The sequence below is a fragment of the Homo sapiens genome, chromosome 3, assembly GCF_000001405.40.
Source record: "Homo sapiens chromosome 3, GRCh38.p14 Primary Assembly".
Lineage (NCBI taxonomy): Eukaryota > Metazoa > Chordata > Mammalia > Primates > Hominidae > Homo > Homo sapiens.
Genome location: NC_000003.12, coordinates 87,041,431 through 87,185,609, shown reverse-complemented (window position 1 = coordinate 87,185,609; position 144,179 = coordinate 87,041,431). Strand labels below are relative to the sequence as shown.

Genomic DNA, 144,179 nt, shown 5'->3' with positions numbered 1-144,179 from the left:
CACTGTACCTGGCCAGATACTGTTTTTTACAAACTAAAGGTTTGTGGCAACCCTGCATAGCCAGTCCGTTGACATCTGATATGTTTTGCTCTGCTTCCTCAGTGATGATGTTGAATTGCAATACTCAGTGTTGGGGGAGGGACATGGTGGGATTGGATTTTGGGGGTGGATTTTCCCCTTGCTGTTCTCATGATAGTGAGTGGTTTCTAATGAGATCTGGTTGTTTACAAATGTGTAGCATTCCCCACTTTGCTGTCTCTCCTGCTGACCATGTGAATATGTGGTAGCTTCCTCTTCACCTTCCACCATAATTATAAGGTTCCTGAGGCCTCCCCAGCCATTCCTCTTGTACAGCCGGTGGAACCATGAGCCAACTGAACCTCTTTTATTTATAAATTACCCAGTCTCAGGTAGTTCTTTATAGCCATGTGAGAATGGACTAATATAGCACCATTTTTTTCAACAGCATGTGCTCAATTTGTGTCTCTGTGTCACATTTTGGAAATTCTTGCAATATTTCCAACTTTTTCATGTTGTATCTGTTATGGTGATCTGTGATCAGTGATCTTCAAGGTTACTATTGTAATAGTTTTGAGGCACCACAAACTACACCCATATAAGATGTCTAACTTAATTGATAAATATTGTGTGTTCTGAGTGCTCCACCAACAAGTGGTCCCCTATTTCTCTTCTTCTCCTCAGGTCTCCATATTCTCTGAGACACAACTGTATTGAAATTAGGCTGCTTAATTACCTTACAATGGCCTCTATGTGTTCAAATGAAAGGAAGAGTAGCACCTGTCTCACTTGAAATCAAAAGCTAGAAATGATTAAGCTTAGTGAGGAAGGCATGTTAAAAGTCAAGACAGGCTAAAAGCTAAGCCTCTTGTACTAAGTATTTAGAGAAGTTGTGAATGCAAAAGAAAAGTTCTTGAAGAGAATTAAACATGCTGCTCCAGAGAACACTTGAATGATAAAAATGCAAAACAGCCTATTACTAACATGGAGAAAGTTTTAGTGATCTCGACAGAAGATCAAACGAGCCACACCATTTGCTTAAGACAAGCCTAATCCAGAACAAGGCTCTAACTTTCTTCATGTTCTATGAAGTTCTGTGAAGGCTGAGAGAAGTAAAGAAGTTGCAGGAAGAAAGCTGGGAGCTAGCAGAGGTTGGTTCATGAGGTTTAAGGAAAGAAACCTTCTCTATAACATAATATTGCAAGGTGAAGCAGCAAATGCTAATGTAGAAACTGTGGCACATTATACAGAAGATCTAGCTAAGATCATTGATGAAGGTGGCTACACTAAACTACAGATTATTTGTATTTTGATTTTCTTTAAGACACAGTCTTGCTCTGTAGCCCAGGCTAGAGTACAGTGGCGTGATCATAGCTCACTGCAGCTTCAAACTGCTGAGTTCCAGGGATCCTCCTGCCTCAGCCTCCCGAATAGCTGGGGCTACAGGTACACATTACCACACTGGGCTAATTAAAAAAAAATTGTAGAGATAGGATCTCTTCGTCTTACTTAGGCTGGTCTTGAATTTCTGAGCTCAAGCAATTCTCCCTTTTTGGCATCCCAAAGTTTCTGGCCAGCAACAGGTTTTGAATGTGGATGAAAGAAGCTTAAGATGGAAGAAAATGCCATCTAACACTTTCAGGGCTAGGGAGGAGGTCATTGCCTGGCTGCGAAGCTTCAAGCACACGCTTACTCTTTTGTTGGGGTTAGTAAAGCTGGTGACTTTAAGGTGAAGTCAATGCTCATTTACCATTTTGAGAATCCCGAGGACCTTAAAACTTATCCTAAATCTACTCTGCCTGTGCTCTGTAAATGGAACAACAAAGCCTGGATGGCAGAGCATCTTTCTAGAGCAGGGTTTATTAAATATTTTAAGTCCTTTGTTGAGGCCTACTGCTCAGAAGAAAAGATCTCTTTCAAAATATTACTGCTTACTGACAATATACCTGGTAACCAAAGAACTCTTATGGAGAAGTACAGAGAGAAAAATGTGATTTTTATGCCTGCTAATACAACATCCATTCTTCAGCCCATGGATCAAGAAGCCATTTTGACTTTCGAGTCTTATTATTTAAAAAAGGCTATAGTTGCCATAGATATCGATTCCTCTGATGGATAGAGGCAAAGTAAATTGAAAACTTTCTGGAAAGGATTCACCATTCTATCACAGATGTCATTAAGAACATTCATGATTTATTGGGGGAGTTCAAAATATTAACATTAATAGGAGTTTAGCAGTTGATTGCAAATATTACGAATGACTTTGAGGGGTTGAAGATTTCAGTGGAAAAAGTAACTATAGATGTGGTAGAAATAGCAAGAAAACTAGAATTTGGAGTGAAGCCTGAAGATGGGACTGAATTTCTGCAACTCATGATTAAACTTGAGTAAATGAGGAGTTGCTTTTTATGGATGAGCAAAGAAAGTGGTTTCTTGGGATGGAATCTGCTCCTGGTGAAGATGCTGTGAACATTGTTGAAAGGACAACAAACAATTTAGAATATTACATTAACCTAGTTGATAAAGCAGAGTTTGAAAGGATTGAACTCTAAATTTGAAAGAATTTGTACTGAGGGTGGTTCCATCTAACAGCATTGTGTGCTATGAAGCAATCTTGAAAGAGGCTATCGATGGCAGTGTTGTCTTATTTTAAGAAACTGCCACAGCAATAAAGTTTTCTTTAGAAATAAAGTATTTTAAATTAAGATTACACTTTTTTAGACATAATGCTATTGCATGCTTTCTAAACTAAAGGATAGTGTAAACATAACTTTTATATGCACTGGGAAACCAAAAAAATTTTGTGTAACTTGCTTTATTGTGATATTTGCTTTATTGCAGTGGTCTGTGATCCAACTCACAAAATCTTTCAGATATGCCTGTAATTTAATTTGTCATTATTTCAGATTAGTATTCAAGTGGCTTAATTAGACTTTTCTAATAAATTCAAGATGAAAATAGGTTTTTTTAATGTTTTTAAATTATCTATAAATTTCCATTTGAGGACTATACTATTACAGATTGAATTTCTTTTTTGTAACATTTTAAGAAATCATCATAATTGTATTTCTAAACTAGATTGTGAGCTCATTGCCAGACTATTCCCCTCCAGACAACAAAGTTTCTCTCATTTATCCTTAAACCTTCTGTGCCTAGCCAGCTGTCATGGAGAACACACATAATACATGTTTGTTGACTAACATATGAAGAAACAATTTCTAAATATTAATCTCTTCCATTTGGAAATTTTGCTTCCTATTTTCTTCCTACAATATATCTTTGTATTTTAGAGTGGCTGTTCCTATTTAAATATACTCAGTCCCTAAGGGATTAGTTCTACCTAATTTTATTCAGATGGTTCCAATCTTAAAAACAAACACAATTTTTCAAGTCATCTACCGTTACTAATTTTTGGTAATTTTCCATATTTCCTTTTCTTTATCTTAACTTCTGAGATATTTTAAGGCCTAGTTTTTTTAAGCCAGAGCTTTGTCGACAGAATGAAGATTTGGGAAGGATTTTAGAGTCCCAGTAATTCAAATTTAGAGATGTAATAACTGGGTGTCAAATAATTTGTTCACAATTTACAAACAACTTGTGGCAAAGTCAGAGCTAGTGCCCAGATCTAGACAGCATTGCTGCAGTCTTCTTCCCACTAGAATCCTAAATTTTGAGTTGTTCTCTAATTTCTTTCTTTTAACTGTTCTTTTATTCCAGAACAATATATTGAGGACATATTATTGCTTGGCCCTGTGAGGGTCCCCAGTGTTAAGCAAGAGCAGATGGGAAGGGCAGCATTTATGTGAAGTGACCCACTTGGCAGTGAGGTATATGGAAATGTTCTCTCTCTCATGTGTCATACTTCTCAGATCTTTTCAGATCTGTTGTTTGGTGTCTTAAACAAGCTGATTTAGCATAGTGTTCTACACTGAGTTTCTTCACTATTTTTTAAATTATAGCCTTCCCTTGAGAAACTTGATTAATTCCTGTTGCTGAAATTATCACCTTAGTGCAAATGACATATGGTTTCATTCTGTTTCTAGTCTCCCTGGTTTGGAACATATTTTTGAAACACTAATAGATTTTTTATATTAGAAGCCTCTTAATACTTTGACATTAAACATAGGCATTAAAAAATGTAGCAGTGTTAATTGAGAATGGTAATCAGGATGTCACCACTGGGTCCTATTTCCTGCGAGTTAATGTTACTCAATTATGTCTGCTGTCCTTAGAATGAAACTTTAACAATGAGCTATTGTTTTAATTTCATATTATTTCTACATAAAACTGTGCTCTTTATAGACTCACAGTATTTAAAATTTTCAAAATATAAGAAATACTTAACTGCTACTACAGTTGATGTTAGTGTCTATCAACATTCTCAATGTCTTTATTTTTAAGCTTCATCTTTTTAAAGGGGTATTTTGATTGTTAAAGGCATAGACTTCTTGTAATATTCGCATTTTTATTATTTTATTGTATCTATACTATTTAAAGAATAATGTTTGCTCTTAAGTTTGAGAATTCAATTAAATATTTTTTAAATGTCAACCAAAAAAACACCAAATAGTAATAATAATAGCTGATTGCTATTATTTTTTAAATATGAAATTTAAAAATTAGAACTTAAATATAAGACCCTTCTATAAGAAATTCACTTTATCTTTCCCTACTCTACCTTACTGTTTATATCTCTGAAGTATAAAACTGGTGCCAAGGGTAGAAATATCAGTGCAGTTGAGAGGACTGTTCAAAAGAGACATTGAGTTCATTGTAATGAAAATCATCAAGGTCAATGCTATTTGACTATAGTAGAATATTCTACAACCTGTATCTTTAAAACCAATGATGACAATGGAAATGGTGGGTACAAAATCCACTCCTGGAATTCTGTGAAAGCTGAGTTTGATCCCAGAAAATCATTTGGGCTGATTTTTCTTTTCAATATTTGACCGTGGCTCTTGCCCATGTTTTTCCTCCCTTCCATTTTTGTTTTGTTTTGTTTTTAGAGGGGGACTTGGGCATCTCATGCTCTGCTTCCTCAGTGATCATTTTCTTTCCTCGCATCATTATTCCTCTACTTATTGCCATTTGGAGTTGGTCTCTCTCTTTACTTGCCCCAGTTCAACTCATGCAATGTTTTCTAGCTTTGTGCCTTCAAAGACCTGTCTTTTATTTAGCAAAATTAACCTAGAGAACAAATACTTTGATTCAGGTCCTGGACTGTGTATCAGTTCAGAAACCTTCAGCTACAAGTTACAGAATACACCAATTTTTAGTGGCTCAAACATTAAGGAATCAAGAATGTATTTCACATAATCACGGTTCCTAAATAGAACAAGACATGGTGCAGCATGATCAGATGCCTAGGTATCTGTGTTTGCTCCAACATTCTGTCATGCTCAGTGTCAGCTTCACACTGAGGCTAATTTCCTTTGTGATTGCATAATAAGAGAGAATGATGGTAACATTTTTGGAAAGAAAAACTTTCACAAATATGCTCATCTGACTTCTCATGTCTCACAAATCTAGGCTGGACATTGGACATAGGATTTCCATGATTGATTTAGAAAATTCATTGGGGTATCAACCAATAGCATAAGGACTCCCAAGAATAGACAATGTCTGACTAGTTTGTGACTATATTCTCAATGCTGAGATTTTTCTGGCACATTGCAGGGCTTCACCATATCATCTTGAATAGATATTCAGATCCCCATGACTACTACATATGGTAGGTAACTACAAGACTTGCAGATAGATGATAATGCTCTCAGGAAATCAGCTGAAAGCCATCTGTCAGTTGTCTCTCTGTGCAATCCTTAGCTTTTCATATCCCTATTCAAACATTAAGCCCTGCCTTGATTCCTAGACCAATAAGGTCTTAAGAGTTTAAGCCAGCCTTTATTTTGTATTTAACTCCTTCATCATCATAATGGAAGTAATAATGCCCACCCAAAAAGTGCTTGTGAGGATTAGAAAAAAAATGTGTGCAAAGCAATTGGCACAGCAGACATATAGAATGTAGCATTCTGATAGATGGTAGATTTCCTCTCTGAATTTTTTAGTATTGAACTAAGCAAGATCACTATGTCCCCACAAGCTCAATCTCATATTACCAGTAATATTTGTGGGAAACTTGACTTGAGACCATGGACGACAGAGCTGACACTTGGGCCTCACATAGTTTTGAGCCTTCTGTGATGTTGTTGCTCCAAAGATGTTTTTGGCGCCAGAGCATCTACAGCCAGGTCCTGGATATACTTGTCGTTGACCTCAGCTTCTGATTTTGTTTCCATTTTAATTAATGCTTTCATTGCCTGTCTAATTCCCTAGTTCCTCTGGGACAATAGCCTTGCTTTGCTCCTATCTGCTCTATTATGTGGGAGCTGGACTCTGCCTCAGAACTCAGTTGGTGACTTGGGCTTCATATTCAAGGACTGATTTCCTGAAGGCCATATCTTCTTCTCTACCTGTTCTTTCAAGTGCCATCCAGCTAGATTTCTCATCCTTTTGAGTGTCTATCTTGCTGGTATATCTTATGACTAAAGCGTCAAACCTCAAGCCTAGGTATTGTTTGAAAACCACCATAGTTTGTAACTCTAAGCACTACGGACCCTGCACAACGGTTAATAGGTACCAAACTGAATTGTTGCATTCAGCTTTCCATTGGGGATATTTAATATTTCAGTTTTTGGCTCTGTCTCAGTTTGGGTTGTTATCTAGGCATTCACAGCTGTGTCTTATCTCCAATTTTGCATACTAAACACACCCCACTCTTTCTTTAAATGTGCATTGATGTAAAGTTATAGAAATTACTTCTCAAGGCTTACTTTTTAGAGAAAATATGTAAGACTTCAAGTATGGAAGAAAAAAACATAGAAAGAGACAGAGGGAGAAGAAGGTAGAAGGAAAAAGGGAGAAAGCTTATAGTTATAAACTTGCAGGTTTTTTTTTTTTTTTTCTGTTGTTGTTGATGTTGAGACAGGGTCTCACTCTGTTGCCCAGGCTGGAAAGCAATGGTGGCTATAGCTCAATGAAGCCTCAAACTTCTGGGCTCAAGAGATACTCCCAACTCAGCCTCCCAAGTAGCTGGGGCTACAGGAGCACACCACCACTTTGGGCTATTATTTTGTAGTTTTTGTATAGAAGGGGTCTTGCTTTCTTCCCCAGGTTGGTCTCAAATTCCTGGGCTCATGTGATCCTCCTGCCTTGGCCTCCCAAACTGCTGGGATTACAGGTGTGAGTCACAGCACTTGGTGGTAAGGCTTGTGGTTTTTAGTATTAACAATTATGATTGGTCATCTCCAATATAAGGCAGTTTTTAATTATTTCTATCAATGTCTTTCTTGAATTTTTTTGGAAGTGAAGACAATGCTGAAAAAATAATTCTGCATATCTTAGTTACAAATAGCTGAGCTTTTCTTACTGTGCAGGGAAAGCAGATTTAGGGTTTGTCGTTTGTCTAGTACTAAATAGTTGATAACTAAAGGGCCTCTCATCAGGTATAGTACTAACTACGGGGACTTTCTGCTCAGTACTAAGGACAGAAATATTTGATATATCTTCATGGTATCTGATAATGTATTGATTTGCATTTTATGTATCCCTCTCCATCTACTTTTATTTTTCTTTATTATCTTGTCAGGAATCTGTTTCTGTAGTTTGACTAAAAGTATCTTTTGGATTGCTATGGGTTATAAGAATTATGAGAGAGCTTCAGGAAAATCCCCTACATGTGTCATAAGAGCCTTTCTTATTATGAAAGGTAGACTAAATTGACAAGCTCATGACTCTTGTTCTCAAATAAGATGACTTCTGTTTGTCTTCTAAGATAGTCTATACAGAAACCACACATACTCTGTGAACATAGCTGCATGTATGCGTATATTTAAATTATATATGAATGTACATGAATAATATATATTAATTGGCATGCTTTGATTGCATATACATCCATATGCTATTTCTGTAGTTAGACCTGTTTATATATGAAGCTGCCTTAAATTCTGTTTCTTTCTTTTGTATATATTTGCTTTCTTGCCCAGGCTAGTCTCAACTACTGGGCTCAAGTGATCCTCCTGCCTTGGCCTCCCAAAGTACTAGGATTACGGGTGTGAGCCACAGCACCCAGTGGTAAAGCTTGTGGAAACACACTGAGTAAGAAGCAAATAGTTCCAAATAGTTCCAAAACTATTCCGTGAAACACACTGAATAAAAAGCAGCTGAGGCGAGGCATGGTGGCTCACGCCTGTAATCCCAGCACTTTGGGAGGCCGAGGCGGGCGTATCTTGAGGTCAGAAGATCGAGACCATCCTGGCTAACATGATGAAATCCTGTCTGTACTAAAAACACAAAAAAATTAGCCGAGAGTGGTGGCACACCCCTGTAGTCCCAGTTACTCAGGGGGCTGGGGCAGGAGAATCGCTTGAACCCAGGAGGCGGAGGTTGTCGTGAGCCAAGATCACGCCACTGCACTTCAGCCTGGGCAACACTAAATCTACATCATTTTTAATATAAGTACTCTATGGAGGTCAAGAGTCTTGCTATCTTTGTTCATTAATAAATCCAAAATACCTAAGTAAGTGATTTATGTACTTTGATTGAAGGAAAGAATGTTGTCGGTGCTTTATAAAATGTTTGGAAAAGCTTGTCTATCTGTGTTCTAATAAAAGAAAAAGGAGGTTGTGATTGATATATTTTTACTCTTAGTGAAATGGTAGTAGTGGTTAGAACATCTCTTCCCTCATCCCAGCCATCCAGTCTTCTCACAGGAGCTTAACCTATAGGTCTAGGGGAAAACCCACTGCTGCCAGCCTGTAGTGCACTTGGAACCCACAGGATCTTGGATCTTGAGGCTCTTTAGAGAGTGACTGGCTCTTACTCTCATGGACAAATCTGAAATCTGTGTGGGACATGCCTGTCTCTATGTTTAATAGAAAACAAAGGGAAACTAAAATCTCCTGATTTTTCTATTTAATTATAAATGATTTTTGTTGATTATGATTAAACAATCAAAGTAAAGTCTAACTCAGGGTAGATAGCCCTGATATTGTTAAATTTAGAAGTAAATTCATATATAAAAACAAAAGGTTTGCATTTTTGAATGGGTGATGGAGTATCCAGGTATTTCTTAATAATGGCTATGGATTTCAGAATATTCCAGATCTAATTGTGTGATGGGCAAAAAAAAACAGACAGAAAAGAGTGTCAAAAGTCTAAGTGCAACATTAGAAAAGCAAAGCTAGTAAAAATAGTGCACATATGAGTTCCTGGGACTTCTGGTGCCAATTGAAAAGAAAACAAAGTGGATAAATATGTGATTGGAATAGTCAGCTGCTTTTTATTCAGTGTGTTTTTTTTTAATTTAACGTACAAACTTAGTTCCAGTTACAATACCAGAATCAAATTAAATATAGGTCACTCTTGGTGGTGGGAATTTAACTGGTAAGCTTATGTCTAACTTTTCATTTTCAATACAGGAATTTGGAGTATTTAAATAACCCTTTTCCTTACTCATATATTGCTCAATTACTAACTTTATTAGCAGAGGTCAACCCACTTCTGGTTATACAGATAGAAAATGGTACAGTGCTGCCTGCAAGCTTGCATTCTTGATATGCAGTGACTGCACCCTCTTCCTTTTTTTACGGCTGAGGACATTGCTGGGCATTCTACAAAAAATTCAACTGGAACCGATCCTCAATTGGCTGTCTATATTTGACTTTAGTAACACACCCTGATTCCAAAAAAAAAATGCTGACATGTGGAAGATTAGCATGAAGGTGAGAGGGAGGAAAGAAATCAAGCCAGTAAGCCCTAAACTTGTGTGTGCTGAATATTTCATGGGGAGCTGCATATGGGATTGTGTTTTTTTAAAGTATGTGTAACATCTGGTTCTTTTTTCCACTGAAATCATGTGCAGTGATTTTTTTTCCTACTTAAAAGCAGATTTTCTATTGTTTCATAAATAATTTTGCATTTGTACCAAAGGCATTTCTATTAATTCAATATGGTGCAATAAAAGTATTCTGTGGAATGGATTTGACCATATTGTTTATTGATCTCTTCTCTTATTGGCTTTATGTTCATCTTTTGCCAAATATCATATTAAATTTTTTATATTCCTCTGAACACAGACATTAGATATTAAAGGAACCCCTACTATTTATGTCCTTACCTCCCCTTTCCACACACCTGGGGTTTTGGAAATCAGTAAGTGGGAGGAGAGAAATAGAATTTGAGGCAGCTTCATTCTTGCAAAGCAAGAACATATATACATACACACACACACACACACACACACACACACACACACACACACACATGTTTCTGCTGCTACTCTCCACCTAACAAAGGAACAACATTCTTGTATCTGAGACTCTCTAGGAAATAAAAGACCGGCAGAAGGACTCAGTTCCATCCTTGAGGTTGCATTTTTGTCACTCAAATTGACTTAAAATGGACTTGAAGTCTTTTTGAATATGTGGGAAGAAAAAAATGGATTTAAAGTTCAACTTGTCAGTTTTTAAATTAAAAGATCTATTATTGTTTCAATTTTATGATAACTCTGACTTCTTTTTACACTTTCAGTCTTAACTTCCATTATGATTCAAGATGAGGACCTGAATCAAATGGCTTTGCTCCATGATTAAGCTGAAGACATGTAGAGGTTGCTAGGACTATAGTGTACATGTAGACACCCTTGGGGATGCCAGTCCTATATGTCCACCTGTATGCTAAACTTCTCTTCTGCTCCACTGTTAACTCAAAATTAGCAGGCCTTAAACTGAAATCAACATTATTTCCCACTAAACTAATATTTTCTTCAACCTTCCTTAATTCTAACAATGGCCTCATTACTTCACTGTTTCTGCTGCCACCACACTTCATCTAATCCTCATGACTTTAAGGCTTGAAAAATTCACCTAATTCATACATTCTTTACTGACCACCTAATCCCATTCTACTATGTAATATTTATTGTCAAGAATCATGTATTTAGCGTTACAACTTGTTGTCATGAATTGCTATTTATTTTTGTACTGATGTGTGCTATTGATTAGATTGTTCATCTTGAGTAATAGGATTATGTTTTATATCATTTTGCTACCCCCCATTTTGTACAATCACTTTGCACTATGCCTATTACAGATATCCAGTAAATGTTTGTTGATGATGTTAATGATCCTTTAACTTCATCTGTGGGACTCATGGTCAGCTTTTGATGACTTGTCAGATCTGCCTTCTACGCCAAATGTTGCCTTACTATGAAGCCTAAGTAGTTCCTATGTCCTCTGAATTTTTTTAATACTTTTAACCAGTCTAACCTTTTCTTGACACCACTCTTGCATTATAAATAATCTCTCCCTCTCTCTGTTCTTTTAAGTACTCTGGGCACACAGTGTAGTAGTCTGTTCTCACACTGCTCTAAGGAATACTGAGACTGGGTAATTATAAAGGAAAGAGTTTCAATTGACTTCACAGTTCTGTAGGCTTCACAGGAAGCATGGCTAGGAGGCCTCAGGAAACTTACAATCATGGCAGAGGGAGAAGGGGAAGCAGGCACCTTCTTCACAAGGCGGGAGGAGGAGTGTGCCAGAATGAGGAAGTGCCATACTTGAAAACCATCAGCTGTCATGAGAACTCACTCACTATCATAAGAACAGCATGGGGGAACCGCCCCCATGATCCAATCTCCTCCCACCTAGTCACTCCTCTGACACATGGGGATTACAATTAGAGATGAGATTTGAGTGGGGATACCTAGCCAAACCATATCACATAGTGAGTGCTTATAATAAGTATTTATGATTAACTGGCAGCTACTCCCTTGAAAACATCTAAATCTTTTTCTCGTTCTCCAGTCTGTAGACAAATTGAAGAGTTGTGCTGTGATACAAGTAGGTTATCAATATCTGAAAAGTAACAGGAGTGTATACGAAACCATTGTGTATAGTCCATAATTCCAAGAAAGTATGTCTAGATAAAACTCAAATTAAGGGCTATTTGGAAAGCTCAATGAGAGTTTGCCAACCAGCTGGAGAGGGTGACCTATCTCCACTATGGGTCATTACTTCATGTACTGTGCTCCTATCCTGTACACATCACTCCTAGGTATGTGAAGCTTGATACACATTTTTCAGGCCAACCACTAGCCTGTATATAGAGAAGATAATTCAAAACCAGTAGGAAATACTACCAGATTAACAGTCTCCATCATCACAGACCTAGGCATCTCAATGACTAGACAGACATTTTTGCATGACTTCATTCACTAGTTAGTGCCAAAGAAAGACAACAGAAGGAAAGATCCCATGTAGACAGCTATGCCAAATGGATGTGGCGCCACTGCTGCCCAGGAGTGTCGTCCTGGTAAACAGTCCTACGAAGACAGCCAAAGGGTGGGAGAGCCTAAAATAAATACAGATAATATTTGTGGTTTGACTCCCACACAGTTATGCAGAAGACATTATGGATTGGCTTGCCATTTGTTCTGGTATTTTTAAAATTACTAAGACATAAATAAACATATGATCTAAATGCAGAAATAGGGGTCTCTGTCCACCATGTGCTAGAAAAATATCTCAGGGTCTCAGGACTAAAATAAACAGAATTTCTACCATATGTAGAATTGAAAAACTATTGAATTTTGCCCAATTCAGAATAAGGCAAAGCATGAGTAATTACTTTTTTCTCTCTTTTCATTATAGCTACAGGGCAAGAGTATGAAAGATGAGCAATTATACGATGCTCTTAATTGATACAAGAAGTCAACTCAGTTAACTCATGGAAAACCAGTTTCTATTCTTTCCCCCACACTTCTTTGTAGAAGAAATTTGTATATTGAAGATAATTACTTGAACTCTCATTTTCATTTCTATACTATAAAAAATCAATAGATTTTTAAAAATGTTTGGAGAAGACGCGTAAATAGAAAAAGGAGCAGTAAAGAAACAAATATCTCCATGTAGAAAGACTTTAAAATGTTTGTGTTGGTATTGTTTAAGTTACTGTAAAGAGTATCTTTTCAAAAGAAAAACTAAGAATAAAATGGAATAAACTGGGGGGTGAGCATAGGCGTCAATTAAGTATGGTTTCCTAACAGATTAACAATAAATATATCAATTAGTATTTAGGAGGGTTATTTTGCGCTAAAGGAATAAATGATTTTTTCATTAAAGTTCAAAGAATATATGTAACATCTCTAAAGCAAAATTACATTTCCCTACATAGTTTGTAAGTAATTGGAGTATGTATAGTATCTCCACTGTTATCCCCCTAATCCATCTTCCTAATTTAGTCCTCATGTTTAGATCTCTTCTGCCTTAAAGAAATACCGCTTTTTTTTTCTTTGGTGGTGACTAGTCTGAGCACGTTATCTTTCCTAGGGCCTGAAACAGCACAGAGAATGTTGGCATTAGATTAGATAGATAGATAATGTTATAGATTAGATAATTACCACAAAATAGTATAGTGAGAAAAGTTCAAGTTTTGCACCACACAGATAAGAGTTCAAATACAAACATCACACTGTGGCTTTCAGCATATCATTCCAATTCTCTGAATCCTAATTTTTTAATTTGTACAATGATGATAATAATTTGCAGCTTTGTTGAGATAATTTATAAAGTGTATGGTACATGATAGGCCCAAATAAACAGTAGCTGTTATTATGATATCAGAGTGAAGTATGCTGTAATTATTTGCTTTATGTGTGGCTGTGTGAAATTTTCTCACTATTCCTAATTTCTGTGTTTATACAAACAGGAAAAATATATTAATACCACATGAAATACAAAGCTGTTTGTAGAAATTCAATAGGAATACGGACAAATCAACAGGCGAATAGTCCTATTAATTAATACAATCATAAAAAGAAAAGAAGTTACATGTTAAAAGTAGAAAGAGTAAGAAATTAACTATGAAAGTCATGACTAAGAATTCATCTTAGGGATGGAGTAACCCAGTTTTTATACTATACAGTCTAAAACTTTCAGAAAATCATTTAGATTTTTCCCTTGTATTTCCTACTGGTCTAAGATTCCTTTTTTATTTTTCAACCCCCCAAAAAGTAGATATGAAGATGATGGTTATGTTATCAATGTGTGAGAGAGAACTTTTTAAGAAGTATAGCAAAATTTATGCTACTGAGGAGAGAAGATAAAGCCTTTTAAATTATTCATATTGATAGAAGTTTGACTACGCAAAAACTTTGCCAAAATAAATTTAGAGGCATTAAATCTAAGATTCTTTATTGCAATTTTAGAATTAAAATTCCACAAGAAAAATATCAGAAAATTTAGACTTCCTTTTGGAGATAAAGAAGTTCCTTTTGGTTTGCCATTCCTATTCATCCTTCTGTTTTTTGGTCACTTATATTGTGTTGGTATTACACTATTTTTGTGTTTTGAAAGTATTATTTCACAAATGAACACATTGAAAGTGTCACTTGATAACTATATTATTTCACTATGCATTCAAATAACAGTGAGAAATATTATGACAATATGTGAGGTGTTTCTAGAGTTGCAGAGATAAATTGATCAAAACAAAGAGATCTCTGCATCTGCCCAGCATGAAAACACCTTTTAATTTAAGCTGAACCGATCTTCTAAGCATACCTGAGACAATTTGTTCTACTCAGATCTCAGTCATGCTCTCATACCAATTAAAATGATGAATGACATAAGTTTTACAATTGTGAAAAAATATATATATTGTAAAACAATATATGTCTATGGTATGTTTTTATTACAGTAAAAAAGCCTTTAAAATACTTAGTGCAATACGACATGGCTTTTTTCCATAATTGTTTGGAACTTGTGTTTGTGTTATTCTTCTCTGTTGGCACACTACAGTATTTATATCAACTTGACTTAACCTGTGGGCAATGTATCAGCAGGCGTAGGCTTTCACGCAGTGAGTGCAACCTTTAATGGGGAGTTATTATCAACATTCTTATTAGTAATATTTATATAGTGTAATAAATATGCTTATTTCTAAACTGGTGTCAGCAAAGCAAGTCCTTGCCCTGATGATCTAGCTTTAGGGTGCTGTTATTCCTTAGAAATCACATTTGTATACATGATTTGGACCAAGCCATGCAAATACTTCTCTATTTATCCTTCTGATTTAAGTATCCAGCAGCCAGTTATTTGAGGTGCACACAAAGTAACTTGAATGGAACCCACTACTTCTAAATACCCTAACTCACTAAGAATGAAGCCCAATTCTGATTGTTTATGAATTATCCTGGTTAGCTTACTACATGGAGATGAACTATGTTTTATTGTTCAAGCCAGGACAATGTTGATAGTGCAAGGGGCCCTCATTAACAACCTGGAAGAAAAACCATAAATCAGACTGTCTCATGCAAATCAGGCACCTTTTTTGTCAGCTTTGTTATCTTTGCAGCAACTTTATTAATAAATGCTTCTTCACCTCTCCTACTAGTCATCCATGTGAATTCAAATTAGGAAGCTTCAGCTCCACCATTTACTGGTTGTACAACATTGAGAGCTCAAGTCTTCTAAGATCTCTTCACTCATCTTCAAAATTGACATGATAGACTGGAATTGATGGCTCATGCCTATAATCCCAGCACTTTGGTAGGCCAAGGTGGAAGGATTGCTTGAGGCCAGGAGTTCAAGACCAGCCTGGGCAACATAGTGAGATTTCGTCTCTGCTAAAATAATAATAGCAAAATGAACATAATAATGTGGATGTTGTCGTATGCAAAGGGCTTATCACAGTACCTGAGATACAGTGAGTACTCAACTGATAGTGATTACGATTATGACCATTTCCCTGGAGGATGCCCAAATTGGAGGTATTGATGCTGTCATTGAGCAATGTAGTTTATGAAAGTTGTATACCATGGCACTTGCCTGAAAGATAGGAGGTAAAATCTGGATGGTATTACTTTAGAAAGCACTCATTTCTTTGTGTAACATTAACAAAAGAATAGATGTGTAAAAAATTTTTTATCAAATACAGATATTCCTAGAGAATTCCTATGGCTTTTCCCCACACTTTCAAGACACATGTGTTTTCTAATATCTTAGGAGGCTGGCCCTTAATAACACAGCAAGATAAGGTAAGCACTCACTAAGCATCTTTCCAAAATAATAGTTTATGATGAAAAATATGAATCTAATATTTACAATTCATACAGTGACATGGAAAGTTTATTTAACTGGCCCTAGTTTCTGTCTATAAAATGTGGCTTATTAGAATGCCTCGCATGATTCAATATAACAATGCATGCACTTATCATAGCATCTAGAATATAATAAGTAATCAGCAAATATTAGCTATTCTTTATTATCTGTTCTATGTTTCATCTCACGGGATTACTTCTCTGTTTAACAAAATGATGCTTACTATATTTCAACATTTCTTTAATTGAAGACACATCATTATGCTATATGCCACTAAAGTAAAATAAAAACCACTATTACTAAATAAATTATCTGACACTATAGATTATAGTACACATCACACTTTCAAAAATGTTACATATAAATTTAAAATGTGCATTTTTGAATCAATGAATGTAATAGACAATTATGCCAAACAATCTGTTTCAATGCATTGATGAAATCAAACTAGAACATCTTCTTAAGCATAAGTGAATATATATATATATATATATATATGTGTGCTTATATTAAGTGCATCTGAAGATCTTTTAAAAATGCAGATTAGGAATCTGAAAAATCAATTTCTAAATTAGATTCCGACTTTGGGGTTGACTATGATGTTCTGCTTAAAAATGCAGATTAAGAATCTGAAAAAAAAACCTATTTCTAAATTAGATTCTGACTTTAGAATTGACTCTGATGTTCTGCATTCTTAACAAGCAGCCAGGTGCTGCTGATACAGTTTGCTGGGGTCTACACCTTGAGTAACAAGGAACAATTCTGGCCTCCTGGCTAATGGTCATTTTCTGAAGATAATGCTCTCATTAGAATGATGGAAAGGGTGTTTTCAAACTGCTTGTGCCTTATAGGTAGAATATCTACTACATATGTTCTTATCCTCCATCCCTTTCTTCCACTTATCTCTTTCTCTGCCTCCCTGTCTCGGTCCCTGTGTGCCTCCCTGTCCCTTTGTCTGTCTCTCTTGCTCTCTCGCACCCACGCCTGCATCCACACACACACACCCCACACAGCATATGCATACAAATACACACACATGAAAACATAATGACCCACAGATACTTCAGTTCTGAGCTACATTGTTTTTGCAGATCCCTTCGTGTCAAGATGTGAACATCCTCCCTTTCTTAAACAGAAAACACTAGGAAAGAACAATGCACTGGGCAGAAAGTTTATTTTAACAGTAGCCTTTTGTTTGATATTTAGTTGATATTCTAACAGAATCTGGTTTATCCAGAGATAGCTAAACTGGGGTTACTACAACTCCTTTGCACGCTTTCAAAGGTTTTGCCTGCTTTCAAAGGTTTTGCCTAACAGCAAGGCAATCAGTTGACCAGAGCTGACGATGTTTTATTTGACCAACAGATGGCAGTAGCAGTCTCTTTTTTTCCGTGTAGAAATCAGAAAATTGAAACTAACCTATTCATAAGGTTTTTCGAAAAGCACTCATCAACGTTTTCTGGGTTCTTTGAATTCTTAGCTGATTTCAAAATGTTATCTCATTCTTTGAGCACTGGACCACTTAATCACTCTTATAAAATGTAACCATATTTTCAGGAGACATGTTACCTACTAGATCCCTATTTGTCTAATTCAAATGGAAAACTAGGAGACCGAGACTGTCTCATTTCGCATATGCATAATTTTTTACTTTATGCATCGGGATATTCTGACTACACTAAAAATACATTTCTTTAAAGCAAAAAGGATAACTTACATTTCTGAAAATTACATACATTTGCAAATGAGCCAGAGTAAATCATTTCACCAATCTCCATCAAGATCAAATTTTCAGATCTAATCAGCTGTAAACTTCAAGGATATCTAATGTGTTTCCCTCTATAGTGTGTCTGAGAATATGTGTTATTTTTATTAGTAAATTTTGATTTGATGTATCTTTACTGAAGCATTCTCATACTCATTTCACCACATCTTTTATGTAAAATTTGGCAGGACTATATTTGAATATCTTTTTGTGGAGTTTCACATAAGAGATATAGAAAATATTTTTTAATCCTCACTGTTCTATAAAATGGGGCATGTGTAAATACAAATGTTTGTAACTGTAGAATGCTGTATATATACATATAGATAGGGTGTTTTAAGTTAAAAATAGCAAATTTTTAAAATTATAGAGGGTTGAAATAAATTATACATATATACAGAATTCCAGAATTACATACATATAAAACAGTTTTCTATTTAACATTTAACTACCACATTTAAGAGCATCATAATTTGCCTGCTAGCCTCAAATTTAAACTCAGAATATCATTAATACATTTAGATTCATTTTCATTCTCTCCTTTAAGCAAACCAGTAAATATTTATAATTTACCTGTCTTGATACCTTCTCTCCTTGATACCCTCCCTAACTCCTGGCTAGGGCTTTGTGTTATGCAGTTTTTGTTTTCTACATTTTCCATGACTTTATGCACTTGTCTGTTTTGGGGCTCAGTCTTGCTTTTAGATACTTAATTCAGAAATGAAAATAACACAGAAACTCTTATATTTATTCTCCATGGATATCTAAGTATAGATTAACAGAAAGACTGAATGTTTTCTTCTGAAATTGTGAATAAGATAAGGCTGTTCATTTTCACCTCTCTCTCAACTTAGTACTGGAACATCTAATCATGGCAATAAAGCAAGAAAAAGGAATAAAAAATACACAGATTAGAACAGAAGAAATAAAATTGTCTTTATTTACAGATGCCATGTTTGTCTACATTGAAAATTCCAAAGGAACTATAAAAAATGCTCCTAGAACTAACAAGTGAGTTCCACAAAGTTGCAGAATAAAAAGTCAACACACATTTCTCTGTTCTACAATTACTATGAGGAAGCTAAAATTAAAATACAGTGTCATTTATAATTACTCCAAGGAAAGTAAAAAAAAATTTTTTATGGTAACAAATCAAAGAGACATACTATGTTCATGGATTGGACAGCTCAACATAATAAAGATGTCTATTATTCCCAAATAGATTTATACATTTAATAGAATTCCTGTAACAATCTCAGCAGTTTTGTATACATTTAGACAAATTCTTTGTAAAATTTACATGGAAAAGGCACAGGGTCTAGATTAGCTAAAATCATCTTTAAAAAGAAGAATAAAGTGGGAGAAATTAATCTACCTAATACATAAGGCTTATTGCCAGACTGTGTGGTACTAACAGAAGGATAGACACATAGATACATAAAAAGAATAGAGAACACTGAAAAAGACAGACAAAAATATGCCAAACTGACTTGCACCAAAGGTGCAAAAGAATCCAATGAAGTAAGGATAGACTTCTCAACAAATTATACTGGAGAAATTGGACATCCATAGGCAAGGAAATGAATCTCAACCTAAAAATCACACCTTTTACCAAAAATGAAATCAAAATTAGCCATGGGCCTAAATGTAAAATTGAAAAGTATAAAACACTAGAAAAAAAATAGATGAAAATTACTGGGATCTATAGCTAGGCAGAGTCATCTTAGATTTAATACCCAAACATAAACTGTAAAAAAAGATTGGTACATTGAACCTCATCAAAATTTAAAACATTTTCTCTACGAAAGACACTTTAAAAGGATGAAAAGAGAAGCACCAGACTGAAAAAAAAAAAAACAAACTGGTATGTGAAACACAAGAACTTTCAAAATTCAGCAGTAAAAGCAATCCAATTAGAAAAAGCCAAAATCAATAAACAGACATTTCACTGAACAGGATATATAATTCTATGATTATCCCAGAATTAAAAGTTTAATTTTAAAAAGTTACAGGAAAAAAAGGAATTTAGCTAGGGAAGGTCAATTTTTTTCTAAATAAAAAATATCACAGAAACAACAACAAGAAAACTGATTAATGATACAATAGGCATAATATTAAAACCTTGGTTATAATAATAAAAATAATAACTTTCATGATCTTCATGATTTTTAAATGTATTCACATAAAAGAACTCATTCTAATTTTTACAGCAACCCTAAAAGTTATATGGATTTTTCCTATTGAAACAGAACATTGGAAAGGTTAAGGTCAAGAATCTTGTCATGAAGTCAGCAAGTAAAAGAGCTGAGATTAAATCTCAAAAAATTTTGGTCCATATGTTCTTCCTAGAATAAAATGAAGGTATTTCCACTTTAAATTTAGTTGCTTTTGATCAAGAGGGAAGATACTAATATTAAATTGAAACCTAAGAAATAATTGCTAAATAAGTTAGGTGCAAGCATCCTTCTCCAAAAAGTATATCTGTATTAAGTTATTTTTACAAAAACATCAGACATCTATTATCTATTATTGTACGGATGCTGTGGCCAAGTCAAAAAATAAGTATAAAATAATTTGCAGTCTATATAAAATAATTTAAGGAGGAAAAATAGATCGTTTCACACAAAATATCTTTTTACTATCCTATTATTATTTGTAAAAATCCTACCATTCTATGTATACTTTTGATTATAACACTGAAGTCTTCTCCAAAAAATAATGTCGTCATAAATGTTACTTGTGTCTCATACGTTTATCTCTTGGGAAGGGTAATGTGATATACCAGTAGTGTTAGTTAGTATTCTCAGAAGAATTTATTTTTTTCTATAAAAGAGTAGGGTATTAAAAAAATAAGTCATAGAATTGGTAAGTTTGATTTGGGGAAGGAGCCAGAACATTTCCATAAAGCAAACTAAGTTTAGGAAGATTGGCAGAAGCAGAATGGACCAATGTGAAGACTTAAGATCTGCGGCTTTCAAAATACTGTCCTCAACTCCAAAAATCGAAGTCTTTATTTGATTCATGTAGGCCAGTAAAGAGTAACTCCATAGAATTTCATTTGTTTGTATCCTAAGGGCAACATACTTACTGTTAAGGACAATTAAGGGAGATATGTTGAATTGAGGAGGATAATTACCAGTCTTCGAAATAGGATTACCAAACTACTTTACAAAGCTCCTGCTACAAATACTTATCGATCTTCGGAACTACCATTTTCTGGAAGCACAGTTTGTTTTATTAGTCATCTTGACCTTTAGCTGGCTAGGGTCTTTAATTTTTTACAAAATGTGTTTGTGTGTGTCTGTGAATGTGTTAGGTTATAGTGAGCTTAGCTTTCTCCTTATCAGTTTAGGCTTATTGTGGATTATCTTTTGATTAACAATACATGGTGAGAATTGCATATTTTTGACTTTATAGTAATTGAAATTTAAGACATATACATTGTGGTTAGAATATATATACATAAAATATACATAATAGTGCCAAGGTAAATAGATACATCATCTCTTCCACTTCTACCTCTATGAATTTTTGCCACTTAAAATGTACCATGAAGATAATTAAAATAAAATTCTTGAGTGTTTAAAAAATTTTTATAGAACACTGTTTTCATAAAATAAATGCATGTGGTATGGTTTGGCTGTGTCCCCACCCAAATCTCATCTTGAATTGTAGCTCCCACAATCCCCACATGTTGCGGGAGGGACCCAGTGGGAAGTAATTGAATCATGAGGGTGGGTCTTTCCCGTGCTTTTCTTATGACAGTGAATAAGCCTCACGAGATCTGATGGTTTTATAAGAGGGAGTTTCACTGCAGATGTTCTCTCTTTCCTGCCACCATGTAAGACGTCCCTTGCTCTTCCACCGTGATTGTGAGGCTTACCCAGCTATGTGGAAGAGTGAGTACATTAAACCTCTTTTTCTTTATAAATTACCCAGTTTCAGGTTTGTCTTTATCAACAGCATGAAAACGGACTAATATAGCAGCACGTAAACGGAGTTGAAATTTTCCCTTGTAAATTAAATAATGATTAAGTAAAAATAAGCAAAAAAAAAACAACAACCACTGAAATGAGTTGTTAGGAACGAACTTATTACAATTTCTTTCATCTCTCTTCTTTATACTGGAAAATGAGAACATGTAGAGTAGGCAGGTCTCAGAGTCTTTTACTGTCCTTCATTGGACAGTGGTCAAAACTTTTGAGACTTCTCTTGTCCCAGGAAGCCAGGAGGCAACAAAATGATACAGACCCGCAGAGAAAAAGGAAGCTTTCAAAGGGAAAAGGGTGAGCACAGCACAGAAGTCTACATAAGACAAACATGAATGACCTTCTGGTTTGATACGGGGTTGACTGATCACTTATTTCTAAACTTTCATATTATATTGTAATTTCCATTTGACTTTTACTTAATACCATGCAGAACATTAAAAATTGAGATTGCCTTGTGGATATAGGAAAAGGAGATTTATAGTCCAGGTTAGGGAAGTTAAAATGGATTTTGATAGAGTATGAGGATGCTATAAAATACATTTAGGATTGAATATTATACAATGACATTAGAAAAGCAAACCTGTGTACATGTATGTAGATAGCCCTAAAGCTTTATATGCATATATATGTAGATCGAAAGAAGGAATTATGTTAAATATTTAATTCCTGTTTTCAAAATATATAGCAAGTTCTATTTTATGCATAAGAAAACTGAGGCAAGGACCTCTATTAATATAGATGTTATTTATCGACATTATCAATTCTAGAACAGTGTCACTCAGGGCCACTAAGCACCTCTAGCTCTCAAGCACATTTGTCATATAATTTGACTTTTAACTCCCACAGGTAGTGAGTTCTTATGGATATGGATTGAGAAAAGTATAAAACAATACTTTGTCACACAAATTTCCATTTGTCAAAGATGGAAATAGCTCTGTGTGTTGTAAAATTTGCTTTGCCTTGGAAACTAGTTCAACAATGCTTTCACGTTAGCACTCTTTTTATATCTGCTGAATGGAAATATAGGGCTTAATAACTTGAGCAAGATTCAAACACGGTTTTTAAAAGAAGTGGTGCTTATGGCATGTAAGAGTTTCTTGCTACTAATGAACTTGAATCAGAAAGTTCTGCCATACCAAAAATTTTCAAGCATAGTGCATTTTATCAAAGATATGAGAATTTAACTATGTCAAATTAATATCTATCCTGGTAATTGAAAAAAATTAAATGAGAGTAATTAAAAGAAAAGCAACACAGAAAAATGACTAGGCTGAGGTAAAATTAAATCTTCCTTGCCATTTTCTTCTTTTTTTTTTTTTCATTTTGGGGCAGAGAAAGTGCTGAAGAAAAGAGAAACTATAACTTCTTATTCATTGACGGGTAATAGGTATTTTTATTCTAATTGTACATTAAATCCAATTACTCTGGAAATAAGAGGATTGTCATTTAACTTTTAGAAGAAATCTAAAAATTAAATAATATCTGAACAGCAGATGGCCTTGTATAACGTGGTTCTTTAGGGTTATCAACTTGAAAAGGAAGTATAATGGAAGAGAGGGAGGATAAAGGGAGGAGGGGTGGATAGTAGGTGAAGGTCCTTGGAGTATTGTTTTCCCTTAGTCATAAATCTCCAGGACTAGCAATGTGGTATTACTGCTTTAAACATGCTATTGAAAATACTCTCTCTGCATCACAAAAATGACAAAATCCAACTTAGAAGAAAGAGCCGTTGAGAAGGTTGATTAATGATTTATCTACCTGCGTACAATGTGAAATGGTATTGAGATAGGGACTTCTATGATGAGAGCATCTTATCAAAGGAAAGTTCTATCAGAAAGTAATTGATTTTCACTTGTTCAGGGAAAGAAACTGCTCTCTGCATGAGGCCAGATCCTTCACTTTTCAGCAGATCATTATGTTCTTTATTATTTATGCCTATCTAGACTGGCAAACTTGCCCTAGGGTGAATGTGTAAAAAGGTCTTTTGTTTGCCTTAGCAAAACAGCCAGGAATCGTGGTATTCAGAGTCCTGAGGATGCTGAGGCCATTCACTTTGTATGACAAACCTTAAGATGAATCCTCAGAGCTAGAAGGGAAAATACCACTCCAGCTTACCTCCTCCCCTCTCCTCCTCTCCATTCACAGCACAAACACAGATATATAAATACTTCAGGAGAACTGAGGGATGAGGGACTTGTGGTCTGTCCCTAGCATTGTCAGAAGAGAAGAAAGTGTGTGTGTGTGTGTGTGTGTGTGTGTCTGTGTCTGTGTGTGTGTAGGGTAGGGGGGCTAGAAGGGGGTTGGTTCAGACTTAATCCTTCTGGGGTCATCTTGCACCTCGGAAGGGGCAGGGGCTGGAACCAAAAGCCTTCATTATTAGGGGTTAAAAATAACTAATGACTCAGAGGGTCTGGAGCCAGCATGGCAGAGCATTACTGAAACACATAGTTTCCTTGACAATTGTTCCTTCCTGACAATGGACTCCCCTTGCTTCTCCGAGGCAGCCTTACACTACACAGGTTTAGGCAGTAGAATGTTTTAAAAGCTTGTATTCGCTGGCCAATCAGCATAAGAGCTCCCCTTGGTGAGAGTAAACACAGGGGGCACACAAGTCCACTCTAGATACTGCAGGTTTCAGGGCAGCATCTCACCTGAACTTCTCTGTACACTGGGTACACTGGGAAGAAGTTGTAAAGGAGAGCACGATGCCATAATAGTAAATTTAGGCAATTTGGCATTTTAGACAAACAGCAATATCCGTTTGTCGGGATATAACTTTCATAACTGGGTTATAGAATCCATAACTAGTTACAATCCATAACTGGGAGAAGCCAAATTGTAACTGGAGACAATGCAATCAGAGATTAAATTGAAAGCCACCAGGACTCTGGTATTTCCTCCAGCTTTGCTTCTTTTGTGTGGTGACTTCAGCCTCATCTGCTGCCACCTTTGTGAGGCAGTTTCTAGACACCATTTTCCAAGCTTTATCACACAGGGAGACTGAGCTTTGTTCTCCAGCTTTTACATACATAAACACAAAAACAAAACCCAACAAAGTCTTGAGAAAGAACTGTGGTTGCCTTTGCTTCATTTGTCTTTAGGCCAGGGTTTCTCACATCAGCACTATTGAGCACAATTGACATTCTGGGTGAGATAATTGTGTGTTGTAGGTGGTTGTGTCCTGTGTATTGTAGGGGGGTTAGCAGCATCCCTGGCCTCTACCCACTAGATGCCAGTGGCAACCCTCTTACCCCAAATTGTGCAACCAAAACTATCCCTAGAAATTGTCAAATGTCCCCCAGGTACCCAGGGATCAGCCAGTTCCCTGATTGAGAACTATTGCCTTAGACTTATCACCATGCTCACAAATAGAGGATCACATTACATCAAGCCAGCATGTTGAGATGAAATTGGGAAGCAAGATCAAATTCTCAGTTTGTTGTGAGCTAGGTGGCCATCCCAATTTGAGTCTTCTGTATACCTTAAATTTTCCAGCCTTGTTTTTATTTCCACCCTTTTGTCACACAGTTATTTCATTACCATAAAGGCTATTCACAAGATTTCAAAGGAGTGAGAAATGAGAATTAGGACTAGGTTCCCATTTTCATAATATTTACCCAAATTGAAACATCATAATATGCATGTTCAAGCAATTCATCTCAAATGTAACATAAGAAAAGTCATTGGCTATAATTGGGTTTATACTTAACATTTTTCTTTTCATGGGGGGAAAAATTATTCAATGTGGCATTTTTATCTTTATTATTTATTTATATATATATTTTTGAGACAGATACTTGTTCTTTTGCCCAGGTTGGAGTGCAGTGGAGCAGTCTTGGCTCACTGCAACCTCTACCCACTGGGTTCAAATTGTTCTCATGCCTCTGCCTCCCAAGTAGCTGGGACTGCAGGTGTGCACCACCACAACCAGCTAATTTTTTCTATTTTTTAGTAGAGATGGGGTTTCAGTCTTGGCAAGGCTGGTCTTGAACTTCTGGCCTCAAGTGATCCACATTCCTTGGCCTCCCATATTCATTGTTTTTAAATTTTCATTAAATCAAGGAAAATCAATTTTTATTGGCTAAAAGGGAGGCATAAGAAAGCCTACTTCTTATGATTGCAAAAGTTAAGTAAATTTGTAATATAACAGAATAAACATTCTTATGGTTATTCATAACCACTGAACAAGCTCAGTTGTTGTTTATGTATCATTTTCCATGTTAAGGTCTATTTATTAAGTAAGTTTGTAAGATCCTACTTGATTTCTTATTCATAGATTTTGCAATTTAATCTTAGGAGTTCATACCATATCATTTCATTATGTGTATTTATTAGACCTTGTGATTATGGACATAACAAGGAATAGAAAAAGATAAGCACTAGAATTCTGGCTTACTGACTTAATAGAATCAAGGAAAAAACCTGACCCACCCAAGAAGGCCTCAGAAAATGAGTAGAGCATGTGTTTTGTCCTTGAAATTTCTGCTATTTTTTTGATTTATAAGCAGTCCAAAAAAGAATCCTATAAATTGAAACATATACTCCTGCATCTTAATTTTCATACGGACCCCAGTGGTAGATTTACAGTCATTCAGGACCTACTCCATCATAATTAAATTGTGCTTGTCAGCATTTTATTGCTCTTCTTGAAGATAAATTCTTATCTCAGAGGTTCCCACAGTGATTATCATCATGGCCTCTTGCTTTTATCATGGATGGGGATTTTGACAGAGCCATTACTCCTGCAGATCTTACATGTTTTACCTTCTTCACAAGACATCATTATTTAGTTATCTAAAAATATTCTGATTGCTTTTGTTCCTTCAAAGTTTTCCACAGCTTTTTTCTCTCTTCCTTCCTCTCTCTCTTTCTTCTTTTCTATCTTTTCTTCTTTCCTTCTTTCTGTTTCCTTAAAAATAATGCTAGTTTTTCTAGACCTTATTTTTAATTACATAATTTTGCATTCTGCCATATTTGGTAACAATTTGCCTTCATGTTACTCATTAGAGAGAAATAAATATTCTCCCTAAAAATGTAATATTCAGTGACGAATAAAAATATTCTCTATCCCTAACCTGTCATTCATAACATTAAAACTACATATGCACTGTTTTTATTCCTTTTTGCTTCTAAAAGACAGACTTTTAAGACTTTTGATAATATTTTGATATATTTCCAAGAGAATCTCATGTTGGTGGTGGTGGTGATGGTGGTTGTAATTTGACAATCTATTCTTCTTAAGTAAAAATATTCTACACACATAAAATTATTTCTGTTTATTTTATATATTTAGGAAGTAAGTTATAGGAAACCAAAAACTAGAGAAAAACATTTGTAATTAATGTGATGGATAAAAAGTGACATTCATAATATATTGATTAAAAAGAACACTAATGTTACAATAACTGAGAAAAAGGTATAAAAACATTGTGAGAAAATTGATAGAAGTAAATGTCTAGTATTTAAGACAAATTTTTAACTTCAATGAAAATCAGAACACTTGAATACAATCTTCATATTTTAAGTCAGCAGATATTTTTGAAAATCAGAACAATTAAAAACCAATGTTGTCTTATAAATTAGCAGCACTTTGAAAATAATGGTGTATTAATTTCCTAGGGCTCCCATAACAACGTATCACAAGCTGGATGGCTTAAAACTGCGTAAATTTATTTTCTCATTTAACATGGTGGCTCACGCCTGTAATCCCAACACTTTGGGAGGTCGAGGCAGGAGAGTCACTTGGGACAAAGAGTTTGAGACCAGTCTGGGCAACATTGAAAGACTGTCTTTACAAAAAAATAAATTTAGCTGGCTGTGGTGGCGCATGACTGTAGTCCTAGCTACTCGGGAGGCTGAAGTGGAAGGATCTCTTGAGCTGGGGAGTTTGAGGTTGCATTTAGTTATGATCATGCCACTGCATTCAAACCTGGGTGACAGAACAAGACCGTCTCTAAAAAAAAAAAAAAAAAACAATGTTTTTAAGAGTTTGACATTCTAATAGGATTCTGTAGAGGGATAGAACTAATGGAATATATATTCCATTATGTATTAATATATAAATATTAATTTATTATTAAGTTCATTAAGTATTAACTCACATGATCACAAGGTCCCACAATAGGCTGTCTGCAGGCTGAGGAGCAAGGAGAGCCAGTGTGAGTTCCAAAATTGAAGGACTTAAGAGTCTGATGTTCAAGGACAGGATGCATCTAGCACAGGATAAAGACGTAGGCTGGGAGTCTAGGCCAGTCTCTCTTTTTCACATTTTTCTGCCTGCTTATATTCTAGTCATGCTAGCAGCTTAGATTTTGCCCACCCAGATTAAGGGTGCGTCTGCCTTTCCATCCCACTGACTCAAATGTTAATCTCCTTTGGCACAGACACACCCAGGATCAATACTTTGTATCCTTCAACCCAATCAAGTTGACACTCAGTATTAACCATCACAACATTAGAAGTCAAGTTGTTGAGAGGGACATATTTCCTTTGAAGCTCCTAAAGGACATTAATCCTCCCTTGTCTCCTCCAGCTTCTGGTAGTGCCAGGCATTCCTTGGCTTGTAGCAATGTAACTCCAATCCTTGCCCCATCTTCATATGGCAGTCTTTCCTCTGTGTCTGTGTCTCTTCTCCTCTTATAAGGACAGTCATACTTAATTTGATATGACTTCATCTTAATTTGATAATATTAGCAAAGACCCTATTTCCAAATAAGATTACATTCAAAGTTCCCAGTGGCTATTACCCCAGCATATCTTTTTGGAGACACAATTTAACTCATAACAGATACTATTTATTGCTGATAAATGAGTAAAGTCTTTCTGAAAAGAAATTTAGCAAAATTCTTTCTTCTACTAATTTCTTTTGTGTGAATCCACCCTGAAGATAAACAGAAACATAAATTTTAGTCATATGCAAAAGGTTACTTGCCACATTATTCATTATTTAGAAGCAATTCAAAGTAAAAAATGGGGAATTATTGAGTCATTTTGATACATCCCAATAATATTATGAAGCCACTAGAAATGTTTAAGTGCTTAGCATCGCAGAAAATCCAAGAGATACTAACAAATAGCAATTAGGTTACATTTGCTACTATAAAATTAACCAAAATTAAAACAAACAAACAAACATACAGCCTCAACAAAAAAAACACCACTGGTGAATGTATGAGAAAATGAGCATTCTTTTCCACTGCTGGTGGGAATCTAAAGTGTTCAAAAGCTTCCTGGAAGGTCATTTGGCAATACATGTCAATGCCTTAGCAATGTTCCTGTATTTGGCTTACCAATTCCACTTCCAGGAATTTACTTTAAAGAGATAATCTTGGATATGCACAAAAATGTATCAATGAGAATGTTTACTGGAGTTTATCACATGGAAAAATAGCAACCTAAATGTTCAATACCAGGATATTGCTTAAATAAATAATAAGACATCTAGGTGATAAAATACCATATATTTAGTGACATGGAAAGATATTGCATATTTCCATTTAAAAAAAAGAAAATGGATTATAAAACAGTGTTCATGGCATCATCCCATTGGCATAAATTTTAAGCCACTCGCTGAATGTAGAACTAACCACTATGGACTTACAAACCAACTTTTACAAGACTGGTGAGGTTATAGGTGCTACACAGTGCTCTTGTGAATTAAATAAGTTAAAACAGTTTTCAAAATTTCTCATTTTCTCTTTTGAAGTTGTTCACTGACTCAAAAAAGGATTTTGTCACAATTTCATCTTGGATACATCTGCAATATTGAAGTAGATGAATTCTTGAAGTATCCTGATATTCAGAATTAGGGAGGACCTAGAAGAAATTGTTCTGCTGTCAGTCCTCAAGAAGACACATGAGATTGTCAGGAAATGGGAAATTTTATGCACATAAAATTTCCTTTTACATATATAGACACAAATAAATAATAATATAAATCTGACTAGTCTTATACTGAAAAGACTGCCCTATTGCTAAATATCTGAATGTTAGAAAAAGACATTTTAGAAATAAACCTGTAATAGAGTACAAAAATTAAAATATATTAGCCTAAAAATTACAAAGTTTTTGGGGGAGTTGGAGATTACTTGATTAAAAAGTTGTATTCACAGAAAAAAATGCAAAAATGCAAGAATTTTTTTTGGAATAACCAAGATGGCAATGTGTAATATCATCACAATGTTGGAACTTCTTTTTCTGTTTTGGTAAATTTGTGGCTCAATCATTATACTTCCCAATATGTTATACTTTATTTTTATTCTAAAGCCCTTTCTGTGTGGTTATGGTTTTAACATTACTCTCTTGTTCCAAGACACATAAGCTCCAACAAAATTAAATAACTCCTTAGAAGACAGTTTCACTATTCTTATTCTCTATCCCTTGCCCGTAAATAACAAATCCCTTCTCCTGAAATCAGGAAGTTGGCAACATATATTTTAGAACAAGCCAAAAGATGGCTCAGTAGATGCATATAGCAAATTTTTACACACACAAAAGTTTTATTTCTTCTAACAATTTGTTTTGTGGGTAGTTGCTGTACTTTTTAATACGGTTTGCTTGTGTAGACATGTCCTTTCATAAAATGAGAGCAAGAAGTGAGTATTCCTTATTGAACCTGTTAATCCTGATTCCTGCCTAAGTAGTCCAATGAGATTTCTATGCTCAGGTAAGGCTTATCTTATTTTTTTCAACTACTTGGTTTACGGCAGTTGGTCTCTTACCAGGTGGGCTTTTCCATAGGCCTGCCTCTTGACATGGCTGTCATATGTTTTTGAGTAAGTAATTCAAGAGATTGGATGAGAAATATTGCCAAGGTGAAAGCCATGGTCTTTTCATAACTTCCTAACATCTTAGTACTGCTGTCATTTTCTATAAATCAGAACTGACTCCACAAGTCCAGTTCACACTCAATATGAAGGAATTACACAAAGGTGTGACTTCTAAAACAAGTGAATCATTGAGGTCATCTTAAAGGTTACTTACCACATCAACCAAAGTTTGAGAACACTGCTTTACAGGTGGCATTCAAAAATCAAGTGGAATGGATAAATTGCTTAAAAGGTATTCAGATGGAAATAAATTTCAGTGGATATATTTCAGGAACCAGGCAGAGAGACTAGCCAGAAGAAAGTGTAACTCTGGTTGCAGAGCTCGCATTGTGGAGAAAAGCCTCATGTCTAGGTTACTGAAGAGAGTACTAAAGAAGTAAGAACCTTAGCCTAGCCTGGGAACTGGGCACATGGACAGGAAGAAGTTATGATTCAGGAACTCACATAGAAGCCGTTTGAATCTGGAAAGGCAACTTCTGCTAGATTCCATCGTTCCAGCTCAGGACCTAGGTAAGAAAGGAAGACTTGAATCTGGAAAGCTTCATGAGCTCAGCTTTGAGACCCAAAAATGGGAAGAGCTGAAATAAGTCGTAGAACAGCGGTTCTCAAACTTTTCTTGGTGTCTGAAGCACTTAGCAACTTGATAAAAATACAAAGATTTGGGCCCTATTTTACTTCAACAAGCCTGCCTCTGTGTGCTTCACAAACATTCTAGGTGTTCTAATACAGACCAAAGTTTGAGAACCACTGCCTTAGAAGGACTACTTACGTTCCCGAAGGAATCTGCTATGTACTGATTTATGATAATTGACTCACTAAATTAAAAAACCAGTGCTAAACTCTAACACAGTTCATGGCATAAATATGAATGTGCACACTTGTAGACAGAAGTGAAGTAAAAGATTATTGCAACTAAAAACATTCCAAGAAAAAGGACTGTGCTTTTATGTTGAAAGAACAAATCATGGCTGGCACTGATTAATAGATTCTGTTCTCTCAGGCTGGCAAAATGCAAGAGTTTTCTTTGCCAGAAATAGGAAAATGTACACCCAGGCCAGCATCTGGAAGTTATTCTTAAAGAAATGTGACATTAGATAAAATGAGAGTGGTGGGTCAATTTCTATTTACCCATTTCACTGTTCCATGCTGACTAAAGTTTAATGCAACTTTAAACTAAAATCTTCACCCTGTTTTTCATTCTCTTTCTTCTTGTTGCATCATGTTTATTTCCAAATCCATTTGAAAAATAGATACTGGTGGCATTCTATTAAGACTTAGGTGAACTATGGACCTTAATTATTCTTTTTATAAAATTTGCTTAAGTAAAAAGGATCCTAGAGTGGAATATATATAATATTTGAATTCAGAGCCACCTGGCTGTAAATACAGTGACTATGAAACCTTAAGCAAGTGTTTCAACTTTTCTAAAGTTCTTTATGTGTACATGGGTAGATCACCTGACCACTTTGAAAAATTATAATTGGAGTAATACATGATGTATACGAAATACTCAACTCTAGTAGGCACTCAATAAACTGAACTATTATTACTACTAATCACTGATACTTCCTAATTCTGTAAAGATCAAAAGACATTAGTAACACAATGTTATGTTCAGAATCAGGTGCAGGTTATATCTAGTAGGTATTTCTGATTTTCTGTTTTGAAGTTAGTATTATATGGTAGTGGTCAAGAGCACAGATTCAGAATCCAGCCAAGTTCAAATTTAACATTGCCATTCATTAATAGTGTATTCTTCGATGATTATGTAGATAATTTACTTAACCTCTGCCTTGCTTTCCTAATCTGTAAAATGGAGAAAATAATGATGCACCAACCTAATGGGAATTTGTAAGAATGAGGTTACTATTTGTAAAGCAATTACAAGAAAATATACCATGTGTGTTAGATGTTGTTCATAATAATCACTTTAAAAAAAAATTTCATCCTTTACCTCAGCTACGAATTTTGGATGTTGTTTACAAAAGAAAATAATGGGTTGAATTGTCTCTTTGTGCAGGTTTCAGCTTTTTGATGGGATGATATTACCATATCCCTCTAAATTGTTTTATAAGGTTTTATCCTGATTATACGATATAGCTTTTCCAAGGAGGTGAGCTGCTCCTTGGGGTGCCAGACACTTTTGGGAGCTGCAATTAATTATTTGAGGGAAGATAGCTCCATCCATAGAATTACTCTCCTTTCAATAAACTAATTAGTACCCATGTGATCTGAGCATGTGAAGGCACTAAGCAAACGTGCCTGTCTGGCTCTCAAGGAGTGACATTCCTTATGAAAACTTTGCTCAGAATTGAAATAATGGGAGAGAGTGGTCCAATTTTTTTCCCTCTCTGACAGCACATAGTAGTAGGATATTCTGTGTAGTGGATGACAAATATATGTGATTAATGATAATAGTAAAAATAGAAAAATATTTTCCTATATGTTTGAGAAAGTGTCATATTAATTCACTTGTTTTCTCAGTTTGTTTAAAAGACTTGTTTACTTCGAAGGCTGTCTTCATCTTAAAATGAAAACAGGTATGCCAGTACTGATGGAGAGAGAAGCTTTGGAAATACGTATATTTGTTGTCATGGTTATTTGGGGAAAATAAAGTTGACCTCAGGTAACCTCAGATGTGGGAATGTTTTTCCTGACTCTACTATTACTGATGTTAATTTATTTGCCAGGCTGGCGGGTGAAAAATCTGCTACCTTGAGAGGAATTTATATAAAGCATCTTCCCTATTCCCGTGTGTTTTTGAGCATTCACTCTTTGAAAGTATTAAGATGCATGTATAACACACATCAAGTTGATGTCAAGTATCAAAGTTTGTCTGATGTCTGCACAGCCCTAGGGACAGAGAGCCACTTTGATTTTATCTCATAGCTGTGACCTGAGCACTTCAAATGAATGGAAAATGAAAGTATCATGTGTAGAGAGTTGTTTGGATTCCCAACTCCCAGGAAGAGATTTGGTGGCTCTCACTAAGAATTCATAGGCTTTTTCTATGAACACTGAATTATCCATGATTGAGAATCCCCTGCAATTCAAACATGGAAAAGGTCTGAATAGGGAAGGTGGAGAACAGTATGGAAAGGGTCAGATCACTGAGTGGGAACAATACCTTGCTGCTTGTTTCTTGGGGGAACGTAGCCACAGAGAGAGGCACTAGTACCAGAACAGGAGGCACCAGAAGGGCAAGGAAAGTAATGACAGTATTACAGAGACCAAAGGCACAGACAGAGAAACTCAAAAGGAGGAAACAGGCTCATTAGAAATGTATCATACTGTCCAGAATGTGCAACTGCAGAAGAGATAGACTGTAAAAGGAGAAGAGCAAGAGAACAAAAGTACAGAGGTAGTTTATCTTGAGTCACCCCCAAAACTACAGGACCCTGTTGATATGGTTTGGCTCTGTGTCCCCACCTAAATCTCATCTCAAATTGTAATCCCGACATGTTGAGAGAGGGACCTAGTAGGAGGTGACTGAATCATGGGGGTGTTTTCCTTCATGCTGTTCTCGTGATAGTGAGTTCTCATGAGATCTGATGGTCTAAAAGTGTTTGGCAGTCTCGCACCTCGCTCTCTCTCCTGCTGCTATGTAAGACACGTCTTGCTTCCCCTTTGCCTTCTACCATGATTATAAGTTTCCTGAGGACTCCCAAGCAATGCAGAGCTGTGAGTCAATTAAATCTCTTTTCTTTATAAATTATCCAATCTCAGGTAGTTCTTTATAGCAGTGTGAAAATGGACTAACACAGAAAGTTGGTATGTAGAGAAGTGGGACATTGCTATAAAGATACCTGAAAATGTGGAAGCAACTTTGGAACTGGGAAACAGGCAGAGGTTGGAACAGTTTAGAGGGCTCAGAAGAAGACAGGAAGATGTGGGAAAGTTTGGAACTTCCTGTAGACTTGCTGAATGTTTTTGATCAAATGCTGATAGTGATATGGACAATGAAATCCAGGCTGAGGTGGTCTCAAATGGAGATGAGGAGCTTATTGGGAACTGGAGCAAAGTTCACTCTTGCTATACTTTAGCAAAGAGACTGGTGGCATTTTGCCCCCACCCTAGAGATCTGTGGAAATTTGCACTTGAGAGAGATGATTTAAGGTATCTGGTCGAAGACATTTCTAAGCAGTAAGGCATTAGAGATGTGACCGGGCTTTTTCTGAAAACGTACAGTCCTATGTGTTCACAGAGATGGTCTAAAATTGGAACTTATGTTTAAAAGGGAAGCAGAGTGTAAACGTTTGGAAAACTTGCAGCCTGACCATGTATAGAAAAAAGAAACTATTTTGGGGGGGAGGAATTTAAGCCCAAGCCACCTGCAGAAATGTGCATAAGTAACAAGGAGCCAAATGTTAATAGCCAACACAATGGGAAAAATGTCTCCAGGGCATTTCAGAGCTCTTCGAGGCAGCTCTTCCCATCACATGCCCAGAGGACTACGAGGGAAAAATGGTTTTATGGGCCAGGCTGTGGGCCCAGCTGCTCTGTGCAGCCTTGGGCCACAGCAACCTGTGTCTCAGCATTCCAGCTTCAGTCATGGCTAAAGGGGCCAAGGTAAAGCTTGGGCCACTGCATCAGAGGGTTCAAGCCCCATGCTTTGGTGGCTTCCATGTGGTGTTGGGCCTGGGGGTGCACAGAAGGCAAAGGTTTAGGAACCTCCACCTAGATTTCAGAAGATGTAGGGAAACACCTAGGTGGCCAGGCAGAAGTCTGTTGCAGGGGCAGAGACCTCATGGTGAACTTTTACTAGGGCAATAAAGAGGGAAAATGTGGGATTGGAGCCCCCACACAGAGTCCTTACTGGGGCACTGCCTATTGGAGCTGTGAGAAGAAGGCTATTGTCCTCCAGACCCCAGAATGGTAAATCCACCAACAGCTTGCAGCATGCAGCTGGAAAAGACAGAGACACTCAATACCAGTTCATGAAAGCAGCCACAGGGGTGGTACCCTTCAGAGCCATAGTGGGGGAGCTGCCAAAGGCCTTAGGATCCCAGCTTTTGCATCAGCATGGCCTGGATGTGAGACATGGAGTCAAACAAGATTATTTTCAAGCTTTAAAATTTAATGACTGCCCTGTTGAGTTCCAGACTTGCATGGGGCATGTAGCCCCTTTGTTTTGGCCCATTTATCTCATTTGGAATGGGAGCATTTAACCAATGCCTGTACCCTCATTGTATCTTGGAAGTAACTAACTTGCTTTTGATTTTACAGGCTAATAGGCAGAAGGAACTTGTGTTATCTCAGATGAGACTTTTGGGAACAAAAGACTTTTGGATTAATGCAGGAATGAGTTAAGACTTTGGTGGGCTGTTGGGAAAGCATGATTGTGTTTTGAAATGTGAGAAGGACATGAGATTTGGGATGGACCAACAGCAGAATGATATGATTTGGCTCTGTGTCCCCACCCAAATCCCATCTTGAATTGCAATTCCCGTGTGTCAAGGAAGCGACCTAGTGGGAAGTGACTGGATCATGGGGGTGGATTTTCCCTTGCTGTTCTCCTGATAGTGAGTGAGCTGTCATGAGATCTGGTTGTTTGAAAGTGTGTAGCACTTCCCAATTTGCTCTCTCTCTCTCCTGCTGGCCATGTGAATATGTGCCTGCTTCCCCTTTGCCTTCCACCGTGATTGTAGGTTTCCTGAGCCCTCCCCAGCCTTGTGGAACTGTGATTCAATTAAACCTCCTTTCTTTAGCAATGTGAAAAGGGACTAGTTGACCTGGTAATATTGTAACTGAATATCGAGTAAATACAATGGATTCTCAATCCTGTGGAGACACATATACAGATTCAATAGAAAAGGAGAGTACATGACTGCTTTTCAAGAGCAGGAATGACATACTGACCTAGTTAATCATGGCTAGATGACATTTACAAACTCTCCTTGTGAAGCAGGTTTAGTATACAAAGGTAAACTCACATTATCTGATATGTTTATAATCATGGGTGAGGTTTGATTTAACTATCCAGTAAAATCAGTCAATTATTTATTTTTAGTATATAATTAAGTCACTTTTAACAAATCCCATTGGTTTTACAAGTTTAAATAAAGTGCTATACCAAAAAGTTATGCATATATAATAAATGTTTCATCATCAGCACCCTCACCAGTAAAAACTGGTTGTTAAACTTGACTGCAGTGTGACTCTATGTTAAAATACAGGTGTTCAAATATAACAAGCAGCATGGGAATATCTACATTTCTAAAACTTCTCAAGGGGTGTTCTCTGAAGTAGAGCTGTTTAATATTTCCAAGAGCTCTGTGGGAAAAGAATATACTATCTAGTACTGTTACCAGGGGAGGGTTTTCAGATTCTTGGTGTTTTGAACAAAGAATTGGACAAAAATGCACAAATAAAGCAAGAAAAGAATGGAGCAACAAAAGCAGAGATTTTTTGAAAATGAAAGACACTCCACAGGGTGGGACCAGTGGAGCAACCACTCAAGGACCCGAATACAGAATCTTTCTGGGTCCAAATACACCCTAGAGGTTTCCCATTGGCCACTTGCTGTTCACCCCGTGTAAATGAAGTGGTGGTCTGCAATCAGCCTGGTTGTGGAAAGCAAACAATTAGAGGCTGAAGTGAAGTTACAAAGGTCACACTCCTATGCAAACATCTGAAGTGAAGTTACAAAATGAAGTTACAAAGTTGCAGTTCTATGCAAAAGAAGACTTGGCCTGCAATCAGTCTGATGGGTTGCAAACCACAACCGATTAGAGGCTGAAGTGAAGTTACAATGTTACACTCTTTTTTGTTTTTGTTTTTGTTTTTTCTTTTCTTTTCTTTTTGAGATGGATTCTCCCTCTGTCACCCAGGCTGGAGTGCAGTGGTGCAGTCTTGGCTCACTGCAACTTCCACCTCCCAGGTTCAAGTGATTGTCCTGCCTCAGCCTCCCGAGTTGCTAAGACTACAGGCAGATGCCACAGCGCCTGGCTAATTTTTTGTATTTTTAGTAGAGACGAGGTTTCACCACATTAGCCAGGATGGTCTCCATCTCCTGACCTCGTGATCCACCAGCGGCAGCCTCCCAAAGTGCTGGGATTACAGATGCCAGATTGGTTGCAAAATGCAATTGCAAAAAGCAAACCAATCAGAGATACTTTTAATTTCCCATCTGCTGCACAGAAAAGGTGGCCGTGCAGAACCGGTGCTGTGCAGAAAAGTTGGCCACGCAGAAGAGCAAAAGCAAAAAGCCACCACTCAGAGGTACTTTCAATTTTCCATCTGCTGCACAGAAAATAAGGGGGTTTGCAAAGGGAGTAGCCTCTGGTCCTTTTGTTACTTAGCTGTGGAAAGTTAGGGTTTTCCTTTCAATTTAGTTCTAGGAAGTCAGAGTGAAATGGCTTTAACTTCCTGCCTCCAGACCCTATTCTCCTACCTCAGTACATTCCGCTCTCATTGTGTGAAAATGGCTAGAGGAGACACCTATTTGTGATGAGTAGATTTCCTTCCAATGATTCGTCATATCATTAGCATATTATAAGAAACAACCTTTTAAACTTTTTATCTTTACTTATGAGTTCTGCTTATGAGAGAACATTATATGTAACTTTACACAAAGTCTTATGGGAAACATTTTTCTCAGCACTCAGTACCCAGAAAAGTACTGAGTAACTAGTTGGACTTTATCTTGTGGACAATTGAATCGCATAATGTATTGTGTTTCCCATTTTTCTTTGGCTTCTAGAGAGGTTTGAAAACAATATTGGGGTACATCTATATCAAATTCAACAGATCTTATTGTGTGCATTTCATGTACTAACCTCACCCCGATTTCATTTTTTTCTACCCTCATTTGTTCTTCCTTCTAATTTCCTCTAATTAAAAAAAAAATGTTGAACACTCTCATTCTTCTTGGGAGCAAGGTAGACAATAAATAGAATAGATTAATTTATAGATATATTTATTAAATTCTAGGTGGATCCCAGCATCCTATTTGCAGGGCTCCTGATGTGGAGGAAGAGGGTGAGGGTTAGCAGTCCAGAAAATGTCAATTCCACGTCCATTGAAGTTGTGTTCATTGATACTGTTTCTGTTGTCACCCTCCCCCTAACTCACCACCCTTGTTGCTGTGGCTTTTTCATTGTTAGCTTACCATGTAACTTGCATTTTTGGAGTAGATTTTGCTGACCTTTGGTAACCTGGAGATGACTGTGTTTCTTTCTGAAGTGAAATAGTCATGGGTTTTGATGAGAGGCCCTTTTCATCTCATAAGCATTTGCCCATAAAAGAATTAGGAAAAACAAAAATCAATGCTACTCTCCTCCTTTTTCATATAACATTAAAATGCTATCAAAACAAAGTAATGTATCTTTGATCTAACAAACTTCATAATTCAAATTCACTTAAATAGATGTAGATTTGATACATGTCTTAAGTAAAGAAAAGGAAAATATGTCCAGGCTTATGAAACAGGTGGCCAGGGGGAATAAAAGTTAATATAATGGAGTAAAATGTATTTGGTGAATTTTTCCTCAGCAAATTCAATTGATAGCACCAAGCTTAGATAATCATAGTTCAGCAAATAAAACCATTTTACTTAATGGTAATAGATTTAGTAGAGTTACTCTGAGGACCAAACAAAACTAGGTTGCTTAAGTATTTATTTAAAAACAAAGAAAAACAGAGTCCCAACTGTGTTGTCCTGCTCTGCAGAATACCTTTAGGATACTAAGAAAGCATATACATAATGTGTTCCTGTTACAGGACTTTCCCTTAATTCAGCTAAAGGTGGGGTTCTTTGTTCCATCACGAAAATTCAGGCTCGCAGACAATTTGGGTGGTGAGTGAGACAGAGTTTTATTGGGTGGAAAGGAAGAAAGGGGAAAAACAGGGACTCTCGCTAGGCCAGTGTTCCTGCTAGAGTGCTTCCCGCCCAAAGCTTGGATCCCGGGTTCCACCCAGGAAGAGGAGAAACCAGGCTCCTCCCTGCTGCAAATGTCATTAACTTCCCGAGGCTCCACCTCAGTGGGAAGGCTGGTTAGAGTTTCTCCAGGGACACCCTCCCACCTGGCTGTCTCTTTCCCGCCTGCACAGAAGTACATCTAACTGCCCTTCGAATAAGGGTAAGGATGAAGACCTATCTTAACTGCTTCCTGCCGACAGAGGGCACTGTTTTGGGGAAACCACAGTCAGAGCTTCCCCAGAGGCCTACCAACAGGTTCCCAGCAGAAGGGACCATTGTCAGAGGCTCTGGTTGCATGACTGTTTGGAGTTTGATGGCCTGAAGGCAAGAACAGACAAACCAGATTATTAGAAAACACGTATCAAAACAAAACAAAGGGGACATAAGGACAGCTCAAAAATTATGAGGCCTTTTACCAGTTTGCATAGGGAGAGGGAAGCCAAAAACCTGACTGGTTAAAAAAAACTTGTACCCTTTTGCTGGCATGTTGGGCTTCTGGGTTCCCTTCCCCTGAGCCCAGTCCTAAGCCAACCAGTTTAAGTTTTGAGAAATTAACTCTTTCCAGTTTGGAGGATGCATCTGAGGGGAGTGTCTCATAGTACAGATACACAATTACCTATCAGTGAAGACAGAACCTAGGAGGAGAGAGGAAAAAAGAAGGTGTTTATTTTTTTCAAAGAAGTCCCAGGGGTTCCGGATGCACTTTAAAGGGATACAGACTGAAGATGAATGGCTACCCATCTAGCAAGAGGGGATCAGATGTCCCCAGTTTGCTTCTCTTCCTAGCAGATACCCAAGGTACATGAGGGAGAGAGGGAAGAGTATCTTCTTTTCCCTCTTCCGTCCTTGCATCCCCCATTTCTGGTGACACTGGCAGGTCCTGCCATGAGTGCCAAAGCGGCTTGAACCCATGAAGCAGGGTGCCTAGAGAATAGGAATTATCTGTTCTCACCTAGGTCTCTTTTCCACCTACTGTCAGTAGCCTCGGAGTTCCCTAGACCTCATTTATGCCACGGATACTAACATGGCTTTTATCTATGAAACAGAAAGCTTGGGGTTGTTTTAATCAGTAGGAATCCGCTATGCTTCTCTGTGCTGTGCCTTTTAACTTCTGTTGTCATCTGCCTCTGGATCCCTTATATCCAGTTTTCTTTCCTACGGCTTTGACCTGAAGCTTGAAATTGAGTCTGGGACAAAAATGTGTCTCAGGGTGGGGGGCAGGGGGTTGCATGGACCCTTTATCATAAGCCAAATGCTAAGTTGAAACTGTGGAACTGAGTCCTACTCCAACAAAGGAAAGGAAAGGATGTCTTGTGACACACTCAGATACCTGGCGGCTATAGTTATGCTTGCTGGGATTTGGGTGCCTGGTGCTTGGTTTTGGTTAGCTCCCTTGGTTTTACTTTCCCAAAAGGAAATCTCCAAGTGATGAGCATCCTATTTATTCCCATCACCTGGCAGGATTTGCAGGATAATTGCTCAGAAATAGAATATTGACCTGGATTTCTACATTACCTATCCCTCTTGTTCTTTCTGAGCTGCAGCCAGAGATTGCTGGTAGTTTCATAGGAACAAGCAGGGTAAGTTTAAAATGTAGGCATAAACTTAAAAACAAGTAGTGAGTTTAGAATTTAATTAAAATATATGCAAGTTTTGGTACATAATTTCTCTCTTTTCAGTCCTCATTTTTGTTAAAAAAACAATGTATAATAGGACTGAGCTCTTTGCAAAATAGACTTTAGTTTTATGCTTGGCCTGATTATTTGCATAAAGTGTATTAAGAATAATTATTTCTATATAGGCCTTCTGGATTGGCTTTGATGGAAGTTTGTTCCACAAGGAATCTCAGATAAGACCTTTTAAAGCCAAGCCCAACCATGAGTTTTTATCCTCAAACAGCTGTGAGTTGGGTAACCCTTTCCTCTTAAGGTCCCACAATAAACTTGGAGCTCCTGGACCTGTTAGAAAGTGACATTCTTACTGACAACAAGTCAAGAACCCTGTACAGGGACTGTGTAGATGAGGGTATGAGGCCAGTCTCCCACGGGTCTTTTATCAGCTCTGTAAGTCAAGCTTTACTCCTTAAAGGGAAACATACCCTTCCAGTCAAAGCCTTGGTAAAATAACCATTTTTCCAATTGTGTCCTTTTGCAAAAGAAAAATGGATTTTTATTGCATTGATGCAAACAACTACATTGCCATAAGTTAAGAATACTCACAGATATTCTCCAAATTCTAGAGGAACCAGGCAGAGAGAAACAAACATGTTCTAAATTTTAATCACAGGAGTGTATACCTTACTTAATTATTAAAGTCTGAAAATAGTTCAAAATAAGTTTCCTTTACTCTGAAAAACAAAACAAGGATCAGCAATATTCCAAACAAGGTTAAAAGGATTGCTTCAGTTTCTAAGTTTAGTCCATTTAGTTTTTGTTTTGCTTGTATTCATTAATATTTCAGCTCTTTATGAGTCCTATATATTTTTCTTTATTCCAATTTCACAGTCTCCAAAGTTATCAGAAACCTGTATTTGAGAGCACCTGTTACAGTTCTATAGCTTATTATAAACCATCTTTTGAAAAGGATTAAAATAAAACAACAATTTTTGAATAGCAAAATATCCAGGGTAGTTACAGTTAGAAACATGATTGACAGAGAAGTTTGATTAGCTCTGTGATTTACAATAACTTAACAAAAAACCTTAATTATGATTGATAGCTATACTCAGATATTAGAATTTTAGAAACTCCATACAATTTTGGAACATATATTGGCATTCTTCACCAAGATATAACTTAACCTAAAGAAGATCATTTTGTCAATCCCATGTACCTAAATATGTTAAATAATTCTGTTTACCTCTTTTTCTCTGGACATTCCAGGGGCCCTCTGGACTTTCCACAAACCCAGGTGTCGAGGAAGACAATTTTAAAACTGAAGTTTGATTTTGGGAAGGCTGTTAAATGTTCAAGGTTTAAAACACTTGATATTATGAAATAGAATTCCTGATTACTGTAAGTTATTTATTTTGCCAAAATGATGACTCAGAAATTTTAAAGAACCAAAAACCTTTTATAAACCTTTATAAATTTTGCCAAAGAGATTAGCATTTTAAGAATTTCTTGTTGTGTTTTTATTTCAATGCTCGATTTACAGAAAAAAACATTTAATACCCTTTTGAATTTAGCAAAAATATTTACATAGAGACCTTCTTCTGCAAGATTAATTTCCACAATTCTTCCACCACTTCTTTGAACCTTTAGCTTTTTCCTAATTTAACTCAAAACAATCATTTAACTCTAGGCAAAAGTTTACATTTCCATGCCTTCTTATAACCTTTTACTAAAAAAACACATTTTACTGTTCTTACACACCTTGCATGTAAATCTATTTCTAGTAGTTTCAATTAACTTCTAGCAATTTGGTAAAACTTGGTAAGTTGCCTTAATTGTGTGATAAGTGCAGCCAAGATTTGACTCCAGCATAATTAAGGGTGTGGTTAGTTCCATATGTCCCCAGACCCTACCAATGATGTAGCTGACAAGTAAAATAGCTCTCAAAACCCAAAAAGCAGTTTGTAACCTCAAAACAATTAGCAAACTTTGCATCTGACCTGCATTTTACGAATAGTCTTTAGGGCTGTTTTTATTTCTTAAAGATTAAAGTCATGTGAAATGAAAGGTACCACAGCTTTTAGCTTTAAAAAATGTTAGATCCAAGCACTTTTCTTTAGGCCAGATTAATTAGAGTTATTTTTACAGACATCACATATAGTACACACAGACAGGCAGAAGAAAACCCAGTTGCTGGGTAGGGCCTTTTAAGAGACAGGGCTAGGAAAACATGTAGATTACTTAACCTGAGAGGGGCATCCCCTAAGGTAGGGTTGCTAAACAAATCCTTGCCAGGCAGTAACTGGCCACACCCCCCAGATGTAAAACAAGATGGAGGCTTGATTTCACAACCACAACTTTGCAAAGAATACAGTCATAGTTGGTGGGTGGATTGGGGGGAGGTGCAGGGCTGGCCTAGTAAAACATCTTCTAAAAGGAAAAACAAAAAACTATAAAAGTTAACTTGCTGACAGGGTGGAGAAGAGGAAAAAAGAGAAAGTTTTCAAATGCCTGGGGGAGATCCTCTTATTCTTAGGCAAGTGGTTCTTCCACCAGAGAGAAAAGTTTAATTACTGCCTGATGGAGCTGAACCCCTTGGGTGGGGAAGGGAAAGGCTGCAGTGGCTTCTGGATGGGAACCAGCCACCCGGCTGTGTGAGACTCTTGAGCCATGTGTCCCAGCCCCAGCATGGAGGGGAGGGGGAGCAAGGAGCCCCTGCTCCCCTGTCCTGAAAAAGGAAGGAAAGGGCCTTTCCCCCAACCCCAGGGAGCCACAGGGTTTGGGGGTATGTATTCCCAACCCTCAGAAGTCCTCAGAAGGTGAGAGGTTCTGAGTCCTCATTTCACTCACTGCTTCTTGAGCCCCATGTTGGGTGCCAAAAATGTTGCAGGACTTTTCCTTAGTTCAGCTAAGGGCAGAGTTCTTTGTCCCACAGCCATGAAAACTCAGGCTTGCAGACAATTTGAATGGTGAGTGAGACAGGATTTTATTGGGTGAAAATGAAGAAAAGGGGGAAACAGGGACTCTCACTAGGCCAGCGTCCCTGCTACAGTGCTTCCAGCCTGTAGCTTGAATGCCAGATTCCACACAGGAAGAGGAGGGGCCAGGCTCCTCCCTGCTACAAATGTCATGAACTTCCCAAGGCTCCACCTCAGTGGGTAGGCTGGTTGGAGTTTCTCTGGGGACCCCCTCCAACATGGCTGTCTCATTCCCAATTTTGGTTTAACCCTGAAACTTTAGCCTCTTATTTCCAAGTAATTACATGACTTTCTCACTGTCACAATTGTGCCTGATATTCAAGTCTATATACTTCTTATCCCTTAAAAAAAAAGGCACCCCTTCTACAGTTCCTTGGGAATTCTGGTTGCCTACTGTGGACAATAGAATAGATTGAATTGGAAATATATTCACATTGGGACAATATTCCAGTGGTTTCATTGACAGACATTGATGTGTGTCTCTCACCAAAGGTTTTGCCATGAGAGAGAAACCCTTAGGATGGAGGGACTTTTTTGATCTGTCTATCAAGAAACAGGTAGTGAAGAACTAGAATGGTCTATTTTTTGTCAGGAAGTTTTGAGGGATCAGTTTGACACATGTACTGCAATAAGTGCAAGCAGTCCCATTTTTAATATGGAGTCGATAATCACAGATAGAAACATACCAGAGACATAGGGATGGAGTCAGGGATTCAGAAAGACAGGCATTAAAATAAGTTTCATGTATACAAATAGATTTAAATACTGTATGAAACAATGTCAAAAGGAAAATCTGGGGACTTGTGAGGCCATCAAAAGGGAGACAATCCATGTGGAAAAGAGCAAAAGGAGCTCTTTCTTATCACCCTACCTTCTCTACTCCAACTTTGACAAAAGTGCTTAAGTACAGTCTGAGAAAAGTTGAGTTGAGGATCTGGGAGATGAGACCGACTCAGAGATTCATCGTGGTGGGTTCTAAGGTCAAAAAAGTAGCATGGCTTATGAGAAAATCCCCATCTCTTCTCAACAGCTATGTCCATTTCTTCCTTGAGTTTATCCCCTAGATGGAGGCAGAGATATTAATGAAAAGATCTAAAATTATGACAGACATTACAACCTCTTTGGTTTGATTGAAAATACGGTAACAGACAGCAGGAACAGAAAAGCTGCAAGGGAAGTCTATGAGGGTTCCAGGTTTCACTTATTCATGTTTCCTGAGGCCAATTCATCTTCATTAGTTTGACTAATATTTATTGAGCAGACACTGTATGTTTTACGTACTGTTTTAGGCAGTGGTATACAACAGAGAAAAACAGATAAAGTAACTTATCTGATGTGGTTTATGTTTCAGGAGGAGGAACAAACAATATACAAATAAATATGATGTGAGTAGGGATGTGTTATGAAGAAAAATAAAGCAGAGCAAAAAAATAAAAATGAGACAGGTGGATGAAGTAAGAAATGTCCTTTGATAAGGTGACTTTTGAAACTTAAAAGAGGGAACCAATCTTTGGGGAAAAAAACATTCAAAGCAGGATGTACATTACTGCAAGGGCACCAATTGCAAGTCCTTCAGTAAAAGCTGAGCACAGGGTTGGTGTTCTATGGAATTGTGTATGTTATGCAGGTGATAAGAGAGAAATGGTGAGAAACTTCAACTTGCACATATTTGTATAGATTGTCAACCTGAAAAAATACAGCCAAATTTGTTTTAAATGTGAACTTCTTTGAAAGCTCATTTGTTACCCAATGCATCATCCTTTCTCCAGTTAGCCATTTGCATCTTGCATTTCCAAACATATAAAGTGAAAACACAATTTATGGGGAGACAGAGCAACCAGGAAAGGAAAAAAACTGTAGCATTTTGTGATATTCATGAACTAACATCCTGAATTTCTTCAAATTTTGAATAAAAACTGCAAATACCCCTAAAGTGACATTAAATAACATTTTCATGACCATTAACCCCTTTAGTTGATCCTGGTGATCAGAGTCAGGGCCCCAAATATATTTAGTATATTGGCGACAGTGAACCTGCAGAGCTAAATCACATTTGTTATGTTCAGAGAACGATTTAAATGCAATTAGGTAAATCCAACATTTATGCAACTCCTCTGGTTCTTCTTTCCAGAAGCTTAATCAAGGTAACAAATTTATCTGCAGGGGGCCATATGTATATTATGGTTCACACAGTGCATGCCTGGGCTAGGAACATGAAACTCAGTAACAGATGTCCCCAATATCACAACTTTCTGACTTTGTATCTCTGTTCCCAAGAAGGCTGGCGGTCATGTTTCTTTTAGTGTGAGCTGCAAGGGCTCCCACATTTCTACAAGTCGGATATCCATCTGTCAGACTGAATTGAACCAGATTTCCATGATGTGGAAAAAAATGCTCAGGAGAGGTATAGATAAAGCCATCAAATTATGTTCCACCTGTGACTAGAGCCAAGCAGAACCTGCCAATTTTATCCCATGGCAGATCTATTGACAGCTCTCATCACTTGGATTTGACTGCTTTGTTCTGCCCTCCTAAATTTCACTCCGAGCTGGATTTTCTTCAGGACTGCATGAGCTCAAACATCAGGTGAATCCAAAGGATGGGAAATTTGCTAAAAGAAATTTGAGCCTATTTCACATGCATAATTCCCATTTGTAACAGTTTCATTTAGGTGGCTTATTGAATTCTTTTGAATATATTAGGGTTTGTGTGTGTGTATGCCTTAACAGAAATGGATTTTTCTTACACTATATAAATATTCTAAATAAACTATCAAAAATTGTCTCAAACTAACAAAAATAATTCTAAAATATACAGGGCAAAGTGTTAGAGAGAATACACAATTTAGAACTCACAGATTTTGCTCTTTAATTTTTATCTTTTGAGAGGAAACTTAGAGATTTTGTATTTTTTTCCTGTCATTGATATTATATTAATAACTTGCCAAGCAAGAGAAAGATTAAGAATATTGAATATAGGTGTTTTTTATAGCATTTGGGAGTCATAAAGAGTCTAAAATTCTAAGGTTGAAAGATAAAATTAATTCAATTGCAGAACTCTTTTTGTTAATGAGTATGTTATTTAACACACACACATACACAAACACTTATAAGGCCAGTGTGGTCTGATAAATAAATAGGAGACAAACACCTTAGGAATATTTAATTCTGGTTCTGTCTTTAATGCTAAGCTTTCTATTGACATGTTCTAATTGCTCATGCCTTATTTCTTTTATCTTGTAAACTAGAACTAAAGGAATGGAGTGCTATTGTAGGGATCAGTATTATTACATAGGCGTATAAGTTGATAAATATTGATGGGGTATTTTAAAGGCCATACTATTATGTATGAGTGTCTGCTGATTATCCTGCCACTATGAAGCTGAATCTTAAACTCCAAAGATGAAACAAAATTCAAATGTTATCATTTATTATCTTCAGGTAAGCTTCAGTTCTCTATTATTGACAGATGTCTTCTTAAACTCTGCTGGAACAAAGAACAAAATAAATAAACACATCCACAGATACAGATCCTTCTGAACTTAAAAGAATTTCAGGCAAGAGGCCAATTTGGGATTTGGACTGGAATTGACAATATGTCCCTGATAATGTTAATAACTAGCATTTATTGAGTTTTTACTATGTGCCAGAGACTATTCTAAATGCCACATCATGTTTACCCATTTAATCCACACAAAAACAATTTATCTCTATTTTATAAATGAAGAAACTATGGCCTAGAGAATTTCTATATAGCTCTATATAACCCAACATTCCCATTTATATGTATTTACCCTGAAGAAATGAAAACATAGAAAACTTACCTGAATACTTGTAGATACTTTATTCATAATCACCCCAAACTAGAAATAACCCAAAAGTTCATCAACAGGAAAATGGATAAAAAATTGTGGTACATCTATAAAATACTGTATTTCTCAGCAACTAGGAATGAATTCTTGATACATAGTTTGTATAGTATTGATAGAATAATAAGGATGACTCTCCAAAACACTATGCTAAGGGAAATAAGTCAGACATAAAAGGCTACATACTGTAAGATTCTATTTATTTGAAATTCTGGGAAAACAGAAAACTGTAGGGACAGAAATCAGATGAGCAGTTGCTAATGTCTGGTACTTGAGTTTGGTGGAGGGAACTGATTATAAATGGCCACCAATAAATTTTTTGGTTTGAAGGGAATATTCTATATCTTAATTTTGGTGGGGGTAACATGAGTATATATGTCAGTCAAAACTCAGAACTATACACTCAAACAAGGTGAATACTACTATTTGTAAATTAAAGCTCAAGAAACCTGATGTTAAAAAGTATTTAGCCAAGTTCTAAGTATCTAATAGGACACTAAGCCTAATATATTCTTATTTTTCTTTTATAGTTAGCCTTCCTTTTATAACACTAATATACAAAGACTGGATCTAAATTAAAGTAAAATGTTTGATTAAATGAGTGCTATGAAATGGTGAGGCCCTCCAAAGTACTTGGTATAGGACACTTTGAACAACCACAGATTGATTTTGATTTTATTTCTTGTAAGTTTTGGGCCTACATCCTGAAATTCTTACTTTACTAAATACCTTTAATTGCCTGACTTTCATCTTCAAATGGTGACATTTCTGTTTCTTCAGGCTGCACACTGCATTGTTATTGTTCAGAAAATCTTTCTTAATAATAATCAGGTAAAATATGCTTCTCTGTATTCTCTACTTTCTGCTCAATCAGATTTTATTGACTACTTCTTTCCCATCTTCCAGGTTTACTGTCTCAGTCAGGGACTTAAAGACACCACCAAAAGCATGCCGCAATCTAGGGTTAACAACAACACAGAGCCATCATCACTGCTAGATCTGAAGGGGGAAGGGGAAGAGGTGGTTCCTGGAAGAAGAGTATAACGAGAGGGCCAATAGCCTGATGAGAAGGAGTCATTTGAGGAACTTCACAGCCAAGCCACAAGAATCTAACAGTAAGGGAACCAGGGGCATAAATACCTGACATAGCACTCTTATCCTCCAAAGCCTGCTGGTAACTTCCATTGACAGAGGAAAAAGAACCCATGTGTGAAGAATGAATTTGGAGGATGTCTGGATCAGTTTGGGCTGCCACAACAATAATGCCATAGATGGTGTGACTGAAATAACAAACATTTATGTCTCACAATTCTGCAGGCTGGGAAATTCAAGATCAGGTGTCTGGTGATGAACTACATCATAGCTTACAGACAGCTGCCTTGTAGCTGTATCTTTGCATGGCCTAGATCCAAGGGAGAGGAAACAAGTTCTCTCCTGTCTTTTTTTATAAAGGCTCTAGTCCAATCTTGAGGGCTCCACTCTCATGACCTAATTATCTCTCAAAGACCCTATCTCCAAATACCATTGTTTTGGGGGAATAGGATTTCAACATATAAATTGTTGGTGGGTAGGTGGAACAAACATTCAGTCATAGTAGAGAGGCAACTAGAATATAACCAATATATCATTCCCCAAATATTGAAATCCAGAAAATTTTCTCTTCTTCTAAAGATAGTCTCTTTTGCAGATTAATTTCCCCCATTCTCCCCTTTTATGTTTGCAAGATTTCTCCCTCTCCTCATTATTTATCTGTCTCTTTTTCAGATTCTGTTGTTGATCTAAAACTGCCACTCTCTGGCCTAGCCCGTATACTTCAGGACCTTTCTACTTTGGCCAAATGGCCTAAGCCAAAGTCAAGGTACACCGGGAATGTTGCCCAAGGCTGGCCTGTGGATGGAGCTAATAAAATATTGGGCCCCTGGAGAAAGGCACAGGTTTTCCAAGGGGGCAATTAGAACGAGAAAAGTGGAAATCTATGATACTGAGAGAAAAATAACTTTGCACAACTTATTCAGTGGATCTTGGTCTCCTTATCTATAAAAGAAGAGCCACCAGATGTTCTATAGCAAGGACAGTATAGCGTAGAGGTTCAGTGTAGGGGTACAAAAGCCAGTCTGGCTGTATTTTAATCCTGATTCTGCCACTTACCGGTTTTATAACATTGTGCAAATTACTTAGCTTCTATGAACCTAAGTTATCACAAAGTATTCATCTGGCATATAGCAAGCACTTAATGAAAATTTTATTAATATCCCACACCTAAAGGTTGGTTACAGTCATGCTAATCACTAGCAACATAACTTAGATCACAAATGCTGATGTAATAATTATTTGGTAAATGATGAATAGCATTTGGACTGTGAATTATTACCTGCTACTTTTTTAAGTTATAGAGTATTTCTTACGAATAAAGTCTTCAAATATTCAGGTGTTTAGCAATAAAAATTTTTGATAAAATGTTGTTCTTTAATATAAAAAAGTACTTCCAACTTTTAGGGTTTAACAGTTGGAGAGACAGAGAATAGGAGAAAGATGGAGGGGGAGAGACTGTCAGGACCCAGGTGAGGGGGTAAAGGATGGGATAGAGTGCTATTTTGTACACTTTCATGGTAATTCTATTAGATTTCTTTTAGCAGTGAAATATTTCACTGTTACAATGGCATAAAATGTTCCCCAAAATTTACTATGTGTCTCTCATATATTTATAGTAAAAACGTCTATGTACTATAGTACATGCTTTTCTAACCGGGGATCTAAAGATCTATATGAATAAAGCCAAGAAAACCTATTTATAACCTCCATTTTGGCAGTTTGTTTCTCCCCATTCCTCAGAAATATGGCTCCATGCAGATATATGAATATGTTCATAAATTTCCTGTGGTTCATTATACAAGATTTGAATTTCATTTTAGTACTAATAGGTTACAGTGCATTTTTCAGGAAGAATGAATAAAATATTTATTTTTACTTTATTAAAGAAAAATGGCTCCTCTTTGAATTACATCTCTTTACACTTTTCTCAAGATATTTGGGAATCAAATCAGGTCTGTTCTACATGCAGACTATAATAAAATTATAAGAGATAGAATGATTACTCTAGATACTATTACAATTGACACAATTATTATTAATTGGTGCAACCGGAATTATTGGAAAGAATTTGCTCATTTTTTGCACTTAAGAGTAATAATAGTTAACAAAATAAGGCTAATTTCATAATGTTTGCTTACTAATTTATAGAATAAAACTATGAAGACCTTTTTGTAAGGTCTTATTTCAAAAAAAATTATGAATTTGCCCTGAATAATAGTCTATAGCAATGTTATATTTAGTACTTTATATATGGCTATAAATATCTGTGAATTAACAAATTTGTTTTACTTGTTCTTGTCTTAGCATTCTAGACATTGGGGGTTCATTTTCTGAAGTTCTGATATTAATTTCAACACTTTTTATGTGGTATTTATACATATCAACATTTGTTTTATTTGCTTTTGAAATTAAGCTAACTTTGTATGTGTTTTATGAAGTATACACTCAAAATTTCACTTTCAAGTTTCTTTAAATGACTACAGATGATCCACACCTGTTTTATATTTTCTAAAACAAATTCCAAAAACAAAACAACAAAACAGTCCCAAGAAAACATCTTGCTGCAAAAATGGCTTTCAATAAAATTCAGCATCCCTTCATAGTAAAAACCCTCAACAAACTAGGCATTGAAGGAACATATCTCGAAATAATAAGAGTCATCTATGACAAACCCACAGCCAGTATTATTATACTGAATGGGCAATAGCTGGAAGCATCCCCCCTTGAGAACTGGAACAAGACAAGGATATCCTCTCTCATCACTCTTATTCAACATAGTACTGGAAGTCCTAGCCAGAGCAATCAGGCAAGAGAAAGAAAGAAAAGGCATCCAAATAATAATAAGAAGTCAAACTATATCCGTTTGCAGATAATATGATTTTATAACTAGAAAACCCTATAGCCTCTGCCCAAAAGCACCTAGATCTGATAAACAACTTCAGAAAGTTTCAGGATACAAAAATCGATGTACAAAAATCAGTAGTATTTTTATTCACCAGCAATATTCAAGCTGAGTCCAAACCAAGAGTGCAATCTCATTCACAATAGCCACATAAAAATTAAATGCCTAGAAATACAGCTAACAAGGCAGATGAAATATCTCCACAATGAGAATTACAAGACACTGCTGAAAGAAACCAGAGATGACACAAACAAATGGGAAACATTTCATGCTCATGGGAAGAATCAATATTATTAAAATAGTCATACTGCCCAAAGCAATGTACAGATCCAATGCTATTCTTTTCAAACTACCAATGACATTCTTCATAGAATTAGAAAATTCTAAAAATCACATGGACCAAAAAAAGAGCCTGAATAACCAAAGCATTCCTAAGCAAAACAAACAACATTGGAAGAATCGCATTACGCAACTTCAAGCTATACTACAAGGCTACTGTAACCAAAACAACATGTTACTGGTACAAAAGCAGACACATAGGCCAATGGGACAGAATAGAGAACCCAGAAAAAAGGCCACACATCTACCACTATCTGATCTTCAACAAAGTCAAGAAAACAAGCAATGGGGAAAAGAATCCCTATTCAATAACTGGTGCTGGGATAACTGGCTAGAAATATGCACATTAAAACTGGACCCCTTCCTTACACCATATTCAAAAATCAACTCAAGATGGATTAAATACTTAAATGTCATGTCTAAAACTATAAAAACTCTTGAAGAAAACCTAGGAAATACTATTCCAGACTTAGGAAGGGGCAAAGATTTCATGACGAAAAGGCCAAAAGCAATTGCAGCAAAAACAAAATTGGTAAATGAAACCTAGTTAAACTAAACAACTTCTGCACAACAAAAGAAGCTATCAACATAGTAAACAGAAAACCCACAGAATTGAAGCAAATATTCTTAAACTATGTATCTGACAAGGTCTAATATCCAGAATCTATAAGTACCTTAAACAAGCAAGCAAACAACAAACAACACCCTTAAAAAGTGGGCAAAAGACATCCTAGTGACTCACTAGCATAATACTCGTGATGGTTAATATTGTGTGTCAACTTGATTGGATTGAAGGATGTAAAATATTGTTCCTGGGTGTGTGTGTGTGAGGGTGTTGCCAAAGGAGATTAACATTTGAGTCAATGGACTGGGAGAGGCAGACCCACCCCCAATCTGGAAGGGCACCATCTAATCAGCTGCCAGTGCAACTAGAATAAAGCAGGCAGAAGAAAGTGGAATGAGCAGACTTGCTGAGTCTTCCTGACTTCATCTTTCTCCCATGCTGGATGCGTCCTGCCCTCAAACATCAGACTCTAAGTTCCTTAGCTTTTGAATTATTGGACTTACGCTAGTGGTTTGCCAGGGGTTCTCGAGCCTCTGGCCACAGACTGAAGGCTATACTGTTGGCTTCCCTACTTTTGTGGTTTTGGGACTCAGACTGGCTTCCTTGCTCCTCAGCTAGCAGATGGTCTGTTGTGGGACTTCACCTTGTGATCCTGTGAGTCAATACTCCTTAATAAACTCCCCTTATATATACATCTGTCTTATTCATTCTGTCCCTCTAGAGAACCCTAATACAGACAAGAACAGACACTTTTCAAAAGAAGACATACATGTGATCAACAAGAATAGGAAAAAATGCTCAACATCACTAATCATTAGAGAAATGCAAATCATGACCACAATGAGATACCATCTCACGCCTATCAGAATGGTTATTATTAGAAAGTCAAAAAATGAGAGATGTTAGTGAGGCTACAGAGAAAAGGGAATGCTCTTACACTGCTGGTGGGAATGTAAATTAGTTCAGCTACTGTGGAAAGCAGTGGTGATTTCTCAAAGACCTTAAAATAGAACTGCCATTCAACCCATCAGTCCCATTATTCAGTATATACCCAAAGGAATATAAATCATTCTACCATAAAGATACATGCATATGTTCATTGCACCACTATTCACAGTAGCAAATACATGGAATCAACCAAATGCCCACAAATGGTAGACCAGATAAAGAAAATGTGGTACATATATACTATGGAATACTATGCAGCCATAAAACATGAGATCATGTCCTTTTCAGCAACATGGATAAATCTGGAGGCCATTATCCTAAGTGGAGTAACACAGGAACAGAAAACCAAATACCGAATGTTCTCACTTATACATCGGAGCTAAACAATGAGTACACACAGACACAAAGAAGGGAATTATAGACTCCAGAGGCTACTTGGGGGTGGAGGGTGGGAGGAGGGTGAGGATAGAAAAACTACCTATCTGGTACTATACTTATTACTTGGGTGACAAAATAATCTGAACATCAAATCCTTGTGACATGCAATTTACCTGTATAACAAACCTGCACATGAACTCCTGAAACCAAAATAAAAGTTAAAAAAAAGAAAAGATCTTGTCTTATGGGTATAGGAAATAAAAAGAGTAACTTTACATCAAAAAATAATGTTAGAGCTTTCCTGCATAATTTAGAAAATTACTACACCTTTAAAGTCAACCGATTGCTTATTGTATGCTTACCTTGTTAATTATGAGAAAGAACATTCTTAAGCCAATTTATCCCTGAGCTGAGAATAAAAGCTAACATTTATGAATTCATTCATGCATTCATTCAACAGGCATTTTTCGAACACTCATTATATGCCAGACATTATTTTAGGCACTGAGGTAAGGAGATGAATCACTCTATTCTTGAAGAACCCACAGTCTAGTTGGATAGACAGACAAAAATGATAGAATTATTGAAAGTGTTTTAGGGACCACAAAGGACAGCAATCATTTCAAGCAAGGGAAGTGAAAACTGAGCTGAGCCCTGAAGGATAAACAAAAATATGCAGTAAGAGAAATGAGACTTAGTAGTTATATGAACTAAATAGTTTTTATTTTTATTTTTCCTGCACTAAATCACCTTGTGACGTTCTTTAGCCTAAATGCTAAATTCTACCTATGGTGAGATGTTATCCAATCTGATTTTCTGGACTTGGCTAAGTATCTTAACAAAATTTAACCTAGTCTGCCAACATGTTGAATGGGTAAAAAGTAAGTCTTCATTTTATTGCAGTATACTGCTAACAATTTATATGGAATAAAACTTTTATGAATCTTATGTATCATGTTGACCTCTCAGTATATCTTGTTTCAAAATCTCTAGTCTTTTATTTCAATATAAATGTATAGAAATGATTCCAAAATCAATTAATGTAAAAGAGGCAGTTTAATATTAATATTGAAACATATACCTAATTAATATAAAACCAGTCATCACTGTCAATGTATCAGCCCTTTTTCCTTTAATTTCACTAAAAAAATTCATTATTTTTTAAAACTGTTTTTCTTCATAATATGACAACGCAATTTAAAATAAAATGCCTATTATATAGAGATAGTTAATAATGAAATGATCTTTGATAAAACATTTTTACTAACAAAATCACTTAAAATTATAAATTACAAATATACAGTGTCTTTGTTTAGATTATTTGTGTTAACTCTGCATTTTAAGCATTAAAGAAAAATAATGTGCTAAAATAAATAGGATCCACTATATTCAGTCAAAAAAATTAGTCTACTAAGAAATTTTTTTTTTTTTTTTGAGATGGAGCTTCGCTCTGTCGCCCAGGCTGGAGTGCAATGCCAAAATCTCAGCTTATTGCAACCTCTACCTCTCAGGTTCATGCCATTCTCCTGCCTCAGCCTCCCGAGTAGCTGGGACTACAGGCGCCTGCCACCACTCCCCGGCTAATTTTTTGTATTATTAGTAGAGACGGGGTTTTACCGTGTTAGCCAGGATCCTCTCTATCTCCTGACCTCATGATCCACCCGCCTCGGCCTCCCAAAGTGCTGGGATTACAGACGTGAGCCACCGTGCCTGGCCCCTACTAAGACATTTTTTGAAGAAATTTTAAGAAAGCAGCTTCTGACCCAGGAATTGGTCTGACACTCACATCTAGGCCATGTTGTTCTGCTGTTGGACAGAAGCTGGATATAAACAATCATACAGAACATCAACATTAGACAATGAGATCATGATAAAGTGAAATAAAAACAAACATTTAATAATTTTGCCTAAACACAGAGAAAAACAAGGTCACTGTGCAAACCACCAAATACTAAGAATCACTGTTTCTTGGCTAGTGTGAGTGACTGCTATTTCTTTACCTTAATTACAGCTTTATCCTTCCTGAAGTTTTCGTTTCTTATAGATAATATTTCATGAGATACCCAATCGTATTATTGCCATCACTTCCTTATGGCATTGAATCTAGAGCAAATCACTGCTTTCTTAGAACCTGTCAAAACTCACCCAATCAAAGCCCAAATCCTATAATAGGTTCTTTCTAAAAACGTCTTACTGAGACATTCCATGTTTCCACATTGGGTGTTCTTCAGTGCCTCAATGTGTAATACGCCCAGCTTGCTGTACTACACATGTTCCTGGTCTTTGGCTGGAGGGAATAGACATTACTTAAAACTCTGACCCAGATTCCATTGCAGGGTAACATGATCACATTTGTACTTGTTGAGATATTTTGTAGCCGCTATTATATTTAAGAGTACGAGGTCTGGATCCAGATTCCCTGGTACCAAGTTGCAGCTCTGTCACTCATTAGCAATAAGATTATTAGTCAATTCTTAATATTTGAGCCTTTGTCTTCATCTATAAAGTGAGGATATAAATAGTACTTCTTTTATAGATTTGTTATGGGATTAATATACCAAAAGCATGACAATTTCTACAACTTTGTTAATCCTCAGTAAACACTAGCCATTATTATTGGAAATGATCAATATTGAAAAAGGAAAACTTATCCCTAGTATAAGTATTGCAGTAATGATAGTAATGTGAAATCTTATTTACTAAAACATATGTATATTAATATGTATTTATAAATACAAAATCCAATATAGTTGGGTATTATGTAAAGTAATCTTAGACACTGAATGAAATTATATGTTTTAAAACAAACTGGACCCTGAATCTATAAATTCTTTAAGTTTGAATATTTTTTATATAAAATTTCTCTCTGGCTTTTCATATAAGGTTTTAATTTGAGGTCTGGTATCTACTCTTCAATGGTGTATTCCTTCCTTTCCTCCCAAAGAGATGCCACCTTGTATTCAGGTCCTTGTGTGATCCTACCTCTTCAATTTAGGTTGACACAGTGACTCACTTTTTGAACAGTAAAATATGACAGAAGTGATGCCACATGACTTCTGAATCTGAGTCATTAAAAAACTTGTCATTTTTTGTCTGAGTATTATGGACACTCTCTCTTGAAACCAAACTACCATACCATCAGAAGTCCAAGCCACTCGGAGAGGCTGGTCTAAGTGCTAAAATTTGCAGCCCCAGCTGAACTCCCAACCAACAGCGTTCATCAACTCTCAGTGATATGAATGGGCCACTGTGGTTATCTAGTCCTGTCGAGTCATCAGATGGCTGCACTTCCAGCCAATATCTCATTGCGATGCACAAGAGACTCCAACTGAGACCACCACCTAGTTGAGCGTAGTCAGTCACAGATCCATTAGGATAATTATAAAATGTTATTTGAAGTCAAAAACTTTTGGGGTGTTTTGTTGTTCAGCAATAAATAACTGGAAATGAGGTATGGTTTTACCTCTTTGCACCTATTTGAATTTTGAATAGGATGATATAAAGGAAAAATTTTGCCAGCTAACATTTTTGATATGGTCACTACTTTAATAGCAAAAACACAGAAATCCCAACACCTTTGAACGTACTTCTTAAGTACTTCCTTCATGGTCAGTGTTCAAAGAGTTTCATTCTCGTTTCTCTAGTACTCTGATATTTTAGGTTCTGGTATTTATCTTTTCCATATGGCAGAAAAGAAGCACATTAACTGCTGGAGAAAAGAAGGAAAAAACCCATGACTTAAGCAACACAAGAAGTTGCTTATCGTTCTTGATAGTTCTACAAGAAACAGATGTCACCACAGCGACTTCCTGCCAGGGAGAGTGAGAAGCGAGAGGAATTCTGGGAAGGCAAATTAGATAACAAACTTGTGTTTGCAAAAGCATGCTAATGAATCAAGTGATAACCTGCGTATTAATTGCTAATGAACATAACAAATTCTTATTTCTTCTTGTGGAATAACTTGATTGAAGTATTTCATGTCTAATAACCTCAATCAATTTCATGTGTGCCTTCTAGATGCTGAGGGGAACAAAGTACTTTGCAGATGTATTTAAACACAATTGGGCTTTCTCTGAAAACTACTTCTTAAATTGTTGGTCTGATTTACTAACAAATTATATGAGATTCATTTTGACATCAGAGACCTCCTTATGTTGCATGGATAGGAATCTGGCTAAGAGTAATGCAGTACGAAAGAGCCTGTAAAACCTCAGAAATTAGACGAATAGGAATTAGTAAAACAAGATGAAGATATTTAATAGTAAAAATATATTGGAGATCATTATTAAAATATTATTTTCAGTAATCACCACAGAAGTAATAAACTCTAGGATCTTTCTGTCTCTCTCTGAAAGCAAAGTTTGGAAATGTGACAATAGGTAAAGGAGATTTTGTGTTCTTAAAATGACAATTTTTAAAATAAATATTTCCTCTTATTTTATCTCCTGTATCTTTGTTATATTTATCAAAATTGACAATCTCTCAGTTACAAACCTTTCTCAAATAAGTAGCATTTTTCATGATTCCATCATTGGTACTATTCCTCTATTTCTCTTTCTTAGAAAATCATGTTGCTTTAATCTAGTTTGGTTTTGCCAAACCATATATTTATTTTATTTTTTGGCTCACCCCTTGGATTCTCTATATCTGTGAAACACTTTCGTGTTTACAAGCCCTGAGTATAATTAAAGGAACTATGGGTACTTTCAGGAATGCAGAAATTCTGGCTTCAGTTTTCAGTCATAGGTTCACTTATTTTCCATGTTTCTTGAATGTTGCGTGAGAGCTGATGTGTTCTTTTAGAAGGATCTCGGACTGAGAATCATATCCACATGAAAATCAGCTAGGTAAGGAAAATAACACAGGCTTACTCCTTTTCACAAGAGCTGGGCGCCTGTGCTCTTTCAGATGAATGACAGTTCTTAAAACATCTGACAGCAACCACTTCTCTCCTTCTCCTCTTGTTTCACCCTCCCTTTTATTATCACACAGATGAGCTTGCTCACCTGGTCCCCATTCTCAGTCCATGGGTCATAAAGACTTAGATATGACACTGTGTTTTTCACTCTGGACTGGATTACCATTATGTCACGCAGTGAGAAAAATCAAAACCCACACACCACTGAAAATTTGGCCAAATTTATTGAGGTCTGGTCTTTTTGAGTGTTTCAGGCCACACATGGCCTTAATAATGAAACAAGTCCTAGCTTGATGCTTGTTTGCAAAGATTAAAGATTCGGTCTCACTAGGATACATGTCATTCTCAAATCTTCTCCCCCTGATTTATGTCCCCAGTGCCCACGGTATCTTTCAAAGCACGTGTGTATACTGCTTTGCATTTGGAAATTACAACATTTTACAAATTTGCAATCCATCAAATACTGATGCCTGAGTTATTTTTAAAAACACAGATCTTATTTTTTTCTCTTCCATAATCAAAGTCCATTATTGATGCTTCCTATAAACCCCTTACTTGGGCTGTTAAGACTTGATATACTACAGTGATGGTAGATCTTCTCTTTATTGTCCAAACCAGGACATATTTAAGAGTAAAGCAGGCATTCCCAATTATTACAACAGGACAGTAGGTTTAAACTTGGAATTACAAACATGCTAACTATTTAGGCTACCATGTGTCCCATAATCTAACACTGGACTTCTTACTGTTTTACAACCAGACATTTCAACTTCCCTGGTAGTTGTTCTTTTTCTCAAAGCAACTATCATTGCTAATATTAACGTATTGATTTATTTCATCTTACACCAATTCTGTGAAATAAGTGCTCTTATTATTCTTTCTGTACATATGGGAAAACTGGGGCGCACAGAAGCTAAGTAACTTGCCTAATTCATGATAGACCCAGAATTTGAAGAGGCATGTATCTGGCCCCAGGGCCTTTGCTTGTAACCACTACTCCATATCATGCATTCTGTTTCTTCTCCTGGAATGTATTTACATTGATCTACTTTCTAAATTCCCATTCTTTAGGAAGAATAGCATAGTATTTGAGAACAAGCCTTGACGTTAGAGTCCCTGGTTTGGACTCCGCTATCTCCTCGGTCTTGGGTAAGTTACTTTTTCTGTAACTTGGTTTTCTCAGTTGTTAAAAAAGGGATTATAGCATCTATTTCAGGGTTTTTTTGTGTGATAATTAAGTGAATTAACTCATGTAAAGTATCTGCTATACAATAAGTTCATGAGCATCCTCCATTAACATTCAATGCTCCCTATTCCTCAAAACCATTTCTTTCCTCATTGTCATAGAACTTTTATTGCTATTAGAACATAAATTAAAGTTGTGCTTCCCAGTCCCAGAGACACATTAGAGACATTTGCGTGGGGAGCACTTGAAAAATTCTGATGCAGTTCTTGGGGAACCCTGATGCAGTTCTGGGGCCAGCCATCAACATTTTTTAAAACTCTCCAGGTGATTCTAATGTACAGCCCGTGTTGAAAAAAACTGCATTAAAACCTTTCTGATACTAAAATATCTTTGCACATGAATTTGTCTCTTTTCACAAAATTTCAAGCTCCTTGACTGCAAACAGTATATCCAACTCACCTTTGTATTTCCAGTAGCAGCTAGGCTGGTGCCTCATATACACTGGCATAAATAAGTATTTTTTTAAAAAAAATTAAGCATAAATCTCCCAAATATGGTAATTGTTATAAAAAGGGAGAATCTTTTTGTCATCATGAATGCACTGATGTGTGCATGTACTAATAATGCTCAATAGGTGTCTTAATCAGAGGTTGGCAGGATCCAGGTAAAATGGGTTGGATGGGTGGTGGCAAGAATATAGTAGTAAGAAAATACACCTACTTGTTGATTTAAAGCAATGGTCTGCAAACTTAGCTGCATTTTATAATCACTTGAAAAGATTTTACAAAAAACATTCCGAGCCCTTCTGTTCCCCAGGAAATTCCAATGTGCAATTAAGGCTGAGAGCCACTGACTTAGATGAATCAGGATAGACCCAAGATCTTCCTCCTTCTACCATGATATCTGAAACTCAATTTCTGAGTTTCACAGTTAGGTACCATGAGAATGAAAAGAATGAAGAACGCCCGCACATGTAAAAGTATCTGAGAGAAGCAGGGCTCAGGATGGGGAAATATGTACACTCACATATACAGACACATATAAGCTTATTGGTTTTAGGTTAATCTTTGTAACAATTATGTATCGAGAAAAGGCATATAATATCAGTCTATAATGCCAATATGTCCCTAGACACTGTATTTTTGAGATAATTCTTTTTTGATGAAGAAATAAAGGAGATAGTTTGGCCAAAACAGCAATAAAATATGCAGAATCATCTTTTAAGATGGGGCTTGCCTCTTTCTCATATAATAAAGTGGCCTGAATCCAGGTAATTTAGAAATATAACATTTAGTATTTCTAAGTACTAAGCACCATTTTAGCCATGTTTCAATTACAATTAATTGCCAAGTGGAAGAATTTTATTATATTATTTTATTGGCCTTGTTTAATGCTCTTTGATATTTTAACAAATAATAATGGCTAAAGGTTTAAAGATGCAAAACAAGTGTAAAACAAGAACTTGAATGTTCTATAATGTACAAATTGTTAGCATAGTCATAATAGTGCTTATATTTTCAAACTAAGATAAAACACTGCTCATTTTTTATTATCTATGCTGTTTTAAATTTTGGTAAACTTTTACAACCCATCACAATATTTATCCAAATATCTATTTAAACTATTCTTTATACTACTTATTTTATCTTTCTCAATAAGATAAAGGAAAGCAAAGGGGATAAACATGTTTAAGTAATATGTTTTAGTCTTAAAAATTGTAATTTTTAAATTCATTTTCAAAAATATTCAAATGCATTACCAAAAATTACTCGTCTTAAAATAATGCTTTTTGGATAACAGACCAACTATACTTTGTATGAAGATGATGTTATTGATCTATCTGTAAAATAATAACTCAGCTATGTTTAGTAATTTCTATCTACCAGATACTTCTCAGTGCATTAACTGAATTTATGCATTAAATCCTCAAAATAATCCCATAAAAGAGTTACCACATTAGTTTGCACCTTAACAGCTAAGAAATCCAATATTTGAATCTAGGGAATCAGGCCCAAAGCTGTGGGTCTGTGGTATTCCATTTAAATTGATATTTCCCCTCAGTATTGACTACAGGAAATTGGTTTTATTTGCTTCATTCTCATCATTCCACTGAAACCCCTTTCTGAACAAATGATCTGGTTACACTTAGTACAGTCTGTGGCTATGAGAACATGATCTGTAGATACATGTGGCAGCAAATGTCTAGTGCTCTGATGATGACATTCTAGCATTTTGGAGTCATGGATAGAGAGAGAGATCATCAGCTTCTGCACATTTTTTCCTTCACTTTTGTCCCTCTCACTTTCTCCATTACACCACTTTCAGAGGTTTATCTGAAATTTTCCTTCCTTATTTTGTTTTTTTAAAATAAATTCTATCATGAAGTATATAAAAGCAGAAATCTGAGTAAAGAATAGACACCGAAATTACTTAAGTAATGGATATAAAGTACCAATAAAATAGTTGAAGCTGAATAACACTGATCTGTAATGGGATATTCTAACCACATTACTTATTTATTAAGAATAAAAACAAGTAATACATAATTTTAATTAACATTCCAAAGTCAGCTTCAGATTTGACATAAAAAAAATCACTATTTGATTATGTTTCCTTCCTCTGTGTATCCCAAATAACATTATTTGCACAGTTTTAGTCCTTATTTAATGATTGTAGGTTTTATACTAAGTTATTGTCATGCTAAATCCGTATCAACTCCAACTGGTATGGGACCAGCTTCAAGAGGCTGAAGAAGAGGTGCAGAGCCAGTGAATGACACATGGGTTTTTCTGGGGGAATTATGTACAGGAGAGTCCAGTGGCAGCAGGCTGGACAGGATAATTGCACGGCCCAGTGGTGGTAAGCTGGGCAAAAGAACTGCAGTCCCTCACAAAAATCATGCACTTTGTATAGCATTTTCACTTAACACCCTTACCCTAACAACCTCCACCTAGAAAACTTCATTTAACCCAAAACACATGGCCTCCATTCCCTGCATGGCCCACGTTCCACAGAATGGTGGTTGTGGTGAGGGGCTCAGATGTTCCTCACAGATAAGTAATGGATCTCCGTGTTGGCCACTCCCAGATTCCTGAGCTTGGAACTCAACACACATTCAGTTGTGTCTGCCATACAAGATCATTCTCAGAGAATGTGCAAGTCAAGTTATAGCTGTCAGGCATGTCTACTGTGTTATTAATTTAAAACCCTTTGAGAAGAGAGAACATATTTTAATCATTGCAGGATTTCTTGAAATTTCCAACAGGGTGATTTATAGATATTATGTGGCCAATAAATGTTTTGTTGAATTAAAGTATGAAGCAGCTTTAACAGACTGACACATTCTGACTTTTTACTAAAGCAACGTAACTAAAAATGAAGGGAGGCTTCAGCATGTGTGTGAGTTTGTTAGAAATATAAGTTTTCATGTCCCACTTCAGATCTACTGAATCAGAATCATTGGAGTAAGACCCAGGAACCTATGTTTAAGTGGCTCACCAGGTGATGTTTACATCCTTTGAGGTTAGAGAAAGACTGTTTTACAACAAATTTTACATCAATTATTTGTAATAATAGTTAATGCATACAAAATTTGCAGATGATCCAAAAGCTGGGAGTAATAACTAAGAGACCCAGAATTATTTCTGTGGGGGAAAAAAATTAAAACTAGAACAATTGCTGCATTTAACAGAATGCTAGTTAACATGGATAAACACAGGGCCATTATACATTAAACATGCATTTATTCAACAGCAAAAGTAGATCAAATACTATTTCATATAATGGAATGAGCACAAACGTATTTTCTGCCTTCAAAGAGAAATTTTTAGGCTGAAAAGGCAGTTATTTATGCAAATAATTAAAAACACAGTAAAGTAAGTGTGCCAGTTATTAAGCTATTATCTCTCAGTTTCAAAACCCACCCCATATGCTTCTCCATAAAGCTTGGGCTGCGCCTCTGCAAACCACATTTCTGGTTTGGCAGCTGGCTCCCTGTTAGACCCTATGAGTTGGGATGCTAAAGGAAGGCTGAAAGGCTAGAAAAAGAAAAGGGGATTCTGCTTGCTCCTATTGTTTTTCTGTTGCTGTCCCTGTCTCTCCAGCTTTGCTACTTCACCCTGCGGTGATGGTTTGTTCCAATAGCAGCAGCTGTTGGATTGTTTGCAGTTTCTTCAATACTTATAAAGCCAGCCTCTTCAAAAACACCAAGCTAGTAGGCTAGGACCCCCTCCTTAGAGGTCTGAATTCCAGCTCCCTGAGGTCCCTCCCCTAAGCTAAGAATTGGTGCCTGCTCTAAAGCCCTTTCTTGAAACTTTTGAGCTACTAAGTTTTAATAACTCCATGCTCTTTTGTTTGTTTCTCCACTCATGCAGGTAGCAGCCACTTTCTGCAATCGCTGGCTCCATGATGACTTAGTGTTCTATTTTTGCCTTTTACCTTCATCAGCTTTATGCCTATTTAGAATTCTTAGGATTAAATTACCTGTTAGTATAACTAGTGAGTTCTCTCTTTTCTCACTGAACATTGACAAATACAGTAAGTGATAGTGGATAGTGACAGTGAGGTGGTTAAACAGCAGGCAAATTTCTAAACTGTTTCAATCAGGGAGCATGCTCAACTGAATTAGATTCTAAGACTCGTGATCATCACATTTGTGGCCAGTTGGGAAGCCACTTTTGATTCTGACCTCAATTTGGAAACTGCTTTCCTTGCCAAATGCAGAAAACACCCATAAAATAAGCAATGTACTGTAGGTGAATCAGACAGGCCAATATTTGTTTTTCTGGTATGTAAAAAAGGGAATAATAGAAAAAAATGGCTTATTTTATGTTTCTTCAGAGGGCAAAACTTGAACCAATAGGCTGAAGTTAAAAGAAGACAGACCTTTCTAAAAATCAACCACATCTAAAGATAAAATTGGCTTCTGGGGAAGGAGCAAATTACCCCCCATAAGATGTGCTTTAATACAGATTGAGAAATTACTATATGATATTATTATAAAGGACATTCTTCAATTGGAAAGGTCATTGAATGAGATAGCTTATTACACTGTGGCTCTATGGTGTTGGCTTTAGTCTATTAATTTTATTATGCCCCTTTCCAATGAGAGAAGTGTTTACTAAAGTGGGTAAAACATGCAAATGAAAGTCAGGTAAGGGAGCAAGGAAAAAGAGACGAGCATTGGAATATGTGATTGACTGAAGGCATCAGAGGTAACAAGGTACTGGATCAGTGCAATGTATTAGGAAAGTAATTGTAAAGAACTTGGACAAATAGGCTGGAAGAAATCCCTCCTATTCCTGGACCCTTCAATCCTAGTAAATGAGCAAGGTCAAAACCTGCTGCAGCTGAGGTTTTGTCCTTGCCTCAGGTTTCATAGACCACATTTGAAATGCTCTGTTCCAGAACATCATGTACACATGAAAAGGGCTTATTCCTGAGATAGTTACTTTTTCAATCTTGGGTTTTTTTTCAAAGTTTGCTAAGATATTTGTAATAACTTTGAAACTTTATGTTATATTAGAACATGATACAAAATGCTATTGACATTTCTAACAAAAATATTAGAAAATTCTCTGTAATATTATCATCAGTCATGACAACAGCACAGCTTATTGAAATACAGCCTTTTAAAAATTTACTCAAACCTAATAAATAAACAGCAGCCTGAATTCTTGGTGTTTATGAGCTATTAGAAACACATGGCTGCCAATTTCTATAAATGATGTCAAAAGAAGAATCTTATATAAGATTGGCAAGTGTTCTGGGATGAATTCAAAAAATCTGCTAAGTTTTAGATGTAGTAATTTTGGAGTCTTCACATGTAAATATATTAGAAGGAGTGATTTCATATTTAGAGAAGTTGTATTATTATTATTTTTACTTTTAGACCTAGACAATACAAAAATATGTATATTAAGATGAGGGGGACAGTCCTCTCAGTTGTCTATAGTATATCAAATGTCACATTACCTGGAAATATCTACATGTTTAATGTCACTTAGACCCTAATGCACAGTTAATAAACAAACTTTTTATATCTCAGTGTTCCAACCTTATACATATAAAATTATTGAAGCAAAGTTTTAATTTTCCAAAAACCAGAGTGTGTAGGTGAGGTTGGATTACTTCTACATGTAAGAAAGGTAACAATTTTTGTTATAATTAGGACCCAGGATAGAATTTTCCAGATACTGGATATTTATTGCTATACATACAATTTTTCCACCAATCAAATCCTCCAACATGAATTAATGACAATAGGTACAGAATTATTTCACTTGTATAGATAAAAATTTAATACCCAGAAAGAATTTCAAGAGATAGGATTGAATATTTTCACAACAGCTCCTAAAAACTGCCTGATCAATATATTAGGAAGAAAAGTCATCTTTTCCAGTTTACATAAAAGTGTAATGCATATTCTAAAGATTCATGGAAATGATGTCACCTTGGCTATGGCCAGGAACCTGTTTATTTAATTTCAGTTAGCATTATTTTTAATGTAAAATTATTTTGATACTGAGATGTCTTTGCCGCCAGGTAGAGATCTGGAGTGAACAATTATATACTTTGGCTATATTGGTCATTTTACCATACATTCCTAATCAAATAATAGAATAGAATTAGTTTTCTAGACTTCTATAGAGTACTGAATCAAACCGAGAAACTTTTTCAATCTCTGTGTCAATGGTTAAAATGAAGCATAACTTGACAAAGTCTGTGATAGAACTGGAAGTATATTCCAGTGAATCTAACTTGGCATAAATCTTTCAAGACAATACAAATATAATAGAAATGAATTGTTTTTTACTTTTTCATGGATTCTGATTACAAAAGTACCAAACATGTTTACTTCTCAATGGGAGATCTGGTTTCCATGGGGACCAAGCCAACCTCATCTGCTGTTTTGCAGACCATGCTCCATGCACCACCTCCACTTTGGCAGAACTAAAGAGGGGCTGAACACAGTTACCCTGGCAAGTGTGCGCAGCCATCTATACAGTTTCTACTCATTTTCCACCCACTTTCAACAACAGAACCCAGGAGGGGGTTTCAAGGATGTGCAGCTTTCCTCCCACTTTCAAGTTACATCATTTGTGATGCTCTTTGAAACTGGAACATTCTACATGATTGTGATAAACATCCGCCATGTGTCACAATGTTCCTTCAAGTTAAGTGTCAAATTAGCTGGCAATATAAATAGGTGCCTATTTTTTATTGTTTCATTGCCCTTATCATACATTCTGTACAGATCAATGGTATTTCTTACACAGTTGATCAAACATCTGTTACATACTGGAATTTGTCCTATTTAATATACACATATTCATGTGCTTATCATGTGCTTATCAACAGGTTGACATATGCCAAGCACTGGGCTGAGCATGAGGGGTACAGAGATGAGCAAAACGGAGCTCTTACTCTCAAGTAGCTCAGAATTGAGTGTAGAAGAATCTGTTAGAAGCATTATTTGTAAATCACTGTGGTGAATATAATGTTAAGATATTTGCACTGGATGATATGGGGTAATAAGAAGAGACAATCTCATCTGGAGGCCAGAGAGGGCTTCCTTAGAGGTAATGCTTTGGTTGTTGCTTAAACAATGACTATAGATTAGCCTGGTGAAGAAGCACCAGCTTGAACTAGTAAATGAAAGAAACAGCAGCTTCTGGCTTAGGAACCAGAGACAATTCCGTGCTTTACCAAAAACTGGAAGGTAGAGAGTAGCAAAAGTGTGAGCTAAAGACAGGTGATCAGTTCCCCTGTGAAATATTAGAAACTTTGGATTTTATCCAGAACAATTTAAGAGATACAAAGAGAATACATAATGAGGACAATTGTTCAGTTGTGTATTTCTGAATAATTATTCTGAAGGCTGTGTGGAATATGTGTTTGAAGAAAATAAGATGTTTAAGTAAATAGCTTTTTTTGTTTGTTTAGGGCAAAACAGCTCTAATGAAATCTTCAAAATCTAAAATTTACTATTTTACTCAATGCAATCCATGTGTTTTCATTAAAATGGATGCATTACATTTTTATTTATTTTTACTTTTATTTATTTATTTTTTATTTATTTTTATTTTTACTCCACTTTGGCAGAACTAACTTAGCTTATAAAAGAGAAGACTTGTGGGGGAAAGGACGCATTAGCAGACTTACAGATATGTAAAAGATTCTAAGAGAGAGTACGCTTAGTGTTTCCTGAGTCACTGACAGAAACAACTGATGGATAAAAATACAGGAAGCCAAGAATATTATCAAAATTTGAATTTTACGGCAAACTATAAAAAATGTAATGAGTTTACCACTACTAGAAGCAGAAAGGCAGAAAGCTAGATATTTGAAGGGACTCAGAGATTTCTAGATCAATTATTTTATAGAAATGCAAACAAAAGCCAAAATGGTGAAATGACTTAACAAAATTCAGTCAGTGACCATTGCCGTTTGCTTAGAGTTCTTTCCCCCACCATAAAATATAGAAGAATAATACTAATAATTTTTTTCCATTGTGTGTCTGTGAGTTATATCCCTTTTATGGTATTTTCTTAGTCTAAAAGTCTATGTTTCTTTTGAAGAAGATATTCTATTTTAACAAATTCAAGATAAAATTTTAGCAAATGAGTTGGAAACTTTCTGACTCCTCTCAAGTTAAAGTTAATATATTTGAAATAACTACACTTTCCACCACTTCATCCTCACTACCTTTTTATATGCCATTACCATGAGCTTATTGAGTGATTAGCGTTCTGTTTAGTAAGTACGCGTGGAGGGCCTGCATTGATAAAGTAGTGTCTTTGTTCTAGAGGACAATATGGCCTAATAGTGTGATCATACATTATTAACATAACATAAATTTCATTCCTTAGGAAATTGACTTTAAATCACTCTGCTAATCACTTGCTTCAATGTAATAAAGTAAGTAGAAACATTAAAAAAGCATCATCAAAGATCACGAGTAGTTTAAGATAGTTTTAAGAAGATTTTTGGCTAATGTTGCTAGAATATTAACTGAAATGAAAAGGTAAAACATTTGTCTTTTATCCAGAATAGTAATAACTATTATTCAATTTTTTAAGTTACAAAATGTGTAGACATTTGTGTGTGTGTGGGTGCCATTCAATCAGTCCTAGGCAATTGAGATGGCTAAATAACACCCATATGGTAAACAGCTTGGTACGCCCAGTATAAAGGAAAAGGTGTTGGCAGTGAATCTGTGAAGGAGGCATTATTATTTTCACTCCTAGAGGTGATGTAAATGTCCAGCCTCCAGGGCTTTATTTCTTTTCTTTAGTTTTTCTTTCTTCTTTCCTATCCTTATGTTCTAGACTTTAGCTGGGTTAATTATAGAATGAAATATTTTTCAATATGAAATGCTCATTCCTAGGGAAAAAATAGTTGTCTTGGACAGTGATGTAAAACACAATGTAAATATTTAGCTTCATATATTGAAAAGCAATTCCATTTCAAAGGAGATGAAAAACCACAATATATGACTTCTATCTGATAAAAATTTTGTTTTTTTTTCATGGAAAAGTGACATGTGAAGAAAAGATAACTTGATAATAGTAGTTACATTAACAACATACATTATTTATTATGTTCTAAGGCTGTTTTTTAGTAATTTGTATGTATTGTTGGATAGGTTTCATTTCATAACCATAATAAGTTTATAAAATTAGCATTATAATTACACCAATTTTGCAGATGTATAAACTGAAGAACGGAGTTTAAGTAATTTAGACCACTGGTTGGTGGGATCAGGAATCTGCTCCACAGCCCACACTTGTAACTATAATGATATTGTGCCTTTATTTAGTAAGATGCCGATGTTTTAAAATTTTGTGTAACATTTCACAAGTTGTAGTACTAGGGAAGACATTTAAGACCATGATAGTTGTAAGGGATGACGACTGTAGGGGGTAAAGCTCAAAATTTGGAGTCAAGAGGACTGCAGCTGAAATCTCCATCCTGCCAGTGGTGTGAGTATTTCATCTCTAAAAGCTTCACTTTCTTCATCAGTAAAATGACATCACTCATAGAGTCATTTTAAGGATTAAATGAGATTATACATGTAATATATTTAGCCAATAGTGAGCATATAGTATGTTTTAAATATATGTGGAATTATTTTCTTCATAAAGTGAAGATCTAGTGTCTAAAGAAAAATGTAACAGATCTAGTGTCTGAAGAAAATATATTGTGATAGATGAGTCGTCTTCGTTTAAGAAGAATTAAGAAGTTTCAAATATCAAAGAACTTTTGAAGTTTATTTTTCTGAAAAAGAAGTAAGCATTTAGAAAACACGTTTTATTTTTATATTATTTTATAATTTACTGGTATACAGTCATCCCTTGGTATCTATGGGGGATAGGTTCCAGGACTCCTTATGGATACCCAAATCCACATGCTCAAGTCCTTTATATAAAATGACATAGTATTTATTTGCTTATTACCTGTGTACATCCTCTCATATATTTTAAATTATATCTAGATTATGGATAACACTTACTATGGGGTCTACACATCACTTCATTTGCATGGATTCAATGTAGTACACAGTGTGCATCAAATTTAAGTTTTGTTTTTTAGAACTTTGTGATATTTTTTCAAAGTATATTTGATTTAAGATTAGTTGAATCCATGGATGTGGAACACACTGATATGAAGGGTTGACTGCATATAATTAATTCTAGTGTACTGTAATAACTTTGAGTCTAAATTTGTGAGCTTACAGACTTCAAACTGATGTTTATCAAAAGAGTAGAAAGTGAATTAATTGTCTATGTGACATAAAGCATGGTTTTGTACATACAACCTTGGACTCCTGATATCAACGGACTTGAACATTAGACTTATAACATATCTGTAACTTTTTTTGAGTTTTTAAGTGACCTTTTCCATAGGACTTACGTTTTTTTCAATTAAATGTTCATCTCTAAAAAAGTTCCTTAATAATTTCCAAAGAGAGTGATGTGCAAGACAGCTTTTTGTGTGTTGTTTTTATATACTAGCAATCAAAATTTAATATATCACAGAAAGTTGACCTGGACTGCTCATTTTTATGTTTTAAAATATAACATTTCTAAAAATGATATACCTTTGAAAATGAATACTATTCATTATTGAAAATTATCTAAACCGTTCATACAATATCATCTTAAAAGTACGTTTTGCATTTTATTGTATGATATTGATTTGGCTGTGTCCCCACCCAAATCTCATCTAGAATTGTAACTGCCGCAATTCCCATAATGTGTCGTGGGAGGAACCCCGTGGGAGGTAATTGACTCATGGGAGCGAGTCTTTCCCATGCTGTTCTTGTGATAGTGAAAAAGTCTTACAAGATCTGATGGTTTTAAAAATGGGAGTTTCCCTACACACACTCTCTCTTTGCCTGCTGCCATTCATGTAAGATGTGACTTGCTCCTCCTTGCCTTTCACTGTAATTGTGAAAACTCCCCAGCCACATGGAACTGTGAGTCCAATAAGTTGCCCAGTCTTGGGTATGTCTTTATCAGCAGCATAAAAACGGACTAATACATTCTATTTTTGTGAATTTTTATACATTTTTTAAAAAGCTCATTGAGGCCGAATCAGGTAATGATGTCTGTGCTATAGAAACTATTTCTTAACATGTAAGTAAAAGATTATGCATTATATTTAGTGGAAACAGTCTGTTATAGGCAATCTGAGCAATGAACCAACTTTAAAATGATACCCTATAAGTGTGCTAAGGAAATGAAAATCTGGGTAAAATTGATGCCCTGTGTAAACAGAAAAAAAATAAGACATTTCATTTTAGCTTTATTAAAGTATAGGCTTTTAATGTATTTTACATTTATATGAAATAAATAATAACTGTCGAATTAATAAGCATTTAAGGATTTTTACCCACAAATAGTCAAAATCCTAGCACTTTTCAGAATCATCTGTCTTTTGACATAGATTTGGAAATTTCAAATAACTTCTCACTCAAGTCTACGGAAACAAGGAAATAATTACTGCATGCAGAATTATCAATATTATTTAACTAATCTTTTGGACACATATAGAAGCAGGCTGTGATGTGGCTGAGGCAGCTGGATCCCTTGCAGCTTGTTTTCAGCATTTATCACTGAGGTGGATGAGTGTTGCCTTGAAATGCAGCCAGAATAGTCTCTTCACTTAGTGTGCAGAAAGGCTATGTGGCAGGCTGAAATCAATATTCACACATGGCCTATGAAACCAAATTGATTCAAACTTTTCCCTTCATGATATTAGCAATGGTAAACGATGATTTTTCAAGCTTCATAACGACTTAGAATTTATAAAATTTCAATTAAAATATGAGTCTTCTGTAGTAAATAAATTGATCGTTGGATTCTTATGCCATTCTCAATCTGGAGCCCATGGATGGACTCCAGGGGACCCAGGAGCCTGGGATCCTAGGAGTTGTATTTTGTATTATGTATATGTACATTTTTCTATATTGAGGACTCTTTATTTTCATTACATTCTCAAAGGGATCCATAAACAACAAAAAAGAAAAATTTAAGAATCACTGCACTGACAAAAAAAGGACCTATAAACTTTTGTAAGTTTAAAGAGACTTTGAAGAACTGACTTAAATTGAAATTTTGTGTGCAAAAAAAATTATTTTGTAGTAGTGTTTCCAAACAGTATTTAGAAATGCCATGATGGGGTAATCTGAGAACTATTCTCCTTTTTATGGATAAAAGAATACTGATTATATGAACAAGAGACAGGGAAATATTAGGTAAAAGAAGGTGATTCCTCAGCAAAGGCCCCATCCTCAAGCCTGGAAAACCGCCACCCTAAATGAGAACACATTTAGCTTTAGAAAGAAAGGATGGAAGAGAAGGAAATTTGCATTTACTATATATTTCAGACATTGCTTAGCAAAATCATACTACTTACTTCTCTTGTTTACTATATTCTTTTAATGTAAATTTCCACCAATTGAAAGAGATTGTTGGGTAATGTTAGATGTTTTGTATCTTACCAAAATATATCGTATCAATCAATGTTTAAATAGCTGAATCAGACTATGCCTGTGTGCCACCCAAAGGGTTGTTTAAATATATGTGTTTGATAACCCAGTAATTACTGAGAGAGAGACAACTCTAAGAAAGAAGTCATACCCACTGGGCGTGGTGGTACATGCCTGTAATCTCGGCAGTTTGGGAGGCCAAGGTGGGCTGATCACCTGAGGCCAGGAGTTCGACACCAGCCTGGCCAATATGGTGAAACTCTGTCTCTACTAAATATACAAAAATTTAGTTGTGCATGTGGTGGCATGTGCCTGTAATCGCAGCTACTTGGGAGGCTGAAACATGAGAATCACTTGATCCGGGAGGCAGAAGTTGCAGTGAGCCGAGACGGTGCCATTGCCCTCTGGTCTGGGTGAAAGAGCAAGATTCTGTCTCCAAAAATAATAATAATATAATAATAATAATAATAATAATAATAAAATTTTAAAAAAGAAAGAAAAAGAAAGAAATAAGTCATACAATGAGTGTGGCATTAGCCCCTTAACAAGAGTCCTTGATGTTTGCAGATGTCCTGCAACTCTGAATTCCCATTATGTTTTAAATTATTATTGCTTCCCTAGCACCCATCTGGGCTGCTATCAGCAGAGGCTTATCACTTCCAGGAAATAATAAATATAGAGATACATGAATTATTTGGAAGCTCCAATTCTGACTTCATGCATATTTCTCCATAATAAAATAATGGAGTGAAGCATTAAAAAGAATTCCACTGAAGCAAATATCTTTAAATAGATTATTTCCCACAAAGAATCAGTGGGTGCTGATGTTCCCTTGTTGGCTATAAAATCACTGGGAGAGAAATTACAATTACAGCAATCACAACATAGTTTAACCTTATGAACTTAGATACTGAGAAAAAAATGAAAAAAAAAAAACCTTTTAAAAGACCATCTTTAAGAAAGGAACACAATTGAGATTTCCATTCACAGCAGCTTTCAGCTACTTCACTCTCTCTCTAGAAGGGGCTCCACAGTGTCTATGGATACCCTTCAAGGCATAACCGTATGCTTTTCTATTCATGGATTTTAGGGATTGAATATGTTATCAATCAAAAGAGTCACTGTAGTTTCATTGCTTCTAGAATCTCCTGAGGCATTGTATACAGCTGCATTCAAAGAAAATGAACTGTTATAAACTTGATCATATTCATCCCTTGGGCTCATCTGATTACGAAATTGCCCAATGAGCTGTTACGGTATTTTCAACTAATTAGTTAACCCATACATCAGGATTTCTTTCCTTATTTTCTTTTTTGCCTTTAAGTATATATTTTCCTTTTCTTTCATAGTTTACTTGTCTCAGTGTTTACTGTGTGGCCAGAACACTCAATCACATCACTAAACGTACCCTTTCTCATATCATTCTTCATGTGATGGAAATAAATGGTGCACATTTCTCTTGCCATTTTATTGATTTTAAATCTGAGACATTAAAGAGCAATGTGATTCAATTGGGAAACTCAGAGAGCTACGCTTGACTCCCAGAGCAGACCTAATCAATGGGTGCAGATCCAAGGTTCCTTCTGGACATAATTATGCTGAAGAAAAGGAACAGAGATGCATTTTCAATAAAAGAAATTGTCATATAAAGGTTCAAGTGAATTCTTCAGAAAGTGTATTTCTGCCTTTGTGCAAATTTCTTCATAGAATTAAGAAATGAAGCATTAAAGAAAGGATTCAACAGAACCCAAGCATTATGGATGGACTGTGTCCCTCTAGTTCATATGTTGGAGCCTTAACCCCCAATGTGACTATCCTATATTTTGATATAGAGCCTTTAATGACACAGTTAAGGTTAGTGAGGTCATAAGAGATGGTCTTTGATCAGATAGGATTGACGTCCTTATAAGAATTGGAAGAGATACCCAGAACTCCTGCTCTCTCCTTTCCCCCACCACCCCAGCCATGAGCATACAGAAGAAAGGCCATGTGAGAATGCATTGAGAAGACAGCTATCTGTAAGCCAGGGAAAGGACCTTCAGCAGTTTACAAGCCTGACAACACCTTGATCTTGGACTTCTGGCTTCCAGTGCTGTGTGAAAATAACGTTTAGATTGTTTAATTCACTCAGTCTGCAGTATTTTGCTATGTCAGTCCTGGCAGACAAATACAAGTATCTCCAAATAGATTATTCCACAGGACAGCAAGCATGGTTTTCCTAATAAAAAGAAAGAGGGAGTGAGAGGTAGAAGAAGTATATAATTTCAAAATAAGTAAATAGAAATGAAGTAAGAGCCAAAATGGTTTATACATGTTATATTCTTGCCAGGATAATAGTAAGAATAGGGTGCTGTATATTACTGCCTGTTTCACTCAAGTCAGCAGTGAAAACAAAGGGCTGTGATGGCACATGTCACAGAGCTTTTCAGAATCCAGCATACTTCTCTGGTGTGTTTTAACTGCCTGCAAATGACACCATCCTCTTCTTTTGTGCATTTTGAATGAGATGCTGTGATGGACAGCATGATAATGGCCAAAAAGCTCTTGCTGCATTCTGGGGCTGTTAACTAGTTTAGAGAAGCCTGGGTGCCTGGGAGGTCACGAGCCACCAAGGGACAATAGTTACATCATGAGTTCACACTGTTACATATGGAATGAAGTTATGTTTAATCTGCTATCAGATGCTGAAGCGGATTTTTATGTAGAGTTAAAAACATTCCAATAAAATGGCAAGTGCGGAAGTTGCAAAGGTGTGTAAAAGTAAAGAATATGATTGCTAGAATTAGATCTATATAAATGCATATCCCAATAAGATATATTTGACTTCATGGAAAAAATTCTACTGTATAAAGGAGTTTAGACATCAAATAATTTAAATGATGAGAATAATGTTTGTGATGCCCACAGTGATTATCATTGGCATAATTCAGAAAGAGCAAATTAGAATTAGGTTTTGTAGTTACACATGTGTAACCCAAGGGTCTCCAGATCCCCTAGCCTTTTTGGGATACCTTTCCCTTGACTAGATGTAAATGTGCTCATTTTATGGGAGATGCAACATTCATCAAAGTGTTGTGCAGGATTCCTTGGGAGGAGGAGTTGTTATTTTCCATGCCCTTTTTGCTACTCTATGTTCTCAATTCTCTCTCACCATCTCATTTCTTTCAGCTGCTGTTCTATGCACATGTCTCTGGCAGCTAGCTACGATAAGTGGACAGAGGCCATTTCTTCTATATTCATTAAAATAACTAACACAAAACTTCTGCTCAAAGTAGAATTTTCATTAAATAAGTGGTAGTAATAAAAGGGAAATATCAATAACAAAAGAGGAAGAAATTTACAATCTGATAGTTTTGTGTTGGTTACTCTTGCAGCAAGGAATTTTCTCTGAGCAAATTTCTTCTTAGGCCCTGGCCTGTCCCATATTGCTGACTTGTTTTTTTTTTAGTCAGTCCTTTCTTCTCTCATCTCCTTTTCAAGTCTTCCAATGTTTCACTTATGCAGCTGGAAGATAACTACCAAATCCCAATTGTTGTATTATACATAGCAATTTAGCTCTAACTATTTTCTTATCCAGTCTAGCCCAAAAACATATTCTTTTAATTCAGTAAAATTACTTTTTTGGGATGTACAATTTTATGCATATGTGTGTGTGTGGGTGGTGCATATCTGTGTGTATGTACGTATGCATGTGCACACACACACACAAAACTATAGTCAGGATAGCACTACAGTCAGGATACAAAGCAATTTCATCACCCCAAAAACTCTCTTGTGCTATTTCTTTATCGGTACCCCTTCCCCATCCCTAAGTCCTGTCAACTATTGATCTATTCTCCATCACTATGTCTTTTTGAGAATGTCATTTAAATGGAATTGTATTGGTCTGTTCTCACACTGCTGATAAAGACATACTCAAGACTGTGTAATTTACAAATAAAAAGAGGCTTAATGGACTCACAGTTACATATGGCTGGGCAGGTCTCACAATCATGGCAGAAGTGAAAGGCACATCTTACATGGTGGCAGGCAAGAGTGAATGAGAGCCAAGCAAAAGGGGAAACCCCTTATAAAATTATCAGATCTTGTGAGACTTATTCACTACCATGAGAACAGTATGGGGGAAAACAGCCTCCATTATTCAATTACCTCCCACCAGTCCCTCCCACAACACATGGGAATTATGGAAGCTACAATTCAGGGTGAGATTTGGGTGGGGACACAGCCAAACCATATCATTCCATCCCTGGGCCTCCCAAATCTCATGTCCTCACAATTCAAAACCAATCATGCCTTCCCAACAGTCCCCCAAAGTCTTAACTCATTTCAGCATTAACTCAAAAGTCCATAGTCCAAAGTCTTATTTGAGACAAGGTAAGTCTCTTCCACCTATGAGCATGTAAAATCAAAAGCAAGCTAGTTACTTCCTAGATACAATGAGGGTACAGGCATTGGGTAAATACAGCCATTCTAAATGGGAGGAATTGGCCAAAACAAAGGGGCTACAGGCCCTATGCAAGTCTGATATCCAGTGGGGCAGTCAAGTCTTAAAGCTCCAAAATGACCTCCTTTGACTTCATGTCTCATCTCACATCCAGGTCATGCTGATGCAAGAGGTAGGTTCCCATGGTCTTGGGCAGCTCTGCCCCTGTGGCTTTGCAGGGTACAGACCCCTCCTGGCTTCTTTCACATTGAGTGTCTGCAGCTTTTGCAGGAACATGGTGCAAGTTGTCAGTGGATCTACCATTCTGGGGTCTGGAGGATGGTGACTGTCTTCTCACAGCTTTACTAGGCAGTGCCCCAGAGGGCACTCTTTGTGGGGTCTTCAACCCCACATTTCCCTTCTATACTGCCCTAGCAGAGGTTCTCCATGAGGGGCCTGCCCCTGCAGCAAACTTCTGCCTGGACATCCAGGCATTTCAGTACATCCTCTGAAATCTAGGTGGAGGTTCCCAAACTTCAATTCCTGGCTTCTGTGTACTTGCAGGCTTGATACCATGTGGAAGCCAACAGCACTTGGAGCTTGCACCCTCCGAAGCCATGCCTTGAGGTTTACCTTGGCTCCTTTTAGCCAGGGCTAAGATGCAGGGTACCAAGTCCTGAGGCTGCTCACAGCAGGAGGGACTTGGGGCTGGCTCACGAAACCATTTTTTCTTTCTAGGTCTCTGGGCCTGTGATGGGAGGGACTGCCACAAAGGTCTCTGACATGCCCTCAAGACATTTTCCCCATTGTCTTGGCAATTAACATTTGGTTCCTCATTACTTATGCAAATATCTGCAGCCCGCTTGAATTTCTCCTCATAAAATTGGTTTTTATTTTCCATCACATCATCAGGTTGCAAATTTTCTGAACTTTTATGGTCTGTTTCCCATTTAAAACTGAATGCTTTGTTACAGCACCCAAATCACCTCTTGAATGCTTTGCTGCTTAGAAATTTCTTCCACCAGATACCCAAAATCATCCCCTTCAAGTTCAAAGTTCCACATATCTCTAAGGCAGGGGCAAAATGCCACCAGTCTCTTTACTGTTTTAACAAGAGTCACCTTTGCTCCAGTTCCCAAGTTCCTCATCTCCATTTGAGACCACTTCAGCCTGGATTCCATTGTCCATTATCAGCATTTTGGTCAAAGCCATTTAACAAGTCTCTACGAAGTTCCAAACTTTCCCACATTTTCCTGTCTTCTTCTGAGCCCTCCAAATGGTTCCAACCTCGGTCTGTTACCCAGTTCCAAAGTTGCTTCCACATTTTTGGTTATCTTTACAGCAATGCCCCACTCCACTGGTACCACTTTACTGTATTAGTCTGTTCTCACACTACTGATAAAGACATACCTGAGACTGGGTAATTAATAAAGAAAAAAGGTTTAATGGACTCACAGTTCCATGTGGCTGGGGATGCCTCACAATCATGGTGGAAGGTGAAAGGCATGTCTTGCATGGTGGCAGGCTAGAATGAATAAGAGCCAAGTGAAAGGGGAAACCCCTTATATAGTAATCAGATCTTGTGAGACTTATTCACTACCACGAGAACATTTGGGGGAAACTGCCCCAAATGATTCCATTATCTCTCACTAGGTCCCTCCCACAACATGTGGGAATTATGGGAGCTACAATTCAAGATGAGATTTGGATGGGGACACAGGCAGACAATATCAGGAATTATAGATTATATTAATATAATATTTTGAGACTTTTTTTATATTCAGCATAATGCCTTGAAATTCATCTAAGTTGTTGCATAAATTAATAGTTTGAGCTTTTTATTGCCAAATAATATTCCAATGCATAGATGTATCATAGTTTTTCAGTTCATATGTTAAAGGATATTTTCATTGTTTCCAGTTTAGGATGGTTATAAAAACTACTATAAAAATTTGCTTCTGTGTGAAGATAAATATTTATTTCTCTAAAATAAATACCCAGTGGTGGGATCACTGGGTCATGTGATAAGTGAATATGTAGCTTTATTTTTTTAAAAACTGCCAAACTGTTTTCCAAAGTGGTTATACTATTTTCGTATTCACGCCAACAATGTATGGAAGTTCCAGTTGCTCTGCATCCTCAACAGCACTCAGTGTTGTCAGAATTATTTTTAAGTCATTGAAAAAGGTATGTAATGGCATCTCATCACGGATTTAAATTGTATTTCCCTAACAGCTAATGATTTCAAACAGTTTTTCAAGTGCTTATTAGACATCCTTATACCTTTTTTGGTGAAATATCCACTCAAATTTTTTGCCCATTTAAAAACTGGTAAATTGGGCTGCTTTCTTTGCAATAAGTTTTGAGGTGTCTTTATACTTTTAAATTGGTCCCATGTACAATATTTTCTGAAGAGTAATCTCAAAAAAACAGTGATTCTGATATTTTTCTTCATTACCATTATCTCTAAAACTTCTAGCACAACAGAAATAAACCTGCTACTTTCTAAACCTGTATCTGTTGTGTTCATCTTTATCCTTTTACTTGGCTCTGCTTCTATCCTTAACCTTCTATTATGTATTTTCTTTTTGGTATCTCCAGACCTGCTTTTGCATAATCCATTCTTTCCATTAATTTATACATGTTGAAGTCTCTGTATTTAATTTTTAAGAAGAAGCTAATCTATGACTCCTCTCTAAATTACTACCTGTCTACTTTCCATTGCTACTCTGCTTCTTGAAAAATGTTCTATATTTGCTAACTTACCCTGTCAATATCCAACCTGGACTCTTCTTTCATTATCATTCTGAAAATATTCTCACAATTGTCACCAGTGACCCCAGTTGCCTCTAATGGTGGCCTCTTTGTGTTCATTTTATTTACCTTTGTGATACTATGGCATTTTTGCCCACCACTTTTCTCCAGATAATAACATCATGCACACAAAAAAATCTTTATCATTATAGTCACAGAGAAAGGTAAAGTAATATATATTTTTGGAAGCAGATTATTTTATTATGTTTTTTGGAAAAAAGTATAAGAAATTTCATGAGAATAAAGGATGCGGAAACACTCTGAATTTAGCATCCACATATAATTTAACTGGGTTATTTATATAACATGAAAGAAATTTGTATTCATAGTATCTTGTTTCATTTGAGTTCTGCCTTATTTTTGAAATATGTGAATTCGTCTACTAGTCTTTCAGTGCTCCATTTTCATAATTTGTAAAATAGAGATAAAAATAGTAGTTGACTCCCAAATTTTTTGCAAACATTATGTGAGATGGTGGACACAAAGCATTTAGTAGAGTATCTGAAATATAGAGTAATTAATAAATCAACTAGTTTTTAAAAATCCTTTCCCTCCACATTTCTGTAATTAAATTTTAAAACTGAATTTTAAAGACAAAGCAATTTATTCAGCTTGAAATATCATTCAGTTTTAATACTGGAAGCTTATAAAACAAATTTACGGAGCTTTAGGCACAGTTTTTCTTTTGATTGTGCATGTCTGAACACAGAGTTGATGATCTGTGGTGTGTCTCTTACCTAATTTGGGTAAATAATCTCCTTGTGTCTCTGCAGAGAACCTTCACACAAGGCAGATATATGGAGTTTAACCAAGTCAATGGGATTCTGCCCTATGAGTGTAATCTTACTGATACAGCATCATGAAGAATTAGTTCAACCATTACTTGGAGTGCTAATTAACAGCAAGCTAATACAAAATGTCTCTGCTTAATCATCTTTTCTTTATTAAAAATCAGTTACTTATAACAAATTATTGCACAAGAGCTTGTGCATATAGTTTAGTTCCCAAGGTTTCCCTTGATCTTTCTTTCCACATAATTCTATAAAACATTCTGCATTAACAACTTAAGGTATTATTGATTTATTCTCTATTATGCACTATACATTAAAATACTTTCATTTTATCTTGCTTTCTTCCATAAACTCTATTGCCCAAATAATATAGTTAAGAGCCTTTTGCATAATACACATCAAGGTTTTCTTTATTTTTGTTGTTGAATATCCATCTATGCTCTTATAATTCCAGTTTTGCAAAGAAACAAGGGTTATTAACCAGATTCAACTATAATGACTCTTCTTTGGACAATCTTTTGGCAACAGCAAAGAAGTAAACCATGGAAAATGAATCTATTAGAATCATCATACTTAGGAAATAACATGGTTATAGCTAATTATAATAATGTCTCTTGGTAATGTCTTGATTTTTATACTGGAACTCATAGTAGAAAATTGCTCAATGTTCCTATTTGTCTTCATCCACTAAAGATGGAACAGTTATTTCAAACTGACTTTTGTGTGCTTATGCAGTATTGTGTATGTGGGTGTAGAGAGGATGCAGTCTTCTTTCTTTCTAAAAATGTTATATGGCATATGTTTATGTAAAAATTGTTTTCAGTGTAAGTTTGGTTTGTTTTTTAAAGTTATACAAAGATTCTTATGATATATGGCATAATCTCTGAGTCAATTAAAATCTTCAAGTTTTAATTAGTGTTAATGTTGGTTTCAAAATTTGCACAATGGAATTTAGTTCCTTGTTTCAGTGAAAATGTCTTTGTTATGTAATAAATTTCATCCATGCTTATTGTAAAATATTTAAACAATACAGAGTAGATGAAACCAATGGGTTTTATTATATCAATTGGAGATAATAGTATATGGCTCTATCTATGTCCACACATTAAAGTTGATGAACTGCAGTAGGAATGTTCTTACCATTTAGCTGCTCCCTCAGATATGAAAAACTCAAGTGGGCAATATTGATTTGAAATTAAAGGTACCTCACCTAGGTAGTAGGGATCTCAGGTCAAACCTTCTCTACCCCTTCTTTTTCAAAATTTAATGTGTATATTTATCACTCTGGGATCTTGTTCAATGAAAGATTGTGATTCAATATGTTTGGAGTAGCGTCTGAAATGCTGTGTTTCTAACAGGCTCCCAGGTATACTGATACTGCGCTATTAAATGGGGGAAAGAACTACACAGAGGGAAAATGAAAAAGTAGTTTACAAAAGGTGAGGGAAGGGACTTCCCTGACCTCTACTGAAAAATAGAAAGCAAGAAATATTGAAAGCTAGTAATGCTCTTGCTATGCTTGAGGTATTTCTTTTATTTTTGTTGCTGTTCTATTTTGCTTTGTTTTCCCAGAATGGTTTGTTATTTGTGAGCAGTTGTCTGGAAACGATAGGAAATTCTTTTATATTGTATACATGAATACGCTACAAAGCTTTTCATTAGGCACTGATTTATCTAAATTTCTTTAAAACTATTGAAAAGGAGCCAAACTCAGAGTTTGAACTATCCAAACATTTCAAATAGTCAGAAAATCAGAGGGTCTTTCACTTATAAACACAAGGACTTGCTTAATAGACTTTGTTTTGCATGAGGTTACTGCATAATTCACTCTCTAGTAGAATTTAGAGAAAGATATGTTCTACCCTTCTCTGTAGGAAAGTTTTAAAGAAAAAATAATCAACAGTACCTTTCAAATACCACAAAACTACAGGAACATCAGAATGTCATCATCTATGGCAGACACATTCCATGTGCTTTCTATGCTAAGCATATCTCTGATGAGATGTAGGAGAGAATGTAAGGGGCACCCTGCTTGGGATTTTTGTTAAACGATTTGTGAGAAACAGCGCATTTGCCTCCCACACAGCCCACATCCTGGGCCTTCGTATTTCAAAGATGAGTAAATAGTAAATAAATACATAGAAAACGAATAAGAAAGGAAATGAACATATGCTGACAAAAACAAATTTAACCAATATACATACATTAAATAAATCAATTACTAGCACTGTCATTTCTAAAAAGAAATTACATGACAACACAAAAATGTAGATAGGGAAAATGTCTAGTATGGTATAATACCAAAACTCAACCAGCCTAGTATCTTTCACTTATACATAAATTGTTCTTCTTGAACCATGTAAAAGATTTATGCTTTATCTTTGCCTATTTTTATTGGTTTGTTTGTACATTTGTTTGTGTTTTCCAAATGGAATATAACTAACTGGTTATATTCCTGGTAAATGCTTAATTACAGACCATAGTTCCAGAATAACACATCAGGAACTTTTGTTTGTTAAAGTGGTCAAATGGCTAAACTTTCTTTACTCATTTTAGAATTAAGGCTATGGATATTCTAGAAAACTAAAAGTTAGCATAGTTTGTGGTATAAATCGTAAATTCAGGGAGAAAGAGTTATGGATTTTATATTTTTTTCTTTATAATGAAGGTCTCTTCAGAACACTTTTCTAAATCAATAATAAAATAAATTTATCATTAATAAAATGTACGCACAAAGACCAACATCTTCCATGGAGCCTTATGCATCACCTTGTTAGAGAATCCCAGAGTCATGCTTACCTGGAGGATGTTGGCATTTCTCAAGTTAACCATGAACCTCAACTGCATTATGAAATATTAATGCTAAATCATGTTCTCAGTTGTTGTTATACTGGCTCCTTCTTAAAACTTCTTCTGCAAAGAATACAGGCACTTTCAAAAGGGTAAAGAAAATGTCATTGCAATTTTTTCACTGATAAATGTATTATATGTATATTTAATTAGTCATCATTTGAGTTATCTGAAGTAATAATTATGCAATAATGTTTCGTTCATATAAGAATAGATCCCTTGAGGTCTCATAAAATATGATCCAATTTAAAGTATATTAAATATATTTATCTTCCCAGAATAAGAAAACATACCACAAAACCTAAGCTTAAAGCAAAGGCCTGTTAAAGAAATTAGGCTTTAGAATAAAATTCAACTCTACATGCTCAATGTAAAAGATAACTAAAAGTAAAACTGGAGGAAGAAGAATAAACACTGACATTCTTTTACAGAATAGTTTTTCGATATGAGGAAAATAAATAAAATAATATTATATGTTTTAAATAAATTATGATATTTGAAGCACACATTTAAAAATGATAACCCATTTGGTTCCATTATTATGAAACTTATAAAAATCAGTAAATTTTTGAATAAGAATAAGGTGGTACAATGACTATTATTTGGCTGGATTTAGCATCTAGGTCAGTGCTGGGCATTTGGTACTTATTCTTTAAATGCTGAATGAACATATGAATTAAAAAGGCAACAGCGTCGTTGAGCTTCTGACTTATCTGTAGTGGTTCTGAGTGTATGGATATAACATTATATAAATGATCTGGAATTTAAAGTTGATTTTCAAAGTTTATTTATTTATTTACTTTTATTATTATTATTATTTTTTGAGATGGAGTCTTGCTCTGTCACCCAGGCTGGAGTGCAGTGGCGTGATCTCAACTCACTGCAAGCTCCGCCTCCCGGGTTCACGCCATTCTCCTGCCTCAGCCTCCCAAGTAGCTGGGACTACAGGCACCCACCACCAGGCCTGGCTAATTTTTTGTATTTTTTAGTAGAGACGGGGTTTCACCATGTTAGCCAGGATCGTCTCGATCTCCTGAGACCTCGTGATCCACCAGCCTCGGCCTTCCAAAGTACTGGGATTACAGGCGTGAGCCGCCGCGCCCCGCCGATTTTCAAAGTTTAAAGACTTAAGATGAGCATGTAGATACACCTATTCATAAGGAAAATATTATACAATTTGTAAGAGTGGAATTGACAAAGTAGGGAAGTAATGTATTGCTGTTATCAAAAACTTAGGGAATTTTCAGTCCATAATATATATCATGTGATAGGTGTTTTTATGTCTATATCCAGTAAACTACATAAGCAAATGTATGTACATTGCAAAATTAAAAATTCAGAATTTGTTTAGAAAAGTTGATCACATGGTAAACTCCACATTAAAAAGAGACAAAGGAAGCAAAATAAGAAAAGCAATTCCTGCATTCTCGAGTAGGGTAAGAAGTGGTTTATTGCCAACAGAAATATCAACTATAAGATGTATGTATATATTATTCCCTAGGACATATAGATTGGTTTGCTAAAAACAGCAATCATATAAATCATAAAGTCCTCAACTAGCACAGCTTTTGAATGCAAAGTGAGAGATTTTTTGCCATGAGAAAACATTTCTAATTTCATCTGGGTCAGAGGTTACCTTTCCAAAGCAGCTTTGTTATAAGAATGTACCTTGAAGAAAACTTTACAGGGAACATGAAAGCAATTTGTCACAATGCAAAGACTGCTTATAGACTGATACTGCATTTTGATACACGGCCTACTGATGTGTAATAATATATATTAAACTTTGGATGAAAGTGGCTAGAAAGATTGAAATCACTCTTACAGATTACTTCTACATGATACAGGCATAATATATGTCAAGAATAATAATAGATATATCAATCAATATTTTATTTCAAACAATATTGCTTTTTTATTATTATATTTTAAGTGGCCATATATCTAATATCAAGTATTTAAATATAAACTAAATCTATATCATATATTACTATACTAGACTTTTTATAAAATTTGTAAAATTTTTTTTTTTTTTTTTTTTTTTGAGATGGAGTCTCACTCTGTCGCCTAGTCTGGAGTGCAGTGGTGTGATCTCGGCTCACTGCGAGCTCTGCCTCCTGGGTTCACGCCATTCTCCTGCCTCAGCCTCCCGAGCAGCTGAGACTACAGGTGCCCGCCACCACGCACACCTAATTTTTTGTATTTTTAGTAGAGACAGGGTTTCACCATGTTAGCCAGGATGGTCTCGATCTCCTGACCTCGTGATCCGCCCGCCTTGGCCCCCCCAAAGTGCTGGGGGGGGGGTGCAAAATGTTTTATTTATAATTACCAGCAGCAATCAGGTAAGCAGAGTGTTTTTGTAAAGAATTCTAAAGGGTCAATTCATACTTACTAATTTTATTTTCAAGTAGATCAGGAATCAGCAAAATTGTTTTAAGGGGCCAGATACTACATATTTTAGGTTTCCAGGCTGAAGGCAAAATTAAGGATAAAATGCAGATCCTCGTATAACAAGAAAAATTCTTGCTAGTATTATAGATGAAACACAAAATAGAAATCAAGTACAATTTGATAATTATTTTATTAACATTTTATGTAATCAGTGTTCAAAGTTGTGCTCATCATAAATAATTGCTCATCTGTTAATGCTGATCTGAAACGAGATTTTACAGATTTTGTCTTTGAAATAGCTTTTCACATTTAAGAGAACTGCCAAATACTGATATCAATCCATTAGCATATAATTTCAATTGTACAAATTTATCCCTTAAAAGGCAGATAGAATTCTGTCAGACTATTTTCTTAATATTTGTATTTTATTATGTCATTGCTTTACAGAGTAATCATTTCCAGTTGAAAAGTTAGGTGGCAGTGAGGGTGGAGCCAAGATGGTCGAATAGGAGCAGCTCCAGTCTACAGCTCCCAGCGTGAGCGACGGAGAAGATGGGTGATTTCTGCATTTCCGACTGAGGTACCAGGTTCATCTCACTGGGGAGTGTCAGACAGTGGGTGCAGGACAGTGGGTGCAGTGCACCGAGTGTGAGCCAAAGCAGGGTGAGGCATCACCTCACCTGGGAATTGCAGGGGGTCAGGGAATTCCCTTTCCTAGTCAAAGAAAGGGGTGACAGACGGCACTTGAAAAATCGGGTCACTCCCACCCTAATACTGTGCTTTTGCAATGGTCTTAGCAAATGGCACACCAGGAGATTATATCCGGTGCCTGGCTCAGAGGGTCCTAGCCCACGGAGCCTTGCTCATTGCTAGCACAGCAGACTGAGATCAAACTGCAAGGTGGCAGCAAGGCTGGGGGAGGGGCGCCCGCTATTGCCGAGGCTTGAGTAGGTAAACAAAGCGGCCGAGAAGCTCGAACTGGGTGGAGCTGACTGCAGCTCAAGGAGGACTGCCTGCCTCTGTAGACTCCACCTCTGGGAGCAGGGCATAGGCAAACAAAAGGCAGCAGAAACCTCTGAAGACTTGAATATCCCTGTCTGACAGCTTTGAAGAGAGTAGTGGTTCTCCCAGCACCCAGCTGGAGATCTGAGAACAGACAGACTGCCTCCTCAAGGGGGTCCCTGACCCCCAAGTAGCTTAACTGGGAGGCACCCCCCAGTAGGGGCAGACTGACACCTCACACGGCGGGGTACTCCTCTGAGACAAAATTTCCAGAGGAAAAATCAGGCAGCAACAATTGCTGTTCACCAATATCCACTGTTCTGCAGCCTCCGCTGCTGATACCCAGGCAAACAGGGTCTGGAGTGGACCTCCAGCAAACTCCAACAGACCTGCAGCTGAGGGTCCTGACTGTTAGAAGAAAAACTAACAAACAGAAAGGACATTCACACCAAAACCCCATCTGCACGTCACCATCATCAAAGACCAAAGGTAGATTAAACCACAAAGATGGGGAAAAAACAGAGCAGAAAAACTGGAAACTTTAAAAATCAGAGTGCCTCTCCTCCTCCAAAGGAACACAGCTCCTCACCAGCAATGGAACAAAGCTGGATGGAGAATGACTTTGACGAGTTGAGAGAAGAAGGCTTCAGATGATCAAACTAATCTGAGCTAAAGGAGGAAGTTCAAACCCATGGAAAAGAAGTTAAAAACCTTGAAAAAAAGTAGACGAATGGCTAACTAGAATAACCAATGTGGAGAAGTCCTTAAAGGACCTGATGGAGCTGAAAACTAAGGCACGAGAACTACGTGGCGAATGCACAAGCCTCAGTAGCTGATTCGATCAACTGGAAGAAAGGGTATCAGTGATGGAAGATCAAATGAATGAAATGAAGTGAGAAGAGAAGTTTAAAGAAAAAAGAATAAAAAGAAATGAACAAAGCCTCCAAGAAATATGGGACTACGTGAAAAGACCAAATCTACATCTAATTGGTGTACCTGAAAGTGACGAAGAGAATGGAATCAAGTTGGAAAACACTCTAAAGGATATTATCCAGGAGAACTTCCCCAATCTGGCAAGGCAGGCCAACATTCAAATTCAGGAAATACAGAGAACGCCACAAAGATACTCCCTGAGAACAGCAACTCCAAGACACATAATTGTCAGATTCACCAAAGTTGAAATGAAGGAAAAAATGTTAAGGGCAGCCAGAGAGAAAGGTCGGGTTACCCACAAAGGGAAGCCCATCAGACTAACAGCTGATCTCTCGGCAGAAACTCTACAAGTCAGAAGAGAGTGGGGACCAATATTCAACATTCGTAAAGAAAAGAATTTTTAACCCAGAATTTCATATCCAGCCAAACTAAGCTTCATAAGTGAAGGAGAAATAAAATCCTTTACAGACAAGCAAATGCTGAGAGATTTTGTCACCACCAGGCCTGCCCTACAAGAGCTCCTGAAGGAAGCACTAAACATGGAAAAGAACAACCAGTACCAGCCACTGCAAAAACATGCCAAATTGTAAAGACCATCGAGGCTAGGAAGAAACTGCATCAACTAATGAGCAAAATAACCAGCTAACATCATAATGACAGGATCAAATTCACACATAACAATATTCACCTTCAATGTAAATGGGCTAAATGCTCCAATTAAAAGACACAGACTGGCAAATTGGATAAAGAGTCAAGACCCATCGGTGTGCTGTATTCAGGAAACCCATCTCACGTGCAAAGACACACATAGGCTCAAAATAAAGGGATGGAGGAAGATCTACCAAGCAAATGGAAAACAAAAAAAGGCAGGGGCTGCAATCTTAGTCTCTGATAAAACAGACTTTAAACCAACAAAATCAAAAGAGACGAAGAAGGCCATTACATAATGGTAAAGGGATCAATTCAACAAGAAGAGCTAACTATCCTAAATACATATGCACACAATACAGGAGCACCCAGATTCATAAAGCAAGTCCTGAGAGACCTACAAAGAGACTTAGACTCCCACACAATAATAACGGGAGATTTTAACACCCCACTGTCAACATTAGACAGATCAATGAGACAGAAAGTTAACAAGGATATCCAGGAATTGAACTCAGCTCTGCACCAAGCAGACCTAATAGATATCTACAGAACTCTCCACCCGAAATCAGCAGAATACACATTCTTTTCAGCACCACACTACACCTATTCCAAAATTGACCACATAGTTGGAAGTAAAGCACTCCTCAGCAAATGTAAAAGAAGAGAAATTATAACAAACTGTCTCTCAGACCACAGTGCAATCAAACTAGAACTCAGGATTAAGAAACTCACTCAAAACCGCTCAACTACATGGAAACTGAACAACCTGCTCCTGAATGACTACTGGGTAATAACAAAATGAAGGCAGAAATAAAGATGTTCTTTGAAACCAATGAGAGCAAAGACACAACATACCAGAATCTCTGGGACACATTCAAAGCAGTGTGTAGAGGGAAATTTACAGCACTAAATGCCCACAAGAGGTAGCGGGAAAGATCTAAAATTGACACCCTAACATCACAATTAAAAGAACTAGACAAGCAAGAGCAAACACATTCAAAAGCTAGCAGAAGGCAAGAAATAACAAAGATCAGAGCAAAACTGAAGGAGATAGAGACACAAAGAACCTTCAAAAAATCAATGAATCCAAGAGCTGGTTTTCTTGAAAAGATCAACAAAATTGATAGACTGCTAGCAAGACTAATAAAGAAGAAAAAAGAGAAGAATCAAATAGATGCAATAAAAAATGATAAAGGGGATATCACCACCGATCCCACAGAAATACAAACTACCATCAGAGAATACTATAAACACCTCTATGCAAATAAACTAGAAAATCTAGAAGAAATGGATAAATTCCTCGACACATACACTTCCCAAGACTAAACCAGGAAGAAGTTGAATCTCTGAATAGACCAATAACAGGAGCTGAAATTGTGGCAATAATCAATAGCTTACCAACCAAAAAGAGTCCAGGACCAGATGGATTCACAGCCGAATTATACCAGAGATACAAGGAACAGCTGATACCTTTCCTTCTGAAACTATTCCAATCAACAGAAAAACAGGGAATCCTCTCTATCTCATTTTATGAGGCCAGCATCATCCTGATACCAAAGCCTGGCAGAGACACAACAAAAAAAGAGAATTTTAGACCAATATCGCTGATGAACATCGATGCAAAAATCTCAGTAAAATACTGGCAAACCGAATGCAGCAGCACCATCAAAAAGCTTATCCACCATGATCAAGTGGGCTTCATCCCTGGGATGCAAGGCTGGTTCAACATATGCAAATCATAAATGTAATCCAGCATATAAACAGAACCAACGATAAAAACCAAATGATTATCTCAATAGATGCCGAAAAGGCCTTTGACAAAATTCAACAGCCCTTCATGCTAAAAACTCTCAATAAATTAGGTATTGATGGGATGTATCTCAAAATAATAAGAGCTATCTATGACAAACCCACAGCCAATATCATTCTGAATGGGCAAAAACTGGAAGCATTCCCTTTGAAAACTAGCACAAGACAGGGATGCCCTCTCTCACCACGCCTGTTCAACATAGTGTTGGAAGTTCTGGCCAGGGCAATTAGGCAGGAGAAGGAAATAAAGGGTTTTCAATTAGGAAAAGAGGAAGTCAAATTGTCCCTGTTTGCAGATGACATGATTGTATATCTAGAAAACCCCATCGTCTCAGCCCAAAATTTCCTTAAGCTGATAAGCAACTTCAGCAAAGTCTAAGCATACAAAGTCAATGTGCAAAAATCACAAGCATTCTTATACACCAATAACAGACAAACAGAGAGCCAAATCATGAGTGATCTCCCATTCACAATTGCTTCAAAGAGAATAAAATACCTAGGAATCCAACTTACAAGGGATGTGAAGGACCTCTTCAAGGAGAACTACAAACCACTGCTCAATGAAATAAAAGAGGATACAAACAAATGGAAGAACATTCCATGCTCATGGGTAAGAAGAATCAATATCATGAAAATGGCCATACTGCCCAAGATAATTTATAGATTCAATGCCATCCCCATCGAGCTACCAATGACTTTCTTCACAGAATTGAAAAAAAATACTTTAAAGTTTATATGGAACCAAGAGAGAGCCGACATTGCCAAGTCAATCCTAAGCCAAAAGAACAAAGCTGGAGGTATCACGCTACCTGACTTCAAACTATACTACAAGGCTAGAGTAACCAAAACAGCATGGTACTGGTACCAAAACAGAGATATAGACCAATGGAACAGAACAGAGCCCTCAGAAGTAATGCCAGATATCTACAACTATCTGATCTTTGACAAACCTGACAAAAACAAGAAATGGGGAAAGGATTCCCTATTTAATAAATGGTGCTGGGAAAACTGGCTAGCCATATGTAGAAAGCTGAAACTGGATCTCTTCCTTACACCTTATACAAAAATGAATTCAAGATGGATTAAAGACTTAAATGTTAGACCTAAAACCATAAAAATCCTAGAAGAAAACCTAGGCAATACCATTCAGGACATAGGCATGGGCAAGGACTTCATGTCTAAAACACCAAAAGCAATGGCAGCAAAAGCCAAAATTGACAAATGGGATCTAATTAAACTAAAGACTTCTACACAGCAAAAGAAACTACCATCAGAGTGAACAGGCAACCTACAGAATGGGAGAAAATTTTTGCAGTCTACTCATCTGACAAAGGGCTAATATCCAGAATCTACAATGAACTCAAACAAATTTACAAGAAAAAAACAACCCCACCAACAAGTGGGCAAAGGATATGAACAGACATTTCTCAGGAGAAGACATTTATGCAGCTAAAAGACACATGAAAAAATGCTCATCATCACTGGCCATCAGAGAAATGCAAATCAAAACCACAGTGAGATACCATCTCACAGCAGTTAGAATGGTGATCATTTAAAAGTCAGGAAAGAACAGGTGCTGGAGAGGATGTGGAGAAATAGGAACACTTTTACACTGTTGGTGGGACTGTCAACTAGTTCAACCATTGTGGAAGTCGGTGTGGCGATTCCTCAGGGATCCAGAACTAGAAATACCATTTGCCCCAGGCATCCCATTACTGGGTATATACCCAAAGGATTGTAAATCATGCTGCTATAAAGACACATGCACACATATGTTTATTGTGGCACTATTCACAATAGCAAAGACTTGGAACCAACCCAAATGTCCAACAATGATAGACTGGATTAAGAAAATGTGGCACATATACACCATGGAATACTATGCAGCCATAAAAAATGATGAGATCATGTCGTTTGTAGGGATGTGGATGAAGCTGGGAACCATTATTCTCAACAAACTATTGCAAGGACAAAAAACCAAACACCACATGTTCTCACTCATAGGTGGGAATTGAACAATGAGAACACATGGACACAGGAAGGGGAACATCACACACCAGGGCCTGTTGTGGGGTGGGGGGAGCGGGGAGGGATATCATTAGGAGATATACCTAACGTTAAATGACGAGTTAATGGGTGCAGCACACCAACATGGCACATGTATACATATGTAACAAACCTGCACGTTGTACACATGTACCCTAAAACTTAAAGTATAATAATAAAAAAAAGATACTCTGTGAAAAATAAAATAAAAAAAAAGAAAAGAAAAGTTAGGTGGCAGCTTCTCAATTGGAAAATTAAACAGATTCTGAGATATCAGAATTTCCTCTGTCCTTTCCTAAAGATGAGAAAAATGTAATTGAAGCTGTAGCTTGATCTGGGAAATTATAGATGCTTCAAATAGTGTGGGAATGGAGTTCATTTTGTTTTCACTTTTTCCAACATAAGAAATTTACAGATCAACTCAACATTACTAGGGATTTATATAACATTCGTTATCTAAAGGATATATTGCAGTATAACTTCCATATATAAGCACCATCTTGCCTTGTATATATACAGGTTGAATTCATTAAGAAACATTATCAAGGCCGGGCATGGTGGCTCATGCCTATAATCCCAGCACTTTGGGAGGCCGAGGCGGGCGGATCACGAGGTCAGGAGTTTGAGACCAGCCTGACCAACACGGTGAAACACCATCTCTACTAAAAATACAAAAATTAGCTGGGCGTGGTGGCACGTGCCTGTAATCGCAGCTACTCAGGAGGCTGAGGCAGGAGAATCACTTGAATCCAGGAGGTGGAGGTTGCAGTGAGCTGAGATCGAGTCACTGTACTCCAGCCTGGGTGACAGAGCGAGATTCCATCTCAAAAAAAAAAAAAAAAAAGAAAGAAAGATATAAGAAGCATTATCAAGTCTGTAGCAAAAGCTAATTTCCAAAGTCATTCAGTGGTTGTTAGTACAGGCCAAGGGAAATTCTTTTCATACAGAAAAATATTTTGATCTCTTCCTTAAGCTCAAAAATTTCAAAAAAATTGAGTCCTAACCCATCAAACTGCCATGCAGTAGGACAAGCTCAGGGTATTCATCTTTCATTTCTAGTTGTCTGAACTGTTCACCAGAGTGAATGTAGTTCAGCAATGACAATGCTGGTTTAAATAACAAATGATAGATTAAAATGTTTTATGCAAAGTACTGCTGATGAATAATAAAATGAATAAATAAATAAACAACGTATATTTTCACAAGCTTTGTAAATTTTTTCAAATTAGACTTTTTCTGTTCCACATACTGTCTCAGATTCAATTGAAAGAGATCTTAGCAGATTGTACTTCAGGTTGTAATGAATTCATATTTTCTCAACTTCTTTAAAAATATTCTCATGTATAGTTGTTCCCAGCAGACTATTCATAGGAGATGATTCTTTAGTGACTTCAAACTCAACATTAACTCCTCAAGGAAATAACAGCATTGCTGCCAACTCATCTAAACATACTGGATATTTGCTTTGTTCTTTAGTTGTCTGTTGTTGCTACTGCCAATACCCTCAACTCTTCAAGCAACTGTTCATGTGGAAAAGATAATGGTCTTTACAGTATAAATGTGTAAAATCCATACATAGCTCTCTGGCAGTACAAAACCAGGTGGCAAGCTAGAGATATCTAGCCTATTGGCAGTAGTTAGCTGACACTTGCACTGGATGATAATGATTCTGAGAGATGTACATTTCTGTCAGAGTAGGCCCTCTGTAACATGACTGTTAATTAAAAGTATATATACAGATACATGCATATATTAAAAATATATGTAAAACATATACATAAAGTATATATACATATATACATATATTAAAGTGTGTATACACATATATATGTACACATATAAAAGTGTATATATTTATATATGACAGTATATGTTAATTTTGGTGGGATTTTGTTCTGTATTTGAGTTCCAGTAAACTTAGATATATCTAAAAATGTAAGCCATAAAACTTCTCTTCACGGGACAGGATTATGTGCTGGAGCTAGCTCACACCCTAACTAGCATCAATTGTTCAAATTCTAAAATTTTGAGTTAAAATTCAATTGCATACACTTGTTTGTAATACACTTGTTAGATGAATTTTACTGGAAAAGTAATGGAGACACAAAATTCATTTCTTCCTAATTAGTTGCTACATTTTGCTGTTATCTGTGTTCTTAGAGTTATTTATGTCTATTGTACCTTTTAGGTGGAAAAATATAAAAGAGTGTGCAATTGTGACTCTCTCCAAATCTGTATTCAACGACTACATATTGTAACTTAAAATCGCCTATGATGGGTAATTTAAACACAGAAGTCAGCAAATGCTACAAATCAGGATTTGGTTTATGGCTTTGTTGATTGTCTAGGCTAAGACATTTACGGAGTGAAATGCAATAATGAAGAAGAGATGTAAATACGTGTTGGGTCAGTAGCCATTGCTTTGTGAATAGCACATATACACTCACAAATAATTTTTGAAAACTATTATCCAAATGAGGATAAAAGTCACTCAAGTCAGAGTGAAGTTCTGTTGTCCATCTTCGTTTTTTAATTTCCTCTTTCTTGTTAATACGTATGTTAGAAAATATCAGGAGGCCTGTTGATCATGCCCTGTCCTACCAGTGGCCTCTGAGCTGCCTGCTTGGCACTGCTAAGCTGCCCCTGGATTGGTTACAATGTGGGCTTTTGTCTGGATTACAGGCGGAGGAAGAATGGGGAAGCAGCAAAGCAAGAGCCTTGCTGGAGTTGGCCACTCCTCTGTGCAACAGCCTAAATAGCGCAGCACCCAGGACGCACTAGGCCCTCCATAAATGTCAGCTTAACAGAAAGTGACAATTAATCCAAACCTGAGGCGAGTGAGAGGCGCAGCTGCAGGATCAGTGGGTCCTAGGGCTTCCTGAAACGCAGTCTTGAGGCTCCTGTAGGAAATTTTCTCCCTCTCCCCGCAGGCATGGCTTTTGTACGAGACGGAATGAATGTCAAGCTCAGGTTCAACTCGCGCTTTGGAACCCAGGAGGTATCCTCAGCGAGGCCTGATGGAGGACAGGAGGGGCTGGCCGAGGGTGGAGAGCGAAGGGATCGCCGGAGCGGAGCGAGGGTCTCATCCCCCCTGCAGGACCCTGGCAGACCCACACGTTCCCTCCTTTCGCACAAGTCGGTTGCTGCCCTCTACCCTTTGGCAGGGCATAAGAATGACTTCCGCCGCGGAGATCCAGCGCTTCCTTCCATTTTGCCTCCTGGCCCCTCCTGGAGACCGCAGCCGGTTTCTTGGCAGCTTCGCGCCCCAGAGCAGGAAGGGACCGGGACGCGGTCACATTTCAGCTTTGGTGGCTGCGCCCGCGCCCCCGTACTCCGGGCAGGAGATCTGGGCTGCGGGCGCCAGGCAGAGCTGGCATCTTCCGGGACCTGGATGGTTGTTGCGTAGGGGCTCCCAAGCTAAGCTGGTGTAGGAGCTCTCAAAACTCCCTTTCTGGCATCCCACGGAAAAACACATGAATCAGAAATTCCTCTGCCTGGTCCTTCTGTAGGGGCCGAATGGCTGGGAACTCCCAGGTACTCGCGTGGGGATCATAACCCAGAGACTGCGGGGCGACCCTCGGAGAGAAGCCCCCTGCAGCTGCACTTGGCTTCCTTTTGAGCCCTACTGCCTGTCAGGGACCCCGAAGACTGCGAGGCCAGGGGTACAGACCTGGGGTGTGCTGGCGTCCCCTTTCCATCCCAAAGTGCTATTTTATTTTCCTTTCGCTTCACTCTGGGTCTCAAGCCCTTTCAGTTTCTCAGCAGAGCAGGCCATTTCGTCTGTTCCCAAATATCTTTTAAAAGTTCATTTGTCTCGCAATCTCCCCACAATGCAGAATCTTGTACTTATCCTTTGGTACTATTAAAATAAGATAACATTCACCATTAAATTGGTCCAAAATATCTTTAATGTTAATATTTAGGTCGAGAAGCGTTGATGGCTCTTGCACAGTCTTGTGTACAAGGGAGGGAAAAGTAGTACAACTTCTCTGGAGAATAATTTGACAAAATATGTAAATAACTTTAAAAATACTTTTGAACTTGATCCATCTTTTTCTAGGATCTTTCAAAAAATTATATGAAGTCTTGATAACCTACAAAGATCTTCATCACATTATTATTTGTAAAAGAAAAAAATGAAAACAACTTTATCCACAACAAGAAACATTAGATAAGTTATGATATGTTCATCTTATAGACTATAAGTTGTCATTAAAAAGATTGACTGATGCTGTCAAAGTACAAGAAATAAAAAACATGTAAAAACAGAAACAAAAACAACCACAAAAACAAAAAAACAAGAAACAAACAACAACAAAACCTCTGCTTGTCAAAATATTCAAACCATTTAAAAACAAGCTGGTAAATGGTGAAATTATGTATGGCAAGAGTATCACAGATTTAAAAATAAAACATAAAAGGAAAAATAAAAAAAACACAGCCTCCAAGAAAAGTAAATTAGGTATTTGTACTTAGATTGTTAATATAGAAAGCCCTTTTATCAATGCTAATAACACTCCCAAATATTGTGTACATTATTAAAACCATTCTGGACGACAATTTGTCAAAGTAAGTTTATTCACAATACCTAGTTAGTCATTATTGTCTAGCAGGCACTAGGAAGGTTTCTCTATAGGAGCAGGGTAAGGGGAGAAGGGTTTTGCTATCAGCCCCGTAGGGAATTATATGAATGTAGGGTATTGACAAGTGGGTGGTTTAGCTCCCTCCTTCACATGACTTGATTTGATTAGTGGGAGTGAGCAGACATGAGAATATGTCAATTCAAGTTGAGGCTTTAAGAAGTGTGCTGTCTTCTGCTTGCTCTAGTGTGCTTAGGGTACCCCTCGTGAGAAGAAGATGATTCTGTAGCTATTGTTCAAAATTTTAGCCTGGGCCCTTGAATAAAAAACAAACCAGACTGATGACAGCAAACTTGAAACTCAGACCTAGCAAAGCCCAGAGGAACAAGTGCTGATCAACAGAACTGCAATTAAAAAGTAAATCTTTGTCATCGTAGCCCCTAAGTTTTGAAGGTCACTTGTTATGCATGGGTATTGCACAAAACCTACTTAATACGCATGCACAAGGTAGAACTGTCCTATCCAAATGCCCTGCGCCCCCTTCATCCCCTGCCCTAAAAACACTGGAAAAAGTGAATGAAGAAAAAAGCTACAGTCCCTGACTATGTGGAGATGTGGGATGGATATGTACATCCAACACATAATCGCATACATAGTTATATAATTACAAATTGTCATAAATGGTAGCCAAGAAATTTGGAAAAGCATAGGATGAAAAGAGGAACAGGAGGAATTAATTTCAATTGGGAAATTTAATTGAAATTAATTTCAATTGGAAAATGGGCAGAGTATAAGCAGAAAAGGATTTCAGTTAGAAAGAACAGAGTGAACAAAAGAGAAGAGCAGCGTGGGGCCTTGGAGCTTCTGGTAGGTGGTCAGGGTGCCCAGAGCACAGAGAGCTCTAGATGAGGTCTGGGGGAACAGCAGGGTCCAGCTCACACAGGGCCTTATAGGCCATAATGGGGATTTGGATCTTATGAGAAGCTCAATAAGAGACATAGATATGTATTTCTTTCAAACTAAAATTTATTCATGTAAACATATTAATCTGAAAACTAGAGCAAATTCAGCCCTTGGCATACACAAATGGACATTGAATTTTGAAAATATCCAAAAGTGAGACTGTTCCTATAAAACCATTACTACAGTGCACATTACAGGGGGCTTTTTAAACACCATCAACTGAAATACTATCTATACACTAGCTACAAAATAGAAGAAAAGGGAATAATTTACTCATGAAATTCACTTTTAAATAAATGAGATATATAAAATATTCTCAACAATTAACATTTTTGTCACCTTTCCATTTGCTTGTATAATAACAGTGAAACTAAACAAAAGGAAATTCTTCTTTTGGAAGAGAGGCAAAAAAACTTCTGTGTTTCTGAGCCATAGAAGAGTCTTGCTAAATATCAACCAAAAAATAGTATAATTACATGATCTAAAATTAAAATAAAATAGAAACAATTTACAATCAGATTCACATATAAATATTTATGCATTATAGATTTACATTTCTAATATAAATATAAAATATGTATACATTAATAAAGTACTATGCTAAGAATTATAACCTTTAAAATTTCTATTTGCACTATCATCTAATCCCTTAAACAGTGGTCCTTAATATTGCCAAGATAGAAAAACATTAAAATTGTTTTAGAAGATTAAAAAAAAAAACCATTTGCTGTAGACTCATTGAGTAGACTAGTTGAAGACTAGCCTCTCCATTTCATTTGGGAGAGTTAAATCAAAAGAAGGTCCCCAGCAAATGCCAGTACAAGGAGCATCATGATGTACTCTGTCTTTCCCTTGTGGAGCCGCTGGTGCATCTCCTTCTCCTAGGGTTCTAACACTGGGGCGGGGGAGGGGGGCGGCATCTTATCTTTAATAGCCACTAGACCCTCATTTTCTACACTATTGCACCTTCCTTGGGATCTAGAGAGCATTCCCTGGTGGGCTTCTCGGGCCTCTGCCAAATGTCCAATTTAGAACACCGGGGATATCAAGATACTTCTCAAAATGTTCATATTCAATTCTAACTCGAAAACTTCCTGTCTAAAGTTGCCATTTTTCCTTCCTGAACTCATCAGTTACTCTTCGTTATCAGTATTCTCAACCTGCTAGCATGAGCTTTTCTTTCATGGGAAACACGCTGACGATGATACTTGCCAGTGATCATTTACACTGTTTCTGAAAGATTTTGGCATGTCTAGCTCTTAACATGAAAGGCTGTTTTTATCAATTGGTTTGGTAAGATTCTTCTTTATTTTTTTGTGGTAAATTTACTCTAAATTGTGTATTTCATGAAAATCCATTTGTTTTTCTTGATGTAGTTGAAGAAGGACATGAAATATCTTCTGGAACTATTGCTTTTTACTTTCTGACCATGATTTCTTGGTTGCAGCAAATCTGCTCAGTTTAATACTTTTAATATAATATTTAGGTACATTGATTATTTTATCTTCTTCAGTTATTTTAATGTACATTTCATTTATTTCTTCTCTGTTAAAATAAGTGTGTTTTCTATGCTTGCTGTAACAAATTACCACAAACAGTGGCTTAAAACAATGTAAATTTATTATCTTGCGTTCTGGACATCAGCAGTCTGAAATCAGTTTCCCTGGGGTAAAATCAGTGTATCAACAGGGCTGCAGTTCTTCGAGCAGCGCTATCGGAGAATCCATCCCTTCTCTCTCACAGTTTCTGGAGGTGGCCTACGTTGCTTGATTCATAACCACATCTCTTCAACCTCTGCTTTCATTGCATCATTTCCTTCCTGGACTTGGATCTTTCTGCCTCCCTTTTACAAGAACCTGTGTGATTACTTTGGAGCTCACCCAGGTATCCCAGGGTACTCTCCCCATCTCAGGATACTTAAATTGATTATATCTATGAAGTCTCTTTTGACATGTAAGTGAATAGAATACATTTACATTTTTGTTCTGGGACTTAGGACATGGATACCTTTGCCAGGGAGAGTAGGGGACATTATTCAGCTTCCACAGTAAGTTTTACTAGGCCACATCAGTCCATTTCTTCAAAACTTCTAAGAAATCTCCATTTCCTGAAACATTTGTTTTAGGAAATTCCAAGTTCCCACCATCCATGTCGTCTTCTCCAATAACAGCAGTCAGATCACTGAGCTTCAGCAAGGGTTAACCTAGAAATTTGATCTGATTTTTACTTTTAGAACTTGTTCCATACCACTTTTGCATTTTATAGCATTGCATTTCATTTAGTGTTCACTAACTCTTCTTTCCCATCTTTCTGCTTATAAAAAAGTCTTCATACTTTCCTCATGATTAGAATTTTTATCAAAGCATTTTAATGTCTGAAGTTGTGCTTCATTTTGCTGATGTATAATGAAGAGTGTTTTAGCTGAAATGTAGTTGAAGCAGCTACTTGAAATTTTAAATGTTTTGATGCACCATTTGCCATTAAAACACTGAGTCTTTCTTGTTACATTTATTATCAGCCCAGCTTGTTCTAAACATTGAGATTTCTCTTCTTTCAGTCTTTTTTCTAGGTAACTTTTAAAAAGCCAACATAAAGAATTGGAGATTTCCAGGTCTTTGTATTTCTGTTAAAGTGTTCTCAAGTCTGGCTTTCATTAAAGTTGCTTCAATTCCTGAAAATTCCTTTTTATGAACCTCAAGCATCTCGAAGATGTGCTCTCTTTCCTTCAGAAGGGCAGAAACTTCAATGGCCAGTCAGGGATGCCACCAGGATGGACCAGGGTGATGTAGAGTTTCATGGTCATCAGTGGATCTATGGCTGAGCCCCATCATGTTGCCAGACTGGAGAACTCTATGAACATTCTGTCTGGAGCCATACCAGTGTCTGGCAACTAGGGTAGACCTTAGTGGAGGTAAGAGAGAAGGAACAAGCACTGTAGAAGAAAACCTTCCAACCTTCCTCAAGCAATGACAAACATAGATGGGATAATATCACATTACCCTGGGAGATATGGACTGGGCCTCTAGAGGCACGTGATGATAGCTGGGGGCTCTGAACACCCTAGCCCTGCCATTGGTGCCTCAAAGGCTCAGGGAATCTGTCTTGTCTCATGTGTAAATCATTTAGAATCACTGGTTGAGATCTCCACCAGCTGTAGAGCACTAGTTGAGAGCATTTACAGGCTGCTAAACCTGGCCAATATTTCATTTTCTCTTAAACTTTTCATTCTGTGATCCTTCTAAGATTGTCAGATTTAGCAAATGAAAATACATGTGCTCAGTTAAATGTGAATCTCAAAAAAAATTAATATAAAGACATCTCATGTAATAGCTGTGATATACTTATAATAAAAAAATTGCCATTTTGTTTGCTATTCAAATTTACCTGGGGATCCTGTATTTATCCAGCCACTCTCCTTCCTGGAGGCATTGTTCTCTCCATAATGATAACAGAAAACTCACTGCTGTCAGTGAGTTTGACTAGCTTTGAATATGTATCAAGGAGAGGGTTGTAAAGGGCCCCCAAAAAGGGTTTCAACCAATGGTGTGCTGGAACCAGATTGCACCCACTGGCTAAAGCTGATGATAACCAGTTTTTTTGCAACCCTGTGTTCAGGAATGTCTCATTGACATGGCTTGAAATGCCGTGGTTGGCATTTACACCAAAGACATTTTGCACCCAATAAATAAGCGAATACTAGAGACGAAGGTTTCTTCTGCCTTCTGCCTCTCCACCCCCAACCCCCAAAAAGCAGGTTAAACATTGACTTACGTATGACTGATTATGACCGATTCTCTTGAACTATAAACTCTGTCAGTCTTAGAATGTGGAAAGCAATCTTGGAAGCCAGTTTTCTCCCCTTTAGAGTAAGGGTGAGTGAGAAATACCATTGCCACCAGAGGTCACTCTTAACCTCTTGAATCCAAAAGCACTCAAGCTACACGGAATCACCTCTTGACACAGAATCAGGAAGGACATTTTCTATACCATAAAGTAAGTGACTTAAAATTAATTCTACATTTTAACCTGTCTAACTCTATGGAGTTTCCATAGAACATAAACATAGAATATAAAATAGTTAAAGCACTAGTAACATAGGTATTATTTATTATCACTTTTCTATTAGTTGCCAAGCACAGAAATTTATTTTATTTAGTGAAGATCTCCTTATTTCAGTGCTATCAAAAGAAATATAGAATGTGAAGAGATGGAGGAAATGGTACTTTATTAAGTTTTATCTTTACATACACATTCTTGGACACAGAGTAAGTTCAAAGAACTAAGAAAATTTTAGTAGAAGTAAAACACCTTGAAGACCACATGATCAGTGAGAGGTAATTATTCATATAATTTGGCTTAAAACACAGCTCTGCTTAAAACATAGCTATGTTCAACTATATTTTGTTAAAGATGTAATAAAACTACAAATATTTGATGGACACTGTCTATACAGTATATGAAATGAATAGAATATTACCATTCTTTAAGGTAAGGGTCTAATGGAATAATTTATATGTATATATAAAATATTAGATATATATATTTCCAAATAGTAAATTATATAGTAGAATTTTCGACAAGTTGCTATGAGAACTTAGAAAAACACAGTCTTTTAAAATGCCTCTTTTCTCTTAAATTTATTGGCTGATTTATGGCCTAGATGTTACCTTGGTGGTGAACAAGAGGCTTACATTCTGTTAAAGAAATAAATAAATTACAGAATTACTTCAAATGGTCCTAAGCGTTATAAAAAACATAATAGAAGATGATGAAATATGGGAAAACTGGGGTGCAATTGGCATGGTCAGGTAAGATTCTCCTGGGGGAAACTGAACTGAGTACTGAATAAGGAGCTGGCCTTATGAGATTTAAAGAGAGAATATTCCAGGCAGAAGAGTGGAAATTTAAAAGGCCCATGTGATGAGGATTCTGAAACTCTACAGACATATAAATTAACAGAGTCAGTACAATAGTTAAAATATAGGATTTGTTGGTAGGCTTGCCTGAAGGAACATCTTTTCACATGTAATGGATGGACCTATTGAATGATCCATCCTCTTTGCAATCTGGACTGCACAGATTATTTTGTTGCTAGGTACAGCCAATCTCCTGCAGGCGCTGAGAGGGGAGTTCAAATGCCCCTCAAAGGAAAGGTAGAGACACCGTTGTGAGAGAACAGCTTGCTCCAAAGCACACCAACCGTGAGATCTCAGCATGGAAGACTTATTTCTTTTTAAACAACATGTGGAGGGCTGGGTGTGGTGGCTTACACTCGTAATCCCAGCACTTTGGGAGGCTGAGGCTGGAGGTCTGCTTGGAGCCAGGAGTTCAAGACCAGCCTGGGCAATATGATAAGAACCTGTGTCTACACAAATTTTAAAAAATTAACCTGGCATGGTGGTGCGCACTTGTTGTCCCAGTTACTCGCGAGGCTGAGGCAGGAGAATCACTTGAACTCAGAAGTTGGAGGCTACAGTGAGCTATAATTACACTACTGCACACCAGCCTGGGTGACAGAGTAAGACCCTGTCTCAAAACAAAGAAAAAAAGGAAACCATACAAAGCCTCAAAACCATCAAAATTTGCCTACCAACTCTGGGAACAAGTCTAACTTTGCACCAAAACAGAATGACATTATAGTTAGAAAAGGATTTTGCCGAATGTTTGAAGTGATGAAAGATTTTTAAATTTTTCAATCCTTGAGACTGTAATTATATAAGTCTATAAAACTGATTAGACATTTTAAGACACTGTAGAGAAGGAACTTAAAAAGTAGCAATCACAAGTAAGTGGCTTTTAAGTTTGGTTTTTTTTTTTTTTTTTTTTTTTTTTTTGTGATGGAGTCTTGCTCTGTCGTCCAGGCTGGAGTGCAATGATGCGATCTTGGCTCACTGCAGCCTCCGCCTCCCCGGTTCAAGCGATTCTCCTGCCTCAGCCTCCTGAGTGACTGGGATTACAGGCATGTGCCAACATGCCTGGCTAATTTTTGTATTTTTAGTAGAGATGAGTTTTCACCATGTTGGCCAGGATGGCCTCGAACTCCTGACCTCGTGATCTGCCTGCCTCGGCCTCCCAAAGTGCTGGGATTACAGGCATGAACCACCGAGCCCGGCCTAGATTATTTTTAAGAGATATATAAAAGTGAATTGTTTACTTGATTACAGCTGACGAGGCATTTTTTTAAAAAAGAGGAAACAATATAATTTTTTTTTGTTGTTTAGACTAGATTTCATGAATATGCTTCTGGAAACAAACATTTTCTTTGTACTTCCATGTGATGTGTGGTGCAAGTCATTGTTTCCATCTTTCCTGGTCCAAGAGAGCTAGAATGTGAGTAAAAGAGACTTCACACATGAAAAGCACATACCTAGAAGCCAGAGAGCAGGATCCATTGTAGGATCTGGCTATCTCTTCCTCTGTCATGTGTGGGCTTAACTTGATTGAATAACCCATTTGTTTCATTCATTCATTTATTCATTCAGTTTTGGCATCAGACTAACATGAGCTCATATTCATCATATGATGCAGTACAAGCTATTTAACTCCAAAATTCAGCAATATCAACAATAAAATGAAGATACTCCATAAATTATTTAATGGTTATTGAGGTTAAATAAGATTGTGCAATTGCTAACACATGCCATGGGCCAGTGGCCTTAGTAAATAATAGACTGCTATTACTGTTGTTTTTATTGTTCGTTTACTAATTCAGAAAACTATTTATTAGCTACATTCTTTATTATGAGGACTGTGTTAGATTCTGGGGATAGGGGCAATACATGATTGAGTTTATTTGTCTAATATATGCATATATGTGCCTAATATTTGTCTAACGTATTATATATACCTACATATATATGATTACTAATCAGATGCTATGTAGAAATGTATACAAACAATAGCTATAATATTGATATCTATCTTGAGCAAGCTGAGGCTCAGAGAGGGTAATGACTTCCTCAAGATGGCACAGCTCATATCAGAGCCAGGCTTTGATGGTGGCTCACCAGCCCCATTCTGTTCCTTTAACAACTAACACCAAAGTGCCTGTCACCTTGGCACAGTCAAGAGTGGTTAGTTTTTTTGTAAGCTAACTGTTGTTGGGTGTTAGAGAAGGCTCTAAAGAGTGGTGTCCTCTAAGTTGGCTTTGGAAAGAAAAGTATGTGTTTATCAGATGGGGAATGGGGAAGAGAGATTGGGAGAATAAGTAGCAGAAAGGGAGGTTAGCATTTTTTTCCCCAGAAGTGAACAACAAAAAGCCTAGTTTCAGTAGTAGCCATGGCATATAATTATATATTAATGTCTTTTTAACTAAAGAAAAGCAGAACACTATTAAACTATAAAAATCAGTTATAAAGTTATCTTTTACACTCTTTTTTTTTTTTTTTTTTTTTTTTTTGAGACAGAGTCTCGCTCTGTTGCCCAGGCCGGACTGCGGACTGCAATGGCGCAATCTCGGCTCACTGCAAGCTCCGCTTCCTGGGTTCACGCCATTCTCCTGCCTCAGCCTCCTGAGTAGCTGGGACTACAGGCGCCCGCCACCGCGCCCGGCTAATTTTTTGTATTTTTTTAGTAGAGACGGGGTTTCACCCCGTTAGCCAGGATGGTCTCGATCTTTACACTCTTGTTAAAAATCTTGTAGAAAAGCACGCAGTAAATTCGTATAATAAAAGACAACTCATGATTTTTAAGAGTATAGAAAAATAAAAAGGGGATTTTAAAAAAAAATTAGAGTTTGCTTTACTGAATTGTTAATAAGGACAAAAATAGAGCTCATATTTCATCCATTCTTAGTATGTGCATTTTTTTTGTTAGTTGGGACTGCAAAATGACAACTTGCTGACTGGTAGTTCAATGTAATATGTTATTTACTTTATTATTCCGAATTCTAATCGGTTATGTGAGAACTCTGTGGAGGAAAAATTCTTGTTGCTGTTGGTGAAGGATTTTAAATCATTCATTTAAACAAGAAGTGCCTATGATTGTAGAGCTAAAGCAAAAATGTGAAATGTTTTGTCAGAAATATCTTTTTGATAAAGATTATTCCTTTCGTGTTTCTGTAACCTGTCAGTTCTTTATACTTTTACATGATTCCTACCCAACTGAGAATACATGGTCAACTATTCCAACATTGTCTGCTCTTATATCCTCTTTGATTTTTCTGTGAATATCTTGAAAATATCCAGTCTGGATTGCTGTCACCCTTTATTCTGTCCTTTAGATAAGAAGTATTACCACAGCATATTAATATAGCCTCCCAAATAGATCCACTGGAATCTCATATTCTCTGATCACAGATGGGTTCTCCTTATCAGTATGGCCCATTTATTTCTGTTTAACTCCAATCTATTACCCAAACTAATCTTTGCCAGATGTGTTCATTGAACCCAAGCCCCTTACTCTTTCCTTCCCATTTCTGCTTCTGTTACTCCTCTCACTCCATTGGTTTTTACATTTTTATCAGAAATCTTTCAGGGTATGTTTCACTATCAACCATTTTCTCTTTAATAACTATAATTTGGCTTCCACATATTTCATGGCAAGTGAGAGGCAGCATAAGATAGAAACTTTACCTGGATATTAACTGTAGCCCCACCCTCTCTGGCTCAGGCTTTTGGGCCCTAAATCATCTCATGTATAGAATAATAGTAGTAAAAATGCACTTCATGGTTTGTTGTGAGAGTGAAATCAGATATAGCATGTAGAGGATCTATCATATGGCTGATAGGCACAAGGTGTACAATAAATATTAAATTCTTTCTTTTTCCCCTGTTGGGTAATACATGTTTTGTTTCTTTTCTTACTAGTCTAAGCTTGTATCTCCTTTGTGGATTTCCTCTCTCGCCTCAATGTTTTTCTTATAATCTTCATCTCTTCATTGTTTTCTATAATAATTTTACTTGCCAAAACTTCACACCTCATTTTATGCATATCTACCCCAATTATATATTTTTGATTTATCAAACTTTGAGTTTGAAAGTAGTCTTATTGATCATCTAATTAAACTTTAGTATTTTGATGAGAGACCCAAGTTTCGGAAGCATTAAGGTACTTTTCCAGAAACACAAGAATCAGTGACAATAGAACTTCCATCTTTTGACTTTTGGACAACTGATCTGCCAGTTCTTTCTCCAAAGCTCAATGTTTCATTTGAATCAACTGTTCATACTGCAGGAATCTTACATTTTTCACAATTATCAAAGAGTTTTTCACACCTATTATCTCAGCATCTCCAATTTTCACTTGAGCATACTGAAGCTCAGTAAATGTAAATACTTTCTCAGGTTGTATGATTAGTTGCGACAGAGCAAGGATTAGATTCCAGCCTTTGACTTTGTTCCTATAAAGTCCAGGTACTTCATTTGCAAGAACTTAGGCCTAAGATCTCCGCTTCATACTTGTCATGCCTTTTACATGGTTTAGTCATTGTTCTCAACACTGAGAAAATTATTTCTTACTACTACTCTCCTTGGCTGTAAATTTAAAAGATTACACCAAAATCACATGTAAATGTGTTATTAAAATACTTTAAGAGGCTTCTGATTATAATGCATTATTCTCTATACATGAGCACAAATATACTATTTTTCATTTCATTAGTAATCACTTTGTATAATATATACCATGTCAATTTATTCTAAGTGAAAGGAAGCATGTTATTCCTTTTTTTTTTCTTTTGCCGAGATTCCTTTGCAGGCAATGTAAACAATGAGTTGCTATGTGGTAAATCTTCTCAGGGATGACTCAACTACCCAATTCCCAGACACTCTCATGTAGCACTCAGATATATCATAATGTGAAGGAATGGCAAAGATATCTCTACACAAGCTGTTATAAGGTGGCACGAACGAAATATAGCTAACCATGGGGACTATATTGGGATGGTTTATGACTAGAAGGAGGTTGTAAAAATTATAAGTAGCAGAACCTGTTTGCATTGGAATAGACAAGCTAGCTTCAACAAAAAATGTCTTTAATATAAATATACCTAAGAGTAATATGACATTCATTAGCATCGTGTTCTCCAAATACACCTGCTATTATGTTCAGGGTGAAAGCTTAGAGTCATTTTATTTGAAAATATTTTTATTCTCTCCAAACTAAAGTTGTATGTATTATATTCCCTATCATTTACATTTCAATAAACATGATAAAATATTACATAACTTGAGATCATTTTCTCAGGTAGATTATTATACATATGCACATAAAATAATATATGATAATAAATATAATTTTGTCATTAATGTATTACTTATGATTTTAACTAAATAATTTATATATTTGACATATAATTTATATAATTTACTCCAAATAAGTATTGATTCATTATTGATGTACTTATATACTTTATTATTACTATAATAATTAGTATATATTATAATATACTACTAATAGTAATATACTATTACTATAATATTATAGTAATAATTATACTATATTCATTTATGTATTTATGAAATATATAATCTAACTATTTACAATCAGGAAAATTATTCTAACATGGAATATGGGATTTGTCAAGAAAGTAATAGCATTCAATTTCACATATTAATTACACAGACACCTACATAATGTGTTATGCTTGCCGATGAAGCAAACATGATATTAAACCACATTAATAAATGCATTCAAAGTTTTAAATAAGGTAGGCAATAGTGTCACTCTATACAGCACATAGACCATGTCTAGGTCGTATTGTCTCCAGAAACCACAGTTTTAAAGAAACATTGAGAAAATTGTAATGACTTCTGGGAAAAGCAATGAGAATAAGATATTTTCTTATTAGAAGTGATGGATGGAATGGAAAATATTAAGCCTAAGCAAAAATTAATTCTATGGTGGGTGGGCAGGGAGGAGACAGGATTGAGAACATACTGGGTATAGTTAGCTTCAGAGATATTAAAGGCATAACATGAAACGAGAAATTAACCTTATTTGTATAGCTCTAGAAGACAGATTAGGATCACAGGAGTTTTGGATCATCTTAGGAAGTCAGACTTCAGCTCAATCATATAAAGATGCTTTTGACAATTAGTGATGCCTAAAAAAGAATAGGCTCCATATGAAATTACTAGTTTTTTATTGTTGATTGTTTTAGACAGAGTTTTTTATACAACATGGACTAGGGTGCAGGAGAGGATCAACATGTACTGGATTTAAATTTAGTGTAATAAACTTTTAAAGAAGGTGATCATATGCCTTATAATCCCAACAGGACACATTTAAGAATGAAAGAGGACACTAATAATATGCACATTGGAGCTGAGGGTAGTGGGTCATGCCTGTAATCCCAGCAGTTTGGAAGGCTGAGGCAGGCTGATTGCTTGAGCTCAGGAGTTTGACACCAGCCTGGGTAACATGGCAACACCCTGTCTCTACAAAAAAATAAAAATAAATTTAAAAATTAGCCGAGCATGGTGGTGAGCACCGAGCATGGTCCCAGCTACTCTGGAGGCTGAGGTGAGAGGATCACTTAAGTCCCAGAGGCAGAGGTTGCAATGGGCCACGATTGTGCCATTGCACTTCAGCCTGGGTGAAAGAGTGAGAACCTGTCTCAATAATAATAATAATTAATAACAATAATAAAGCAGGTTGGGACAAGAGTCCTATACAGTAACTGTCTCTGAAAAACTGTTACTCTAAGGCAAATTCTGAATCAATGATTTCATAAATCATGGAATTCATAATCTTGATAATGATAATGATGATGTTGATGATAAAAACATTTTAATAGAACTTCTTATATGTCAGAAAATGTATTAAATTATTTACATGTGACATAAGCAGTATTATTATCTACATTTTGTAGATAAGGATAACTGCAGTTCAATTTCCTGGATTTATCCAAGGTCTTACAGCTGGTAAGAAATGAAACGAACTGGTAAAAGATAAAGCCAGGTTTCCAATCCAGGCAATCTGTTTCTAGAGCTCATGAACTCAACTACTACACTATATTACATCAATTATAGTTTTAAAACTTTATTTTGAATATTATTATTTTGAAATAATAATTATAGATTTATGGGAATTACAAAAGTAGTACAGAGAGGTCTCATGTTGCCTTCTACCAATTTTCCCCCATGGTTATATCCTATAGAAGCAGAGTAGACATAAGCCAGGAAATTGACATTGTACAATGTGTGTGTGTAGTTGCTATGCTGTTTTATCATATGTGTAGATTCAGATAACCACAGCTGCAGTCATGATACAGATCCAGTCAATCACCACAAAGACTTTCTTCATGATTAGCCTTTTATAGTCACACATGTCCTCCTTCCCTCACCATTCCTAACACCTGGCAACTACTACCCTGTTCATTTCTATAATTTTGTCATTTGGGGATGTTTTATAAATGGAATCATATGGTAAAAGACCTTTGAGATTGACATTTAAAATTTAGCCTGATGCTGAATAGAAATTTAAACATATCGATTGTATAATTTCTATGCACGCAATCCTATTTTATTTCATAACAAAGAATTTTAATACATAACGATGCAGGAAATGTATGAGAATTTATAACTTTTTTGGAATAAATATATGAAGAACATTGGATGAAAAAATAAACATTTAAATTGGGTTTACTGTATAAGAATTGACATTTTGGTTGTGCTTATGATTATTTTTTAATGATTGGCTGTTTACTTTGAACATCTTAAATGACCTGTTTCCTTGTCTATAAACCAAGATACAACTTGATGTGCTGATGGGGAAGAATATAATTTAACAATCAACATTCAAATTTATTTTAAATTACATTCCCAGACATCGGGAAATATTAAAAAGGAATTAAGAATTTTTCTCCATTAGAGCTTTAGTTAGAACCACTTCATTAAATGACAACTTCAAAGTAAATAGGCAGGCAATTATGTATCTCCACTAATCACACTGGCTGGTAAAATTGTTTCCCGCTTCTCATTTCCAGTTAGCTCCACGAAATAATGTTATCTATAAGATAATGCTTTTGACTGAAGAAAACAAGAAAGGCAAATAAGCGAACCTAATTGCCAATAACATTTACATCTAAAACATTCTGTTACAAAACAGCTTAAAAATTCAACAGCTAACAAGATGAACACTGATTTTTGGAACCATTTTCCTAGTTATTTATTTATTTTTAGTAAAAGAATATGCTAATGCACTCTAAGCTCTCATGCACATATGTGTAAAATCAATTGACTCTCCTCCAGAAATGCAGTCAAGCAGACGCTGTCATCTGCATGACGCCCCACAGCATGGCACACTGCTGTCCATGTAACCTGTGTTCAGGAGGTGTTTGGACAACAAAATAGAGAAAACAAAGAAAAAGTACAATCGAAATTTTTACTAATTGTTTCATCTAAATCCCATCAATGAAAAATTATGTATTTCTCCACATAGAAGATATGCATGAATTGTACAGATAACTAATAGCAAAGATAATGAATATAAGTATTTGTTTTCCAAAGAGTTCATTATGGACAGACAGTCCCACAGAAGTCAAATTCTCTTATTTTTTATTTTTCAAAATATAATTAAGCTACTTTATCTTGTATATAGAAAAATACCTAAAACACATGTATAAATTCATTGTGGGATAACATAAAAATTAAGCCAATGAATGGCCAATGTGAACACAAGACGTCTTTTCATATTTATATTTCAATATGAACAAAGAAAGAAAAAAATAAAATAAGCAAATAAAAAACAACCAGCAACAAAAAACAAAGAACAAACTCCCCATTCACAAATGTACTCACTTTCAACTTGGTACACAGATGTCTTTGTGTCTGTCTACACTTGTTAAAATAAAATCTATCCAGAAAAGGAGTTTTTCCCTTAAATTGGACTGAGTATTATCCTGTTAATAAATATGAATTATTCCCTCATATACAGACCAACATTATATAGTTATATGTAGTCATTTGTTATTCAACAAGTATTCATTAAGTCTTTAATTATACACAGACATTGGGAACATAAAAATATTATTTGGTTTGCCCTCTAGAATATAACAGATACATACATAAAAAATTTAACTCTAATATATAAGTGCTAGAAATAGAGTCCTTTTGATTTTTTGAAGTTAGAGTAAAGTTATTATTACAGAGTGAGGAAGAATGACAGAAAACATAATATGATCCCCTAAGATTAGTATCAAAAGTGGCTACCCAAATAATTAAGTCCAAATGTCTAATTTTACTAATAGGGAAACAGATTTGAAAGCATGCCACAGTGAGTTAGACTATATCTTGACTAGATGCCAGATTTTTAAATATCTTGACTGCTGACTTTACAAGGTTATTGTGAAGAATAAATGAAGTGTAATATATGAAGTCTTTGGCATATAGCAAGGCCTCAATAAACATCTGGGAAGAAGTCTGCTGCAGTGAAAACAGCATGAACTTGGAATAAAATATACTTGGATTAAAATTCCATTTCTTCCTAATGTGGCATTTAATTTACCACTGCTTGGTCTAATATTACTCTTCTTTAAAATAGAGATAAGAAAAAAAGATAATTATTCCAATGTTTCATGATCATTTAGCTATGTGAGAATTTATTGTTTATCATTTAATAAATTTATCATGTCATTAATCATTTAATGGCTGATAGATTTTTGAAGAAGAGATTTTCTCTTTGGAGGAAGATAAAAACTTGATAAATATTTTGAATTTGAACATGGTATTCCTAGTAATACAGCTAAAAGAGAGTTAAGTTGTACAGGATAAGAAAATTTGATGTTTTGATTATGTTTTGATTTTCTGCTTTCTGAATGGGAATTGACCAAGGAGAAGGAGGTAACCACTGCACACACCCTTTTCACGTCTGCCCTAGTCCAATCAAAAGCATCTCATTCTTGTAACTCCTGTTACAATTACTACATTGTAATTTTTCAATACATGAATTAAAGGACCATTGATGGCCTTATTAAAAATCTCATGAGAGAAATTACAATGGGATTTGCTGTTGTTTTGCTGTTAGGTGACTTTTTCTATATTTCTAAACACTTTGTATGGAGCATGATGTATGTAAATAGTTTTGTTTCAGTGAAAATTAAATAAGTGATTGAGCTTTACAGTTGGGTTAGAGTAGAATGGAGCAGAGACACATGTATGGAAACAGGACCCTGCAGATGGAGAATATGTCTCTTGAGAATTTACTAACATTTTAGGGGAAAAAAAAACTTTGAACCTCCACAGAGCATGGAATTGGAGCTTCAAGTTAATCATACTTGTAACTCAAAGGGCAAGAAGTTCTCAGTTAACACCTCGGTTGCATTTTATGTGAAGATTTAATGAGATAATGAATATTACTACCTGGGTGTTGAGACAAATAGACAATGATGACCCCTTTTTCTCTTTGGCTTCTGACATTGATTAGTGGAACCCTGGCCCCTGCTAATAAGATTGGAGTTAGAGTCTGATGCCAGCAGGAACACTCAGATATGCTTTCCTAAGAATTTGCAATCGGAACCAAGAGTTTATATTTATACACATATACACCATAGCTTGATACATGGATAAGAAGGAGGAAAAGGCAGGCAACAGAGCTGAGATGAAGCATACCACAAAAAGGTGCCAATTTTATTTCCATCAAAACATTGTTGTATTTCATAACGGAAGCATTCTTTTCTTGGTAATTAGTTACATTAAGATATGAGCATCTAAATTTCTGGGATCAAGGGACATTTTTTGAGAGATTTAGTAGGTGTGCTAGAGATAGAAGCCACTCCTACCAGCTTCCGGTCCTTGGTTCCAAGACCCTTTTGTTTTAGCTTTAGAATAAACAGCTCCTTTCAATGTTCATAGTATCAAAATAATATTCAAAGCTTATTTTGCATTTGTAGGACAGCACCCTAGAGACACAGTGTTCTTTCAACTGGACTCATATCTGAATCTTGAACAGGTCTTCTGACACTGTATAAGGCAGACTATTTCTGGATGATGAGATACATGTTAGAATTGGAAAGCATTAGACAGAAACAATGTTGTGTAAATTACCATAATCATGAATAAGAGAATGGATAATGGTGCTGGAAGAAGCATTGTGGACAAGGCAGATATATTCACATCCTGAATAAGTATGTTTTACAGTGAAGAGAAAATTTGCTTCCTCCATGGTATAAGGATTCTAATTTAATTGTCCTGCCCCTAGGTGACTGGTCAGTCCTTTAGGTAGTAGAATTATATTAGAAACTTAGCCTTGATCTCTGCTGTTGGCAGGTTGGAAATACAACAGGAAGAGGAATCAAATAAGGCTTGTTAAAAGGAATGTCATATTGCTAAACCTATACATAACTTTAACAATCTTGCCAATACAGGTGCTTTTTCTCATAAACTATAGAAAAAGACTGAGTGATAACACTCAAAACTGATTATGTTGTCTACCTGATTATTAAGAACCTCCTCTCTAGTAGGGAACTTCACTGAATATTGGTTGATATGGGTGAGGTGTTTTTTTTTTTTTTTCCTTAACCATTCAGTGGTCATGGGGACTTACAAAAAGGTGCCGTTTGAGAGTGATAGGATAATGCAGGGGAAACAGGTGCCACAAGACTCTGAACTAAATATATATGAAACTTTCTTGTGCTCTCAGACACTGCTAAAGCCTTATCTAACTCCTCCTGAGAATGGAGTGTTGTGACGCACACGCAACTTTATGATTTGGTGGATCAGATAACAATGAGTTTATAGACGGGCAGATTAGTTTCAGATGCTCTTGGCATTTCACGGTAGGAATGCCAGGAACCCAGGCTTTACCAGATCTTAGGAACATGCCCAGGAGCTGATTTTCAAAATGTAAATAAGTTATGTGTGTTAAGAAGGCATAGCTGCAATCAAAAGCTGTAGGAGCCTGCATCATGATTCTTCTCTCAGGATTCCCAGAGAGTCCATCGCATTCCTATCTGCAATAGACGTTTGGAGCACATTTTTATCTGCCGGGTTTTAAAGCCCAAGCAGGAAAGCAGCTGCACTATACCTGCTCCAGCTTTAGAACCTATTCTTGTTGTGGCCCTGTATTAGTTTTCCATTGTTTTGTAGCATGTTACTACAAAGTTAGTGGATTAAAACAACAAAAAATGAATTTTATCTTACAGTTCTGTAAGTCTGAAATTCAAGATGGTCTTATTGCGCTAAAACCAAGGTTTGGCAGGGCTGCATTCCTTTCTGGAGGCTCTAGTTGAGAATCATTTCCTTGCTTTTCCAGCTATTAGAGGTTGCCCACATTCCCTGCTTTATGATCTTCCCTGATTTTCTATCTTCAAATCAAGCCTTGCTACATCTCTGACTATTCTTCATAGTTACATGTCCTTCTTTTGCAACAGAAGGAAATAGTCTCTGTTTTTAAGGTCCCATTTGCTTAGATTGAGCCCACCTAGATAATCCAGGATAATCTCCCCCAACTCAAGGTCCTTAACTTAATCATATTTGCATAATCCCTTTTGCCAGGTAATGCAACATATACACAGCTTCCAGAGGACCTGGACATCTATGAAGGGCCATTATCGTGCCTAATGTCAAAACTTCCTGTTATATGATTCAGAACAGCGTATTTTACGAAGTGCACACTGCCTGCAAAATTTAAAGAAGCTCATTCATCATCTCTTTCTGTGTCATAGAGATGCAAGGCAAAGCACCTTGTTGTTCACTTTGGAAGAAATACCTGGGAATTCCTCAGTTCTACTGGATTCCTAGAACCTCATGAAGATGACAGGTCTCTGAGTTTTCACGGGATTTATTTCTTCCTTCAGGCATGGATATATCTTATCAACACATTTAGGATATTTATGCTTCCTTCTTACCAGGTCTGACCAGGATGTCATAAATGTATTAGGCCAGTATAATACCCTGTGGGACGGTGTGTGATCAAGTGCCCTGAACATTGGAGTATGAAAGATAATCAGAAAATGGACACATTCCCCAAATAATAGAATGAAGTTTCACTGCTGCCAGTATGGTCTAATAATTACAATCCTGGTGAGGGGGCACTTGCCAGACCGAAATCTGCACATTTAATGAGAATGGGTATGTTAATTTGCTGTAGCAAAGAGATCACACTTGCAACACCAACTGCAATCAGTGTCACTGCCTACTCAAAGTAGTTTGCTATTTTTTTCTATGACCTACCTATCTTGTCACAGACTAAAGAGGCAAGTATATAAAGATGTCTCTTTCAATAATTTGATATTATTTCCCCAGTTTGAAGCAAGGAAAAAACAATAGAACCATTATAATAGATAGGGCCAAGCATAAGGATCTGGAAATTTTTGTCCCTATCAAAATAATAAAAACAAATGTAATACCACATTTCTGGGGAAAACACAGATTAATGCTACCTTTAAAGACTTGGAAGAGAGAGACTGACAGATCATCTGGATCCACCTCTGATGGATTTGAGCTAAATCTTCATCACATGACTCCTGGAAATCCCCTTTTTGACTGGTAGACTATAGAGGCAGTTTCGTTCCTGGGAAATAGTGTCAAGTGAGATTAAATATGGAATAATCTTTCGAAAGCTTAAGTATTTCCTCCTCCTCAGTGCACAGTGACCATGGCAAATGTCTATAGGTCCCTTTGGGGAAGGTTAGGAGGATGACTTTCAATAAATACTTTTGGCAGATTCTCAGAGTTCATTCAAAGGGCTTCAGTTGTTTGAACTGGTTGAGGTATAGAATGTAAGTCAAAGGCTGAGAACTCCCATGTGACAACTCAGGTTCTGTGCAATGTGTTCTCTTTCAGGCACATTGTGTGTGTTTGATCCTAAGCCATGTTCCAATTATGGTTCTAGAGACAATGAGAGGTGATGAGTGGATGTTGAAGGGATTGGCCACTCTGTGAGATAACTGCTTCAGACAAGATAGGAAAGGATTTGTCCTCTGACTCAAGGAAGAAGGGGCTGCTTCCTCCAGGACACACAGTGGGACTTAGAGGTTCAAGTTTAACAGATTTATCTGTCAGCTGAAATATGCCACATCCAGCTCCCTGTGTCTTATTCCCTTTATTCAATGCAAAAAAAATTCAAATAAGAGACCTATTAATATTCTGAATTCAATTTACATTGTAATTTTTCAAACCCACAGAGTTAAATTTTGTATCTGGTCTTTGCCATATTGGCCATCCTATCTCTTGTAAATAAGAGAGAAGAGATTATTTTAGGGTGGTAATTGAAATACTCTGGTTCTCTGCTCATAACTCGACAAGAAGAATTTAAAGCACTGAACTCAAAATTTTCTTTATGTCATTTTCCAGTGTAGCCAGGGTCCACCACAGAGCCCTGGCAGTCATTCACTCGATGGCTACTTTGTCTAAATGCTATGTATGACTGACATCCCATTTTATACTGGAATCGAGGTCATAATTTTGATCAAACCCATCCAGGACAGAAAATCTCTCCCAGGTTCCCATCTTTGCAGGACAATTTCTTGGAACTACTACTGGACAAAGAAAAATACTGTATTAGTCAGAGTTCAGTCAGGGGAAAAAAATCAATCTATATATTTCAAACCGATTTAATCCAAGATCAGTTGTTTGAAATAATGTTGGTGAGGGTAGAGAAGTCACTGTAAGGACTGGGAATGCTATCTAGAAATTACAAAACTGCAAGAAGTCGATGCCAAAATTTCACCCACAAAGCAGGACAGGGCCACTGGAGTTTGGATTTTAAGAAGCGTTCCACTGCCACCACTCCAGGAGTCTGAGCTGCTGCACTACTGCAGGAGAAATAATGAATTATAACTCTTTTCCTTCTGAATCTTTGTCAGTGCCTGCAATAGGCAGAGTCTAAAGCACAGACTTGCTGGTGAGGGGCTTGGGGATAAACCACAGTACAGGGAAGATGGCAGAAGGAGTAACACATCAAAATAACACATCAAAAGATAACCACCAGCACACACCCTTTTCATGGCTGCTCAAGTCCAATCAAGAGCATCTCAATCTTGTACTCCTGCTGTAGCTTCTTAGCAGAACTTTCTTTTGACCATTCATAAGTCATATCCAAAGCAGGAAGAGTAATATTTTAAAAATATAAGCCTCAAATCTACATTTTATCCTTATTTGAAACTTTCTGGATAGCTTTCATTGCAATTGAAGTAAAATCCAAACCCTTACTATGCCCACAGACCTGTATATTTTTGGCTTTTGCTGGGCCTCTAAACTTTGAAACCTACCATTTTCTACCACACCGACTGCACTTCTAACTCATCAGGGATAACTTCCTAATGTTTCTCAAACACACCAAGCTCATTCCTGCCTATTGCTTTGCACTTGCTATTCCTTCAGCTTGGAAGGATCTTTCCTCACATACTCCTGTATTTGGCTCCTGTTCATCATTTATATTTCAGCTTAAAGTGCACATTCAGACCTTATAACTCGTCTACTCTCTCTCTATTTTTTTTTTTTTTTTTTTTGAGACTGTGTCTCACTCTGTCACTTAGGCTGAAGTGCAGTGGAGCGATTTCAGCTCACTACAACCTCCACCTCCTGGGTTCAAGTGATTCTTGTGCCTCCCGAGTAGCTGGGATTACAGGCATGCACCACCATGCCCAGCTAATTTTTGTATTTTCAGTAGAGACAGGGTTTTTCCATGTTGGCCAGGCTAATCTCGAACTCCTGGCCTCAAGTGATCCACCCACCTTTGCCTCCCACAGTGCTAGGATTACAGGAGTGAACACCCTACCTGGCCTCTTCTACTGTATATTAGATAGCAAATGGTAGAGCATTGGTTTGAATTAGCTCTTTTCTGTTCCAGAAATGTAAATACTGACAGATTTCTTCCAAGAAAGAGGATTTCTGTCCTATTCAATAACACTTATATCTTTGTTTATGAAACAATGGGAAGGAAGACAATAAAGTTTTTAGAAATTTTATTTTATTGTTCTAGTTCAATTACAGATTTTTATTAATAACCACACTCTTCCTCTTTTTCAGATGTAATTATTTTTTGCATCAAAGTATTATTTTTCAAAGCAATGAAAAATAATAAACATAGCATTCTTATTTTTCAAAGCAATTAAAAATAATAAGAATGAACTTTGTTTCTTATAGATTATGAATTTTGAATGGATTAAGAAAGGTGATGGTTCATATATAAAATTATCCTAAGTCTGATATCAATAGAGGAAAATCGATCATTATAAGAAAAGATGAACAAAATAAGCAATTTTTAAAAAAAATATTTCAAAACTTGGGAATGTGAGTGGACCACGTTCTAATGGTACATGTTAAAGGTAATCCAACGGCATATTTTTCTGTGACACTTACCCTTCATGACTTTAGAGATAATATGGTGCCTCTAATATTAATGTGTGTGCAGCAATGCCTTCCTTAAAATTTTGCTCTAGTTTATGATTTTGTAAAATCCTGGTAGTATATCTAAAATGTACATTGGTCTAACGAAACAAAAATTCAATGACTTACTAGGTATAACTCCCTGACAGATAAGTTTTGCTAACTCCAGAGGCTTTTCTATTGGCTTGTATGCTATGCTGCTCGCTAATTCATTCATTCATTCATGAATTATTCATTCATTCATTCATTCAACAAATATGTATTACACTTCTTGTATGTGCCTGGTTCTAGAAACTAAATATAGAATCACAATAGAATGTAGCATATAACACTTTACAGAGTGCTTTGGAATATTCTTCTCTTATAAATACTTGAATCTTACCTCATTTCATATTGAAGTTCGTTTGTCTTCTCTGTGTCTCCATCTGAAATTACTATCTTTCCTTACAGGACACAAAATACCCTGTAAGCAATCACCTAAGAAACCTACTAAACAAGAAAGAGAGAAAAATTCTATAAAGGAGGCGATATAAAGATTAAATTGTAAAGGAGAAAAGAGAAAATTTAAAACTCTCAAGTGAAAAGGAACATTATTAGACAACAGAAGCATAATAGATGCATTTGCTCTTAGCAGCAAAATATATTGAAGCTTCACAGCTATAGGTTGTTTGAGGGGTCTATCATACAGCCCAGTGTTTCTCAAACCTGATTTCTCTTGTACTTTTCTAAAAAAAAAACAGATTTCTGTTCCTTATCCCTGCCCTACTATAGTTGGGGCCCTATCATTTGCATTTTTAATGTTATTGTAATAATTCTTACACAGACAGCTAACCATAGATTTCTTGTATTTTACTTACTTTGTGTTTTATGTATTTTTGGAACCACTAGGCTGAAAATTATAATATTTCTATAAAAATAACATGTCTCTAAGAAAAAAGAAAATGAGCCTATCATCAAAAATATCTCATGAATCTAGTAAACTGGTCATCTCTAAGAATTTAAGCATATCTTATTGTAAGACCTTTAAAGGAAGAAAAAATACCATCTGAATACAAACTACCAGTAATTCAATAAACTATACCTTGTTTACAGACTTGCAAACTATTTAGCATCCTGTAATTGGCCTAATGTTGGACAATTTATGGTTTGTTTTCTTCTTTTGATAGGGTTTCCATCTCACTTACAAAAACAACAAGAAGCAACTATAACTTTAGATTAAAAAAAAAAAACCATTGCAATGCCACAGGACTTTTCATAGGGCTCAAATAGGTCACAACAATAATATAGAAACCTGGAGTTCTCTCAAGATCTTAGCTATTCAGTTAAGGGTATGTGTTAAGCTCTTCTACTCCATTATAAAATGAAAGCTCCATGGATTTTTTTTTCCTGTACATTGTGATATATCTGCCCCAGAAAGAGTAATGGAACTGTGGAAGAGATAAATGACAGTTCTGTACAAAGAATTCTGTCCCTTTCATGAATATACCAAAGTATAACCCAGTTGTGCCCTCTGGCATTCAGTGGGAGCAAATTTTTCTTTAATTCTTTAATAAAATAATTTGAATTCCAATTTCACTTTAGACTAAAAGAAATTTATATTCTTCCCAAATATTTCTGCGAATTCTTGGAGATCGTGCTTATATATCTCGGTTGTTAACTTTTCAGCTCCACTGCCAAATTCCTGGTTTTGGCTGGCTTCTCCCTGACCATTCTGGCTACCTCTCCAACACTCTACATATTCCTCCAGCTCTTCTGTGGCTTCACCTTAAATTGTAGATATAGATTTTAGTCTCCAAAGCAAAGGGAAGAGAGAGCCATTATTAGGTTAGTAGTTGATTAAGCTGTATTAAAGATTTGGGATTAGGGAAATTACAGCATAGAAGAGGAAACTGCTCTTTCTAGATTTACTAATCACACACTGTCTCAGGGAATTTTAAAATAATATTGTAGCTATGTTTTTCCTTTGGGCTTGATCTGTACCCATGTTGCTGGGACCCATTCTGGCTTTGCAAATTCTTCTCTCCTAGTTCTTTTATACTATCCATCCACAACCACTTCATTACTTCTCCATCCTCCACCACCACTGCTGACCCCACACCCAGCAAAGCTCGAAGAAAGGGGGGAAGAACCCCTCCCCACAACAAAACAGCAATGAAAAACAAACTGCAAAACAAACAATCCAAACACACACACATGCATGCATGCGCGCACACACACACGCAATCCTGCATTTGGAGCTACCTGTTCAAAGCTGAAATTATTATACCTTAAAATAATCTCTTTATATCAGCAAGAACAAATATGAACTTTATTATGGAAAACATTTAATTATGGTTATCTGTTTTGTCATTCAAACATTGCCTGATGCCTTGCCTTTCATAATGAAAAAAAAATTCTTTTCTAAAAGAAAAAAAGCCTTTTCTACCTAAGAGTAATTATATAGGTCCCCCAAAATATAGAAAAGTGTGCAATATTTTTCTTTATTTTAAAATAGCAATATTTCCTTATAGCCATAAATGAATAGTGTATGCTTTTTTCTTTTAACTCAGAATGCACCAGGAATGATGCATAGAGGCTGATACAGAAAGTGAACACGGCACATTAACTGAGTCAGTGACTGAATCCTTCACATATTTTCAGAACTCAGAGGAATTCTCAACATTAGATGTTCCTTAGAACCACCTGGGGAGCTTTAACAAATCCCAATGCTCAGGCCCCACAGCAGATCTATAGATCTGACTCTCTGGGGCTAAGACCCAGGCATAAGTAGTTTTACAAGATCCCCAAGTGATTCCAATAGGCAAAGTTGAGAATGACAGAAAAGAAAAATTTGACACAAGCATGAGTAGCCAGTGGCCAAGCGTGATCTTGTGAACGAAGCCTCAGAAACTAGTTCAAAAGTAATTTGTGGGATGAAAAGTTGGAGGATCTTTCTCATCCATGTTTTTTAGGAAGAGGAGAAATTATTTCTTTAAAAATCCCTACTTATCTATGAACTTTATAATATAAATGACTAAGAATTAAGGAAGCCATCAAAGATGGGTGGCAGAGGTTCGGAGCTGGGTGAGAGGGGGTATGTAGTTGCTTTTTAAGTGATTCTCTTTTTCTGAACTATGTCAACTTTATAATACCATTTGAGTAAATGTCTTGGTTTTTTTTGCTTTTTTTGGAGTCAAAATCATATGATACTAGTTATCAATTCTGGAAGACAGACCACCACTACAACTTGTTACTTCATTCGCTTTGTAATAATATGGAAATAATATAATTTTAGCCTAGGAATGAGCCTCTGTACTAAAATTCAACATTCCCATTTAACAGATGAACAAAGTAACTTTGCCACACAAGTGAGAAATGGAAATGAGAGTAGACCCAGATTCACTGTCTTTAGTATGTGTTCTACAACATATACCTCACTTTTTCTCTAAGTAACTTTTTTCTCTTTCTAAAACTTGAGCAGTCTGTGTAAATATCTAGTGGATTCATATTGGAGGCCTCTAAAATCATCTTTCAACCCTGGCTTAATAATGTCCCATTATTATTATTATATAGAAATAGAAAAAAATGTAAAGAGAGACTGACAAGATTAATGCATTACCAGGTCTTAGTCTCACTGCCTGGATGAAAAAGTATTAATTAAATCATTGGGAACCAGAGTTATTCTCACATTTTATTATGAATATAAAATGAAAAGTAATGTTAAAAAGGAAAACGGATGTGTTGAGTCAATTATTATTGTATTTAATGTTCTTGTTAGTCAATGTTTGTTTCAGGACTAAGATGGTATCCAAAATCTGTGCTCAATATCTACAAATGGTAGAATTGTTGACATTCTGTAGGGATAGGCTTGGAATGAAGGGCAAGGTTTTGGAGGGTTTTTTCGTATGTGTGGCAGGTGAAGAAGTGAATCACAAAAAAATGCTATTCAACTGGTCTGATTGATAAAAGAAGAAATAGGATCTTGAGAGGTGCTAGACAGAAGAATAACTAACTGAAAGATTGTGTCAGTATAGAATCATGACTGATATTCTGTAAAATAGTTTTGGGTCAAGAGTATTGGGGTTCGAATTGAGGGTCTATTGCTTATTATTTCTATAACTTAGGACAGATTGTTTGCCCTTGCTGTACCTCAGTTTCTTCCTCTGTAAAATGGAGATATCTTAAACTTCACTTTATAAGAGTTAATGTGATGTTTAAATAAGTTTATATCTAAAAATCAATCGACTTTTATCTATCTATCTATCTATCTGTCACCTACATATCTATCTAATCAAGTTACACCTATACTTACTAAACACTCAATATTAGCTATTATTGTAGGGCAATGCATTTATAGTTAGAATGATGTATGCTCTATTTATTATGAGCAGTTATTTAAGAATGTGGAGAAGTGATCTTTTCCATATAAACAAAAAGTTTATAATGTAGGTAATAAAATGTGATATATTGTATATTAAATTTGAAATTAAGATGTTACAAACTGCAGGGGTTATCATTTTTGCTGCAGCCTGATTTTCAGGTACATTTCAAATGGTACTTGCATCTCTGGTTTCTCTCTGTCTCTCAGACTTTCACTTTGGGGGTGAAGAATTTGTATGTGGAAATAAAGTTTATTATTGCCTGCATGCAACATATCTAAGGAATCACATAGAATCAGATGCCAGGACCACTCAAGGTTTGTAGGTAATAACAGGCAAGAAGGATGACTGGTTGAACTATGCTTCTCAGTTTTAAATCATCCCAAATTGTAACTCTCCAGGGAAATGATTATTTGGAAACCTTTATCAGAAAGACCCTTTGGGATTGCCTATACCTATGTGACTGAAAGAATAAACCAAAATTATTGTTCCAGCCAGAAAATAACTGAGAGCTTGAGTATCACTGGCAAAGAATTTAGCTGTGATTCCATTAGCACAGTTGTCTCAAAGCTTCTTTTTCTGTAACATGAATATGTAGCCCCACGTGGGTCTCATTCTAACACTAGGCAGGTTTGAAAGGCCATAATCTGGAAACTGAGAACGAAGGAGAATAAAACGTGCCAACTATAATAAAGATAAGTACCGAATCTACGATGAGAAAAGTACATTGCAAATTATGGGAAATATTTGCAAAACAAAAGATTTTCAAAATAAAAATTCATAATATTCTAATATAAAAATATTTTCTTAATTGCAAAATTTAAAAAAATTACTTTGCACATGAATGTAAATAAAGAACAATATGATATCCTCATGGCTTAATCTCAAATTTTCTGCTGATCTCTGCTCAAATGTCAACCTAACATATAAATCTTCCCTGATTCCCATATCTAAAATAACTCCCCCATTGCTCTTTATTCCCTTACACTGCTTTACTTTTCTTCATATCTTTTAGCACTACCTGGCATCGAAATGTATTTATTTTTAATACTTTAGACTAGCTTTTCTGTCATTAATAATTCTTGGAGCATTTCATCTTCTTAAAATTAAATCAGATAATTTTTAGTTAATTTATTTTAAAACGGAATCAACTAGTAGTTATAATAGGATTAAAGTGAGTAAATAGATCAAGGATAACATGAGTATGCAATACTTTGAAATGATTTTGTAGTTTGATACAATAACACAAATTATAAATCATAGTCCATGCCTTAAGCATTTTAATAATGTTTATCTCAGTTTTTTTTATTTTCTTAGGCTCATTCATTCATTCAAATAATATGTATTGTTTATTTATTAATTAACTAGAAAATATACCTGGCACTGTGCTACAGCTGAAAACAAGACAATCCCCTACTGCTCTCAAGTTGCTTACAATCTAGTATGATAGACAAAGCTTAAACTAGTAATTTTATTTATTTATTTATTTATTTATTTATTTATTTATTTATTTATTTATTTTGAGACAGAGTCTTGCTCTGTCGCCCAGGCTGGAGTGCAGTGGCGCGATCTTGGCTCACTGCAAGCTTCACCTCCTGGGTTCACGCCATTCTTCTGCCTCAGCCTCCTGAGTAGCTGGGACTACAGGTGCCCGCCACCACGCCCAGCTAAATTTTTGTATTTTTTAGTAGAGACGGGGTTTCACCGTGTTAGCCAGGATGGTCTCAATCTCCTGACCTTGTGATCAGGCTGCCTCGGCCTTCCAAATTGCTGGATTACAGGTGTGAGCCACTGCGCCCGGCCTTTTTTAAATTTTTTGAGATGAAGTTTCACTCTTGTTACCCAAGCTGGAGTGCAATGGTGTGATTTCAGCTCCCTGCAACGTCCACCTCCCAGGTTCAAGCGATTCTCCTGCCTCAGCCTCCCAAGTAGCTGGGATTACAGGGGACCACCACCATGCCTGGCTAATTTTTGTAATTTTTGTAGAGACAGGGTTTCGCCATGTTGGCCAAGCTGGTCTCGAACTCCTGACCTCGTGATCCACTCTCCTTGGCCTCCCAAAGAGCTGGGATTACAGGCATGAGCCACTGCAATGGCTGTAATTATTAAAATAGATTTAATTTTAATTAATAATCAGAAGAAGAAATAGAGAATTTTGGTGAGTGAGTGTAGGGAGATCAAATCCTGTTTGGAAGATTAGGAAAGGCTTCTCTGAGAACCTGACATTTAGAAAGAGACTTGAAATTTAAATTGGGAAGGCAAAAAGGAATCTGGAGGAGGCCAAGGGAAGAGCATGCCTGATAGATCAAATAGCAGGCATGAGGACTGGATACTGAAGAAAAAGAAAACAATCTCAGCTTGCTCAATGACCTAAAGAAGGCCACTGATATGGTTTGGCTCTGTGACCCCACCCAAATCTCATCTTGAATTGTAACTCTCACAATTCCCATGTGTTGTGGGAGGAATCTGGTGACAGGTGATTGAATTATGGGGGCAGATCTTTCCTGTGCTGTTCTTGTGATAGTGCATGATTCTCACAAGATCTGATTTAAAACAAACAAACAAACAAACAAACAAACAGGAGTTTGCCTACACAAGCTCTCTTTCCCTGCTGCCATGCATGAGACTTGCTCCTCCTTGCCTTCCACCATCATTGTGAGGCGTCTCCAGTCATGTGGAACTGTTGAGTTGTCCATTAAACCTCTTTCCTTTTTAAACTGCCCAGTCTTGGGTATGTCTTTGTCAGCAGTATGAAAACAGACTAATATACATTAAATTGGTACCAGTAGAGTGAAGCACTGCTGAAAAGACACCTGAAAATGCGGAAGCAACTTTAGACCTGTGTAACAGGCAGAGGTTGGAAAGGTTTGGAGGGCTCAGAAGAAGATGGGAAAACGTGGGAAAGTTTGGAACTTTCTAGAGACTGGTTGAATGGCTTTGACCAAAAGCCTGACTGTGATATGGGCAATAAGGTCTAGGCTGAGGTGGTCCCATTTGGAGATTAGGAACTTGTTGGGAACTGTAGCAAAGGTGACTCTTGCTATGTTTTAGTGAAGAGACTGGCAGCATTTTGCCCCTGCCCTACAAATTTGTGGAACTTTGAACTTGAGAGAGATGATTTAGGGTATCTGGCGGAAGGAATTTCTAAGCAGCGAAGCATTCAAGGGGTGACTTGGGTGCTGTTAAAGGCATTCAGTGTTAAAAGAGGAGTAGAGTATAAAAGTTTGGAAAATTTGCAGCCTGACAATGTGATAGAAAAGTAAAACCCATTTTCTGAGGAGAAATACAATCCAGTTGCAGAAATTTGCATAAGTAACGAGGAGCCCGATGTTAATCACCAAGACAATGGGGAAATCTCTCCAGGGCATATCAGAGGTCTTCATGGCAGCTTCTCTCCATCACAGACCAAGAGGCCTAGGAGAAAATGGTCTCATGGGCCAGGCCCAGGATCCCTGTGCTGTGTGCAGACTAGGGACTTAGTGCCCTGTGTCCCAGTTGCTCCAGTCATGGCTGAAAGGGGCCAATGTAGAGCTCAGGCTGTGGCTTAGAGGGTACAAGCCCCAAGGCTTGGTAACTTCCATGTGGTTTTGAGCCTGCAGGTGCACCAAAGTCAAGAATTGCGGTTTGAGAACATCTGCCTAGATTTCAGAAGATGTATGGAAATGTCTGGATGCCTAGGCAGAAGTTTTTTGCAGGAGTAGGGTGCTCATGGAGAACCTCTGCTAGAGCAGTGCAGAAGGGAAATGTGGGGTTGGAGCCCCCACACAGAGTCCCTACTGGGGCACCAACTAGTGGAACTGTGAGAAGAGGCCACCATCCTCCAGACCCCAGAATGATAGATACACTGAGAACTTGCACTGTTCACCTGGAAAAGCCACAGACAATGCAAGCCCATGAAAGCAGCCAGGAGGGAGGCTGTACCCTGCAAAGCCACAGGGGTGGAGCTACCCAAGACCACTGGAACCCAGCTCTTGCATCAGCATGACCTGGATATGAGACATGGAATGAATGGAGATCATTTTGGAGCTTTAAGATCTGACTGCCCTGCTGGAGTTTGGACTTGGATGGGGCCTGTGGCCCCTTTGTTTTGGCCAATTTCTCCCATTTTGAATGGCTGTATTTACCCATCACCTGTACCCCCATTGTATCTAGGAAGTAACTAACTTGCATTTGATTTCGCAGGCTCATAGGCCAAAGGGACTTGTCTTGTCTCACATGAGACGTTAGACTGTGGACTTTTGAGTTAATGCTGAAATGAGTTAAGACGTTGGGAAGGCATGATATTGGTTTTGAAATGTGAGGACATGAGATTTTGGAGTGGCGAAGGGTGGAATGTTATGGTTTGGCTTTGTGTCCCCACACAAATCTCATCTTGAATTGTAACTCCCACAATTCCCATGTGTCTTGGGAGGAACCTGGTGGGAGGTGATTGAATTATGGGAGCAGGTCTTTCCTGTGCTGTTCTTGTGGTAGTGAATGAGTCTCATGAGATCTGATGATTTAAAAAAAAAAAAAATGGGAGTTTGTCTGCACAAGCTCTCTTTGCCTGCCGCCATCCGTGTAATATGCAACTTTCTCCTCCTTGACTTCTCCTCCTTGACTTCTGCCATGATAGTGAGGCTTCCCTAGCCATGTGGAACTGTGACTTTTCCATTAAGCCTCTTTCTTTGTAAATTGCCCAGTCTCGGGTATGTCTTTTTCAGCAGAGTGAAAACAGATGAATATAGCCACTATGTAGGGTTGCAGAGAAAATATAAGACTTCCAGTTATGTTTGAATTCCAGATACACAATGCACTTTTAAAAATGTAGGTATTTCTCCCAAGTAATAGGTGTATTTTCATTTGTTTATTCTGGCAACCATAGATTAGAGCACAATGAGTAACAGGAAATGGAATAATAGAAAAGAGAAGGCAATAACTGGGTCTCAGAAAGTCTTGGAAAATTATATTATTATTATTTTTTCAATGTGTAAGAAATTAGGAGGTGATTCAAGGCCTTTAAGCAAAGACTAATCTAATTTCTATTTTAAAAATAATAATTTTGTTTGTAGAGTGGAAATAAAGAAATCCAGTGTTAAAAACTCTGAGTAAAAATGGAAGAATAAACATATAATAGTAAATTTTGATTTATTTATAAAATTCAGAAAATTATGAAAAACTGTAGAGGAGATAACAAGCAACAAAATTTTAAAAACTGGGAAGCAGTTGAAAAAGTGAAAACTGACTAACCAAAAAGAAGAATGCTGAATCCTAAAGCAGCAGTTTAGATAGGTTAGGAATTGAACAGATTCATACGACAGTTTCTCAGGGTCTCAGGAATCAGGCTTTCTAGGTTCCATGGAAGTAGGAATAAAGGAGGAGAACCTAAATATACCTTCCCATAAGAGAAGAAGGATAGAAGTTTATATATTCTGGAGAAATAAACCCAAAATCTCTGTACAAAAAAAAAATTCATGCACAGTTGCAAATATGAATGGAGGTGGTAAAGTCTATACAAAAAAGAAAGTAGTAAAACTAATGAAAGCAGATTAGATATTGAAAATCTCAGCTTTTTTTTTTTCAACTTGGGTTTTAGTATTCTGTTAGGCTGCTTCTAGCTAAGCACTGAGCATGGGAAATTGTCCTTGGGCAATATGATAAGACCCAAAGTAAGGACCTAAAAATAGTGCTGTGGGATGACCCAACAGTATGGTGCAGATTTCTCTACTGAACCTACATTGACAAAGTCTAACCTGTACGCTCTCAGACTTTCCTTTCAATTTTAATCTCCATTAGCAGTAAATAAAGAAATATCAGGTATCCGAGGAAAATCTCTTTACTTAAAAAAAGTCCAAAACAAAGAAATTTAAAAAGCAAACTGAAGAAAATAAAACTGTGTAGAAAAAAATAAAACAATGAAAGCTATGATAAAGAACTTGAGAGATAAAAAGATGGAGAAACATGAAACAGGAAGAAGATACTACTAAAGAAAAAGATTAAGATGAATATTCAGAATACAAAAACAAAAAGTTGTAGTGTCATTAAAAATAAAAACATAGAAGAAATAAAAAACAAAATACTAGGCTTGAAAGTTAGAATAGGGTATATATTTCAGATAGTAGAGCAAAAATACAAAGTGGGACTATATTCCAGACAATAGAGCAAAAACGTGAAATTCAGAGAGAACATAAGAAAATTTGATGATGGGCCCACAAGAGCCAATATCTAAATAACAGGCATTTTAGCTAGAGAGAATAGGAGACATGGAGGAAGGAAACCATTAATCGAAGAATTTAAGGGGATTCCAAAGACAGAGAAACATAAATTTACAGATTAAAAAGGTCCACCACATGCCCCCAAAGTACCACAGCATGAAATTTTAGAGGGCCAAAATTAAGAACCAACAAACTTGCAGAAAGAAATAGAAAGCAATAGCAGACAATGGTACATTGCCTTCTAATCCTAAAAGACAACCGTTTTCAACCTAGAATACTATAGTCAGACACTGGCAATAAATTGCTAAGGTAGAACCCAAAATACTGTGACATGCAAGTTACAAAAACTCATGTCCTAGATGAAGTTCCTAAAGAGGCTGCTGCAGGAGATACACTACTAAAACAAAGAAATGAACCATGGAATTGTTCATTATAAATAGAAAGTTATGGAATATAGAAAACAAGACAAAAAGAGAAAAGTGAAAGAAATGCCCAGGAGGGCTTAGAAGGGAGAAGCAAGCCAGTCATGGAAGTCAACCAGACCAGAACAAGTCAATAGGCTGTGGGAGAGGTTTTTCAAAATGCAGAAACTGAAAGAATATCTGATGTATCCGACAACTGGACATTTAGACAACTGGCAAAGAATTTGTGATAAATGCAAAAGTAAGCATACTAAAAGAAAAAATTCTAGACAATTAGAGAAAATCTAGGGAATACAAAATGTGCAGAAAATTAATGTTCCATTCTGAATCAAGAAATAACAATGTTATTTATTTGTGGAGCTGTAGAGGTAAATGCCAAAATGATTAACTTAACTAATAGAATTGAAAATGGTTAACTTGGAGCTGGAAGATGAGAATGTCAGTGTACTCTGGGTGTGTAGCAAGCCTTGAACAAACCTTGTAGAACTATTTGACTTTTTAATCCATGTAGAATTCATGCATGCATGTAGAACTCTGATAAAAAAATAATAAAATACATTTAAAAACCAACCTATGGATATTTAAATCATCCAGATAAGAAATCCTAATAACTTGGACTAAGGTAATGAGAGCAGAGATAGTGGAGAATGCATGGATTTGATATAGAGGATGAGGAATAATGAGTTGTTTGTTAAGGGTAGCTTTTAGGTTTGTTCATGAGCAACAATGAAATAAATAACATTAGAGTAAGAAAAACAGAAAGAAGTATATGAGTTTTCTTTCATAAATGCTTAGCTAGAAATAACATGGATAAATTGAGTAATAACTCTGTAAAACATTCTGAAACTTAAAGGAAAATCTAGGCTGGCAAAAAAAGCAGAAGTCCTGAGCACTGATGTAACTCATTAATTATGACATCAGCATTTGGAATGATGCACATGTAGAGTCAATAGAAAAAAATAGCAAATCAACAGTCTTTCCATTAGCTGCTTACAAATATATGTATAGTCTCCTTCCATTCTGTCCCTTCCATGCACATTCTTCCTCCTCTTTCTAAACCTTTGGCCTCTTCTCCAGGGTCTAGTTGTTTATGGTCCTCAAAGTCATAAAAATGGTAATTCTTGGCAACTCATGATACAATCTTACTGTCCACGCTACAAGAGGACATTCCAGTGTTTAAACTTCAGCTTGGAGAGTAAGTCAATAGCATTTACTCATCACCTTGATGACCTTGATGCATTATGGGTTTAATAAAGGATATTTTCGGCCGGGCGTGGTGGCTCACGCCTGTAATCCCAGCACTTTGGGAGGCCAGGGCGGGCAGATCACGAAGTCAGGAGATCGAGACCATCCTGGCTAACACTGTGAAACCCCGTCTCTACTAAAAATACAAAAAAAAAAAAAAAATTAGCTGGGCGTGGTGGCGGGCGCCTGTAGTTCCAGCTACTCGGGAGGCTGAGGCAGAAGAATGATGCTAACCCGGGAGGCGGAGCTTGCAGTGAGCCGGCATGGTGCCACTGCACTCCAGCCTGGGCGACACGGGGAGACTCCATCTCAAAATAAATAAATAAATAAATAAATAAATAAATAAATAAATAAATAAATAAAAAGTATATTTTCCCTTCTACTCAATTATACTAGACTCCCTTCCCACCACTAGCAAGAATATAAAGAAAAATACTTGTGGGATGGGATAATGGGGACTACCTTTCTGTTAAATGACACTAAAGGCTGCAAGTTAACCTAGGGTGAAAATTTACATTAAGAACAAAAGAGGGGAGCCAGCCTCGGGAAGGAAGCGCCTGTCGCGAGCGCGAGCTTCTGAGCTCGATGGGCCGAGCTGGCAGCTGGTTGGTGCTTACACCTTGGCCGCAGCGGCAGGTCCCTCCACGTGCTTTCGGCGGCGACCTGGAGCTGGAGGAGTCGGGGATCCGAGAGGAATGTGGCGTGTTCCGGTGCATCGCCTCAGGAGAGTGGCCCACGCAGCTGGATGTGCCGCATGTGATCACTCTGGGACGCCGCAGCGCCGGGGTCAGGAGAGTGCTGGTACTCTGACTAGTGACGGGAGTTCAGCGCCAACATTCAAATCACACAAGGGAATGGGTCTTGTAAATCACGTCTTTACTGAAGACAATTTGAAAAAATGACATGTTTCAAATCTTGGAATTGGACACACAAGGTATGCCACCACAGGAAAATGTGAACTAGAAAATTGTCAGCCCTTTGTTGCTGAAACACTTTATGGGAAGATAGCTGTGGCACATAATGGCCAATTGGCAAATGCTGCTCGATTAAGGAAAAAGCTTCTGCGTCATGGTATTGATCTGTCCACAAGTTCTGATAGTGAAGTGATTACCCAGTTACTGGCGTATACCCCTCCTCAGGAACAAGATGACACCCCAGACTGGGTAGCCAGGATTAAAAACTTGATGAAGGAAACACCCACAGCATACTCCCTGCTTAAAATGCCCAGAGACGTTATTTACGCAGTATGAGATCATTATGGAAATCGTCCCTTATGCATTGATCGTCTTATTCCAGCGTCTGATATAAATGACAAAGAGAAAAAAACATCGGAAACAGAAGGACGGGTGGTGTCTTCAGAATCTTGTAGCTTCTTATCTATTGGTGCAAGATATTACCGTGAAGTCTTGCCTGGAGAAATTGTGGAAATATCCAGACGTAATGTCCGAACTCTTGATATTATATCAAGGTCTGAAGGAAACCCTATGGCTTTTTGTATCTTTGAATATGTTTATTTTGCAAGACCAGACAGTATGTTTGAAGACCAAATGGTTTATACAATAAAATACCGTCGTGGCCAGCAGCTAGCTATTGAAGCACCTATGGATGCAGATTTGGTTAGCTCTGTTCCAGAATCTGCTACGCCTGCTGCTCTTGCTCATGCAGGGAAGTGTGGACTTCCATATGTGGAGGTGCTGTGTAAAACCTGATATGTAGGGAGAACCTTCATTCAGCCAAACATGAGGTTAAGACAACTTGGTGTTGCAAAAAAATTTGGAGTATTGTCAGACAACTTTAAAGGCAAAAGAATTGTTCTTGTAGATGACTCAATTGTGAGAGGCAATACCATCTCAACTATCATAAAATTGCTCAAAGAATCTGGTGCAAAAGAGGAACACATTCCAGTAGCTTCACCACCAATTAAATATCCATGCTTCATGGGAATAAACATTCCTACAAAAGAAGAGCTCATTGCCAATAAACCAGAATTTGATCACCTTGCAGAATATCTAGGAGCAAACAGTGTTGTGTATCTGTCAGTAGAAGGACTGGTTTCATCTGTGCAAGAAGGGATACAGTTTAAAAAACAGAAAGAGAAAAAGCACGATATTATGATCCAAGAAAATGGAAATGGTCTGGAATGTTTTGAAAAGAGTGGTCATTGTACAGCTTGTCTCACTGGAAAATATCCTGTAGAATTAGAATGGTAGCTGGTAGGGTTGGATGTGTGTAGTTTCAAGATAGAAAGGTGGTCAAGAAGTTATAGTGGTCACACCTCATCTATTTACTGTTACTCAGTTGGTACAATGTAAAATGCCATGCTTATGTTTACCTTTATAAGTTTTGAGATTTTTTTTTTCTGAAAAGGATACCAAAGTGGGATAACCAACCAAACATTTCTAATTGCATATAATACAACAATATGTGGTGTTCTTTTTTTTACACAAGCATTGGCTAGCCTTTTTAACCTGGTCAGAGAAGGCAGGTGGTCACTGACATTTGCCATGTCCATGCTTTAAAGGGTTTGCAAGAAGTTAGGGTTAAGGAGAGGTGATGCCAACAAGACAGGTGAGTTAAATGTAACATTTCACACAAAGTTTGAATAGAATACATTATACCTCATAGGTGTCTAGCTTGTAAAGTTCTGGCTGTAGTTATGACCTTGGCTTCCCTGTCTAACTGTAGACAAATCTTTAAAAACAAAAAACACAAAATATAATCTGTGGTGCCTCAGTTTCCCCACATGTGCAATGGGATACTTATTAGACTAAATAATTAATAAGAATGTGAATAAGTGTCATACTTTTGTGATTTGAGTCATCATTTCACTTCTGATTTTAAGACAGCTCATGATTGTTAGCTTTCGGAAAGCTAATGATTATTAACTTTTTGAAATTAGTTTACAATTAAGATTTCATTATGATGGAAGGAGATATAATTGGCAGATCTTTGCCATCTCTCTTTGAGATGTCCTAAAAAGGGTTGTAAAAATCTGTGAAAAAGTTTTTCCTACATTTGATTAGAAAATGTGATCCACAGTATTTAGCGCCCTGATACTATAAGCTCAGCAAGTAACCTGGTACGTTTGAAATAAAAACCAAATTTTTAGAATAAAACAATCCCTTTATCCTTAATTTAATTAATTATCATATAGTTTTTTAATGAAGGGCTTGATCACTTGCAAGCATATATACATGTAGATGTACATATACATGTACACATACACATAAATATTATTGCAATTAAGTGATCAAGTACAGACACAATAGGGGCCAGTTTTGTTTAAGGATCAAAGAGTCAACCACTTTGGGGAGTTAGTATCAACTTATAATCCAAGTCCAAGTATCATCTTATAATCGCTTTTTTCTACTTTATTAAGATCTAATGAATTTGATTTCTTTTTTGAAGTTTTTTCTTGTAACATCTGAGATTTAGAAGTTTAAGATGACCCCAAACCTTTATGTAAGAATTTTTAAACATAAAAGTGTTTGTTTCTGTTATGTTACCATAATTTGATGTATATAGTGTCCAGATCCATTTAGAAATTTAATATTAATAACTGAAACTGCTTGTCTTCCTTTGGTATATAGTCTCACATATTATATTATAGCAGACCAAGATAAAATTTTGAAAGCTCTTTAAGCCCACATGCAGCAGTGGGTCAGACAACCCTGTGGCAGTGACACGGGCAAATTGGCATTTGAATAAAGCCCTGGGACCACTTCAACATGTGTAGCCTCTTGTCTTAAATGTATTCCCCATGGCAGCATGGAGGAGGTAAGACCTGTGGGTCAATTTTGAACTGGACTTACTTTGATTTTTAAAACAAGAAACTCAGGGAAAGTACTAAACCAAAATCTCTGATTTTACTTTGCGTTTTCTGTAGTTTTTGTTTTACTGAGATGCTTTTGTAAAGGAAAATAATACTGTGACAGTTCAGTAATTCTACAGATTTCTTAATATTTCTCCATCATGGCCTTTTACTTCACAATTTTCTGAAGTCTGAATTCAATTTTTTTTTACCAATTTAATCTCAAATGTTGTTTAACTGCTTTAAATTTATATACGTAGAGTATTATAAACTGCAGAGATGAAAAATGTGTTTTCAAGGGATTTATATTGTGAACTGAAGTAAGCCTACTTTTTGTGACTTATTTGTGATGTCTTGTTGATAAATATGTGTAATAAGTATGTTTAAAAAAAAGAACAAAAGAGGTTATAAAAACAAGGCCTATAAAACTACATTTAAATTTTGGATAGAGGAGAAGCAGAAAAATTGTGAAATAGTGGCCAAAGAAAGAGAGAAGGAATGCTGTGAAGATTTAGTGTTACTGAAGCCAAAGTAAGAGAGAGTTTCTAAATGGAGAAATCAACTATTTGGAAAGTGATGGGAGGCTGTTTGTAAAGTGAATCACTAAGAAGGGAAGTTAGATTTGGCAAAATTGTGTTAGTTGATCATTTTATGACACAGGTTAATTGGAATAATACAAGCATTGGTGAGCTCGTAGCATTGTTTTGATGGTATCTCTGTCTTCTCTTCTCGCTCTCTCTTTAGACATTTTGAAGTCTTGCATAATAATTAGTCAAGGCTCAGCATATCCAGGGGTCATAGTTAGTATTGAGTTTAAAATCAAACGTATTAACCCCTACATTTGAGTTTTCCCCTTTTGTAATTGAAGATAAATAGCTTAAACTGTGTCTTCTTTTTAAACATACAGACATATAGACACACAAACTGGATGGCCAGTAACTGAATAAAATATTTTTTAAATAAACGAAAAGCTGTGTTTTTCTATATTTAACCAAATAAGTTTGCTTCATTTACATCTTGCTAATGAAATGCTTGCTTTGCTGTGTGGCACTAACTATAACACAGAAAATACAATTTTAGAGCAATATATTTTGGTATAAGAAACAAAATCGAACATTACTTAAAATCATAGTATCTTACTATTTATTAAGCCCTTACTGAATGTCCATTAATTACTCTTATTAAGCCCTTACTATTTATTAAGCCCTTACTTAATGTCCATTAATTGTGAAAACACGTAAGGCCAAAAATCTATCCTGAATTCAGAAGACCCTTGACTTTCAATTGTCTAATTGTATATGTATAGTAATCCTACAAGTACAAAATAAAAACTTATTGATGAATAGAATTGTAGGGAAATTTAGTGGAATTGTTTTTGAATTTGGAAAGGCTATTAATAACATTTTTTGTTTTTAAACTGACAATGGCAAACTCATTCCTGTTAGGGCCTGGAAACATTCAGGTCACATTGCTTTCGGAATGATTTGAGTTCTTTCTATTTGAATAGTCTTGGTGTGAGTTAGAAGTCTTTAGTTTCCTTCTGTGTACTTTAGAGGGATGCTTAGCAACCTTGTGGTTGTAATATTTCTGAATCTCTTGGATCACTTTCAGTAAATATCAGTTCAAACAACACTGGACTTGAGAAGGTTGATTTACATATTTGCCTTTAGAATGAGACTAACACACTCCTTTCTGGGCTCAGGAAAGTCGTCTGAACTCCTTCTCTCTCTTCCCTACCATATTTCCTCTGGCAAACTCTGGGATCCTGGGGCAAAGATAAGCAGCCCTAAAGTGTCATTCTTTCATATCCTAAACTTTTTCAACGGCCTTGTATACTATTCTATTTGGAGCCTCCCTGGAGATGTTTTATCCAGTCCTTTCAGTTAATTCAGAAGGGCCAAGAAGCCTATGCAGGGTCCTCACTTGACCACTGCCAATTCAGGCTTTACCATTTCAGCATAAACTGAACAAAATGGCCTTAGAAAAGAGAGAGAGAGAGAGAGAGATACGACCAAAATTGTGTTTCTGACCAAAAACATGGAGAGTGGGTAATTTTCTTACTTACAGAGTATATGGAAAAAGACAAAGTTATAATGAGGTTAGGCCAGCTATAGTCATTGTGCTGATGCTTCTAGATCTTTATTTACATCTGCACTAAAGGGAAGGGATGGTAATAGAGCAGCAGAAGCAACATGAGATAATCTAAAGAATATAAAATCAGCCCAGATCTTCCACAACTTTGGTGTGCCCTTGGATAAATCACTTCACTGGTATGAGTTTTCTTCATCAATAAAATGAGAAGGTCCTACTAAATCGCTCCAGCCAATCCATTCAGCTTTTATATTCAAATATTCATTTAAGTCTTAGAAGTAAGCTCTGAATATCTGTTTGGTGAGAATATTTCTCATAATAATTATGATGGCTCATCTATGTAAGCTTAAAAATATAGATTTTCAAAAACTATGGTGTTTCAATACAGCATTATACTCTTGATCTCAAATATTTCCTAATTGAATGTCTGTATAGATAGGCAGCAAGATAGGATATTTGATTTTACCTTCTTGAATATAATAGTTTAAATTACTTGAAGCATATCTAATATTAAAGGACACTTACTTGCCACCCCCACATCACCATGCCATTCATCTTTCTGGCAAATGTCAATGAATTTTAATAGTAGGAGGTAAAGAAAGATAGTCTTTTTTTTTTAAATGTTAAGGGTTTAGGATGAAACAAATAAATGTTTAAGTAAAAAATGCATTTTTTAACTGTGGCAACTATATATGCGAAGCATAGGAAATTTTTTTTAGTGAAACACAGAATGGATGAATTTCTCATTTGCAATATGCTAATGTTATGTAAGACACATCCAAATAGTTATCTAGCAAAAATGTGTACGCTGTGATTTTTGTAAGTTTAAATTAACAAAATGCATTAAATTGGTTTCATAAAATCTATCCAGATATGTATATGTTCAGCCTGCATATTAATGCAGCATTCTTTCTTCAGGCACGTAAAAAGATGATGGGCTGTAGCTATTGAAATGTGTTACATTTGCTCCATAACATTCTCTGCTAAAATGCTGTTGTCTTGAGAGCTCTCATGCTGTGTTGTTAATAACAGTAGGATCTTAAATGAAGCCATTACCTCCGCTCTATAAATCACAATTGTTTTTAATCAAAGAACATTAAAATGAGCTAGTTGCCACTGAGGGATTATTCAGTTTAAAAGAAGCAACTTTACACAGATTTAGAAGAAACATACGTAGGCACTTTAAGGACTCATTGCTTTTTGTAGGTAAAGATTTGGATCATAAGTCATGTTGGAGAAAAGTAACTCTACGATTCAACATTTATAGAAGAGGAGAGTACACAATCTGGGGCAAAATATAAGTCCTACCACTGCACTTCTACCATGAGCCTGTGCTTTACAAAGTCCTGTTCTGTAGCCCAGAATCCTGGGAGCACATGTGAAATAAGAGTTCTGGGGACAGAAATAATATTGCCACATTACTAACCCTACCTTTGGAGATTTGCAGTAGTTGTTAAACTTTTCAACTACCTTTTTTAGAAAAGATAAACTCATGTTCCATAAACTCTAATATGATAGTAATTGTATGTTTAATGTCCATTAATTGTGAAAACACGTAAGGCCAAAAATCTATCCTGAATTCAGAAACTCTTTAAAAAGGTATCTTAAATCAAAATAGCATTTACACACTCAAATATTATAAAATACATGAGATTTATGTGTGACAAATAGTTTATTTTATCTGTAGGCATTTCCTGGTGCATTTATGGATTTGCAGGTATCAGGGATGCATAGCCCTCAGGTTCCTTAAGCCAGTAATTCCCATGCTTTCTACATGGTAATAGATACAATGGATGAGTTCCTATTTGCTCTATGCTATGTAACATTAGACATATCAAATATGTTTTAGATGATTCATTCTAGAAGTGGTTAATGATTACATCAATGATAAAAATAGCTATTTAAATACTTCACTAATATTGCGGGCTACACACAATTTTTAGATGAGTAGCTGTAATTCTATCCCTTTTCCCTGGCTGAAGAAAGCTTCTAATAATGCAGCATAATGAAGCTGGTGTATTCTTTAGCATCTTTAATTTGCTGTAATTTTAGGGATTAATCATACATTTTGTCTTTTTTTAATTTTGAAACACAACTTGAAATATTTCACAAATGTAGCTATATTCAATTTAAAAACCACTAATAAATAACAGGTTTGCTTTTGATGATATAGATATCTACACATTCAGCTGCATGGAACCTGGGCCAAGTTGCACCCCATATTTCCTACGATAGCCCTGAATCTGATGAAATTCTCTTAAGCAAAATGTAGATGATTCTTTCTAACTACATGGATAAAATTCTAATATTCAGCTAAGATGCAAAAGATTCAGTTACATCTGATTGCCCTAAGTTAAACACATTGGCACGAACTGCAAAGATATGCTCATTGATCAGCTATTGCTCAGAGGGCATTTAGGAAAAGACATATGCTCATGGAGTGCCAGTTCAATTCTCAGCATGCTGCCATAATTACATGCTTCAGTGTGTGCGCTTAATGACAAGAAGAAGAAAACCAGAACTGCCTCAGAGAACACAAGGGTACTGGCTCAACAATCCCCACTTTCTTAGGTGCTAAAGTTTTGATCCTTTTCAGAAGAAAATGGTGCCTTTCAAAAAGATGTTCTCATAAATGAAATCCCTCTGTCATATCTTACAATAGTCTTTATTGGTTAAAAGTCCATATCTATTTATTTTCATAACATATTTCAGCAAGTTATTTGCCTACTTAATTTAGGGCCTCAGGATTCTATGTTTACAGGTGACTGGATAATATCATCTTCTGCATGGGATCAATAATGATGAGGCCATCAAAGGAAAGGGGTGAAGATTAAACTGTGAGATATGTAGAGTCTGTCACTGGTAACACAGTCCCTCCCATCAATTCCCAGTGTTTGACTGCTTAACATGTTATGGAAATGTTATTACTCATAGAAATTCGGGTTTTCTAAGCCTTGAGGTCATCTATCTTTTGTTTCATGAATGATCTTTGTGAAACAAGAGAAATTCATCCTCTTTTTTGACATTGAGGTAAATTTACTGTCAAGCTCCTTACAGCCTAGCTTCAGATCCCATCTCTTGCATGCCTCCTTTTGAAGTCTTATACCTAATTTTCATCCATAATTGTGCAGTGTTGTTTACTGTAAGGAGAATGGCAGGATCTACAAAACCCAAATCAGACCCCACTCATACAGTTTAGTATGGCAGCTGTCCCAAAGATGCTGCCCTTGAACAGCGCCAAAGCCTTAAGATAAAAAGTTGCAATTATCAAGACTGAATTTCAGGTACGTGGCAATGAGTAGCAAAAAACCTTTCCTCTGTCTGAAATCAAGTTTTCCTGCCACTATATATTGATATTTCAGTGGAAGTAATTTGCATGGGAGTCTTCTGAGTTTCTCGTATTTTCTGTGGCATGTCCAGACTTCTTATATTTGCACAAAATTGGCAAACAGCAACAATAGCAATGGTGACAAAAATAATTAGACCAGGGTGTCCAAGGGAGACAATACGGTCATGAGTTCTGTTTCTGATTGGGCCAGTAAAGCCCCTTTCTCATCCCTCTTTTCCACTTATCACTAGAGATAGAAACTAAAAACAATGGCTTCAGGCTGCTAAAAGCCTAAAACAAAACAAAACAGAACAACAACAACAAAATAAGGCAGGTTAGACCTCATTGACCACTGAATGAATGCCAGGATCTTTGCTAAATTGTGGCTTCCACTGCAAAATTTAAGTAAACTTACTGAAGATGTTATCCAAAGTCAGATATAAATCAGAATGTAAAGAAGAATTCAGGTTTGGAAGGTAGCTTTCAAGTTTAAAAAAATGTAAAAATACAGATTTTTTTTAATATTGAAAAAATAGTCAATATTGTGAGGCAAATGAAAAAATAACATTTTAAATAACGAAAATATTATATTTTAATTCCCTACATTTCACAAAAAGAGCAACAAGACCTTTAAATTGGAAGTCATCTTGGGCCACCATTTTCAGTTTCTCATCCACTGCAAAAATCCTCCTTACCATCTTAACAGAAAGCCTATTTTACTTCACTTACATTGCTGTGAATGTCATTGTTTTCAGCCACAGTCGGCCTTAGTGCCAAATGCTACTTTGCGTCCCATTTTTGTATGACTTGCAAACTAAGAATAGATTTTACATTTTTAAATGGTTTTTAAAAATTAACAAAAGTAGAGTACGTCATAATACATGACAATCATATGAAACTCATTTTTTAGTTTCTATAAATAAAGTTTTATTGGGGCACAGCCATGGTTATTATTTATGTATTGGTGATGGCTGCTTTCATGCTACAATGGCAGAGATGAGTAGTTTCAAGAGACAGAAAGGCCCACAGGCCTGAAATATTTACTGTCTGGCCCTTTATAGAAGTTTACTGATTACTCAAGAACCACACAATATAAATTTCTTTCTTTTCTCCTTAAGAGAATGGCTAGTAGTTTAGGTTCTTCTCTGTCTCTCTTTCTCTTTCTTTTTAAATTGGTGATTATCTTTATTTTGCCTTCACATTTTTTTCTTAATTGGGATAATTATAGATTCACAAGCAGTTGTAAGAAATAATCAGACATTACATCTACATTTTGCCTAGTTTCCATAAATAACATTTTGCAAAACTATAGTAGGATAACCAAGATATTGACAGTGATCTTATCAATCTTACTCAGATTTCCTGTTTTACTTGTACTCATCTGTATATATGTGCATGTTTGTGTGTGCGCATGCGTATAAGCTTTTTTTTTTTTTTTTTTTTTTGAGACGGAGTTTCACTCTTGTCACCCAGGCTGGAGTGCAATGGCACAATCTCGGCTCACTGCAACCTGCAACCTCCACCTCCCGGGATCTAGCAATTCTCCTACCTCAGCCTCCCAAGTAGCTTGGATTACAGACATGTGCCACCACAGCCGGCTAATTTTTGTATTTTTAGTAGAGATGGGGTTTCACCATGTTAGTCAGACAGGTCTTGGACTCCTGACCTCACGTGATCTGCCCGCCTCGGCCTCCCAAAGGCCTGAGATTACATATGTGAGCCACCGTGCCTGGTTGTTTATAAGTTCTCTACAGATTTTATCACTTGTGTACATTTGTGTATCTTCCACCATGCTAAAGATATGAAACAGATTTCCCTCGTTCATTCTTAAATCCTTTCATACTTTATCATTCTCATCAGACGTATTTTTAACACTTTGGTCCACCTTTTGTTAACTTCTGATAGCCTTGCAGCTTAATGATATCTCATTTGAAGTGTCTATTTCTACTCCCAGTTATGTTGTGTACAGGGAGTTGCAAAAACTCAGAAGATAATGAAGGACTTTAAAGTAAGATAAGAAACATAACTCTGGCAACCTTAGAAAGTAGTACGGTCTTATTAAGTAACAAACAATTATGATGTGTTAAAGCAACATTGAAAAGTAATGCAATAGCCAAATTAAAATCTGCCTCTAATGCAGTAAAGGGCAGAATACAAGCAATCTGAATCAGTAATAAAGTATAAAAAATTATTAAACTCTCTGAAATTCAGAAGGACGAATACTGACACAATAAAAAAAAAGAAGAGAGAGAAACAGGGATAGAAACAAGAAAGAGATGCTGTGAGAGAAAGTGCTAGGGATAGGGAAGGAGGAGGAAGAGGAAGGTGGGGCAAAGGTGTGGGAGAGGAAGAGAGAAGACAAGGAGGGAGGGAGAAAAAGGAAGAGAGAAAGGAAAGAAGGAAGGTAATTGTACCATAACCACGGTACAATGATCAAAATCAGGAAATTAGTATTTGTACTTACTGTTAACTAAATTCCACACATTATTCAGATTTCACCAGTTGTCCAATTAATTTTTTCTTTTGTTCCAGATTTGGATTCTGGCTCCAGCATTGCATTTTGATATTTGTTTTAGTCTCTTCCAGTTACAAACAGTTGTAACAGTCGGTCTTTTGTTGTTGTTGTTGTTGTTGTTTTGCAACTTTTTAGCACTTTTGAAGAGCATTGGTTAGGTGTTCTTTCTAACTCCAACAGGTAACTCTGTGAGGTCAATCAGAATGAACAGAGAAAAATATGTGCC

General features: G+C 36.4%; 1 long non-coding RNA gene and 2 pseudogenes across 2 annotated transcripts, besides 1 other annotated feature; 1 reads left to right on the top strand and 2 right to left on the bottom strand.

The window, feature by feature from the left end:
- Positions 1–28,540: 28,540 nt before the first annotated feature.
- Positions 28,541–96,330, bottom strand: LINC00506 (long intergenic non-protein coding RNA 506). 2 transcript variants are annotated; one of them, NR_104153.1, is made up of 3 exons: positions 96,003–96,330; positions 31,211–31,272; positions 28,541–28,818 (listed from the first exon to the last, which is right to left on the bottom strand). It is a non-coding gene; the product is annotated as a long intergenic non-protein coding RNA 506 (long non-coding RNA). The 2 variants fall into 2 exon arrangements; NR_047469.1 differs by lacking the exons at positions 28,541–28,818; positions 31,211–31,272 and adding an exon at positions 86,908–90,879.
- Positions 96,310–96,359: an enhancer, noted in NCBI's record as "active region_20109". NCBI's record gives its function as "activates an Ori minimal core promoter by ATAC-STARR-seq in GM12878 lymphoblastoid cells {active_cell/tissue: GM12878}" and the evidence as "EXISTENCE:reporter gene assay evidence [ECO:0000049][PMID:35858748]".
- PPATP1 (phosphoribosyl pyrophosphate amidotransferase pseudogene 1) lies at positions 132,741–134,615 on the top strand (annotated as a pseudogene).
- On the bottom strand, positions 132,741–136,407 carry LOC285232 (phosphoribosyl pyrophosphate amidotransferase pseudogene; annotated as a pseudogene).